General features: G+C 50.8%; 2 long non-coding RNA genes across 3 annotated transcripts; one reads left to right on the top strand and one right to left on the bottom strand.

The window, feature by feature from the left end:
* Positions 1-10682: 10682 nt before the first annotated feature.
* LOC132813712 (uncharacterized) lies at positions 10683-15758 on the bottom strand. Its single transcript, XR_009644146.1, has 3 exons — positions 15742-15758; positions 10882-11087; positions 10683-10790 (listed from the first exon to the last, which is right to left on the bottom strand). It is a non-coding gene; the product is annotated as an uncharacterized LOC132813712 (long non-coding RNA).
* A 4724-nt stretch (positions 15759-20482) lies between these two features.
* LOC132813711 (uncharacterized) lies at positions 20483-103020 on the top strand. 2 transcript variants are annotated; one of them, XR_009644145.1, is made up of 3 exons: positions 20483-20679; positions 90431-90646; positions 102104-103020. It is a non-coding gene; the product is annotated as an uncharacterized LOC132813711 (long non-coding RNA). The 2 variants fall into 2 exon arrangements; XR_009644144.1 differs by lacking the exon at positions 102104-103020 and adding an exon at positions 99445-100624.
* Positions 103021-132237: the final 29217 nt, after the last annotated feature.

Raw genomic sequence — 132237 nt, 5'->3', positions numbered from 1 at the left:
GGGGACAGAGAGAGGGCAGACAGAGAGAAGGGGACAATGAGGTGGGACAGAGAGAGGGCGGACAGTGGGGGGAACAGAAAGGGGGGCAGAGCTGGGGTACAGAGAGAGGGGACAGAGAGGGAGAGAGAGAGAGGGGAGGACAGAGAGGGCAGACAGAGAGGGTGGGTCAGAGAAAAGGAGACAGAGAGGGGGGACAGAGAGAAGGGGACGGGGCGGCGAGGGGTCAACAGAGAGGCGTGGGGACAGAGAGAGGGGTATCAATGAGAGGGGGGTCAGAGAGGGGGGCAGAGAGTGGGGGACAGAGCAGAGAGAGGGGGACAGAGAGAGAGGCGAGAGACAGACGGGGTCAGAGAGAGCGGCAACAGAGAGAAGGGGACAGAGCACAGGGACAGAGAGAGGGGACAGAGAGAGGGGGACAGAGAGTGGTTAAGAGAGATGGAAAACAACGATCGGGTGTCACGGGGGGACATAGAGGGGGACTACAGAGAGAGGGGAGACAGAGAGAAGTCGGACAGAGAGAGGGTGACAGAGAGAGGGGGACGGATGGTGGGAAATGGGGGGGGAAGAGAGAGTGGGGACAGAGAGAGTGGGGACAGAGAGAGGGGACAGAGAGAGTGGGGACAGAGAGAGTGGGACAGAGAGAGTGGGACAGAGAGAGGGGGGACAGAGAGAGTGGGGACAGAGAGATGGGACAGAGAGAGGGGGGACAGAGAGAGTGGGACAGAGAGAGTGGGACAGAGAGAGTGGGACAGAGAGAGGGGACAGAGAGAGTGGGGACAGAGAGAGGGGGACAGAGAGATGGGACAGAGAGAGTGGGGACAGAGAGAGTGGGACAGAGAGATGGGACAGAGAGAGTGGGGACAGAGAGAGGGGGACAGAGAGAGTGGGGACAGAGAGAGTGGGGACAGAGAGAGAGGAGGGTTCAGAGAGAGGGGGGACAGGGAGAGAGGTTTGACAGAAAGGGGGTCAGAGAGAGGCGAGACGGAAAGGTGGACAGAGATTGTGGAAACGGAGAGGGGGGACAGGGGGGTACAGAGAGAGCGGACAGAGCCAGGGGGACAGAGAGGGGAGAAGAGAGAGAGAGGAGGTCAGAGAGGGCGGACATAGAGGGTGGGTCAGAGAAAAGGGGACAGAGAGGGCAGACAGAGAGAAGGGGACAGTGAGGGGGTACAGAGAGCGAGCGAACAGAGTGAGGGGGACAGAGAAAGGGGGACAGAGTGAGGGGGAACAGAGAGAGGGGGACAGAGTGAGGGGGACAGAGAGAGGGGGACAGAGTGAGGGGGACAGAGATGGGGTGACAGAGTGAGGGGGACAGAGAGAGAGGAGGACGGGGCAGAGAGAGAAGGTCAGAAAGAAAGGCGAGAGACAGAGGGGGTACAAAGAGAGAGGGGGACAGAGAGAGAGGGACAGAGATGGGGCGACAGAGAGTGGGGGACAGATGGGGGGTATAGAGGGGGGGCAGAGGGGAGACAGAGGGGGTAATGGGGGCATAGGGGTGGGGACAGAGAGTGGGAGGACAGAGAGTGGTTAAGAGAGAGGGAAAACAGAGAGCGGGAGTCATGGAGGGACATAGACGGGGGTACAGAGACACAGGAGACCGAGGGAGGTCAGACAGAGAGAGAGGTCGACAGGGGGGCGGGGATGGAGAGAGGGGACAGAGAGGCTGGGAGACAGAGAGAGGGGGACGGACAGAGGGGAGATGGAGAGGGGGGCAGAGATTGGGGGGATAAGGGAGAGGGGTGGACAGAGAGAGAGGGGACAGAGAGAGAGGGTGGACAGAGAGGCAGTGACAGAGAGGGGACTCAGAGAGGGGGGAACAGAGAGAGGGGAGAACAGAGTGGAAGGAGGGACAGAGAGGAGGGGGGCAGAGATCAGGGAGACAGAGAGAGGGATGAAAGAGAAGAGGGACTGAGAGAAGGGGACAGAGAGAGGGCGGACAGAGAGAGGGGACAGAGAGAGGGGTGACAGAGAGGGCGACAGAGAGAGGGGTGACAGAGAGAGGGGTGACAGAGAGAGGGATGACACAGAGAGGGGGAGTACGGAGAGGTGGACAGAGAGAGGGGGACAGAGAGGTGGGAAACGGAGAGGGAGAATAGAGAGAGAGGGGGATAGAGAAAGGGGAACAGAGAGACGGGGGCAGAGAGAGGGGGACAGAGAGAGGGGGGCAGAGAGAGAGTGCGAACAGTGAGGAGGGACAGAGAGATTAGGAACAGAGAGGGAGGGGGGAACAGAGAGAGGGGGGGACAGAGAGAGGGGGGACAGAGAGAGGGAGGACAGAGACAGGGGAGACAGAGAAAGGGGGACAGAGAGAGGGGAACAGAGAGATGGTGGTCAGAGAGAGAATGGGACAGAGAAGGGGACAGAGAAAGAGAGGGGAAAGAAAGAGAGGACAGAGAGAGGGCGAACAGAGAGAAGGGGGCAGACAGGGGAACAGAGAGAGGGGGACAGAGAGAGGGCGACAGAGAGAGGGTGGATAGATAGAGGGGGGCACAGAGAGGGGGAGATAGAGAGAGGGGAACAGAGAGAGGGGCAGAGAGAGAGAGGCAGAGCGAGGGGCACAGAGAGATGGGGACAGAGATGGGAGACAGAGATGGGAGACAGAGAGATGGCGGACCGAGAGAGGGGTCGTAGGAGGGCAGAGAGAGGGGTTCAGGGAGAGGCGGCCTCTTTCTCTGTCCCCCTCTCTCTATCCCCACTCTCTCTGTCCAACCCTCTCCCTTTCCCCCTCTCTCTGCCCCCTCCCATTATCCCCCCTCTCTCCGTACCTCCTCTCTCCGTACCCCCCCTCTGACCCCCATCCGCCCCCCTCCCGTGTCTCTGTACCTCCCTCTATGTCCCCCCCGTGACACCCGCTCTCTGTTTTCCATCTCTCTTAACCACTCTCTGTTCCCCTGTGCCCCCATTCCACCATCTGTCTCCCCCCATCCCCCCACACTGTCCCCCCTCTCTGACCCCACCCCTCCCTCTGCCATCCCTCTCTCTGTTACCCCTCTCTCTGTCCCACTGTCTGTCCCCCGACTCTGTCCCTCTCTCTCTGTTCCCTTCTCTCTGTTTCCGCTCTCTCTGTATGCCTCTCACTGTTCCCCCTCTGTCTCTCGCCTCTCTTTCTGTCCCCCTCTCTCTGTCCCCCTCTCTCTCCGTCCCCCCTCTCTCTGTCCCCCTCTCTCTCTGTTCACGCTCTCTCTGTCTGCCCTCTCCCTGCCACTGTCTTTGTCCCCCTCTCTCTGTCCCTCTCTCTCTGTCCCTCCCCCACTCTGTCCCCCCACTCTCTGACCCCCTCAACTGTCCCTCTCTCTCTGTCCCCCACTCTCAGTCACCCACCTCTCACTGTCCCCCCTCTGTGTCTCTCTCTGCACCCATTCTCTTTTCCCCCGTCCTCTCTGGACACACCTCTCCATGCCCACTCTCTCTACCTCCCTCTCTCTGTACCCACTCTCCCTGAACCCCTCCCTGTGTTCCCCTCTTACTGTCCCCCTCTCTCTGTCCCCCTCTCTCTGTCCCCCTCTCTCTGACCCCTCTCTCTTTGTCCCCCTCTCTCTATTCCCGTCTCTCTGTCCCTCTCTATATGTCCCTTTCTCTCTGTACCCCCCCCTGACCCCCCACTCTCCTTACCACCTCTCTCTGTCCCCCGAGACAGAGAGGGGAGACAGTGAGAAGGGGACAGAGGGGCAGGACAGAGAGAAGGGGACAAAGAGGGGGAAAGAGAGAGGGGTGACAGAGAGAGAGGGAGATAGCGAGAGGTGGGACAGAGAGAGGGGACACAGAGAGAGGAGACACGGAGAGAGGGGGGGGACAGAGAGAGAGGGAGAAAGTGAGAGGTGGGAAAGAGAGAGGGGACACAGAGAGAGAGGGGGGACAGAGAGAGAGGGAGACAGCGAGAGGTGGGACAGAGAGAGGGGGGACAGTGAGAGGGGAGTCAGAGAGAGAAGGGGCAAAGAGAGAAGGGTACAGAGAGAAGGGGACAGAGAAAGAGGGGACAGAGAGAGAGGGGACAGAGAGAGGGGAAGAGAGAGAGGGGGGCAGAGAGAGGGGGACAGAGAGAGGGGAGACAGAGTGGGAGACAGAGATGGGAAACAGAGAGACTGGGGACTGAGAGAGGGGTCATAGGAGGGCAGAGAGAGGGGGACAGAGAGAGGGGGAACAAAGAGCAGGGGGGGCAGAGAGAAGTGGGGACAGAGATCAGGGAGACAGAGCGAGAGGGAACACAGAGAAGGCAGACAGAGGGGGGACAGAGAGAAGGGGACAGTGAGGGGGGGACAAAGAGAGGGTGACAGAGAGGGTGGAACAGAGAGGGAGGTCAGAGAGAGGAGACAGAGGTGGGAGGGGGCGGACAGAGAAGGGGGGGACAGAGAGAGGGGGACCGTAAAAGGGGGACAGAGAGAGTGGGGATAGAGAGACGGGGACAGTAAGAGGAGGACAGAGAGAGTGGGGATAGAGAGTGGGGGACAGAGAGAGGTGGACAGAGCAGTCGGGTGATAGAAAGGAGGCACAGAGAGAGGGCCAGAGAGAGGGGGACAGAGAGAGGGGGAATTGGGAGAGAGGGTGGACACGGGGGTACTGAGAGGGGGACAGAGAGAGGGGAGTCAGAGAGAGGGGAGAACAGAGAGAGGGGGAACAAAGAGGAAGGGGGACAGAGAGAAGGGGTGGACAGAGATCAGGGAGACAGAGCAAGAGGGCACAGAGAGAAGGAAGCCAGAGGGGGGACAGTGAGAAGGGAACAGTGAGGGGGGTCAAAGAGAGGACGGACAGAGAGAGGGGTTTACAGAGAGGGAGGACAGAGAGGGGGGACAGAGAGAGAGGTCAGAGAGAGGGGGGCACAGAGAGGGGGACAGTAAGAGGGGGACAAAGAGAGTGGGGATAGAGAGAGAGGGACAGTAAGAGGAGGACAGAGAGAGGGGGACCAGAGAGAGGGGCACAGAGAGAGGGGCACAGAGAGAGGGGCACAGCGTGGGAGACAGAGATGGGAGACAGATAGACAGGGGACTGAGAGAGGGGTCATAGGGGGGCAGAGAGAGGGGTTCAGGGAGAGGGGGACAGTGAGAGGGGGAACAGAGAGAGAGGGGGAACAAAGAGGAAGGGGGACAGAGAGAAGTGGGGACAGAGATCAGGGAGACAGAGCGAGGGGGTACAGAGAGAGGGCAGACAGAGGAGGTACAGAGAGAAGGGAACAGTGAGGGGGACAAAGAGAGGATGGACAGAGAGGGGGGACAGAGAGAGGGGGGACAGAGAGAGGGGGGACAGAGAGAGTGGGGACAGAGAGAGGGGGGAGAGAGAGAGGGGGAACAGAGAGGGTGGGACAGAGAGGCTGGGACAGAGAGGGTGGACAGAGAGAGGGGGCGAGGGGGGGAACAGAGAGGGGGGAGAGAGAGAGGGTGGACAGAGAGGGGGGACAGAGACGGTGGGACAGGGCGTGGGGTCAGAGAGAGGAGACAGATGGAGGGAGAGGGCGGACAGAGAGAGGGGGACAGAGAGAGGGGGACCGAGAGAGGGGACAGAGAGAGGGGGGACAGAGAGAGGGGGACAGAGAGAGGGGGACAGAGATAGGGGGACAGAGAGAGGGGGACAGAGAGAGTGGGGACAGACAGAGGGGGGACAGAGAGAGCGGGAGAGAGAGGGGGGGACAGAGAGAGGGGAACAGAGAGAGGGGGACAGAGAGAGAGGGACAGAGAGAGGGGGTACAGAGAGAGGGGGACAGAGAGGGGGGGACAGAGAGAGGGGGACAGAGAGAGGGGGACAGAGAGAGGGGGACAGAGAGAGGGGGACAGAGAGGGGGGACAGAGAGAGGGGGGACAGAGAGGGGGGGGACAGAGGAGGGGGACAGAGAGAGGGGGACAGAGAGGGGGGGACAGAGAGAGGGGGACAGAGAGAGGGGGGACAGAGAGAGGGGGACAGAGAGAGGGGGACAGAGAGAAGGGGTCGGGGGACAGAGAGAGGTGGACAGAGAGAGAGGAACGTGGGGGGCAGAGTGAAGAGAGACAGAGAGAGGGGGACAGCGAGAGGGGGGACAGAGAGAGGGGGACAGAGAGAGGGGGACAGAGAGAGGGGGACAGAGAGAGGGGGACAGAGAGAGGGGGACAGAGAGAGGGGGGACAGAGAGAGGGGGACAGAGAGAGGGGGACAGAGAGAGGGGGACAGAGAGAGGGGGACAGAGAGGGGGTACAGACAGAGGGGGGACAGAGAGGGGGGACAGAGAGAGGGGGGACAGAGAGAGGGGGACAGAGAGGGGGGACAGAGAGAGGGGGACAGAGAGGGGGGGACAGAGAGAGGGGGGACAGAGAGAGGGGGGGACAGAGAGAGGGGGGACAGAGAGAGGGGGACAGAGAGAGAGGGGACAGAGAGAGGGGGGACAGAGAGAGGGGGAACAGAGAGGGGGGGACAGAGAGAGGGGGACAGAGAGAGGGGGGACAGAGAGATGGGGACAGAGAGAGGGGGACAGAGAGAGGGGACAGAGAGAGGGGGGACAGAGAGAGGGGGACAGAGAGGGGGGACAGAGAGAGGGGGACAGAGAGAGGGGGACAGAGAGAGGGGGACAGAGAGAGGGGGACAGAGAGAGGGGGACAGAGAGAGGGGGGACAGAGAGAGGGCGGACAGAGAGAGGGGGACAGAGAGAGGGGGAACAGAGAGGGGGGACAGAGAGTGGGGGACAGAGAGATGGGGACAGAGAGAGGGGGACAGAGAGAGGGGGGACAGAGAGAGGGGGACAGAGAGAGGGGGACAGAGAGAGCGGTCAGAAATAGCGGGGACTGAGAGAGGGGGACAGAGAGAGGGGGACAGAGAGAGGAGGCAGAGAGACGTGGGGACAGAGATAGGGGGGACAGAGAGAGGGGACAGAGATAGGGGGAACAGAGAGAGGGGGACAAAGAAAGGGAGACAGAGAGAGGGGGACAGAAAGAGGGGGATTGAGAGACGTGGGGATGGAGAGAGGGGATGGGGGGGATCGGAGTGGGGGGCAGAGAGTGGGGGACAGAGAGTGGTCAAGAGAGATGGAAAACAGTGCGGGGGACACGGGGGGAAATAGAGGTGGTACAGAGACTTGGGGGACAGAGAGAGGTGGTAAGGAGAGAGGGGGATCAGAGAGGGGGGACAGAGAGATGGGGTCACAGAGAGGAGGACAGAGAGAGGGGGGACAAAGAGAGGGGTCAGAAAGAGGGGGACAGCGTGAGGGGGACAGAGAGAGGGGGAATAGAGAGAGGGGACGGAGAGGACGGACAGAGGTGGGGGACAGAGAGAGGGGGGACAGGGAGAGGTGGACAGAGAGATGGGGTCAGAGAGAGGAGGACAGAGAGATGGGGTCACAGAGAGGAGGACAGAGAGTGGGGGGGAAAGAGAAGGGGATAGAGAGAGGTGGACAGAAAGAGGTGGACAGAGAGAGGGGAACAGAGAGAGGGGATGGAGAGGGCGGACAGAGTTGGGGGACAGAGAGAGTGGGGACAGAGAGAGGGGATGGAGAGGGCGGACAGAGTTGGGGGACAGAGAGAGTGGGGACAGAGAGAGGGGATCGGAGTGGAGGGAAGAGAGTGGGGGACAGAGAGAGGGTAAGAGAGATGGAAAACAGAGAGCGGGCGACACGGGAGGGTGGGGGACATAGAGGGGGTACAGAGACTCAGGGGACAGAGAGAGGTGGTCAGGAGAGAGGGGGGTCAGAGAGAGGGGGGAATGGAGCGAGAGGTGGACAGAAAGTGGGGGAACCGGGGGGCAGAGAGAAGGGGAAAGCGAGAGAGGGACAGCGAGAGAGGGAGAGCGAGAGAGGGGTGACAGAGAGTGGGGGTCAGAGAGTGGGGGACAAGGTGGGGGGACAGACCGGGAGACAGAGGTGGAAACGGGGGGGACAGAGAGAGGGACAGGGAGAGGTGGTGACAGAGGGAGGGAGAAGAGAGAGGTGGAAAGTGAGAGGGGTGGGCAGAGAAAGGGGGACACAGAGAAGAGGACAGAGAGAGGGGGATAGAAAGAGGTTGACAGAGAGGGGGACAGAGGGCGGGACAGAGAGAGAGGGCGGTCACAGAGAGGAGGGACAGAGAGGGCAGACAGAGAGAGGGGGTACAGAGACGGGGGACGGAGAGGGCGGTCAGAGGTGGGGGACAGAGAGAGGGGTGACAGGGAGAGAAGATGGACAGAGTGGGGGACAGAGAGAGAGAGGGCGGACAGAGAAGGAGGACAGTGAGAAGGGGACAGAGGGGGAGGAGAGACTGAGGGGGGACAGAGAGGGGGGACAGAGAGAGGGGGACAGAGAGACGTGGGGACAGAGAGAGGGGATGGGAGTGGAGGGTATAGAGTGGGGACAGAGAGTGGGGACAGAGAGTATGGGACAGAGAGAGGGTAAGAGAGATGGAAAACAGAGCGGGGGACACGGGAGGGTGGGGGACATAGAGGGGGTACAGAGACTCAGGGGACAGAGAGAGGTGGTAAGGAGAGAGGGGGGTCAGAGAGGGGGGACAGAAGGAGGGGGAACTGAACTAGGTGTGGACAGAAAGAGGAGTACAGGGGATCAGAGAAAGGAGGACAGAGAGAGGGGACAGAGAGAGGGGGACAGAGAGAGAGGGGACAGAGAGAGGGGACAGAGAGAGGGGACAGAGAGAGGGGACAGAGAGAGGGGTGACAGAGAGAGGGGGACAGAGAGAGAGGATCAGAGAAAGGAGGACAGAGAGAGGGGACAGAGAGAGGGGGACAGAGAGAGAGGGGACAGAGAGAGAGGGCACAGAGAGAGGGGACAGAGAGAGGGGTGACAGAGAGAGGGGGACAGAGAGAGAGGATCAGAGAAAGGAGGACAGAGAGAGGGGACAGAGAGAGGGGGACAGAGAGAGAGGGGACAGAGAGAGGGGACAGAGAGAGGGGGACAGAGAGAGGGGGACAGAGAGAGGGGGGACAGAGAGAGAGGATCAGAGAAAGGAGGACAGAGAGAGGGGACAGAGAGAGGGGGACAGAGAGAGGGGACAGAGAGAGGGGACAGAGAGAGGGGTGACAGAGAGAGGGGACAGAGAGAGGGGTGACAGAGAGAGGGGGACAGAGAGAGGGGACAGAGAGAGGGGACAGAGAGAGGGGACAGAGAGGGGTGACAGAGAGAGGGGACAGAGAGAGGGGTGACAGAGAGAGGGGTGACAGAGAGAGAGGGGACAGAGAGAGGGGGGAGGGAGAGGGGTGACAGAGAGAGGGGACAGAGAGAGGGGTGACAGAGAGAGAGGGGACAGAGAGAGGGGTGACAGAGAGAGTGGTGACAGAGAGAGCGGTGACAGAGAGAGGGGTGACAGAGTTAGCGGGACAGAGAGAGAGGGGACAGAGAGAGAGGGGACAGAGAGAGGGGGGACAGAGAGAGAGGGGAACAGAGAGAGGGGACAGAGAGAGGGGTGACAGAGAGAGGGGTGACAGAGAGAGAGGGGACAGAGAGAGGGGACAGAGAGAGGGGTGACAGAGAGAAGGGGACAGAGAGAGGGGGACAGAGAGAGGGGGACAGAGAGAGGGGTGACAGAGAGAGAGGGGGACCGAGAGAGGGGAGACAGAGAGAGGGGTGACAGAGAGAGAGGGGGACAGAGAGAGGGGAGACAGAGAGAGGGGTGACAGAGAGAGGGGACAGAGAGAGGGGTGACAGAGAGAGGGGTGACAGAGGGGGGGGACAGAGAGAGAGGGGGACAGAGAGAGGGCGACAGTAAGAGGGGGACAGTAAGAGGGGGACAGAGAGATTGGCCCCAGAAAGAGCGGGACAGAGCGAGCGGAGGCTGGAGAGGGGACACAGAGAGGGGGAACAGAGACAGGGGGTCAGAGAGACGGGGTTAAAGGGGTCAGAGGGAGGGATTCAGGGAGAGTGGGAATAGAGAGGGGGTAGAGAAAGGGGGCACGGAGAGGGGGGTAGAGAGAGGAGGAGGAACATAGAGCGGGTACAGAGAGAGCAGGGACAGAGAGGGGTGACAGAGAGTAGGGGACAGAGGGAAGGGGACAGAGAGAAGGTGTCAGAAAGAGGGGGACAAAGAGATGGGGCAGAGTGAAAGGGACAGAGAAAAAGAGACATATAGAGAGGGACAGAGAGAGGGGGGGACAGAGAGAGGGGGATCAGAGAGAGGGGGGACAGAGAGGGGGGACAGAGAGAGGGGTGACAGAGAGACAGGGGACAGAGAGATGGTGGTCAGAGAGAGAATGGGACAGAGAAGGGGACAGAGAAAGAGGGGGGAGAGAAAGAGAGGACAGAGAGGGGCGAACAGAGAGAAGGGGGCAGAGAGAAGGGGACAGAGAGAGGGGAACAGAGAGAGGGGGACAGAGAGAGGGGGACAGAGAGAGGGTGATAGAGAGGGGGTGGATAGAGAAAGGGGGGCACAGAGAGGGGGAGATAGAGAGAGGGGAGACAGCGAGAGGGGCAACAGAGAGAGGGGGACAGAGAGAGGGGTACCGAGAGTGGGGGGACAGAGAGAGAGGGACAGTGAGTGGGGGGACAGAGAGAGAGAGGGGACAGCGAAAGAGGGACAGAGAAAGGGGACAGAGAAAGGGGACAGAGAAAGGGGACAGAGAGAGGGAGGACAGAGAGAGGGAGGACAGAGAGTATAGACCAGGAGGACCCGAGAGCTGCTGTCCTGTCAGAGAGAGAGGCCTGGTGGGTCACACACCTCAGGGGAGGGGCGAGGTTGAGAAGCTGGGACCTTCATGGTAATTTCAGACATGATAGAGATTGAGCCAACAGTGTTGGCATCACAAACCTGTTAGCTGAGGTAACTGACCCCCCTTTGTAGCAGAGGGGTTCAATCCCTTGAACAGAGCAAGCTTGAGAATTCAACACTAAAACCAATCTGTACGGATGCACTGGAGACCTGAAACATCAATACAGAGATTGCTGAAGAAGCTCAGCATGTCCGGCAGCATCTCTGATGGGAGAGGGAGAAAGAGACAGACAGAGTTCACCTTTCAATCCAATGATTTCTGCGGGAAAGCTCCTTCAGAACAGACCGTTTTGAGGAAGGGTCACTTGAAATGTGAATTGTTCCTCTCTCTCCTCACCGTTGTTACTGAATATCCCCAGCCATCTGTTTGCTTGAGAATTTGATCTGACCTGATCCAAGCGTCACTGAGTCATTCAGTCTGTGCTCAATGCCCTGAGGCTGCTTCTGCTGAAAGTTGACAAACAGGTTTAAAGCTTTATAAGTTGTTGTATTCGGAGGGCGGGCTACATGGGAGAACAGATACAGAACACAGGCACTTCACAAAGATCCTTATCAATGTAACTTTGTGATGTTAATTCAGAAGGAACAGCTCAGAGCTAACATTTCAGTTAATCAGCCAAGGGGAGTGTATATGTCATGGCAAAGACTTGTTGTACAGACTGTACAGAACCGAACTTTAGTGACTGTGTTTGTACGGAGAGTTTTTTTGTGAATAAAGTCTCTTTTTGAAATTGATATAAATATTTTTTCAAGGGGGATCAAGCATCTTGAGCTGGTGGAGACATTGCCCTTATCTATAATCTTTCTTAAATAAACACGAGACAAGTTAGATACTCCCCGGGTATACACATCAAACGGTCATCAATGTGGAGGAGATGGTGGGATTGTCAGGGGGGCTCAGTGTTGCCTCACCCCACCCGGGTTCGATCCCAGCCTCGGGCGACTGTCTGTGTGGAGTTGGCACATTCTCCCCGTGTCACTGTCCAAAGATGTGCAGGCTAGGTGGATTAGCCAGAGGAATGAAGGGTTCCTGGGATGGGGCGGGGGGTAGGGGGATGCGGTGGGGGGGGGGAATAGGATGCTCTGACGAGGGTCAGTGTGAACCTGATGGGCCGAATGATCAATCCAGAGACTCAAATAATGTTCTGGGCCGTGGGGGGAGGCTGTGGGTCATCGCAGTGAGAACAGGTTTGGGAATGATCAAGGTCCAAGGGGGTAACAGGTTTACTTTCTGAGATGTTGAGGGTATGATGTTTTCTCGAGGTGATCTGGGGATAAACTTACTGAGGGGATGGTTTCTAAGGTATTGAGGGAGCACTATCTGTCAGTACAGGGTGCAGAGGGTCGCAAGGTACAGATACACTTCATAGATCATAGAACATAGAACAGTACAGCACAGAACAGGCCCTTCAGCCCACGATGTTGTGCTGAGCATTGATCCTCATGTAAGGTAAACCTAATGTACGGACCCTCAAATGTCTGTGACCATATACATATCCAGCAGTCTCTTAAATGTTCCCAACTTCGCTTCCACAACTGCTGCTGGCAACGCATTCCATGCTCGCAGAACTCTCTGTGTAAAGAACCCACCTCTGACATCCCCTCTATACTTTCCTCCAACCAGCTTAAAACTATGACCCTTCGTGTTAGCCATTTCTGCACTGTGATATAGTCTCTGGCTATCGACTCTATCTATGCCTCTCATTATCTTGTATAACTCAATTAGGTCCCCTCACTTTCTTCTTTTTTCCAATGAAAAATGTCCGACATCAGTCAACCTCTCTTCGTTAGATAAGCCACCTATTCCAGGCAGCATCCTGGTAAACCTCCTCTGAACCCTCTCCAAAGCATCCACATCTTTCCGATAATAGGGTGACCAGAACTGGACACAGTATTCCAAGTGCGTTCGAACCAAAGTTTTATAGAGCTGCAACAATATCTCACGGCTCTTAAACTCAATCCCCCTGTTAATGAAAGCCAAAACACGAAATGCTTTCTTCACAACCCTGTCCACCTGGGTGGCCATTTTAAGGGATCTATGTACCTGCACACCAAGATCTCTCTGTTCCTTCGCACTGCCTTAATCCTGTACTCAGCTTTCAAATTCGACTTTCCAAAATGCATCACCTCACATTTATCCAGGTTGAACTCCATCTGCCACCTCTCAGCCCATCTCTGCATCCTGTCAATGTCCCGCTGCAGCCTACAACAGCCCTCTACACTGTCAACGACACCTCCAACCTTTGTGTTGTCTGCAAACTTGCTGACCCATCCTTCAATCCCCTCATCCAAGTCATTAATCAAAGTAAAAAAAGAGTAGAGGCCCAAGGACAGAGCCCACCACTCACCACTGACTTCCAGGCAGAATACTTTCCTTCCACTACCACTCGCCGTCTTCTGTCGACCGGCTAATTCTGTATCCAGACAGTTACATTTCCCTGTATCCCATTCCTCCTGACCTTCTGAATGAGCCTACCATGGGGAACCTTATCAAATGCCTTATTGAAGTCCAGATACACAGCATCCACCGCTCGACCCTCATCAACTTGTCTAGTAACATCCTCAAAGAACTCAATAAGATTTGTGAGGCATGACCTGCCCCTCACAAAGCCGTGCTGACTGCATTTAATCAAACCACGCTCTTCCAGAGGGTCATATATCCTATCCCTCAGAATCCTTTCTAACACCTTGCAGACGACAGACGTGAGACTGACTGGTCTGTAATTGCTGGGGATTTCCCTATTTCCTTTGTTGAAGAGAGGAATTACATTTGCCTCCCTCCAGTCCTCAGGTACGACTCCAGTGGAGAGCGAGGATGCAAAGATCTTCGCAAGCGGCGAAGCCGTCACATTTCTCTCTTCCTAAAGCAGCCGAGGACAAATCTGGTCTGGCCCTGGAGACTTGTCAATCTTAACATTCGTCAAAAATTTCAGCACATCAGCTTCCTCAATCTCTATCTGATCCAGCATGCTTACCTGCTCCTCAATGGTTTCATTCACTACAAGGTCCTTTTCTTTAGTAAAGACAGAAGCAAAAAACCCATTTAGGGCTCCCCGTACCCCCTCAGACTCTACACACAAGTTCCCTATGCTATCCCTGATCGGTTCTCCTCCTTATTTGATCATTCTCTTATTCCTCACATACGTGTAAAATGCCTTTGGATTCTCCCTAATCCTTCCTGCCAAGCCTTTCTCGTGCTCCCTCCTGGCTCTCCTCAGACCATTTTTGAGCTCCTTCCCCGCCTGCCTGTAATCCTCTAGAGCTGAGCAAGACCTTAGCTTCCTCCACCTTACGTAAGTGGCCTTCTTTATTTTGACGAGAAGCTCCTCCGCTCTCGTCATCCAAGGTTCCTTTATCTTACCCCTTCTTGCCTATCTCAGAGGAACATATTTATGCATCAGTCGCAACAACTGTTCCTTAAACCGTCTCCACATGTCTATAGTGCCCTTTCTATGGAACAATTGCTCCCAGTCCATGCTTCCTAACCCACGTCTGATAGTATCATAGTATCCTTTTCCCCAATTAAATACCCTCCCATTGTACATGCTTCTCTCCTTCTCCATAGCTATGTACAATGCGAGGCAGTTGTGGTCACTATCACCAAAATGCTCTCCCACCACAAGATCTGACACCTGCCCAGGCTCATTGCCGAGCACCAAATCCCCTCTCCCCTCGTCGGCCCACCAATGGCCTCTCCCCGCGTCGGCCGCTTTAATGTACTGAGTTAGGAAACCCTCCTGAACACACCTTACAAAAAGAGCTCCTTCCAAACCATCTGCTCGAAGGATGTTCCAATCAATATTGGGAAAGTTAAAGTCACCCATTACAACAACCCTACTCCATTCACACTTTTCCAAAATCTGCCGATCTATGCTTTCCTCAGTCTCCCTGCTGCTGTTTGGGGGGGGGCCCAATGAGGTAACTGCTCCCTTACCGTTCCTAATTTCCACCCATACTGACTCAGTAGGCAGACCCTCCTCGACAATAGTAACTTCTGTAGCTGTGATACCCTCTCTGATTTCCTTTCTGAAATCCCTGTATGTGGTGTCCCTCAAGGGTTGGCCAGCACGGTGGCTCAGTGGTGAGCACTGCTGCCTCACAGCACCAGGGACCAAGGTTCGATTCCAGACTCGGGCAACTGTCTGTGTGGAGTTTGCACATCCTCCCTGTGTCTGCGTGGGTTTCCTCCGGGTGCTCCGGTTTCTTCCCACAGACCAAAGATGTGCAGGTTAGGTGAAATGGCCATGCTAAATTGCCTGTCATGTTAGGTGCATTAATCAGGGGTAAATGTAGGGGAATGTGTCTGGGTGGGTTCCTCTTCGGAGGGTCAGTGTGGACATGTTGGGCTGAAGGGACTGTTTCCACACTGTAGGGAATCTAAGGATCTATCCTTGGCCCCTCCTTTTTCTCACCTACACACTGCCAGGAGGTGATATCGTCCAAAAGCACCGTGTTAGGTTTCACATGTACACTGACAATGCCCAGCTCTCCCTCCCCATCATCCCTCTCCATTATTCCACTGTTATTCAGTTATCAAACTGCTGACCACATTCCCACTACTCGATTGGCTGCATTTTCTCCAATGAAACATTGTAATGGTTAAACCCGTTGCCTTCAGATGCTATTAGAAATTACTTTCCCTTACTGCTGAGCCCCTCCCTCTCGCTGGGTGCAGTCTGAGGTAGAACTACACTCTTTACAACATTGCTGTTATATCTGTAACCCCAAGGTGACCTTCTGATCAGATTCTACACAATAACAAACACCAGGAATTCCAATCTTTAAAATGTTGCTTGTCTCCACCTCACCCCAGTCCCATTGCTACTGAAACCCCTTACCCGTGTCGGTGTTGCCTTAAACTTGATGAATCTGAAACAGAGCCCTTGATTCCTTGACTGACCCAGAATCTGCTAGCTTTCTGTGTTTCCTGCACAATGACCCCCCTGGTCCCTTTGTGGTGCAGCTTTCTACAGTTCCCACCATGTCAATAGCACTCTGTTCTCTTACTATCCCCTCCAAAATGACCAACTTCCCATTTTCCCAAATTATACTCCATCTGGCAACTTGTTGCCCCCTTCTCCTGTGCATCTCTCACACTTACCAATCCTCTTAGAACTTTACAGTTATGCCTTTTCTGACAGATTCCACCCAATTCTTCTAAACGTTAACTGGTTGTCCTGGGCAGTGGGAAGCGTGCAGTGTTGCTCTATGGGAGGACTAGGAGGAGCTTGCTGCCCATTGGTCAGAATGGAGGCCACTTGCCCATCGAGCTGCATGAGCCTTTCACCCCCCATGTCTTATTGATGAGGCACAGCGGCAGCACAGAAGTTAAAAAAGCAGCAAATCCTGCTCTCCACATCTCACTGACTCTTGGAACATTCTGTCCCATGTGTCAAAGATCTGCCCTGTTCAGTCACATGAAGTCCCAAGTTGGAAACTCCTAGAAACCCACATAGATTTCCCCCTGAACTGACTGCTGCCCTCCACAAGGGGTAATGTGTCCAGTCATCCTGGGCCAGGAGGAGGGGGTGGTGCGAGTTTCTAACCTGAACTGACAGTGATGGATTTTATAAACTTGTATTACAGGATATTACAGGTGGACATTCAGATGGGAATCTCAGTAACTGTAATGCCAAACCCTGACAGAATTACTGCATTCATCAGGAGCTGGATATTCACATTGTGTGTGAGGATTGTGTTCCAGCTCATTCCCATTTACTGCATCAAAGTTCTCCTTTGAATCATCCCATTCTCTCAATAGATCTTCCCAAACATTCAATGTGTGTCCTGTAATCCTTGTATAATGAGCCGATGGGTGAAAGGTTTATTATTATAACCTGTAACATTTCTAAACCCCTCTGTCACAGTGCAGCCACAATTTCCTCTGCTCAGTTTCCCCAAACCCCTGATTCCCCAATGTCTGTTTGCTCTCTATAAGGTACACATCAGGATTGTGTTGGAACATTCTCCACTTGCCTGCATCAGTGCAGCCCCCAACAATATTAAAGAAAGTGACCATCCTCCAGGACAAAGCACTGTGCCTGAGTGGTGTCCCATCCCCCACCTTCAGCATTCCCTCTCCCCACCCCCGGGGTACAGTGACATCACTGTGTAAAAGGGAAAGGCAGCATTGTCCTCCCAGACCATAGGGCTGCTCTCTCATTAGGGAGAGATGGCTGGTGGTGGGTTTAACCTGAAGGTTACCACAGCCCAGGCAAGGGGAGAGGGAGAGAAGGAGAGTCCATCTATTGTAGATGGATATTCTCTAAGTATTAAAAACACCAATATCATAAAAATGAATAGTGTAAAAAAAATCCAAAACACACTACTAAAATCTCACATTCCTTGAACCATCCTGGTAAATCTCTTATGCCCCCTCTCGGGGACCCTGCCATCCTTCCCAATGTGGGGGCAATCTCTGGTTTGCACAGACCCAGCTGCTCTGTGTTCCTGTGGGTGATGGCATCATCGAGCACCAGTTGCACTAAACCTCACTGTCTGTCAGGGTGGGAGACACAGAAATCCCGAAAACATTTAAGATGTATTTAGGTGCACGCTTGCGATGCCATGATAGATGATGCGAATGACTGTGTATTGGAAAATGGATGAGGATAGTTTGGTGATAGTTTTCTGAACTGAAATAGACTCAACGGCCCACAGAGCCTTTTTCTGTGCTGTAAACCTCGAGACAATTAATATAGGGATATGACAGGCCACATGGCTTGGAAAGGGTGGATACTAGGAAATTGTTTCTGTTAGGCGAGGAGACTAGGACCCGTGGACACACCCTTAGAATTAGAGGGGGTCAATTCAGAACAGAAATGCGGAGACATTTCTTCAGCCAGACGGAGGTGGGCCTGTGGAATTCATTGCCACGGAGTGCCCAGCCTGACCCTCACTACCACCCACACACCGCCCCCAGCCTGACCCTCACTGCCGTCCACTCACCGCCCCAGCATGACCCTCACTACCACCCACACACCGCACACAGCCTGACCCTCACTACCACCCACACACCGCCCCCAGCCTGACCCTCACTACCACTCACACAGCGTCCCCAGCCTGACGCTCACTACCACTCACACAGCGCCCCCAGCCTGACCCTCACTACCACCCACTCACCGCACCCAGCCTGACCCTCACTACCACCCACTCACCGCACCCAGCCTGACCCTCACTACCACCCACTCACCGCACCCAGCCTGACCCACACTACCACCCACTCACCGCACCCAGCCTGACCCTCACTACCAGCCACACACCGCACCCAGCCTGACCCTCACTGCCACCCACACACCGCACCCAGCCTGACCCTCACTGCCACCCACACACCGCACCCAGCCTGACCCTCACTGCCACTCACACACCGCCCCCCAGCCTGCCCCTCACTACCACCCACACACCGTCCCGAGCCTGACCCTCACTGCCTCCCACACACCGTCTCGAGCCTGACCCTCACTGCCTCCCACACACCGTCCCGAGCCTGACTCTCACTACCCCCACACACCGCCCCCAGCCTGACCCTCACTACGGCCCACACACCACCCCCAGCCTGACCCTCACTACGACCCACACACCGCCCCCAGCCTGACCCACTCTACCACCCACACACAGCCCCCAGCCTGACCCTCACTGCCTCCCACACACCGCCCCCAGCCTGACCCTCACTGCCTCCCACACACCGTCCCCAGCCTGACCCTCACTACCGTCCATACACCGCCCCCAGCCTGACCCTCACTACCACCCACACACCGCCCCCAGCCTGACCCTCTCTACCACCCACACACAGCCCCCAGCCTGACCCTCACTGCCTCCAGCACACCGTCCCCAGCCTGACGCTAACTACCACCCACACACCGCACCCAACCTGACCCTCACTACCACCCACTCACCGCACCCAGCCTGACCCTCACTACCACCCACTCACCGCACCCAGCCTGACCCTCACTACCACCCACTCACCGCACCCAGCCTGACCCTCACTACCACCCACACACCGCCCCCAGCCTGACCCTCACTGCCATCCACACACCGCACCCAACCTGACCCTCACTACCACCCACTCACCGCACCCAGCCTGACCCTCACTACCACCCACTCACCGCACCCAGCCTGACCCTCACTACCACCCACACACCGCACCCAGCCTGACCCTCACTGCCGTCCACACACCGCCCCCAACCTGACCCTCACTGCCACCCACACACCGCACCCAGCCTGACCCTCACTACCACCCACACACCGCACCCAGCCTGACCCTCACCACCACCCACACACCGCCCCAAGCCTGACCCTCACCACCACCCACACACCGCACCCAGCCTGACCCTCACTACCAGTCACACACCGCACCCAACCTGACCCTCACTGCCTCCCACACACCGCCCCCAGCCTAGCACTCACTACCACCCACACACCGCCCCCAGCCTGACCCTCACCACCACCCACACACCGCCCCAAGCCTGACCCTCACCACCACCCACACACCGCACCCAGCCTGACCCTCACTACCAGCCACACACCGCAACCAGCCTGACCCTCACCACCACCCACACACCGCACCCAGCCTGACCCTCACTACCAGCCACACACCGCAACCAGCCTGACCCTCACTACCACTCACACACCGCACCCAGCCTGACCCTCACTACCACTCACACAGCGTCCCCAGCCTGACCCTCACTACCACTCACACAGCGCACCCAGCCTGACCCTCACTACCACCCACTCACCGCACCCAGCCTGACCCTCACTGCCACCCACACACCGCCCCCAGCCTGACCCTCTCTACCAACCACACACCGCCCCCAGCCTGACCCTCACTACGACCCACACACCGCCCCCAGCCTGACCCTCACTACCACCCACACACCGCCCCCAGCCTGACCCTCACTACGACCCACACACCGCACCCAGCCTGACCCTCACTGCCGTCCACACACCGCCCCCAACCTGACCCTCTCTGCCGTCCACACACCGCACCCAGCCTGACCCTCACTACCACCCACACACCGCACCCAGTCTGACCCTCACTGCCGTCCACACACCGCCCCCAACCTGACCCTCACTGCCACCCACACACCGCACCCAACCTGACCCTCACTGCCTCCCACACACCGCCCCCAGCCTAGCACTCACTACCACCCACACACCGCACCCAGCCTGACCCTCACTACCACCCACACACCGCCCCCAGCCTGACCCTCTCTACCACCCACACACCGCCCCCAGCCTGACCCTCTCTACCAACCACACACCGCCCCCAGCCTGACCCTCACTACCATCCACACACTGCACCCAGCCTGACCCTCACTGCTGTCCACACACCGCACCCAGCCTGACCCTCACTGCTGTCCACACACCGCCCCCAGCCTGACCCTCACTACCACCCACACAGAGACTTTTTCCCGGGGCAGAAATTGTTAACACGAGGGGTCGTAGTTTTAAGCTGGTTGGCGGAAAGTATAGAGGGGATGTCAGAGGCGGGTTCTTTACACAGAGAGTTGTGAGAGCATGGAATGCGTTGCCAGCAGCAGTTGTGGAAGCGAGGTCATTAGGGACATTTAAGAGACTGCTGGGCATGCATATGGTCACAGACATTTTGAGGGTTTGTACATTAGGTTTATGTTCCATAAGGATCAATGGTCGGCACAACATCGTGGGCTGAAGGGCCTGTTCTGTGCTGGACTGTTCTATGTTCTATGAAGTGTATCTGTACCTTTCGACCATCTGCACCCTGTACTGACAGATAGTGCTCCCTCAATACCTTAGAAACCATCCCCCAGTATGTTTATCCCCAGAACACCTCGTAAACCTGTTTGTCAACTTTCAGCAGAAGCAGCCTCAGGGCATTGAGCACAGACTGAATGACTCAGTGACGCTTGGATCAGCTCAGATCAAATTCTCAAGCAAACAGATGGCTGGGGATATTCAGTAACAACGGTGAGGAGAGAGAGGAACAATTCACATTCGAAGTGACCCTTCCTCAGAAACGGTCTGTTCTGAAGGAACTTTCCCGCAGAAATCACTGGATTGAAAGGTGAACTCTCTCTCTGTCTCTTTTTCCCTCTCCCATCAGAGATGCTGCCGGACATGCTTAGCTTCTTCAGCAATCTCTGTATTGATGTTTCAGGTCTCCAGCGGGTCCGTACAGATTGGTTTTAGTGTTGAATTCTCAAGCTTGCTCTGTTCAAGGGATTGAACTCCTCGGCTACAAAGGGGGGTCAGTTATCTCAGCTAACAGGCTCGTGATGCCAACACTGTTGGCTCAATCTCTATCATGTCTGAAATTACCATGAAGGCCCCAGCTTCTCAACCTCGCCCCTCACCTGAGGTGTGTGACCCACCAGGCCTCTCTCTCTGACAGGACAGCAACTCTCGGGTCCTCCTGGTCTATACTAACTTCCCAACTTTAAAAAGGCACTCCAGGAAGAGAGCTCTTTACATGGTTCAGGTCAAAATCCTGGAGCTCCCTCCCTGACATCACTGTGGGACACCCAAGGACTGCAGTAAGGAGAGTACAGCTCACCCCCACCTTCCAGGTAACTATTAGAGGGGGTGGGAATCACATGCAAGCCCCATTTGAAAATAAGTTTATTACCGGGTGACGGTGGATGGTCACTAAGACTGTTTCTGTACCTGTGCTGCAATCAGCATAACGATGAAGCAAAGGGTGGGTTGAAGATGACAATGATAGCCTTTCGTAGGTTGGTGTTTATTGGAGTTTGTATCGACAGTATGAATGTTTGAGCACTTATTCAAGGGCATGCAGGTAGCTGCCAGAGGAAGTGATGGGGGCTGGTACAATTGTAACATTTGAAAGCCATCAGGATGAGTATGTGAATAGGAAGGGTTTAGAGGGATATCAGCCAAGTGCTAGCAAATGGAATGAAATGAGATGAGAATATCTGGTTGGTATGGTCGCGTTGGACAGGAGGGACTGTTTCCATGCTGTGTATCTCTGTGACTCTGTGCCTCTGAATAGTCTATTACAGAGAGTTTCAGACAGGGCTTGGACTGTGTGTCTCGCTCATGCTTCCTCAGAATCTGCAAACCCTATGACTCTAAATTTCCACAACACTACATGAAATAGAAAAAAGAGGGTCAGTGCTGAGGGAGTACTGCACTGTTGGAGGGTCAGTACTGAGGGAGTGCTGCACTGTCGGAGGGTCAGTACTGAGGGAGTGCTGCACTGTCGGAGGGTCAGTACTGAGGGAGTGCTGCTCTGTCAGAGGGTCAGTACTGAGGGAGTGCTGCACTGTCGGAGGGTCAACAATGAGGTAGTGCTGCACTGTCGGAGGGTCAACACTGAGGGAGTGCTGTACTGTCGGAGGGTCAACACTGAGGGAGCATGCACTGTCCAAAGTTCAGTACTGAGGGAGTGCTGCACTGTCAGAGGGTCAGTACGGAAGGAGAGCTGCACTGTCAGAGTCAGTTCTGAGGGAGAGCTGCACTGTCAGTGGGTCAATATGGAGGGATTGCACCATTGTCAGAGGGTCACTGTGGAGGGAGTGCAGCATTGTCAGAGGGTCAGTGTGGACGGAGTGCAGCACAGTCAGAGGGTCAGTACTGAGGGCGTGCTGCACTGTCAGAGGGTCAGTACTGAGGGAGTGCTGCACTGTCAGCGCATCAGGCTGGGGGATACCTGCATTGTAAGAGAGTCAGTACTGAGTGAGTGCCACACTGTCAGATGGGCTGAATGGCCTAATTTCTGCTCCCATGTCTTGTGGTCTACGAGCAATATCGGGAATTGTTCAGTACATTTCTGCTTCTGCGTCCTACAGACCCTGCTCAGCAATGATTCCCGTGTCCAGATTCCAGAGACTGTGTTCAAACAGACCGTCTTCATTTGGTTTTTGAACTTGAAGAGGTTACATCCTCTTTTCCCAGGGTTGGAGGGTTCGTTTCACGTGACTGACCTGCCAGCTCAAAGGGATATTTTCATGCTGCAGGGCTGAGGTTTATTGCTCAGCTTCCGTCTGCTCATCCCAAATGGATCCCACTGCCCCACACTCAGCACAGGCGTGTGTTCCTTATCTCTGAGCTTCCCAATGTTCATCCACTTCCAGAATGACATCCCACACTCCTCCAAACCGTATCGCAGGGTAATTGCCTGGGAGAGAGGAGGGCTAAGAGTGGAAATAAAAACCTGAAAGTTCCTTACAGTGACATTAAGGATGAATTGATAATGAGAGAAAGAGTAGGCTGTGGAAGACAGTGAGAGTCTGTGCATGGACCCAGAGGGTGTAGTGAATGGATGCATTTTGTCAGTGCTCACTGGGACAGGGTTGATAATAAATCGTGGAGATGCTCTGTGATATAACTAAATGAGTAAACATATATATAGAGAGAGATGGTTCTGAGTGGTCTGGCCTTCTTACAACCCAATAAATCTCCAAAGACGGTGGAAATGTGTCTCAGTTTACCGAATGAGGTGATGGAGGAAGTAGCAGGTACACGAGCAAACATTTCCAAATCCTCTCTGGCCACAGGAGAGTTGTCTGCAGACTGACCATGTGGTACTGTTATTCAAGAGGGAGCATGGGATATACCAGGCAGCTCCAGGCCAGTCAGGCTAATATCGTGGGTGGGACGTCTGTTGGAAGCAAGTTTGGGAGATAGAATTAATCAGCATTTAAAGAGACTGGAGTTCATGAAGAACAGTCAGAATGGTTCTGTTAAGGGGAGGTCAGGTCTGACCAATGGGATCGCACTGTTTAAGGAGGTGACCAGGTGTGTAAATAAGGGCAATACTTTCCTGTCGCCTGCTTGGAGGTCAGTAAGGCTTTTATCAGGATCCATACCGAAAACTGATAGATGAATATATAAACTCAAGATCCAAGGAATTTGGCGCAGAATGCTGAGTGACAGGAAGGAGACAGTGACGGCCCAATGAGAAATCTCTGTCCGTTCATGTCTCACTATTGGGGTCTTGCTGATGTGGCTGATAGAAAAGATTTAGGTTTGAATGGTGGATGGTTAATCATTGGGTTCATGAATGAGATGAAGATTGGTTGGGTGATAAATACTGAGGAGGATAGCCTTAGGTTACAGAAGGATGGAGATGGCTTTGTCAGATGGACTGATCAGTGACAACGGGTGAGGTGCATGAAGACTGGAGGGTGGTTAATGATGGACCATTATTGAAGTAAGGCTGCAAGGTACAGCCATTGTACTATGGAGCTGTGAGCCTGATGGCAGTGGGGGGTCAGCTGTTGGAGGGCATTCTGAGAGACAACTTACATACATTTGGAAAAGCAAGAATTGATTCGGGATGGTCAGCTTGGCTTTGTTTGTGGAAATGATGTGTCCAACTTGATAGAGCTTTTGAAGGGATGACCAAGGAGACAGATGAGAAGTTTTCACATGGGAGACTGCTTAGTAAAAGGTTAGATGAGATGACATCCAGGGAGAGAGGACAGCACGGTGCCTCAGTGGTTTGATTCTAACTCCCCGGTGACTGTCTGTGTAGAGTTTACACATTCTCTCTGTACCTGTGCGCGTTTCCTCCGGGTGCTCCACTTTCCTCCCACAGTCCAAAGATGCCATGGGAAATGTAGCATTCCCGGGATCGAGTAGAGGATGAGAGTCTGGGTGGGATGCTGTTCAGACAGTCAGTGTGGGGTCATTGGACGGAATGGCTTGCTTCTACACTGTAGGAATTCTAAAATTAATCCAGAGAGACAAGTCATGTTCTGGGAATCTGGGCTCCAGTCTTGGACAGGAGTGGATGTGGGTCCTGACCGTCTGAAGGGGTTTGAACACAGTCTGAGGGGGGAGCTGGGCTGAGCCCAGAAGTGTTGAGGGTGTGAATGTCTGAGGGACTTTGGGGGTTAAACCCAACAAAGTGGTGCTTTCTTAGATTTTGGGGGGGTATTTTCTGAGGTACTGAGGGAGCACTGTCTGAGGTACTGAGGGAGCACTGTCTGAGGTACTGAGAGAGCACTTTCTGAGGTACTGAGGGAGCACTTTCTGAGGTACTGAGGGAGCACTGTCTGAGTTATTGAGGGAGCACTGGTCTGAGGTACTGAGGTAGAAGTATCTGAGGTACTGAGGGAGCACTGTCTGAGGTACTGAGGGAGCACTTTCTGAGGTACTGGGGAGCACTTTCTGAGATATTGAGGGAGCACTGTCTGAGGTATTAAGGGAGTAATATCTGAGTTATTGAGGGAGAACTATCTCAGGTATTGAGGGAGCACATCCTGAGGTACTGAGGGAGAACTATCTGTGGTATTGAGGGAGCGCTGTCTGAGGTTTTGAGGGAGCACTATGTGAGGTATTGAGGGAGAACTATGTGGGTATTGAGGAAGCACGTTCTGCGGTATTGAGGGAGCATTATCTGAGGTATTGAGGGAAAACTATCCGAGTTATTGAGGGAGAACAATCTGAGGTATTGAGGGAGCAATTTCTGATGTACTGATGGAGCACTGTCTGAGATATTGAGGGAGAACTTTCTTAGACATGGAGGGAGCACTTTCTGAGGTACTGAGGGAGCACTTTCTGAGGTACTGAGGGAGCAATTTCAGAGTTATAGAGGGACCACTATCTGAAGTATTGAGGGAGCACTGTCTGAGGTATTGAGGGAGCACTTTTTGAGGTATTGGGGAGCACTTTTTGATGTACTGAGGGAGCACTTTCTGAGGTATTGGGGAGCACTGTCTGAGGTATAGAGGGAGAACTATCTGTGGTACTGAGGGAGCACTTTCTGAGGTACAGAGTGCCGAGGATAGAAAGGAACAGATGCAATTCCCTGATCATTTCCTCAGGGGCCCCGAGGCACTCTGGTGTTGTAACTTGAAATGGAAGCCACTCCCCATTTCAGAAGATTCAGATCATTTTAAACAATCAGTGAAAAATAACAGCAGGATGTGTCTGAAACATGGTTTGGAGGAAAACGTTCATCAATCTATTGTTACTTGTTGCTTGGAGACTTTTAAGAAATGCAGGCACCCAAACAGACTAATGCTGTCGATGCAAGAGGTGGGGCAAGATCCAACAAGTCTCTGTAGCTGCTGTCTGTCTCCGTGGAGCAGTCACCATGTGAGATCAGAGTTCAGTCCTCAGAGAAATCATTTCTTTATCAATACCTCAACCATGCCTTTACAGCTGTGTGTATGACAGAGAAACAGAGAGAGAGAGAGAGACTTCCCGTGGTTGTGTGTGTGAAAGAGTGGAAGCATGTGTATCTCTGTGTGTCTGTATATGTTTGCGTGAGAGAGAAAGTGCATGTTCATGTGAGAGTGTGTGGCTGTGTGTGTGTTTGAGGGTGTGTGTGTCTCTGTGTGCATGTGTGTGAGTGAGAGTGTGTATGAGAGAGTGTTTATGTGTATGAGGGAGAGTGTATCTGTGTGTATGTGTGTGTGAGAGTGTGTCTGTGTATGTGAGAGAGAATGTGTCTGTGTGTCTATGTGTCTGTGTGTCTATGTGTGTATGTGTCTGTGTGTCTATGTGTGTGTATGAGAGTGTATCTTGTGTGAGAAAGAGTGCGTATGTGTGTGAGAGAGTGTGTGTGCATGTGTGTGAGAGAGTGAGTGTGTCTGTGTGTGGGAGAGTGTGTGTGCCAGTGTGTGTGAGAGAGAGTGTGTCTATGTGTATTTGAGGGAGCATGTGTCTGCGTGTGTATGTGTGTGAGAGAGAGAGTGTAACTGTGCGTTTATGTGTGTGTGTGTGAGAGAGCGTCTGTGTGTCAGAGAGATTGTGTGTCAGTGTATATGTGTGAGAGAGAGAATGTGTGTGTCCATGTGTGTGCGAGAGAGTGTGTCTATGTATATTTGAGGGAGCGTGTGTCTACGTGTGTACGTATTTGTGAGAGAGAGTGTAACTGTGTTTTTATGTGTGTGTGTGAGAGAGAGAGAGTGTGTTTATGTGTGTGTGAGAGAATGTGTCTATATGTGTTTGAGGGAGCGTGTGTCTGCGTGTGTATGTGTGTATGAGAGAGAGTAACTGTGCATTTATGTGTGTGTGTGACAGAGAGCGTCTGAGTGTGTGAGCGAGTGTGTGTCAGTGTGTGTGCGTGTGAGAGTGTGTGTGTTTGTTTGAGGGATCGTGTATCTGTGAGTCTGTGTGTATGTGTGTGAGAGAGAATGTCTGTGTGTGAGAGACAGATAGTATGTGTGCGTGTGAGAGAGAGTGTCTGTGAGTGTGTGAGAGACAGAGTGTATGTGTGTGTGAGTGTGTGTGTGTGTGTCTGTGTGAGAGAGAGTGTGTGTCTGTGTGTGCGTGAGAGAGTGTGCCTGTGTGTATGTGTGTGTGTGAGTGTGTGTGTGTGTGTGTGTGTGTGTGTGTGTGTAAACTAGCCAATCTTATCAGGTGCCCATGAATATAAAACCCAGCTGCTGTTTCAGGTGAATTGGTCCGTGTGTCTCCAAAAACACAAAGGCTGCAAGAGTGACTTAACTGGGGGAAAGAGAGTGCTGTTCATTCCAGTGGGGATTCATCCAGTAACCCTTCCCCACACACTAACATCCCTCTGGCAATGCAGTGACTGGTCCTGCACACAGTGCTCCAGGTACAAACCAATGTAATGTCACCGTAGTCTTACCAGACCATGGGACAGCTCCTCATTACAGAGCGGTGTCTGGTGGTGTTTTATTCAGAGGGTCACCATACCCCAGCTGAGGGGAGAGGGAGGGAAGGAAAGTCCTTCACAGTAACTCTAGCTAGTGTGGTAAGCTAACCGCCCAGCCAACTGAGCTAACCGACCTCACTCCAGGGGCAGGCCCTGTATAACCCAATCATTGCCAGCCTGCACCTCAATAGGAGCCAGGAGCGAGGCCATTCGTCCCCCACCCTAAAACCAGAAGGGAGAGCACGGGAAGTTGATGAAGGAAACAAGCCCCTCCCATGTGGCCGTCTGAAATGGATCTGGAGGACATGGCAGACCTGGCCTGCTGTTTGCTTCCCCGGGATTGGCCTGCTCCACTTTATAGTGAGAGACTGAGGGGAACCTCGAGGAGATTTCACTTCTCACTGAGAGGCTGCAACTCCGATCCACACCTGGCTAGTTCCCTCCGTGACTCACAGAAGAGTGCAGCACTCTACAGATCAGGCCCTTGTATAGTCATAACCTCCAGTGAGGGGGCCAAGAGCTGGGAGATAGCGCTAAGAACATAAGACCATCCGAAATAGGAACAGGAGGAGACCATTCAGCCCCACGAGCATGCTCTGCTATTCAATGTATGATTCAACATTTGTTTCAGGAGCTGAAACCCGGACAGTACAGAGACAGAGAATTCTGCCATGAGGAATCATCAGAGCGCGCGCGCGCGCACACACACACACACACATATACACACACACACACACACACACACACACACACACACATATACACATACACACACACACACACACACACACACACACGAATTGTGGAATTCTGGCTGACTGTGGGAACGGGGAGAGAAAAAGGAGCAAAATGCTAGAGAGGGGTCTGATCCCACAGATCTCACTGCTTCCCTCTCTCTCTCTGCAGCTCTCATGTCTATTTCTGTGTTCCCAGATCTCTTTCCCACATCTCTCCTTCAATCCCTATCTCTCAACATCCTTCACATCTCTGTCCTGTTTCCATTTCCCAGTAGATTCCCTTCCCCCTTTGTCACCTCACTAGATTTTTCAGGAATGCTTAATCATTCAGTCTTTCACAAAACTAACACCTTGCTCATCTCTCTCTGCATCTGTGTCTCAGCTCTGTGGGATCTTGCTATTCCTGTCTGTACATCACTCTAGCCACATCACATCAGCCCCCACCACCACCCCACTCTCTCAGCTCTATCTCTCTGCTGTTGCAACTCCTCTCTCTCTCAGTCCTCTGTCTCTCCCTGGGATTTCTGTCTTGCTGTCTGCCTGAACGTCTCTCCCTGTCTTTCTCTCCCCATTTTTACCTTGTATCTGTCTGACATTGTATTTCTCTTCCTGGGGTTTCTATCCCTCTCTCTCTCTCTGTCTTTCTCTCTTCTGCTCTCTCTCAGTTCTTCACACTTCCTCTCCCTTACCCTCCCCCCACCCACTGCCTGCCTGTCTTTCTCTTGTTCTCTCCCTCCCTCTCACTGTCTGCCCGTCCATCTTTCTTTCTCTCGTGTAGTTTCTCTCCCTCTTTCTCCCTGGACCCCTCCGCTCTGTCCCAGTGACTGGGGGAAGGGGCATTGGGAAGACTTTCCCTTAGTGCCTGGTCTCTCTCAGGTTTTACCCCCACAGTAGGGGAGGAACAGGAAGTACCACGCTGAGTGCGTCTGAAATAGAGAAAAAGAGAAAGAGAAAGGGAGAGTGAAAAAAAGAGAGAGAGACATGGAGAGAGTGGAGATGGAGAAAGTGGAGAGGTAGAGATCAGCAGGAAGAGTCAAGGAGGTAGAGTGAGAAAAGGATAGAGTGAGAAGACAGGGAGATAGAGAGAGAGAGAGAGAGTGAGAAGGACATATATGGAGGGAGAAGGACAGTGTGTACGACTGGCGATGGGTTTAGAGTGCGATCTTGCTGTTCATTACAACAGTCAGTCAAAAGGCGAGTTAGTCTCTACACTATGTCCTCCAGCCTAGGGGCTGTGAGTCTGCATGGGAAGGGGGAGAGTGGGAGACACGGAGGGGGTGGGCCAGCCAGAGACAGGGGGAGTGTTTGGTGGGGTTTTGGGGTTGGTGAAGAAAGAAGGGGCTGTTGTCAGAGAGAGATGGAGGGAGGGATAGCACGTGATGCAAAGTCTGAGACAGGGTGGAGAAGAGGTCTCCACACGAAGGATAGTCAATGAGGCCATTCAGGGGCCAATCCTGAGGATCCTGAACAGGACCAGGATCATTTAATGGGGGAGCGGGGAATGATGGGCAGAAAGGACTCCAAGCCTTCTGTAATTCTGCGACTGGGATCTTGTTGTACATTAAAACAGTCACAGGCCAGTCAGTCAACCCAGACTCATTTACCGGTGTGAGAAAGTGAGGACTGCAGCTGTTGGAGAGTCAGAGTTACAAAGTGTGGAGAGTCGATGGGTCAGGCCTGACCTGCTGGGCTTTTCCAGCACCACACTTTTCCACCCATTTCCCTCTGCCCCAGGGAGTGGGGCTCACAGCAGTGTTGGGGGCAGTGAAATGTTTGAGGGGGGCACATTTGGTGAGGTAGGTATTTGGGAGGGAAGGTATTTGGGGAAGGGGATAAATTTGGGAGGACAGTGAAGATGAGGGGCAAATGTTTTTAGGGGGTTCAAAATTATTTCAGGTCTGAAATAAAGAAAAAGAGAAAGGGAGGGTGAGAAAAAGAGAGAGACAGGTAGAGAGAGTGGGGATGGAGCAGGGAGATGAGAGAAAGCTGGCGCAGAGACAGACAGTGAGAGGGAGGGTGTGAGAGAAAGGCAGATTGAGAGAAAGAGACAGACAGGGAGAGAGAAGAACAAAGAGAGAAGGGGACATCAGACTGAGACAAACAGGCGTTGAAGCATGGACAGACTGAAGGGGTGACACTCAGTATTCCAGTTGGTTCCAGCTATCTCTCTCTCAATGGGTTTTCACACTCCCTCTCTCCCATGCTCCTGGGGTTTGCTTCAGCTTGTTTCTCTCCCTCTCTCTCTCCCTCTCTCTGGATGGTCAGCCGGTCTCTGTCCCTTGCCATGTTGGTCACCTCAGAAAGCCTCCAGAAAATTCAAGAGATCAGTCTGCAGGTGATCCCTGGTTTTGTTCATTTCTGGATGGTTTCCCAGAACTTTCTATCGTTCTGGCCAATTCGGAGAATCCGTTAATAGTTTGAAGCGTTGCTGATCATTTGGATGGCTTGTTGTTGTTAGTTTCTTTGTGTAGCAGGCCCCGGTGCCTTCCTGTCTGGGCCCTCCTTGGTTTGATGGAGACGTTGTTAGGGCTATGTCTGCCCAGGGGAACTGTTGCCTTTGACATTATGCTGATGGGATAACCATCTGGCTGCTGTCTGGCTTTTGTGAGTTGGGTGTATAACTTGTCCAATATACCCAGCATCTCTTGGCTGTCTATCTGTGTTTTAGCAAGGAGGCCGCAACATTTCACCCATTCCCCCTCCCCCTCCCAGTCTTTTGAATGGCAAGAAGCTTATACAATGAATTACAAACCTCATTTTAAAAGCTGGTTATGTTTCTTGTCAGAGTAGCCTGCTGTTTGAGCGAAAGCCACTTTGTATATTGGTCAAACCGATTGTCATATGGCTGATAAGTGATATCATAGAATCCCTGCAGAGCAGAAACAGGCCCTTCAGCCCATCGAGTCCACAATGACCCTCTGAAGAGAATCCAACTCAGATCCATCCCCTAATGATATCCCTGAAACCCTGCATTTCCCATGGCTATTCCTGATAACCTGAATATCCCTCGACACTATGGGCAATTTGTCAAAAATGTACACCATTGAACAGTGGGAAAAAACCGATGCAGATGCAGGGAGAATGTACAAACTTCACACAGACAGTTGCTCAAGGGTGGAATCAAACCCAGGTCTCTGGCGCTGTGAGGTAACAGTGCTCACCACTGAGTAACTGTGGCACTCCTAACTGTTTCGACAAAACATATTCCGTTCTGAGAATCTATACAGAATTGGGATGCACAGCCAACATCCAGTGAGCAGAATAAATGCAAGGGAATGAGACCTGCTGGCTCAAACTCCTGGAATTCCCTCCCTAAGGACATTGGGGGTCCACCACATGCAATAGTTCAAGGAGGCAGCTCACCACCCAAACCAGCTCCCGAGCAGCGACGTACAGGCAGTCAGTACTGGGCCCAGCCAGGAACACTCAAACGCTGCAAATGAATGAAACTAAGGTGATTACCCGGGGAGTTCCAGCCCCTGGGGGTGTATCCAGGTATTATTCAGCATGATCGTACCCATGTGTTGCAGCCTGTAAGCCTAACCACCGGTATCCCGAGATATATCAAGGTGAGTGCAGTTAGGACCACAGCCGATGTGAGAGGAGCCGAATTCGTTAATGACAGGCGGTGGGAATGCCGTGGTGTGACGTGTTCCTTCACATTTAAATAAGGGTTGTCCCTGTCAATGTTCCCTCTATCTCCACAGCATGTGGGATGGAATCATGATAACCCATCCAAATACCTTTTTTAATATAATTCCGATACTTTCGACTTCAAAGATCTCCATCCTAACTTTGTCACTTGGGATAAGTGGAATCCTTCGTCCCAAGCCCAGGTGTCCCATCGAGAGAGTCCTTCCAGCTGTTACTAACCCAGCCCTTGGTGAGCTGCTGTCTGTGACAGTGAGAGAGCTTGGTGTGGGTCTTCTCCTGGAACAAATATTGACGCTGTTTGTCACTAACCCTTGATGGGACTTTTCTCGAGCAGTGAGGAGCGTTGCCTTCATTTCATCACTTCGTTGCCCTCACTGTTGTCCCTCAGGGAGGGCTGAATGGCCTGGTGGACAAAGTCACATGGTGATTAATTTAGTTTGTTTGTCAACATCCAGTCCGTGTATGACAGACTGTCGGTCTGTCTCATCCAAAAATGTATCTGAGTTTGAGACAGGATCAGACAGAGCAGACTTTTTGGTGCTGCCCCCCATCAGAGTGGCTGGAATGGCTGTTGTGTGCGGAGTGAGACCATCAGCTGTCTGACTCTGGATAACCACAGGATTCATGGAATCTGAGTTCGGCTGTGGCTCAGGGCTGGGGGCAAAAGTGCAGTTACCTGGGAGCAAGGCAGTAGCAGACCCCATCCATGGGCGGGTGTGGATATGTCAGTGTGGAGCTTGTCGTTAGCTCCCTGGGGAGGTAGAATTCCAAAGGCACACACTATCCCATTCTGGAAGGAGTCCTACAGTGTGGAAACAGTCCATTTGGCCCAACAAGTCCACACAGACCTGCCGAAGAGTAACCCACCCAGAGCCATTCTCCCTACCCAATGTTTATCCTTGACGAATGCACCTAGCACCACAGACAATTTAGCACGACCAATTCATCTGACCTGCGCATTTTTAGAGTGTGGGAGGAAACCGGAGCACCCAGAGGAAACCCACACCGACACCGTGAGAATTTGCAAACGCCACACAGACAGTCACCCGAGGCTGGGGTCGAATCCGAGTCCCTGGCGCTGTGAGGCAGCAGTGCCAACCACTGAGCCACCATGCCACCCCAACTGAGTTTGTACGTTCTCCCTGTGTCTGCGTGGGTTCCTCTAGGTGCTCCGGTTTTCTACCACAACCCAAAGATGTGCAGGTTAGGTAAATTGGCCATGCTCAATTGCCTATATTGTTCATGGTTGTGTAAGTACGTTCCATTAGTCAGGGGTAAATGTCAATTAATAGGGTAAGGGAATGCTTTTGGTTGGAATAATCTTCAGAGGGCCAGTGCTTTGTTGGGCCGAAGGGCCTGTTTCCACAGAGGAGGGATTCTATGATTCTATGACCGCTGAGACACACCACTAGATACAGGCCTTCAGTCAGATTATTACCCTCGGCTTCCTCCAATCAAGCCTATTGTGTACCCAGTTTGCCAACGCCCCCTAGATTCCATGTGATCTAACCTTCCAGAGCAAGGTACCATGTGGAACCTTATCAAAGGCCTTCCTGAAATCTGTAGAGTCTACATGTACTGGCCTCCCCCCGTCAAACTTCCTGATCACTGCATCAAAGAACGCTAACAAATTTGTGAGGCATGGTCTCCCACACACAAGGCTATGCTGACTACTCCCAATCAAAAGCTATATTTCCAAATGCATGTATATCTAATATCTCAGAATCTTCTCAAGTAACTAACTTACCATGGATGTTCGCCTTACTGATTTGTATTTCCCAGGTTTTTCTTTGCAGCCCTTCTCGAATAAGGGCGCAATTGTTGCTTCCCTCCAATCTTCCGGGATATCACCCGTGACTAACGGTAATGCAAAAAGATCAGCCAGAGACCCCACAATTTCTTCCCTCGCCTCTTGCAGTGTTGTTGGATATATTTGGTCCGGACCAGGATATTTATCCACCTTCAAACATTCTAATGCATTCTACACTGCCTCTCTTGTGATATGGATTGTTCACAAGAGATCATCACTAACTTCCCCAAGTTCCCAAGCCTTTGTGTCCTTCCCCAAGGTCAACACAGAGGTGAAATAAATCCTGCGATTCTGCACATACATGTCCACTTTGGTCCTTGATGAATCCTAGTCTCTGTCTAGTTATTCTTTTTCCATTAATATACTTCAAGAATCTCTTTGGATTCACCCAAATCTTCTCAGCCAAGGTCATCTGCCCTCCTGATTCCCTTCTTCTGTAAACTCTTGTATCCCCAGGGATTCCCTTGACCCCAGCTGCCTGTACCTGAGCCATGCTTGCTTTTTCCCTGTCTGAAGCCTTAATGTCTGTTGTCATCCAGGGTTCCTTCTTCCTGCCAACCTTACTCTTCACACTCACAGGAACGGACAGGTCTTGAACTGGAGCTATCCCACAGTTAAAGAACTTCCACGTGCAAGAGGTCCCTTTGCCTGCAAACAAACTTCTCAAAAAAAAACCCGCAAGCTGCTGTCTAATTCCGTAAGAATATGCTGTGCCCCAATGTAGATCTAACACCTGGGGACCATGTTGCCTTACTCCACAGTGGTTACAATATGAATAGAACTATGGCCACTGTTTCCAAAGTGCTCCCCCATTGTCTCCTCAACTCCGAACACTCTGGTTGGGTTGTTTCCCTTGTTTATGGAAGTAACTGGACAACACCACCAGCATCTCAATGTGCACTTGTGAAACTTTATCTCTTCCATGTGAAGGAACGAGGCCCACAAATCTCCATTTAATCTGGCTCCCATCGAAATTCCCAGGAACAGTACGGCCCAGCTTATCAGTGCGCCCAGTTAACTGAAGCAAGGCACAGAAAGGGTTCAAAGTTATTTTCACTGAAACGGTTCTCAAGTAAATATCACAGATTAGTTTGAGAAAGGACTTGGAGCTGGAAGAAAGCTTCCTCGAAGTGTCTCCATCTAACCGTTTGGAGATTGAAAGGGCATCGTGTCCTCTCAATGTTGTCACAGTCAAATACACAAAGGACAGGCTTAAATATTCATATTTCCATCTCACTGAGCTGATCTGGGAGAGGTGGGTCAGGGAGGGGGAGATTGTTTTGTTGGGTGGGGATCAGTCAGGGAGGGAGAGTGTTGGAAAGAGATGAGCCAGGGTGGGGGACTAGCTAAGGAGAGGCAGATTGAAGAGTTGGATGGAGATTAGTGAGGGAGGGGGTGATTTATTGTTGTGCAGGGACCATTCAGGGAGGGGGAGATTGCAGTGTTGGTTTAGGATCAGTCAGGGAGGGGGGTACTGTTGGGTTGGAATGAGTCAGGACGGGGGTGAGTGCAGTGTTGGGTCGGGATCAGTCAGGGAGGGGGAGATTGCAGCGTTGGGTAGGGATCAGTCAGGGAGGGGGAGATTGCAGTGTTGGGTAGGGATCAGTCAGGGAGGGGGAGATTGTAGTGTTGGGTAGGGATCAGTCAGGGAGGGGGAGACTGCAGCGTTGGGTTGGGATCAGTCAGTGAGGGGGAGATTGCAGTGTTGGGTAGGGATCAGTCAGGGAGGGGGAGATTGCAGTGTTGTGTTGGGATCACTCAGGGAGGGTGTGAGTACAGTGTTGGGGAGGGATCAGTCTGGGAGGGGGAGATTGTAGTGATGGGGAGGGATCAGTCAGGGTGGGGGAGATTGCTGTGTTGGGTAGGGATCAGTCAGGGAGAGAGAGACTGTAGTGTTGGGTAGGGATCAGTCAGGGATTGGAAGTTTACAGTGTTGGGTAGGGATCAGTCAGGGAGGGGTTGAGTGCAGTGTTGGGTAGGGATCAGTCAGGGAGGGCGAAATTGCAGTGTTGGGTAGGCATCTGTCAGGGAGGGGGAGATTGCAGCGTTGGGTAGGGAACAGGCAGGGAGGGGGATGTTGCAGTGTTGGGTAGGGATCAATAGGGAGGGTAGATTTCAGTGTTGTGTTGGGATCAGTCAGGGATGGGGTGAGTAGAGTGTTGGTTCGGAATCAGTCAGGGAGGGGGTGACTGCAGTTTTGTGGCGGATCAGTCAGGGAGGGGAAGGTTACAGTGTTGGTTAGTGATCAGTCAGGGAGGGGGAGGTTACATTGTTGGGTAGGGATCAGTCAGGGAGGGGTTGAGAGCAGTGTTGGGGAGGGATCAGTCAGGGAGGGGGAGATTGTAGTGTTGGGGAGGGATGAGTCAGCGAGGGGGAAATTGTAGTGTTGGGTAGGGATCAGTCAGAGAGGGGGTGAGTGCAGTGTTGGGAAGGGATCAGTGAGGGAGGGGGTGAGTGCAGTGTTGGGTAGGGATCAGTGAGGGAGGGGGTGAGTGCAGTGTTGGGTAGGGATCAGTCAGGGAGGGGGAGATTGCAGTGTTGGGTAGGGATCAGTCAGGGAGGGGGAGCTTACAGAGATGGGTAGGTATCAGTCAGGGAGGGGGTGAGTGCAGTGTAGGGTAGGGATCAGTCAGGGAGTTGGAGGTTACAGTTTTGGGTAGGGAGCAGTCAGGGAGGGGTGAGTGCAGTGTTGGGTAGGGATCTGTCAGGGAGTGGGAGATTGCAATTTTGGGTAGGTATCAGCCAGGGAGGGGGAGATTTCAGTGTTGGGTAGCGATCAGTCAGGGAGGGGGTGATTGCAGTGTTGGGGAGGGATCAGTCAGGGAAGTGGACATTGCAGTGTTGTGTGGGGATCAGTCAGGGAGGGGGGAGATTGCAATGTTGGGTCGGGATCAGTCAGGGAGGGGGTGAATGCAGTGTTGGGTAGGGATCAGTCAGGGAGGTGGACATTGCAGTGTTGTGTGGGGATCAGTCAGGGAGGGGAAGATTGCAATGTTGGGTAGGGATCAGTCAGGTAGGGGGAGATTGCAGAGTTGGATAGGGATCAGTCAGGGAGGGGGAGATTGCAGTGTTGGGAAGGGATCTGTCAGGGAGGGGGAGATTGCAGTGTTGGGTAGGGATCAGTCAGGGAGGGGGAGATCGCAGTGTTGTGTAGGGATAAATCAGGGACGTGTGTACTGTTGGGTAAGGATCAGTCATGGAGGGGGAGGTTACAGTGTTGGGTAGGGATCAGTCAGGGAGGGGGAGATTACAGTTTTGGGGATGGATCAGTCAGGAATGGGGAGATTGCAGTGTCGGGTCAGGATCAGACAGGGAGGGGGAGATTACAGTGTTGGGTCGGGATCAGTCAGGGAGCGGGAGATTGCAGTCTTGGGTATGGATCCGTCAGGGAGGGAGGGATTGTAGTTTTGGGGAGGGTTCAGTCAGGGATGGGGAGATTGCAGTGTTGGATAGGGATCAGTTAGGGAGGGGGAGATTACAGTGTTGGGGAGGGATCAGTCAGGGATGGGGAGATTGTAGTGTTGGGGAGGGATGAGTCAGCGAGGGGGAAATTGTAGTGTTGGGTAGGGATCAGTCAGAGAGGGGGTGAGTGCAGTGTTGGGAAGGGATCAGTGAGGGAGGGGGTGAGTGCAGTGTTGGGTAGGGATCAGTGAGGGAGTGGGTGAGTGCAGTGTTGGGTAGGGATCAGTCAGGGAGGGGGAGATTGCAGTGTTGGGTAGGGATCAGTCAGGGAGGGGGAGCTTACAGAGATGGGTATGTATCAGTCAGGGAGGGGGTGAGTGCAGTGTAGGGTAGGGATCAGTCAGGGAGTTGGAGGTTACAGTTTTGGGTAGGGAGCAGTCAGGGAGGGATGAGTGCAGTGTTGGGTAGGGATCTGTCAGGGAGTGGGAGATTGCAATTTTGGGTCGGTATCAGCCAGGGAGGGGGAGATTTCAATGTTGGGTAGCGATCAGTCAGGGAGGGGGTGATTGCAGTGTTGGGTAGGGATCAGTCAGGGAAGTGGACATTGCAGTGTTGTGTGGGGATCAGTCAGGGAGAGGGGAGATTGCAATGTTGGGTCGGGATCAGTCAGGGAGGGGGTGATTGCAGTGTTGGGTAGGAATAAGTCAGGGAGGTGGACATTGCAGTGTTGTGTGGGGATCAGTCAGGGAGGGGAAGATTGCAATGTTGGGTAGGGATCAGTCAGGTAGGGGGAGATTGCAGAGTTGGATAGGGATCAGTCAGGGAGGGGGAGATTGCAGTGTTGGGAAGGGATCAGTCAGGGAGGGGGAGATTGCAGTGTTGGGTAGGGATCAGTCAGGGAGGGGGAGATCGCAGAGTTGTGTAGGGATAAGTCAGGGAGGGGTGTACTGTTGGGTTGGGATCAGTCAGGGAGGGGGAGGTTACAGTGTTGGGTAGGGATCAGTCAGGGAGGGGGAGATTACAGTTTTGGGGACGGATCAGTCAGGAATGGGGAGATTGCCATGTCGGATCAGGATCAGACAGGGAGGGGGAGATTACAGTGTTGGGTCGGGATCAGTCAGGGAGCGGGAGATTGCAGTCTTGGGTATGGATCCGTCAGGGAGGGAGGGATTGTAGTTTTGGTGAGGGTTCAGTCAGGGAGTGGGAGATTGCAGTGTTGGGTAGGGATCAGTTAGGGAGGGAGAGATTACAGTGTTGGGTAGGGATCAGTCAGGGAGGGGGAGATTGCAGTTTTGGGTAGGGATCTGTCAGGGAGGTGGAGATTGCAGTGTTGGGTCGGGATCAGTCAGGGACGGGGCGAGTGCAGTGTTAGGTAGGTATCAGTCAGGGAGGGGGAGATTGCAGTGTTCGGTATGGATCAGTCAGGGAGGGGGAGATTACAGTGTTGGGTCGAGATTAGTCAGGGAGTGTGTGAGTGCAGTGTTGGGTAGGGATCAGTCAGGGGGGGGTGATTGCAGTGTTGGGTTGGAATCAGTCAGGGATCGGGAGATTGCTGTGTTGGGTAGGGATCAGTCAGGGATGGGGAGACTGCAGTGTTGTGTAGGGATCAGTCAGGGAGAGGGTGATTGCAGTGTTGGTTAGGGATCAGTCAGGGAGGGCGTGAGTGCAGTTTTGGGTACTGTCAGTCAGGGAGGGGGAGGTTACAGTGTTGTGTAGGCATCAGTCAGGGAGTGGGAGATTGCAGTGTTGTGTAGGGATCAGTCAGGGAGGGGGAGATTACAGTGTTGGGGAGGGATGAGTCAGCGAGGGGGTGAGTGCAGTGTTGGGAAGGGATCAGTGAGGGAGGGGGTGAGTGCAGTGTTGGGTAGGGATCAGTGAGGAGGGGGTGAGTGCAGTGTTGGGTAGGGATCAGTCAGGGAGGGGGAGATTGCAGTGTTGGGTAGGGATCAGTCAGGGAGGGGGAGCTTACAGAGATGGGTATGTATCAGTCAGGGAGGGGGTGAGTGCAGTGTAGGGTAGGGATCAGTCAGGGAGTTGGAGGTTACAGTTTTGGGTAGGGAGCAGTCAGGGAGGGGTGAGTGCAGTGTTGGGTAGGGATCTGTCAGGGAGTGGGAGATTGCAATTTTGGGTAGGTATCAGCCAGGGAGGGGGAGATTTCAGTGTTGCGCAGCGATCAGTCAGGGAGGGTGTGATTGCAGTGTTGGGTAGGTATCAGTCAGGGAAGTGGACATTGCAGTGTTGTGTGGGGATCAGTCAGGGAGAGGGGAGATTGCAATGTTGGGTCGGGATCAGTCAGGGAGGGGGTGATTGCAGTGTTGGGTAGGGAGCAGTCAGGGAGGTGGACATTGCAGTGTTGTGTGGGGATCAGTCAGGGAGGGGAAGATTGCAATGTTGGGTAGGGATCAGTCAGGTAGGGGGAGATTGCAGAGTTGGATAGGGATCAGTCAGGGAGGGGGAGATTGCAGTGTTGGGAAGGGATCAGTCAGGGAGGGGGAGATTGCAGTGTTGGGTAGGGATCAGTCAGGGAGGGGGAGATCGCAGTGTTGTGTAGGGATAAGTCAGGGAGGGGTGTACTGTTGGGTTGGGATCAGTCAGGGAGGGGGAGGTTACAGTGTTGGGTAGGGATCAGTCAGGGAGGGGGTGAGTGCAGTGTAGGGTAGGGATCAGTCAGGGAGTTGGAGGTTACAGTTTTGGGTAGGGAGCAGTCAGGGAGGGATGAGTGCAGTGTTGGGTAGGGATCTGTCAGGGAGGGGGAGCTTACAGAGATGGGTATGTATCAGTCAGGGAGGGGGTGAGTGCAGTGTAGGGTAGGGATCAGTCAGGGAGTTGGAGGTTACAGTTTTGGGTAGGGAGCAGTCAGGGAGGGATGAGTGCAGTGTTGGGTAGGGATCTGTCAGGGAGTGGGAGATTGCAATTTTGGGTCGGTATCAGCCAGGGAGGGGGAGATTTCAGTGTTGGGTAGCGATCAGTCAGGGAGGGGGTGATTGCAGTGTTGGGTAGGGATCAGTCAGGGAAGTGGACATTGCAGTGTTGTGTGGGGATCAGTCAGGGAGGGGGGAGATTGCAATGTTGGGTCGGGATCAGTCAGGGAGGGGGTGATTGCAGTGTTGGGTAGGAATAAGTCAGGGAGGTGGACATTGCAGTGTTGTGTGGGGATCAGTCAGGGAGGGGAAGATTGCAATGTTGGGTAGGGATCAGTCAGGTAGGGGGAGATTGCAGAGTTGGATAGGGATCAGTCAGGGAGGGGGAGATTGCAGTGTTGGGAAGGGATCAGTCAGGGAGGGGGAGATTGCAGTGTTGGGTAGGGATCAGTCAGGGAGGGGGAGATCGCAGAGTTGTGTAGGGATAAGTCAGGGAGGGGTGTACTGTTGGGTTGGGATCAGTCAGGGAGGGGGAGGTTACAGTGTTGGGTAGGGATCAGTCAGGGAGGGGGAGATTACAGTTTTGGGGACGGATCAGTCAGGAATGGGGAGATTGCCATGTCGGATCAGGATCAGACAGGGAGGGGGAGATTACAGTGTTGGGTCGGGATCAGTCAGGGAGCGGGAGATTGCAGTCTTGGGTATGGATCCGTCAGGGAGGGAGGGATTGTAGTTTTGGTGAGGGTTCAGTCAGGGAGTGGGAGATTGCAGTGTTGGGTAGGGATCAGTTAGGGAGGGAGAGATTACAGTGTTGGGTAGGGATCAGTCAGGGAGGGGGAGATTGCAGTTTTGGGTAGGGATCTGTCAGGGAGGTGGAGATTGCAGTGTTGGGTCGGGATCAGTCAGGGACGGGGCGAGTGCAGTGTTAGGTAGGTATCAGTCAGGGAGGGGGAGATTGCAGTGTTCGGTATGGATCAGTCAGGGAGGGGGAGATTACAGTGTTGGGTCGAGATTAGTCAGGGAGTGTGTGAGTGCAGTGTTGGGTAGGGATCAGTCAGGGGGGGGTGATTGCAGTGTTGGGTTGGAATCAGTCAGGGATCGGTAGATTGCTGTGTTGGGTAGGGATCAGTCAGGGATGGGGAGACTGCAGTGTTGTGTAGGGATCAGTCAGGGAGAGGGTGATTGCAGTGTTGGTTAGGGATCAGTCAGGGAGGGGGTGAGTGCAGTTTTGGGTACTGTCAGTCAGGGAGGGGGAGGTTACAGTGTTGTGTAGGCATCAGTCAGGGAGTGGGAGATTGCAGTGTTGTGTAGGGATCAGTCAGGGAGGGGGAGATTACAGTGTTATTTGGGGAGCAGTCTGGGAAGGGGAGATTGCTGTGTTGGTTAGGGATCAGTCAGGTAGTGGGAGATTACAGTGTTAGTTTGGTATCAGTCAGGGAGGGGGAGATTGCAGTGTTGGGTAGGGATCAGTCAGGGAGGGGGAGATTGCAGTGTTGGGTAGGGATCAGTCAGGGAGGGGGAGCTTACAGAGATGGGTATGTATCTGTCAGGGAGGGGGTGAGTGCAGTGTAGGGTAGGGATCAGTCAGGGAGTTGGAGGTTACAGTTTTGGGTAGGGAGCAGTCAGGGAGGGGTGAGTGCAGTGTTGGGTAGGGATCTGTCAGGGAGGGGGAGATTGCAATTTTGGGTAGGTATCAGCCAGGGAGGGGGAGATTTCAGTGTTGCGCAGCGATCAGTCAGGGAGGGTGTGATTGCAGTGTTGGGTAGGTATCAGTCAGGGAAGTGGACATTGCAGTGTTGTGTGGGGATCAGTCAGGGAGAGGGGAGATTGCAATGTTGGGTCGGGATCAGTCAGGGAGGGGGTGATTGCAGTGTTGGGTAGGGATCAGTCAGGGAGGTGGACATTGCAGTGTTGTGTGGGGATCAGTCAGGGAGGGGAAGATTGCAATGTTGGGTAGGGATCAGTCAGGTTGGGGGAGATTGCAGAGTTGGATAGGGATCAGTCAGGGAGGGGGAGATTGCAGTGTTGGGAAGGGATCAGTCAGGGAGGGGGAGATTGCAGTGTTGGGTAGGGATCAGTCAGGGAGGGGGAGATCGCAGTGTTGTGTAGGGATAAGTCAGGGAGGGGTGTACTGTTGGGTTGGGATCAGTCAGGGAGGGGGAGGTTACAGTGTTGGGTAGGGATCAGTCAGGGAGGGGGAGATTACAGTTTTGGGGACGGATCAGTCAGGAATGGGGAGATTGCAGTGTCGGGTCAGGATCAGACAGGGAGGGGGAGATTACAGTGTTGGGTCGGGATCAGTCAGGGAGCGGGAGATTGCAGTCTTGGGTATGGATCCGTCAGGGAGGGAGGGATTGTAGTTTTGGGGAGGGTTCAGTCAGGGAGGGGGAGATTGCAGTGTTGGGTAGGGATCAGTTAGGGAGGGTGAGATTACAGTGTTGGGTAGGGATCAGTCAGGGAGGGGGAGATTGCAGTTTTGGGTAGGGATCTGTCAGGGAGGTGGAGATTTCAGTGTTGGGTCGGGATCAGTCAGGGACGGGGTGAGTGCAGTGTTAGGTAGGTATCAGTCAGGGAGGGGGAGATTGCAGTGTTCGGTATGGATCAGTGAGGGAGGGGGAGATTACAGTGTTGGGTCGAGATTAGTCCGGGAGTGTGTGAGTGCAGTGTTGGGTAGGGATCAGTCAGGGAGGGGGTGATTGCAGTGTTGGGTTGGAATCAGTCAGGGATCGGGAGATTGCTGTGTTGGGTAGGGATCAGTCAGGGATGGGGAGACTGCAGTGTTGTGTAGGGATCAGTCAGGGAGAGGGTGATTGCAGTGTTGGTTAGGGATCAGTCAGGGAGGGGGTGAGTGCAGTGTTGGGTACTGTCAGTCAGGGAGGGGGAGGTTACAGTGTTGTGTAGGCATCAGTCAGGGAGTGGGAGATTGCAGTGTTGTGTAGGGATCAGTCAGGGAGGGGGAGATTACAGTGTTATTTGGGGAGCAGTCTGGGAAGGGGAGATTGCTGTGTTGGTTAGGGATCAGTCAGGTAGTGGGAGATTACAGTGTTAGTTTGGTATCAGTCAGGGAGGGGGAGATTGCAGTGTTGGGTAGGGATCAGTCAGGGAGGGGGAGCTTACAGAGATGGGTATGTATCTGTCAGGGAGGGGGTGAGTGCAGTGTAGGGTAGGGATCAGTCAGGGAGTTGGAGGTTACAGTTTTGGGTAGGGAGCAGTCAGGGAGGGGTGAGTGCAGTGTTGGGTAGGGATCTGTCAGGGAGGGGGAGATTGCAATTTTGGGTAGGTATCAGCCAGGGAGGGGGAGATTTCAGTGTTGCGCAGCGATCAGTCAGGGAGGGTGTGATTGCAGTGTTGGGTAGGTATCAGTCAGGGAAGTGGACATTGCAGTGTTGTGTGGGGATCAGTCAGGGAGAGGGGAGATTGCAATGTTGGGTCGGGATCAGTCAGGGAGGGGGTGATTGCAGTGTTGGGTAGGGATCAGTCAGGGAGGTGGACATTGCAGTGTTGTGTGGGGATCAGTCAGGGAGGGGAAGATTGCAATGTTGGGTAGGGATCAGTCAGGTTGGGGGAGATTGCAGAGTTGGATAGGGATCAGTCAGGGAGGGGGAGATTGCAGTGTTGGGAAGGGATCAGTCAGGGAGGGGGAGATTGCAGTGTTGGGTAGGGATCAGTCAGGGAGGGGGAGATCGCAGTGTTGTGTAGGGATAAGTCAGGGAGGGGTGTACTGTTGGGTTGGGATCAGTCAGGGAGGGGGAGGTTACAGTGTTGGGTAGGGATCAGTCAGGGAGGGGGAGATTACAGTTTTGGGGACGGATCAGTCAGGAATGGGGAGATTGCAGTGTCGGGTCAGGATCAGACAGGGAGGGGGAGATTACAGTGTTGGGTCGGGATCAGTCAGGGAGCGGGAGATTGCAGTCTTGGGTATGGATCCGTCAGGGAGGGAGGGATTGTAGTTTTGGGGAGGGTTCAGTCAGGGAGGGGGAGATTGCAGTGTTGGGTAGGGATCAGTTAGGGAGGGTGAGATTACAGTGTTGGGTAGGGATCAGTCAGGGAGGGGGAGATTGCAGTTTTGGGTAGGGATCTGTCAGGGAGGTGGAGATTGCAGTGTTGGGTCGGGATCAGTCAGGGACGGGGTGAGTGCAGTGTTAGGTAGGTATCAGTCAGGGAGGGGGAGATTGCAGTGTTCGGTATGGATCAGTGAGGGAGGGGGAGATTACAGTGTTGGGTCGAGATTAGTCCGGGAGTGTGTGAGTGCAGTGTTGGGTCGGGATCAGTCAGGGAGGGGGTGATTGCAGTGTTGGGTTGGAATCAGTCAGGGATCGGGAGATTGCTGTGTTGGGTAGGGATCAGTCAGGGATGGGGAGACTGCAGTGTTGTGTAGGGATCAGTCAGGGAGTGGGTGATTGCAGTGTTGGTTAGGGATCAGTCAGGGAGGGGGTGAGTGCAGTGTTGGGTACTGTCAGTCAGGGAGGGGGAGGTTACAGTGTTGTGTAGGTATCAGTCAGGGAGTGGGAGATTGCAGTGTTGTGTAGGGATCAGCCAGGGAGGGGGAGATTACAGTTTTAGTTGGGGAGCAGTCTGGGAGGGGGAGATTGCTGTGTTGGTTAGGAATCAGTCAGGTAGGGGGAGATTACAGTGTTAGTTTGGTATCAGTCAGGGAGGGGGAGATTGCAGTGTTGGGTAGGTATCAGTCAGGGAGGGGGAGATTACAGTGTTGGGTAGGGATCAGTCAGGGAGGGGGAGATTACAGTGTTAGTTAGGGATCAGTCAGGGAGAGGGAGATTGCACTGTTGGGTAGGTATCAGTCAGGGAGGGGGAGATTACAGTGTTGGGTAGGGATCAGTCAGGGAGGGGGAGATTGCAGTGTTAGTTAGAGATCAGTCAGGGAGGGGGAGATTGCCGTGTTGGGTAGGTATCAGTCAGGGAGGGGGAGATTCTAGTGATGGGTAGGGATCAGTCAGGGAGGGGGTGAGTGCAGTGTTGGGACGGTGTCAGTCAAGGAGGGGGTGACTGCAGTGTTGGGTAGGGATCAGTCAGGGAGGGGGAGATTGCAATGTTGCATAGGGATCAGTCAGGTAGGGGGAGATTGCAGTGTTGGGTAGGGATCAGTCAGGGAGGGGGAGATTAGAGTTTTGGGACGGGATCAGTCAGGGAGGGGTTGAGTGCAGTGTTGGGTAGGGAGCCGTCAGGGAGAGTGAGATTGTAGTTTTGGGGATGGATCAGTCTGGGAGGGGGAGATTGCAGTTTTGGGTAGAGATCAGTTAGGGAGGGGGAGATAAGACTTTTGGGTCGGGATCAGTCAGGGAGGGGTTTAGTGCAGTGTTGGTTACGGATCAGTCAGGGAGGGGGAGATTGCAGTGTTGGGTAGGGATCAGTCAGGGAGGGGGAGATTGCAGTGTTGTGTTTGGATCACTCAGGGAGGGTGTGAGTACAGTGTTGGGGAGGGATCAGTCTGGGAGGGGGAGATTGTAGTGATGGGGAGGGATCAGTCAGGGTGGGGGAGATTGCTGTGTTGGGTAGGGATCAGTCAGGGAGAGAGAGACTGTAGTGTTGGGTAGGGATCAGTCAGGGATTGGAAGTTTACAGTGTTGGGTAGGGATCAGTCAGGGAGGGGTTGAGTGCAGTGTTGGGTAGGGATCAGTCAGGGAGGGCGAAATTGCAGTGTTGGGTAGGCATCTGTCAGGGAGGGGGAGATTGCAGCGTTGGGTAGGGAACAGGCAGGGAGGGGGATGTTGCAGTGTTGGGTAGGGATCAATAGGGAGGGTAGATTTCAGTGTTGTGTTGGGATCAGTCAGGGATGGGGTGAGTAGAGTGTTGGTTCGGAATCAGTCAGGGAGGGGGTGACTGCAGTTTTGTGGCGGATCAGTCAGGGAGGGGAAGGTTACAGTGTTGGTTAGTGATCAGTCAGGGAGGGGGAGGTTACATTGTTGGGTAGGGATCAGTCAGGGAGGGGTTGAGAGCAGTGTTGGGGAGGGATCAGTCAGGGAGGGGGAAATTGTAGTGTTGGGGAGGGATGAGTCAGCGAGGGGGAAATTGTAGTGTTGGGTAGGGATCAGTCAGAGAGGGGGTGAGTGCAGTGTTGGGAAGGGATCAGTGAGGGAGGGGGAGAGTGCAGTGTTGGGTCGGGATCAGTCAGGGAGGGGGAGATTGCAGTGTTGGGTAGGGATCAGTCAGGGAGGGGGAGCTTACAGAGTTGGGTAGGTATCAGTCAGGGAGGGGGTGAGTGCAGTGTTGGGTAGGGATCAGTCAGGGAGTTGGAGGTTACAGTTTTGGGTAGGGAGCAGTCGGGTGGGGTGAGTGCAGTGTTGGGTAGGTATCAGCCAGGGAGGGGGAGATTGCAATTTTGGGTAGGTATCAGCCAGGGAGGGGGAGATTTCAGTGTTGGGTAGCGATCAGTCAGGGAGGGGGGAGATTGCAATGTTGGGTCGGGATCAGTCAGGGAGGGGGTGATTGCAGTGTTGGGTAGGGATCAGTCAGGGAGGTGGACATTGCAGTGTTGTGTGGGGATCAGTCAGGGAGGGGAAGATTGCAATGTTGAGTAGGGATCAGTCAGGTAGGGGGAGATTGCACTGTTGGATAGGTATCAGTCAGGGAGGGGGAGATTCCAGTGTTGGGTAGGGATCAGTCAGGGAGGGGGAGATTGCAGTGTTAGTTAGAGATCAGTCAGGGAGGGGGAGATTGCCGTGTTGGGTAGGTATCAGTCAGGGAGGGGGAGATTCTAGTGATGGGTAGGGATCAGTCAGGGAGGGGGTGAGTGCAGTGTTGGGACGGTGTCAGTCAAGGAGGGGGTGACTGCAGTGTTGGGTAGGGATCAGTCAGGGAGGGGGAGATTGCAATGTTGCATAGGGATCAGTCAGGTAGGGGGAGATTGCAGTGTTGGGTAGGGATCAGTCAGGGAGGGGGAGATTAGAGTTTTGGGACGGGATCAGTCAGGGAGGGGTTGAGTGCAGTGTTGGGTAGGGAGCCGTCAGGGAGAGTGAGATTGTAGTTTTGGGGATGGATCAGTCTGGGAGGTGGAGATTGCAGTTTTGGGTAGGGATCAGTTAGGGAGGGGGAGATTAGACTTTTGGGTCGGGATCAGTCAGGGAGGGGTTTAGTGCAGTGTTGGTTACGGATCAGTCAGGGAGGGGGAGATTGCAGTGTTGGGTAGGGATCAGTCAGGGAGGGGGAGATTGCAGTGTTGTGTTTGGATCACTCAGGGAGGGTGTGAGTACAGTGTTGGGGAGGGATCAGTCTGGGAGGGGGAGATTGTAGTGATGGGGAGGGATCAGTCAGGGTGGGGGAGATTGCTGTGTTGGGTAGGGATCAGTCAGGGAGAGAGAGACTGTAGTGTTGGGTAGGGATCAGTCAGGGATTGGAAGTTTACAGTGTTGGGTAGGGATCAGTCTGGGAGGGGTTGAGTGCAGTGTTGGGTAGGGATCAGTCAGGGAGGGCGAAATTGCAGTGTTGGGTAGGCATCTGTCAGGGAGGGGGAGATTGCAGCGTTGGGTAGGGAACAGGCAGGGAGGGGGATGTTGCAGTGTTGGGTAGGGATCAATAGGGAGGGTAGATTTCAGTGTTGTGTTGGGATCAGTCAGGGATGGGGTGAGTAGAGTGTTGGTTCGGAATCAGTCAGGGAGGGGGTGACTGCAGTTTTGTGGCGGATCAGTCAGGGAGGGGAAGGTTACAGTGTTGGTTAGTGATCAGTCAGGGAGGGGGAGGTTACATTGTTGGGTAGGGATCAGTCAGGGAGGGGTTGAGAGCAGTGTTGGGGAGGGATCAGTCAGGGAGGGGGAGATTGCAGTGTTGGGAAGGGATCAGTCAGGGAGGGGGAGATTGCAGTGTTGGGTAGGGATCAGTCAGGGAGGGGGAGATCGCAGTGTTGTGTAGGGATAAGTCAGGGAGGGGTGTACTGTTGGGTTGGGATCAGTCAGGGAGGGGGAGGTTACAGTGTTGGGTAGGGATCAGTCAGGGAGGGGGAGATTACAGTTTTGGGGACGGATCAGTCAGGAATGGGGAGATTGCAGTGTCGGGTCAGGATCAGACAGGGAGGGGGAGATTACAGTGTTGGGTCGGGATCAGTCAGGGAGCGGGAGATTGCAGTCTTGGGTATGGATCCGTCAGGGAGGGAGGGATTGTAGTTTTGGGGAGGGTTCAGTCAGGGAGGGGGAGATTGCAGTGTTGGGTAGGGATCAGTTAGGGAGGGTGAGATTACAGTGTTGGGTAGGGATCAGTCAGGGAGGGGGAGATTGCAGTTTTGGGTAGGGATCTGTCAGGGAGGTGGAGATTGCAGTGTTGGGTCGGGATCAGTCAGGGACGGGGTGAGTGCAGTGTTAGGTAGGTATCAGTCAGGGAGGGGGAGATTGCAGTGTTCGGTATGGATCAGTGAGGGAGGGGGAGATTACAGTGTTGGGTCGAGATTAGTCCGGGAGTGTGTGAGTGCAGTGTTGGGTAGGGATCAGTCAGGGAGGGGGTGATTGCAGTGTTGGGTTGGAATCAGTCAGGGATCGGGAGATTGCTGTGTTGGGTAGGGATCAGTCAGGGATGGGGAGACTGCAGTGTTGTGTAGGGATCAGTCAGGGAGAGGGTGATTGCAGTGTTGGTTAGGGATCAGTCAGGGAGGGGGTGAGTGCAGTGTTGGGTACTGTCAGTCAGGGAGGGGGAGGTTACAGTGTTGTGTAGGTATCAGTCAGGGAGTGGGAGATTGCAGTGTTGTGTAGGGATCAGCCAGGGAGGGGGAGATTACAGTTTTAGTTGGGGAGCAGTCTGGGAGGGGGAGATTGCTGTGTTGGTTAGGAATCAGTCAGGTAGGGGGAGATTACAGTGTTAGTTTGGTATCAGTCAGGGAGGGGGAGATTGCAGTGTTGGGTAGGTATCAGTCAGGGAGGGGGAGATTACAGTGTTGGTTAGGGATCAGTCAGGGAGGGGGAGATTACAGTGTTAGTTAGGGATCAGTCAGGGAGAGGGAGATTGCACTGTTGGATAGGTATCAGTCAGGGAGGGGGAGATTACAGTGTTGGGTAGGGATCAGTCAGGGAGGGGGAGATTGCAGTGTTAGTTAGAGATCAGTCAGGGAGGGGGAGATTGCCGTGTTGGGTAGGTATCAGTCAGGGAGGGGGAGATTCTAGTGATGGGTAGGGATCAGTCAGGGAGGGGGTGAGTGCAGTGTTGGGACGGTGTCAGTCAAGGAGGGGGTGACTGCAGTGTTGGGTAGGGATCAGTCAGGGAGGGGGAGATTGCAATGTTGCATAGGGATCAGTCAGGTAGGGGGAGATTGCAGTGTTGGGTAGGGATCAGTCAGGGAGGGGGAGATTAGAGTTTTGGGACGGGATCAGTCAGGGAGGGGTTGAGTGCAGTGTTGGGTAGGGAGCCGTCAGGGAGAGTGAGATTGTAGTTTTGGGGATGGATCAGTCTGGGAGGGGGAGATTGCAGTTTTGGGTAGAGATCAGTTAGGGAGGGGGAGATAAGACTTTTGGGTCGGGATCAGTCAGGGAGGGGTTTAGTGCAGTGTTGGTTACGGATCAGTCAGGGAGGGGGAGATTGCAGTGTTGGGTAGGGATCAGTCAGGGAGGGGGAGATTGCAGTGTTGTGTTTGGATCACTCAGGGAGGGTGTGAGTACAGTGTTGGGGAGGGATCAGTCTGGGAGGGGGAGATTGTAGTGATGGGGAGGGATCAGTCAGGGTGGGGGAGATTGCTGTGTTGGGTAGGGATCAGTCAGGGAGAGAGAGACTGTAGTGTTGGGTAGGGATCAGTCAGGGATTGGAAGTTTACAGTGTTGGGTAGGGATCAGTCAGGGAGGGGTTGAGTGCAGTGTTGGGTAGGGATCAGTCAGGGAGGGCGAAATTGCAGTGTTGGGTAGGCATCTGTCAGGGAGGGGGAGATTGCAGCGTTGGGTAGGGAACAGGCAGGGAGGGGGATGTTGCAGTGTTGGGTAGGGATCAATAGGGAGGGTAGATTTCAGTGTTGTGTTGGGATCAGTCAGGGAGGGGGTGAGTAGAGTGTTGGTTCGGAATCAGTCAGGGAGGGGGTGACTGCAGTTTTGTGGCGGATCAGTCAGGGAGGGGAAGGTTACAGTGTTGGTTAGTGATCAGTCAGGGAGGGGGAGGTTACATTGTTGGGTAGGGATCAGTCAGGGAGGGGTTGAGAGCAGTGTTGGGGAGGGATCAGTCAGGGAGGGGGAAATTGTAGTGTTGGGGAGGGATGAGTCAGCGAGGGGGAAATTGTAGTGTTGGGTAGGGATCAGTCAGAGAGGGGGTGAGTGCAGTGTTGGGAAGGGATCAGTGAGGGAGGGGGTGAGTGCAGTGTTGGGTAGGGATCAGTCAGGGAGGGGGAGATTGCAGTGTTGGGTAGGGATCAGTCAGGGAGGGGGAGCTTACAGAGTTGGGTAGGTATCAGTCAGGGAGGGGGTGAGTGCAGTGTTGGGTAGGGATCAGTCAGGGAGTTGGAGGTTACAGTTTTGGGTAGGGAGCAGTCGGGTGGGGTGAGTGCAGTGTTGGGTAGGTATCAGCCAGGGAGGGGGAGATTGCTGTGTTGGGTAGGTATCAGCCAGGGAGGGGGAGATTTCAGTGTTGGGTAGCGATCAGTCAGGGAGGGGGGAGATTGCAATGTTGGGTCGGGATCAGTCAGGGAGGGGGTGATTGCAGTGTTGGGTAGGGATCAGTCAGGGAGGTGGACATTGCAGTGTTGTGTGGGGATCAGTCAGGGAGGGGAAGATTGCAATGTTGAGTAGGGATCAGTCAGGTAGGGGGAGATTGCACTGTTGGATAGGTATCAGTCAGGGAGGGGGAGATTACAGTGTTGGGTAGGGATCAGTCAGGGAGGGGGCGATTGCAGTGTTAGTTAGCGATCAGTCAGGGAGGGGGAGATTGCCGTGTTGGGTAGGTATCAGTCAGGGAGGGGGAGATTCCAGTGTTGGGTAGGGATCAGTCAGGGAGGGGGTGAGTGCAGTGTTGGGACGGTGTCAGTCAAGGAGGGGGTGACTGCAGTGTTGGGTAGGGATCAGTCAGGGAGGGGGAGATTGCAATGTTGCATAGGGATCAGTCAGGTAGGGGGAGATTGCAGTGTTGGGTAGGGATCAGTCAGGGAGGGGGAGATTAGAGTTTTGGGACGGGATCAGTCAGGGAGGGGTTGAGTGCAGTGTTGGGTAGGGAGCCGTCAGGGAGAGTGAGATTGTAGTTTTGGGGATGGATCAGTCTGGGAGGGGGAGATTGCAGTTTTGGGTAGGGATCAGTCAGGGAGGGGGAGATTAGACTTTTGGGTCGGGATCAGTCAGGGAGGGGTTTAGTGCAGTGTTGGTTACGGATCAGTCAGGGAGGGGGAGATTGCAGTGTTGGGTAGGGATCAGTCAGGGAGGGGGAGATTGCAGTGTTGTGTTTGGATCACTCAGGGAGGGTGTGAGTACAGTGTTGGGGAGGGATCAGTCTGGGAGGGGGAGATTGTAGTGATGGGGAGGGATCAGTCAGGGTGGGGGAGATTGCTGTGTTGGGTAGGGATCAGTCAGGGAGAGAGAGACTGTAGTGTTGGGTAGGGATCAGTCAGGGATTGGAAGTTTACAGTGTTGGGTAGGGATCAGTCAGGGAGGGGTTGAGTGCAGTGTTGGGTCGGGATCAGTCAGGGAGGGCGAAATTGCAGTGTTGGGTAGGCATCTGTCAGGGAGGGGGAGATTGCAGCGTTGGGTAGGGAACAGGCAGGGAGGGGGATGTTGCAGTGTTGGGTAGGGATCAATAGGGAGGGTAGATTTCAGTGTTGTGTTGGGATCAGTCAGGGATGGGGTGAGTAGAGTGTTGGTTCGGAATCAGTCAGGGAGGGGGTGACTGCAGTTTTGTGGCGGATCAGTCAGGGAGGGGAAGGTTACAGTGTTGGTTAGTGATCAGTCAGGGAGGGGGAGGTTACATTGTTGGGTAGGGATCAGTCAGGGAGGGGTTGAGAGCAGTGTTGGGGAGGGATCAGTCAGGGAGGGGGAAATTGTAGTGTTGGGGCGGGATGAGTCAGCGAGGGGGAAATTGTAGTGTTGGGTAGGGATCAGTCAGGGAGGGGGTGAGTGCAGTGTTGGGTAGGGATCAGTGAGGGAGGGGGTGAGTGCAGTGTTGGGTAGGGATCAGTCAGGGAGGGGGAGATTGCAGTGTTGGGTAGGGATCAGTCAGGGAGGGGGAGCTTACAGAGTTGGGTAGGGATCAGTCAGGGAGGGGGTGAGTGCAGTGTTGGGTAGGGATCAGTCAGGGAGTTGGAGGTTACAGTTTTGGGTAGGGAGCAGTCGGGTGGGGTGAGTGCAGTGTTGGGTAGGTATCAGCCAGGGAGGGGGAGATTGCAATTTTGGGGAGGTATCAGCCAGGGAGGGGGAGATTTCAGTGTTGGGTAGCGATCAGTCAGGGAGGGGGGAGATTGCAATGTTGGGTCGGGATCAGTCAGGGAGGGGGTGATTGCAGTGTTGGGTAGGGATCAGTCAGGGAGGTGGACATTGCAGTGTTGTGTGGGGATCAGTCAGGGAGGGGAAGATTGCAATGTTGAGTAGGGATCAGTCAGGTAGGGGGAGATTGCAGAGTTGGATAGGGATCAGTCAGGGAGGGGGAGATTGCAGTGTTGGGAAGGGATCAGTCAGGGAGGGGGAGATTGCAGTGTTGGGTAGGGATCAGTCAGGGAGGGGGAGATTGCAGTGTTGTGTAGGGATAAGTCAGGGAGGGGTGTACTGTTGGGTTGGGATCAGTCAGGGAGGGGGAGGTTACAGTGTTGGGTAGGGATCAGTCAGGGAGGGGGAGATTACAGTTTTGGGTACGGATCAGTCAGGAATGGGGAGATTGCTATGTCGGGTCAGGATCAGACAGGGAGGGGGAGATTACAGTGTTGGGTCGGGATCAGTCAGGGAGCGGGAGATTGCAGTCTTGGGTATGGATCCGTCAGGGAGGGAGGGATTGTAGTTTTGGGTAGGGTTCAGTCAGGGAGGGGGAGATTGCAGTGTTGGGTAGGGATCAGTTAGGGAGCGGGAGATTACAGTGTTGGGTAGGGATCAGTCAGGGAGGGGGAGATTGCAGTTTTGGGTAGGGATCAGTCAGGGAGGTGGAGATTGCAGTGTTGGGTCGGGATCAGTCAGGGACGGGGTGAGTGCAGTGTTAGGTAGGTATCAGTCAGGGAGGGGGAGATTGCAGTGTTCGGTATGGATCAGTCAGGGAGGGGGAGATTACAGTGTTGGGTCGAGATTAGTCAGGGAGTGTGTGAGTGCAGTGTTGGGTTGGAATCAGTCAGGGATCGGGAGGTTGCTGTGTTGGGTAGGGATCAGTCAGGGATGGGGAGACTGCAGTGTTGTGTAGGGATCAGTCAGGGAGAGGGTGATTGCAGTTTTGTGTAGGGATCAGTCAGGGAGGGGGTGAGTGCAGTGTTGGGTACTGTCAGTCAGGGAGGGGGAGGTTACAGTGTTGTGTAGGTATCCGTCAGGGAGTGGTAGATTGCAGTTTTGTGTAGGGATCAGTCAGGGAGGGGGAGATTACAGTGTTAGTTGGGGAGCAGTCTGGGAGGGGGAGATTGCTGTGTTGGTTGGGAATCAGTCAGGTAGGGGGAGATTACAGTGTTAGTTTGGTATCAGTCAGGGAGGGGGAGATTGCAGTGTTGGGTAGGTATCAGTCAGGGAGGGGGAGATTACAGTGTTGTTTAGGGATCAGTCAGGGAGGGGGAGATTACAGTGTTAGTTAGGGATCAGTCAGGGAGAGGGAGATTGCACTGTTGGATAGGTATCAGTCAGGGAGGGGGAGATTACAGTGTTGGGTAGGGATCAGTCAGGGAGGGGGAGATTGCAGTGTTAGTTAGAGATCAGTCAGGGAGGGCGTGAGTGCAGTGTTGGGACGGTGTCAGTCAAGGAGGGGGTGACTGCAGTGTTGGGTAGGGATCAGTCAGGGAGGGGGAGATTGCAGTGTTGGGTAGGGATCAGTCAGGGAGGGGGAGCTTACAGAGTTGGGTAGGTATCAGTCAGGGAGGGGGTGAGTGCAGTGTTGGGTAGGGATCAGTCAGGGAGTTGGAGGTTACAGTTTTGGGTAGGGAGCAGTCGGGTGGGGTGAGTGCAGTGTTGGGTAGGTATCAGCCAGGGAGGGGGAGATTGCAATTTTGGGTAGGTATCAGCCAGGGAGGGGGAGATTTCAGTGTTGGGTAGCGATCAGTCAGGGAGGGGGGAGATTGCAGTGTTGGGTCGGGATCAGTCAGGGAGGGGGTGATTGCAGTGTTGGGTAGGGATCAGTCAGGGAGGTGGACATTGCAGTGTTGTGTGGGGATCAGTCAGGGAGGGGAAGATTGCAATGTTGAGTAGGGATCAGTCAGGTAGGGGGAGATTGCACTGTTGGATAGGTATCAGTCAGGGAGGGGGAGATTACAGTGTTGGGTAGGGATCAGTCAGGGAGGGGGAGATTGCAGTGTTAGTTAGAGATCAGTCAGGGAGGGGGAGATTGCCGTGTTGGGTAGGTATCAGTCAGGGAGGGGGAGATTCCAGTGTTGGGTAGGGATCAGTCAGGGAGGGGGTGAGTGCAGTGTTGGGACGGTGTCAGTCAAGGAGGGGGTGACTGCAGTGTTGGGTAGGGATCAGTCAGGGAGGGGGAGATTGCAATGTTGGGTAGGGATCAGTCAGGTAGGGGGAGATTGCAGTGTTGGGTAGGGATCAGTCAGGGAGGGGGAGATTAGAGTTTTGGGACGGGATCAGTCAGGGAGGGGTTGAGTGCAGTGTTGGGTAGGGAGCCGTCAGGGAGAGTGAGATTGTAGTTTTGGGGATGGATCAGTCTGGGAGGGGGAGATTGCAGTTTTGGGTAGGGATCAGTTAGGGAGGGGGAGATTAGACTTTTGGGTCGGGATCAGTCAGGGAGGGGTTTAGTGCAGTGTTGGTTACGGATCAGTCAGGGAGGGGGAGATTGCAGTGTTGGGTAGGGATCAGTCAGGGAGGGGGAGATTGCAGTGTTGTGTTTGGATCACTCAGGGAGGGTGTGAGTACAGTGTTGGGGAGGGATCAGTCTGGGAGGGGGAGATTGTAGTGATGGGGAGGGATCAGTCAGGGTGGGGGAGATTGCTGTGTTGGGTAGGGATCAGTCAGGGAGAGAGAGACTGTAGTGTTGGGTAGGGATCAGTCAGGGATTGGAAGTTTACAGTGTTGGGTAGGGATCAGTCAGGGAGGGGTTGAGTGCAGTGTTGGGTAGGGATCAGTCAGGGAGGGCGAAATTGCAGTGTTGGGTAGGCATCTGTCAGGGAGGGGGAGATTGCAGCGTTGGGTAGGGAACAGGCAGGGAGGGGGATGTTGCAGTGTTGGGTAGGGATCAATAGGGAGGGTAGATTTCAGTGTTGTGTTGGGATCAGTCAGGGATGGGGTGAGTAGAGTGTTGGTTCGGAATCAGTCAGGGAGGGGGTGACTGCAGTTTTGTGGCGGATCAGTCAGGGAGGGGAAGGTTACAGTGTTGGTTAGTGATCAGTCAGGGAGGGGGAGATTGCATTGTTGGGTAGGGATCAGTCAGGGAGGGGTTGAGAGCAGTGTTGGGGAGGGATCAGTCAGGGAGGGGGAAATTGTAGTGTTGGGGCGGGATGAGTCAGCGAGGGGGAAATTGTAGTGTTGGGTAGGGATCAGTCAGAGAGGGGGTGAGTGCAGTGTTGGGAAGGGATCAGTGAGGGAGGGGGTGAGTGCAGTGTTGGGTAGGGATCAGTCAGGGAGGGGGAGATTGCAGTGTTGGGTAGGGATCAGTCAGGGAGGGGGAGCTTACAGAGTTGGGTAGGTATCAGTCAGGGAGGGGGTGAGTGCAGTGTTGGGTAGGGATCAGTCAGGGAGTTGGAGGTTACAGTTTTGGGTAGGGAGCAGTCGGGTGGGGTGAGTGCAGTGTTGGGTAGGTATCAGCCAGGGAGGGGGAGATTGCAATTTTGGGTAGGTATCAGCCAGGGAGGGGGAGATTTCAGTGTTGGGTAGCGATCAGTCAGGGAGGGGGGAGATTGCAATGTTGGGTCGGGATCAGTCAGGGAGGGGGTGATTGCAGTGTTGGGTAGGGATCAGTCAGGGAGGTGGACATTGCAGTGTTGTGTGGGGATCAGTCAGGGAGGGGAAGATTGCAATGTTGAGTAGGGATCAGTCAGGTAGGGGGAGATTGCAGAGTTGGATAGGGATCAGTCAGGGAGGGGGAGATTGCAGTGTTGGGAAGGGATCAGTCAGGGAGGGGGAGATTGCAGTGTTGGGTAGGGATCAGTCAGGGAGGGGGAGATCGCAGTGTTGTGTAGGGATAAGTCAGGGAGGGGTGTACTGTTGGGTTGGGATCAGTCAGGGAGGGGGAGGTTACAGTGTTGGGTAGGGATCAGTCAGGGAGGGGGAGATTACAGTTTTGGGTACGGATCAGTCAGGAATGGGGAGATTGCTATGTCGGGTCAGGATCAGACAGGGAGGGGGAGATTACAGTGTTGGGTCGGGATCAGTCAGGGAGCGGGAGATTGCAGTCTTGGGTATGGATCCGTCAGGGAGGGAGGGATTGTAGTTTTGGGGAGGGTTCAGTCAGGGAGGGGGAGATTGCAGTGTTGGGTAGGGATCAGTTAGGGAGGGTGAGATTACAGTGTTGGGTAGGGATCAGTCAGGGAGGGGGAGATTGCAGTTTTGGGTAGGGATCAGTCAGGGAGGTGGAGATTGCAGTGTTGGGTCGGGATCAGTCAGGGACGGGGTGAGTGCAGTGTTAGGTAGGTATCAGTCAGGGAGGGGGAGATTGCAGTGTTCGGTATGGATCAGTCAGGGAGGGGGAGATTACAGTGTTGGGTCGAGATTAGTCAGGGAGTGTGTGAGTGCAGTGTTGGGTTGGAATCAGTCAGGGATCGGGAGGTTGCTGTGTTGGGTAGGGATCAGTCAGGGATGGGGAGACTGCAGTGTTGTGTAGGGATCAGTCAGGGAGAGGGTGATTGCAGTTTTGTGTAGGGATCAGTCAGGGAGGGGGTGAGTGCAGTGTTGGGTACTGTCAGTCAGGGAGGGGGAGGTTACAGTGTTGTGTAGGTATCCGTCAGGGAGTGGTAGATTGCAGTTTTGTGTAGGGATCAGTCAGGGAGGGGGAGATTACAGTGTTAGTTGGGGAGCAGTCTGGGAGGGGGAGATTGCTGTGTTGGTTGGGAATCAGTCAGGTAGGGGGAGATTACAGTGTTAGTTTGGTATCAGTCAGGGAGGGGGAGATTGCAGTGTTGGGTAGGTATCAGTCAGGGAGGGGGAGATTACAGTGTTGTTTAGGGATCAGTCAGGGAGGGGGAGATTACAGTGTTAGTTAGGGATCAGTCAGGGAGAGGGAGATTGCACTGTTGGATAGGTATCAGTCAGGGAGGGGAAGATTACAGTGTTGGGTAGGGATCAGTCAGGGAGGGGGAGATTGCAGTGTTAGTTAGAGATCAGTCAGGGAGGGCGTGAGTGCAGTGTTGGGACGGTGTCAGTCAAGGAGGGGGTGACTGCAGTGTTGGGTAGGGATCAGTCAGGGAGGGGGAGATTGCAGTGTTGCATAGGGATCAGTCAGGGAGGGGGAGATTGCAGTGTTGGGTAGGGAACAGTCAGGGAGGGGGAGATTAGAGTTTTGGGACGGGATCAGTCAGGGAGGGGTTGAGTGCAGTGTTGGGTAGGGAGCCGTCAGGGAGAGTGAGATTGTAGTTTTGGGGATGGATCAGTCTGGGAGGGGGAGATTGCAGTTTTGGGTCGGGGTCAGTCAGGGAGGGGAAGATTTGACTTTTGGGTCGGGATCAGTCAGGTAAGGGTTGAGTGCAGTGTTGGTTACGGATCAGTCAGGGAGGGGGAGATTGCAGTGTTGGGTAGGGATCAGTCAGGGAGGGGGAGATTACAGTGTTGGGTCGGGATGAGTCAGGGAGGGTGTGAGTACAGTGTTGGGGAGGGATCAGTCTGGGAGGGGGAGATTGTAGTGATGGGGAGGGATCAGTCAGGGTGGGGGAGATTGCTGTGTTGGGTAGGGATCAGTCAGGGAGAGAGAGACTGTAGTGTTGGGTAGGGATCAGTCAGGGATTGGAAGTTTACAGTGTTGGGTAGGGATCAGTCAGGGAGGGGTTGAGTGCAGTGTTGGGTAGGGATCAGTCAGGGAGGGCGAAATTGCAGTGTCGTGTAGGCATCTGTCAGGGAGGGGGAGATTGCAGCGTTGGGTAGGGAACAGGCAGGGAGGGGGATGTTGCAGTGTTGGGTAGGGATCAATAGGGAGGGTAGATTTCAGTGTTGTGTTGGGATCAGTCAGGGATGGGTTGACTGCAGTTTTGTTGGCGGATCAGTCAGGGAGGGGAAGGTTACAGTGTTGGTTAGTGATCAGTCAGGGAGGGGGCGGTTACATTGTTGGGTAGGGATCAGTCAGGGAGGGGTTGAGAGCAGTGTTGGGGAGGGATCAGTCAGGGAGGGGGAGATTGTAGTGTGAGGGGAGGGATGAGTCAGCGAGGGGGAAATTGTAGTATTGGGTAGGGATCAGTCAGAGAGGGGGTGAGTGCAGTGTTGGGAAGGGATCAGCGAGGGAGGGCGTAAGTGCAGTGTTGGGTAGGGATCAGACAGGGAGGGGGAGATTGCAGTGTTGGGTAGGGATCAGTCAGGGAGGGGGAGCTTACAGAGTTGGGTAGGTATCAGTCAGGGAGGGGGTGAGTGCAGTGTTGGGTAGGGATCTGTCAGGGAGTTCGAGGGTACAGTTTTGGGTAGGGAGCAGTCAGGGAGGGGTGAGTGCAGTGTTGGGTAGGGATCTGTCAGGGAGTGGGAGATTGCAATTTTGGGTAGGTATCAGCCAGGGAGGGGGAGATTTCAGTGTTGGGTAGCGATCAGTCAGGGAGGGGGTGATTGCAGTGTTGGGTAGGGATCAGTCAGGGAAGTGGACATTGCAGTGTTGTGTGGGGATCAGTCAGGGAGGGGAAGATTGCAATGTTGGGTAGGGATCAGTCAGGTAGGGGGAGCTTGCAGAGTTGGATAGGGATCAGTCAGGGAGGGGGAGATTGCAGTGTTGGGAAGGGATCAGTCAGGGAGGGGGAGATTGAAGTGTTGGGTAGGGATCAGTCAGGGAGGGGGAGATCGCAGTGTTGGGTACGGATAAGTCAGGGACGGGTGTACTGTTGGGTTGGGATCAGTCAGGGAGGGGGAGGTTACAGTGTTGGGTAGGGATCAGTCAGGGAGTGGGAGATTACTGTTTTGGGGACGGATCAGTCAGGAAGGGGGAGATTGCAGTGTCGGGTCAGGATCAGACAGGGAGGGGGAGATTACAGTGTTGGGTCGGGATCAGTCAGGGAGCGGGAGATTGCAGTGTTGGGTATGGATCCGTCAGGGAGGGAGGGATTGTTGTTTTGGGGAGGGTTCAGTCAGGGAGGGGGAGATTGCAGTGTTGGGTAGGGATCAGTCAGGGAGGGGGAGATTGCAGTTTTGGGTAGGGATCAGTCAGGGAGGGGGAGATTACAGTGTTGGGTAGTGATCAGTCAGGGAGGGGGTGAGAGCAATGTTGGGTAGGGATACGTCAGGGAGGGGGATATTGCAGTGTTGGGTCGGGATCAGTCAGGGACGGGGTGAGTGCAGTGTTAGGTAGGTATCAATCAGGGAGGGGGAGATTGCAGTGTTCGGTATGGATCAGTCCATGAGGGGGAGATTACAGTGTTGGGTCGGGATTAGTCAGGGAGTGAGTGAGTGCAGTGTTGGGTTGGAATCAGTCAGGGATCAGGAGATTGCTGTGTTGGGTAGGGATCAGTCAGGGATGGGGAGACTGCAGTGTTGTGTCGGGATGAGTCAGGGAGAGGGTGATTGCAGTGTTGGTTAGGGATCAGTCAGGGAGGGGGTGAGTGCAGTGTTGGGTACTGTCAGTCAGGGAGGGGTAGGTTACAGTGTTGTGTAGGTATCATTCAGGGAGTGGGAGATTGCAGTGTTGTGTAGGGATCAGTCAGGGTGGGGGAGATTACAGTGTTAGTTGGGGAGCAGTCTGGGAGGGGGAGATTGCTGTGTTGGTTAGGGATCAGTCAGGTAGGGGGAGATTACAGTGTTAGTTTGGTATCAGTCAGGGAGGGGGAGATTGCAGTGTTGGGTAGGTATCAGTCAGGGAGGGGGAGATTACAGTGTTGTTTAGGGATCAGTCAGGGAGGGGGAGATTACAGTGTTAGTTTGGGATCAGTCAGGGAGAGGGAGATTGCACTGTTGGATAGGTATCAGTCAGGGAGGGGGAGATTACAGTGTTGGGTAGGGATCAGTCAGGGAGGGGAAGATTGCAGTGTTAGTTAGAGATCAGTCAGGGAGGGGGAGATTGCCGTGTTGTGTAGGTATCAGTCAGGGAGGGGGAGATTCTAGTGATGGGTAGGGATCAGTCAGGGAGAGGGTGAGTGCAGTGTTGGGACGGTATCAGTCATGGAGGGGGTGACTGCAGTGTTGGGTAGGGATCAGTCAGGGAGGGGGAGATTGCAATGTTGCATAGGGATCAGTCAGGGAGGGGGAGATTGCAGTGTTGGGTAGGGATCAGTCAGGGAGGGGGAGATTAGAGTTTTGGGACGGGATCAGTCAGGGAGGGGTTGAGTGCAGTGTTGGGTAGGGAGCCGTCAGGGAGATTGAGATTGTAGTTTTGGGGATGGATCAGTCTGGGAGGGGGAGATTGCAGTTTTGGGTAGGGATCAGTCAGGGAGGGGGGGATTAGACTTTTGGGTCGGGATCAGTCAGGGAAGGGTTGAGTGCAGTGTTGGTTACGGATCAGTCAGGGAGGGGGAGATTGCAGTGTTGGGTAGTGATCAGTCAGGGAGGGGGAGATAACAGTGTTGCGTCGGGATTAGTCAGGGAGGGTGTGAGTTCAGAGTTGGGTAGGGATCAGTCAGGGATGGGGTGATTGCACTGTTGGGTAGGGAACAGTCAGGGATTGAGAGATTGCAGAGTTGGGTAGGGATCAGTCAGGGAGGAGGAGAATGCAGTGTTGGGTAGGGATCAGTCAGGGAGGGGGTGATTGCAGTGTTGGGTAGGGATCAGTCAGGGATTGAGAGATTGCAGAGTTTGGTAGGGATCAATCAGGGAGGGGGAGACTGCAGTGTTTTGTAGGGATCGGTCAGGGAGGGGGAGATTGCAGTGTTGGGTAGGCATCTGTCAGGGAGGGGGAGATTGCAGCGTTGGGTAGGGAACAGGCAGGGAGGAGGTGATTGCAGTGTTGGGTTGGAATCAGTCAGGGATTGGGAGATTGCAGAGTTGGGTAGGGATCAGTCAGGGAGGTGGTGAGTGCAGTCTTGGGTACGGTCAGTCTTGGAGGGGGAGTTTACAGTGTTGTGTAGGTATCAGTCAGGGAGTGGGAGATTGCAGTGTTGGGTAGGGATCAGTCAGGGAGGGGGAGATTACAGTGTTAGTTGGGGAGGTGTCAGTGAGGGGGAGATTGCAGTGTTGGGTAGTGATCAGTCAGGGAGGGGGAGATTACAGTGTTAGTTTGGTATCTGTCAGGGAGGGGGAGATTGCAGTGTTGGGTAGGTATCAGTCAGGAAGGGGGAGATTACAGTGTTGTTTAGGGATCAGTCAGGGAGGGGGAGATTACAGTGTTACTCAGGGATCAGTCAGGGAGAGGGAGATTGCACTGTTGGATAGGTATCAGTCAAGGAGGGGGAGATTACAGTGTTGGGTAGGGATCAGTCAGGGAGGGGGAGATTGCAGTGTTAGTTAGAGATCAGTCAGGGAGGGGGAGATTGCAGTGTTGGGTAGGTATCAGTCAGGGAGGGGTAGATTGTAGTGATGGGTAGGGATCAGTCAGGGAGGGGGTGACTGCAGTGTTGGGTAGGGATCAGTCAGGGAGGGGGAGATTGCAATGTTGCATAGGGATCAGTCAGCGAGGGGGAGATTGCAGTGTTGGGTATGGATCAGTCAGGGAGAGGGAGATTAGAGTTTTGGGTCGGGAACAGTCAGGGAGGGGTTGAGTGCAGTGTTGGGTAGGGAGCCCTCAGGGAGGGTGAGATTGTAGTTTTGGGAATGGATCAGTCTGGGAGGTGGAGATTGCAGTTTTGGGTAGGGATCAGTCAGGTAGGGGGAGATTAGAGTTTTGGGTCGGGATCAGTCAGGGAGGGGTGGAGTGCAGTGTTGAGTAGGGATCAGTCAGGGAGGGGGTGAGTGCAGTGTTGGTTACGGATGAGTCAGGGAGGGGGTGATTGCAGTGTTGGGTAGGTATCAGTCAGGGATTGGGAGATTGCAGAGATGGGTAGGGATCAGTCAGGGAGGGGGAGACTGCAGTGTTTTGTAGGGATCAGTCAGGGAGGGGGTGATTGCAGTGTTGGGTTGGGATCAGTCAGGGAGGGGGAGATTGCAGTGTTGGGTAGGGATCAATCAGGGAGGGGGAGATTCTAGTGATGGTTAGGTATCACTCATGGAGGGGGAGAATGTAGTGTTGGGTAGGGATCAGTCAGGGAGGGGGTGAGCGCAGTGTTGGGACGTTATCAGTCAGGGAGGGGGAGGTAACAGTGTTGGGTAGGGATCAGTCATGGAGGGGGTGAGTGCAGTGTTGGGATAGTATCAGTCAGGGAGGGGGAGATTGCAGTGTTGGGTAGGGATCAGTTCGGGAGGGGGAGATTGCAGTGTTGGGTAGGGATCAGTCAGGGAGGGGGAGATTGCATTGTTGGGGAGGGATCAGTTCGGGAGGGGGAGATTGCAGTGTTGGGTAGGTATCAGTCAGGGAATGGGAGATTACAGTGTTGGGTAGGGATCAGTCAGGGAGGGGTAGGTTCCCGTGTTGTGTAGGTATCAGTCAGGGAGTGGGAGATTGCAGTGTTGGGTAGGGATTAGTCAGGGAGGGGGAGATTCCAGTGTTAGTTTGGTATCAGTCAGGGAGGGGTAGCTTGCAGTGTTGGGTAGGTATCAGTCAGGGAGGGGGAGATAACAGTGTTGTTTAGGGATCAGTCAGGGAGGGGAGATTATAGTGTTAGTTACGGATCAGTCAGGGAGAGGGAAATTGCAGTCTTGGATAGTTATCTGTCAGGGAGGGAGAGATTACAGTTTTGGGTAGGGATCAGTCAGGGAGGGGGAGATTGCAGTGTTAGTTAGGGATCAGTCAGGGAGGGGGAGATTGCAGTTTTGTGTAGGTATCAGTCAGGGAGGGGGAGATTCTAGTGATGCGTTGGTATCAGTCAGGGAGGGGGAGATTGTAGTGTCAGGTAGGAATCAGTCAGGGAGGGGGAGATTGCAGTGTTGTGTCGGTATCAGTCAGGGAGTGGGAGATTACAGTGTTGGGTAGTGATCAGTCAGGTAGGGGGTGAGTGCAGTGTTGGATAGGGATCAGTCAGGGAGGTGGAGATGGCAGCGTTGGATAGGGTTCTGCCAGGGAGGGGAGATTACAGTGTTGGTTAGGGACCAGTCAGGGAGGTGGTGAGTACAGTGTTGGGTCGGCATCAGTCAGGGAGGGGTGACTGCAGTGTTGGGGTGGATCAGTCAGGGAGGTGGAGGTTACCGTGTTGGGTACTGATCAGTCAGGGAGGGGGAGGTTACAGTGTCGGGTAGGGATCAGTCAGGGAGTGGTTGAGTGCAGTGTTGGGTAGGGATCAGTCAGGCAGGGGGAGATTGTAGTGTTGGGGAGGGATCAGTCAGGGAGGGGGAGATTATTGTGTTGGGTGGGGATTAGTCAGGGAGGGGGAGATTGCAGTGTTGGGTAGGGATCAGTCAGGGAGGGGGAGATTGCAGGGTTGGGTAGGGATCAGTCAGGGAGGGGGAGATTGTAGTGTTGGGGTGGGATCAGTCAGGGAGGGGGAGATTGCAGAATTGGGTAGGGATCAGTCAGGGATGGGGAGATTGCACTGTTAGGTAGCGATCAGTCAGGGATTGGGAGATTGCAGAGTTGGGTAGGGATCAGTCAGGGAGGGGGTGAGTGCAATGTTGGGTAGGGATCAGTCAGGGAGGAGGAGATTGCAGTGTTGGGTAGGGATCAGTCAGGGAGGGGGAGATTACAAATTTGGGTAGGGATCAGTCAGGGAGGGGGAGATTGCAGTGTTGGGTAGGGATCAGTCGGGGAGGGGGAGATTGCAGATTTGGGTAGGGATCAGTCAGGGAGGGGGAGATTGTAGTGTTGGGGTGGGATCAGTCAGGGAGGGGGAGATTGCAGCGTTGGGTAGGGATCAGTCAGGGATGGGGAGATTGCACTGTTAGGTAGCGATCAGTCAGGGAGGGGGAGATTTCAGTGTTGGGTAGGTATGTGTCAGGGAGGGGGAGATTGCAGTGTTGGGTAGGGATCAGTCAGGCAGGAGGTGATTGCAGTGTTGGGTAGGGATCAGTCAGGGATTGGGAGATTGCAGAGTTGGGTAGGGATCAGTCAGGGAGGAGGAGATTGCAGTGTTGGGTAGGGATCAGTCAGGGAGGGGGAGATTACAAATTTGGGTAGGGATCAGTCAGGGAGGGGGAGATTGAAGACTTGGGTAGGGATCAGTCAGGGAGGGGGAGATTGCAGTGTTGGGTAGGGATCAGTCAGGGAGGGGGAGATTGCAGTGTTGGGTAGGGATCAGTTAGGGAGGGGGAGATTACAGATTTGGGTAGGGATCAGTCAGGGAGGGGTGTACTGTTGGGTTGGGATCAGTCAGGGAGGGGGAGATTTCAGTGTTGGGTAGGTATGTGTCAGGGAGGGGGAGATTGCAGTGTTGGGTAGGGATCAGTTAGGCAGGAGGTGATTGCAGTGTTGGGTAGGGATCAGTCAGGGATTGGGAGATTGCAGAGTTGGGTAGGGATCAGTTAGGGAGGTGGAGATTACAGATTTGGGTAGGGATCAGTCAGGGAGTGGGAGATTGCAGTGTTGGGTAGGGATCAGTCAGGGAGGGGGAGATTGCAGTATTGGGTAGGGATCAGTCAGGGAGGGGGAGATTGCAGATTTGGGTAGGGATCAGTCAGGGAGGGGGAGATTGCAGTGTTGGGTAGGGATCAGTCAGGGAGGGGGAGATTGTAGTGTTGGGGTGGGATCAGTCAAGGAGGGGGTGAGTGCAATTTTGGTTAGGTATCAGTCAAGGAGGGGGTGATTACAGAATTGGGTAGGGATAAGTCAGGGAGGGGGAGATTACAGTGTTGGGTAGGGATATGTCAGGGATGGGGAGATTACACTGTTGGGTCGGGATCAGTCAAGGAGGAGGTGAGTGCAGAGTTGGATAGGTATCATTCAGGGAGGGGGAGATTGCAGTGTTGGGTAGGGTTCAGTCATGGAGGGGGAGATTGCAGTGTTGGGTAGGTATCAGTCATGGAGGGAGTGAGTGCAGTGTTGGGTAGGGATCAGTCAGGGAGGGGGAGATTGAAGACTTGGGTAGGGATCAGTCAGGGAGGGGGAGATTGCAGTGTTGGGTAGGGATCAGTCAGTGAGGGGGAGATTGCAGTGTTGGGTAGGGATCAGTTAGGGAGGGGGAGATTACAGATTTGGGTAGGGATCAGTCAGGGAGGGGGAGATTGCAGTGTTGGGGTGGGATGAGTCAGGGAGGGGGAGATTGCAGCGTTGGGTAGGGATCAGTCAGGGATGGGGAGATTGCACTGTTAGGTAGCGATCAGTCAGGGAGGGGGAGATTTCAGTGTTGGGTAGGTATGTGTCAGGGAGGGGGAGATTGCAGTGTTGGGTAGGGATCAGTCAGGGATTGGGAGATTGCAGAGTTGGGTAGGGATCAGTCAGGGAGGGGGTGAGTGCAATGTTGGGTAGGGATCAGTCAGGGAGGGGGAGATTACAAATTTGGGTAGGGATTAGTCAGGGAGGGGGAGATTGAAGACTTGGGTAGGGATCAGTCAGGGAGGGGGAGATTGCAGTGTTGGGTAGGGGTCAGTCAGGGAGGGGGAGATTGCAGTGTTGGGTAGGGATCAGTTAGGGAGGGGGAGATTACAGATTTGGGTAGGGATCAGTCAGGGAGGGGGAGATTGCAGTGTTGGGTAGGGATCAGTCAGGGAGGGGGAGATTGCAGTGTTGGGTAGGGATCAGTTAGGGAGGTGGAGATTACAGATTTGGGTAGGGTCAGTCAGGGAGTGGGAGATTGCAGTGTTGGGTAGGGATCAGTCAGGGAGGGGGAGATTGCAGTGTTGGGTAGGGATCAGTCAGGGAGGGGGAGATTGCAGATTTGGGTAGGGATCAGTCAGGGAGGGGGAGATTGCAGTGTTGGGTAGGGATCAGTCAGGGAGGGGGAGATTGTAGTGTTGGGGTGGGATCAGTCAAGGAGGGGGTGAGTGCAATTTTGGTTAGGTATCAGTCAAGGAGGGGGTGATTACAGAATTGGGTAGGGATAAGTCAGGGAGGGGGAGATTACAGTGTTGGGTAGGGATATGTCAGGGATGGGGAGATTACACTGTTGGGTCGGGATCAGTCAGGGAGGGGGAGATTGCAGTGTTGGGTAGGGATCAGTCAGGGAGGGGGAGATTGTAGTGTTGGGTAGGGTTCAGTCATGGAGGGGGAGATTGCAGTGTTGGGTAGGTATCAGTCATGGAGGGAGTGAGTGCAGTGTTGGGTAGGGATCAGTCAGGGAGGGGGAGATTGAAGACTTGGGTAGGGATCAGTCAGGGAGGGGGAGATTGCAGTGTTGGGTAGGGATCAGTCAGTGAGGGGGAGATTGCAGTGTTGGGTAGGGATCAGTCAGGGAGGGGGAGATTACAGATTTGGGTAGGGATCAGTCAGGGAGGGGGAGATTGCTGTGTTGGGGTGGGATGAGTCAGGGAGGGGGAGATTGCAGCGTTGGGTAGGGATCAGTCAGGGATGGGGAGATTGCACTGTTAGGTAGCGATCAGTCAGGGAGGGGGAGATTTCAGTGTTGGGTAGGTATGTGTCAGGGAGGGGGAGATTGCAGTGTTGGGTAGGGATCAGTCAGGGATTGGGAGATTGCAGAGTTGGGTAGGGATCAGTCAGGGAGGGGGTGAGTGCAATGTTGGGTAGGGATCAGTCAGGGAGGGGGAGATTACAAATTTGGGTAGGGATTAGTCAGGGAGGGGGAGATTGAAGACTTGGGTAGGGATCAGTCAGGGAGGGGGAGATTGCAGTGTTGGGTAGGTGTCAGTCAGGGAGGGGGAGATTGCAGTGTTGGGTAGGGATCAGTTAGGGAGGGGGAGATTACAGATTTGGGTAGGGATCAGTCAGGGAGGGGGAGATTGCAGTGTTGGGTAGGGATCAGTCAGGGAGGGGGAGATTGCAGTGTTGGGTAGGGATCAGTTAGGGAGGTGGAGATTACAGATTTGGGTAGGGATCAGTCAGGGAGTGGGAGATTGCAGTGTTGGGTAGGGATCAGTCAGGGAGGGGGAGATTGCAGTGTTGGGTAGGTATCAGTCAGGGAGGGGGAGATTGCAGATTTGGGTAGGGATCAGTCAGGGAGGGGGAGATTGCAGTGTTGGGTAGGGATCAGTCAGGGAGGGGGAGATTGTAGTGTTGGGGTGGGATCAGTCAAGGAGGGGGTGAGTGCAATTTTGGTTAGGTATCAGTCAAGGAGGGGGTGATTACAGAATTGGGTAGGGATAAGTCAGGGAGGGGGAGATTACAGTGTTGGGTAGGGATATGTCAGGGATGGGGAGATTACACTGTTGGGTCGGGATCAGTCAAGGAGGAGGTGAGTGCAGAGTTGGATAGGTATCATTCAGGGAGGGGGAGATTGCAGTGTTGGGTAGGGTTCAGTCATGGAGGGGGAGATTGCAGTGTTGGGTAGGTATCAGTCAGGGAGGGAGTGAGTGCAGTGTTGGGTAGGGATCAGTCAGGGAGGGGGAGATTACAGTGTTGGGTTCAGATCAGTCAGGGAGGGAGAGATTGCAGTGTTGGGTAGGGATCATTCAGGGAGTGGGAGATTGCAGTTTTGGCTAGGGATCAGTCAGGGAAGGGGTGATTACAGTGTTAGTTAGGGATCAGTCAGGGAGGGGGAGGTTGCAGTGTTGGGTAGGGATCAGTCAGGGAAGGGGAGATTGTAGTGTTGCGTAGGGATCAGTCGGGGAGGGGGAAATTACAGTGTTGGGTCGGGATCAGTCAGGGAGGGGGAGATTACAGTGTTGGGTTCAGATCATTCAGGGAGTGGGAGATTGCAGTTTTGGCTAGGGATCAGTCAGGGAAGGGGTGATTACAGTGTTAGTTAGGGATCAGTCAGGGAGGGGGAGGTTGCAGTGTTGGGTAGGGATCAGTCAGGGAGGGGTGAGATTGCAGTGTTGGGTAGGGATCAGTCAGGGAAGGGGAGATTGTAGTGTTGCGTAGGGATCAGTCGGGGAGGGGGAAATTACAGTGTTGGGTCGGGATCAGTCATGTTATATGTGTATCCTTCTATTGTATAGGCGTGATCCCCTTTTTGGAGCCAGTCAGTTTGTTTGCCTTTCGGCTGAGCAACTGACTCAATCCCAGGACCCCGGGAGACACTCCGGAGACCAGTCTTTATACCCTAACCCCTGACTGCCCTGCTCGATAGGTTCGTTCTATTTAACATCCAGTCTGTCTCCCCTCTGTGAGACTCCGAAATAGAACAGTCTGTCTTTCAAGACCTGACCTTCGCGTGGCGGACCTCCACTCTTAACAACCGGTCTAAGGCAGATGTCTTTTCGGACAACTCCCCGGAGGAGCACCCCGAAGTGTTTACAACAGCAATATTTATACATTATTTTTCCCGCTCATGCATGCAGTGTAACCATTCTATTGGTTTAGGTGCTCCCCGCTTCTCTGTGCCAGCTTCTTGTTATCGTATTTTTCTCTCGCTTATGCATGCAGTGGAACAATTCTATTTGTGAAAGTGTTTCCCGCTTCTCCGTGTCAGCTTCTTGTTGTCTATATTTTTAATATTTTGTTAGCCTGTATTGGTTAAGGTGCTCCACGCTTCTCCGTGCTAGCTTCTTATTATCTATATTTTTAAAATATTTTTGTCAGCCTCTATTGTAATGCAGTGGCCTGTTTTTCACAGATTCAAGGCTACCAGCTTCCATGTTTTTGCAAATTCATAAACAGCAGCTTATACCTGTTTTCAAAGCTAACAACTTACACTCAGTCTCAACAGTTAACCCTTACTCGTTAACCCTTACTCAACTGCAGAAATTACATCACCCATATCAATCCCCCCTGTCTTTTTAAACGGTCTGTAATTTCTGCAGCATAATCATGGCCTTTTTATCCCAGTCTGCCTCAGGGTTGTCTGGCCCACTCTGTCCTCCGCCAGGAGGTGAATGCCCACCACGGCATGTGGGTCACCCTTTGTCAGGGCCGTCTCGATGAGGCGGGTAATCAATCCCCGCACACATGGAATTACGCAGCAGCCCAGAGCGACCAACACCCCTGTTACCACCAGGAATGAAACTATTACTGAGACCATCACCCCCTTCCATTTCCCGAACCACTGCTCTAGCCAGCTAGTCCAATCAGTATTTACACCCGAATTTTCTGCTACCTCTTCCGCCAGTGCCGTGAGACCCTCCAAGGCACGAGTGACCGAGCCGTCGGGGGCCGTATTGTTGGGTACGAAGGTGCAACATTGAGGACCGATCATGGCACAGACGCCCCCTTTCTCAGCTAAGACCATGTCCAAGGCTATCCTGTTCTGCCATGCCATCCTACTGGTGGCATCTATTTGCTCCGCCAGCCCCTTGACTGCATCCCTAGTATGGTTAATAAATCGCGCTTGGTTGTAATAAATGTAGTTTATCCAATCTACATTCTTGTTTATAGTGACCCACCAGAACAGGGATGACTCAAAGCCTGCTGCAATCTGGTTACGAGCTTTGAACTCATCAGGCACCCCCCTAGGGACCCCTATCATACCGAGATAAATCTTATCATCGAAAGAAGTGCCTAATAGTGATCTCTTATCTCTTCCTTTCCTCCCTACTACCTCTTCCTCCTCAAATGCCAGGGTAAATGGAATTGCCAATTGTACAATTGCACATGTCCCTTTCCATTCTGGGGGTCGGGTGGGTCTCAACAGTTTGCCTCCACAGTACCTCCACAGATCCGCTCGGGGAATCGTCAATGCTGAGTAGTTCCCTCCTTCCTTCGTTTCAGTAACATTTTTAATCTCTGAACACAATCTCAGCTCCACCAAATCTCTAGACCGACCTTGCCTACGCACACACGACGTGTGGTTTCCAGCTGCGGCTGAAAATACGGGAGGAGCTTGTCTCTTTTTCTTCTCCAAGGGAGGGAACATCAGAAATAGGGAGGTACAATTTTGATTGCTCCATGCAGTCACATCCTCCCATCATACATTCCATGCCCTGCCTGTCTCGCTTCCACCCGAGCGGAAAGGGAACCACCTGGGCCATCGGCCTGCCAGAGGCACATGCATAGCAATTGCTTTTGTTCAGACTTTTTACAGTATACTTTACCCATTCAACCCAGGCATTTGCATCTCCATATCCAATTTCTGTTTCAAGAGTCTGTCTCAAGCCCTTTACCTCTATAATTTTAACTAATTTAGGATCAGTGGAAGGGGTGAAAGGTTGCATTTTAGTATTGAGAAATTCCATACGTTGTCTCTGTCCTACGCCAATTCGAAAACAGCAGGCAATAAAATGCTTCCCATATGCTGTCATTTCTATCTTTAAATCGTTACTAAGGAGTCGGGTTCCATTTTTACGGGGAAAGGAGTCTTCAGAGAGGTATTTTTAAAGGTGAGATATATCGGGTGACAATTTCTGTCAAGACAGTCTAGGGCTGGGCTGAAGGGGGCTCTATGGATAGTGATGCCAGGCGGTGGCTTTGCGACCCAAACGTTGTGATCGGTAGGGTTTGAAGAAGTATTTTGGAGGAAATATACTCCCTCTGATACTTTACATCTGGGCATTCTACTAGGCTGCAAGCATCGACCTCTATAACTTGTGGATATTCAGACTCAGAATTCATTAATAATACATATGAAAAGGATATTTGACAAAATCCCAGTACTAAGAGGGCTAGCATCATAAGCCTGAATTGTCCTAATTCCTTAAACATCATAATGGAGCACAAAACAATTTAACATACAATTCTACAAAAATAATCCCCGCTCTCGCTTCGCTACTGTATAATCAGTTACTCAAAGTCTCTTTAGTCTGCGTTTCAGTGGGTCACGTGTTGATTCGGCTGTCCAAACTTCTTCCTCAACTGGAGAGGGTACCGGCCCTTTGACCCGCGTGTAGTGAGTCCAGCCTTTGAGGAGTACCAGGAACGGGCCGTCCCACACAAGTTCGAGAGTTCGCTGCTGCCAATGTTTGAATGGTGTGCACGGCGAAGTCCAGAGGTGGTATTTGCATCAGGCGACCCTGGTGGCGTAAACGAACAAGAAAAAAAAGCGGAGCCCAGTGTCTCAACATATTTACGCATAAACATATCTCGTGCCTCAAGCTCCAGGTTATAAACACTCAAACATTCATTCACTAACGAACTGATGACTTCCAGCCAGAAACACAACAAAATGTAAAACATATCTGAAAGTTTATCTGTGGCACTGGTCTAGCATTGCAACATCTACTTTAGTAAGACAAATTTAAATTCAATCCATAAATGCATTTGTACGATTTCCACAGCTTCCATTTTATACCTCCCACCTCTTCAGTTGATTTCAAAACAATTCTCTATGAAATGTTTGTCCTTTCAGAAGTGCATCTGTTATGTCAATCAACATCCTCTTTTGTTCCACTAAGATGCCCGATCCTTCCACAATAATGGCATTCTGCCTGTGGAGACCTTCGTCTCTGCCCCTGTCGCTCAAACCCTCTATCAAATGCTCCTCCTTGTCTCTCCCTATCCCCTTTCCTCTCTGCCCTGCATGCTGTCACTCGCTGCTCCGGTTGCTCACTTTTGGTTCCAATCTTCTCCTAATTACCTCTTCAACCGCACCTACCATCATTTTCGCATCCTGCTCCTGTCACTCGTCCTCTCTCTCTTTACAAACACTTTATGTGCCCCTCCTAACAATTCATTTAATGGTTTTATCCCACTTCACCCTTCTATCTTCCGTATCTTTCCCGATCCAGCATCCCCATATAAGTCTCCTTTCTCCCACAGTAAATAGTATATTCAAAATAGACATTAACTCAGCCCACATATACAGACTGGGCCTCAAAAATAAATTAATTTGTTCTGACAATCCTATCGGATTCTCAACCAGGGCCGTCATTTCCTTTTAAATGTTCCGACCTCCCCACTGGTGAGGGGGTCACACACAAACCCAATCTCCTTGTCCCCTATCGGCACTTTAGTCGTTACGTTCTTCCATGTTTTTTAAGAAATATTGCAATGTTCCTAGCTTCTCATATCCTCAAACACCAATTTATTAATTCATGCTTGACTAACTTTAAAGCCTGTTCCTAACTTGTAAACATATTTATATATTTATGTTCATTTACTCAGTATTTAATATTTGAAATGTAAAATGCATAAAGTTCCCAATTTTGAAATCCACTGTAATCACCCAGATTTAGTACCCTAATTTAGATCCAAAATTAGTTTTCTTATGTACTCCTGACCAATCATTTCTCAATTACAATACTTTAGGTCGTAAAATAATCAGAGCTGTCTTACAATAATTTGTCAATTCAAGTTTAAAAAAATTCTAATGGCCGAATCCAAGGTCTCAGATAATAAGCATGGAAGTTATCGTTTTCTTCGGCAATCTACTGTTGAACTGAAACTTCAACTGTCTTTCATATATTGCTTTTATGTAAAAATAAAAGAGATTAGTAAGAAAAGGATAGTTAGGGAGTCATGACTTGTAAAAGAATAGAAGTTATTAACCTTAAAAAAACATGTTAAGTTTACATAAAAATCACATTCAAAACAATCCTGGAACTCAAGCTCCAGTGAATAAAACTTACTCATTCAATCACCAACAAACAAATGTGCATTCAAACCAAATCACAAAGGGTTAGAGTTTCACATTCAATAACCAACAAACAAATGTGCATTCAAACCAAATCACAAAGGGTTAAATGTTTTGCTAGCTGTACACGCGCGCTTTCTCTCTCTCTCTCTCTCTCTAGGTTATACTCACGGCACTCGCTCTCTGTATTTTCGCACGCAGGCATTCACGCACAGACTCTCTCTCTCACACGGTGTGTTGGTCTCTCTGTCTATGTCTGCCTGTCACTGTCTCCTGTGTCTGCGCGTCGGAGCTCATAGCGACCTCCCCCCCGACCACCAGGTCTTCAAGTGCTAACTCTTTTCCCCAACCATCTCCATTCCCAGTCTCCAGTACTGCTGCCTGGGCAGTCCCCATGTGGCAGATCTTCCCCCCTTCCCCGGGGGTCATTGCTCCACATAGGCAACTGTCCAATGTCGGTTGTCAGTAACATTTTAATTCTTTCAAGCGCATCGCAGCCGTAAATGTCTGCAAGTCGCTGCTCTCCTGCAAATGTAATGTTTTCCCTGTGTAACTGGGCGCATCCGCCCCCCGCCCCCCGTGTAACTGAGCGCATCCGCCCCCGGAGCTCCTGCTCCCCTGCCTCACCGGCAGCCTACCTCTCTGTGTAACTGGGCATTCCCATTTAGAGTGGCCCAGTTTCCCGCGGTCCTAACACCCCACAGACCCTTGTCGTTCCCTGCTCCCGCACTTCCCTTCTGCGACTTCCTCTATCCCTTCCGCGACTTCCATGTGTCCTTCATTCATCCTCCCGGGGGACTCACAGTCCTCCCTTACTACTGCTACCATTATCTTAGCCTTCTGTTTCTCTGCCATTATGTCTCTCTATACAAATACCTTCTGAGCCTCCTGTAACAACTCCGACTCATTCCTACCGCTCCCGTCCTCTATCTTCTGTAAATTCTTCAGGATATTATCATCCCTCGTCCTATTTCCCCGTCTGGGTCTATACCCGAATATCTCCTAACCGACTCCCTTAATCTGTCAAATTAAGAACGCACAGGGAGACTCATCCTTTCCCTGCCTCAGATCAAAAGCCTTGGCTAAATTTTGCTGTCTGGGGACGCAAGCTTGTATTAAAGTTGGCAAGCTCAATACCGGCGCTGTTACTAGTTTTGTCTTTTAAAGTCTCAATTAACACTTTCCCTTCTGGATCCCAGATAATTCTATCCGGAGCCTCCTCCATTAGCTGCAAATATAACCATTTTGTAAGAGGGGCATAATAATCTATCCAGAGTCTACAATATCCAAGTAAACCCAGGAACTTCCGGAGTTCCCTCTTAGTTCGGGGTAGTCCCAATTCTACAATCCCTTTTATTCTTTCGGAACTTATTCTTTTCTGCCCTTGACTGATCAGATGCACTAAATATCTAACCTCTCGTTCCACATACTGCAGTTTGTTCTGGCTGACTCGCAACCCCTTCACTGCCAGATAGTTTAACAATTCGTTGGTTCCCTGTCTTGTCTCAGATTCGGTGGGACCGGACAACAGGAGGTCGTCCACATACTGAATCAATTTTAAAGACAGTTGCAGAGCCAATCCCTCGAGTACTTGTTCGAGGATCTGTCCGAACAAATTTGGCGATTCAGTGAATCCCTGGGGTAGGACAGTCCACCTATACTGTTGCTTATTCTTAACATCATTGTTTAAAATTTGACAAACCCAATCCTCGTCCGATCCAAATTTTGGCCAAAACACAGACGGCAGACGGATGCGTTCTTTCACCCAAACAAAAACAACAGTATTTTATCATGTCCTTTACTTCTAAGCCCCGACTTTTGTAGGGACCTCAGTTTTCCAATTTTTCGTCCCAACCGACTATCGGGGAGAATTTTCGGGGTTTCGTCTTCCCGTTCCTTTTTAGACCCGGAACATTGGCCACCCATGGTTGATCTTCAAGTTAACCTTTTTTGTCTATATCCCGGTTACTTTTTATCCCGGTTACCTGTCACAACCACGGAGTCGACAAGGCATCGTACGCTTCTCTCAATAATCCTGCGAAAACCCCAAATACCAGAGAAAGTTCTTACCTTGATCCATGCACGGAGTTGTCCGACTCAAAATAAAAACTTCAACCTGTTACCTTATTGTGTGTGCCAACTATTTACTTCGCTGGCTCAAATATCAGTGTGTCTCATAACGTCCCGGAATCGTCCAGAGCCTCCCACAGAGGGACTAAAGTCTCTGTGGGGAGTTCGTTTTTTTCATCCTGGAACCCCCAAATTTGTTATATGTGTACCCCTCTATTCTATAGGCGTGATCCCCTTCTTGGAGCCAGTCAGTTTGTTTGCCTTTCGGCTGAGCAACTGACCCAATCGCAGGGCCCTGGGAGACACTCCGGAGACCAGCCCTTATACCCTAACCCCTGACTGCACTGCTCTATAGGTACGTTCTCTTTAAAATCCAATCTGTCTCCCCTCCGTGAGACTCCGAAATAGAACAGTCCGTCTTTCAAGACCTGACCTTCGCGTGGTGGACCTCCGCTCTTAACAACCGGTCTAAGGCAGACGTCTATATGGAGAACTCCCCGGAGGAGAGACCCGACCGGTCCAGAGACCGACCCTTATACACCACCCCCCGTCTATTCTTACCCGTGGCAGATCGAAACAGTCGAGACACACAGATGAGGTAGCGAAAGTTTATTCAAACTTGCAAGCTTGGGTGCTTTCCAAAAGAGGCGCACCCCGAAGTGTTTACAACAGCAATATTTATACATTATTTTTCCCGCTCATGCATGCAGTGTAACAATTCTATTGGTGAAAGTGTTTCCCGCTTCTCTGTGCCAGCTTCTTGTTATCTATATTTTTCTAATATTTGTAAGCCTTTATTGCAATGCAGTGTCCTATTTTTCACAGATTCAAGGCTACCAGCTTCCATGTTTTTGCAAATGCACACACAGCAGCTTATACCTGTTTTCAAAGCTAACCACTTACACTCAGTCTCAACAGTTAACCCTTACTCGTTAACCCTTACTCAACTGCAGAAATTACATCACCCATATCACCACTCTCTCTGTTCCCTTTTCTCTGTATTCCCGCTCTCTGTCCCACTCTCTCTGTTCCCCTCTCTCTGTCCCCCCACTCTCTGTCACTCTCACTCTGTCCCCCGTCTCTCTGCCCCTCACTCTGTCCCACCTTTCTGTCCCTCCTCTCTTTCTGGCCCCATCTCTCTGTCCGCCCTCGGTCTGTCCCATTATCTCTGTTCCCCTCACTCTATCCCCGTATCTCTGTCCTGCTCTCTCTGCCCCCCTCTCTCTGTTCCTCTCACACTGTCCCACCCTCGCTCTGTCCACCCTCCCTGTCCCCCTGTCTTCTGTTCTCCCTAGCTCTGTCCTCCCTCTCTGTTCCCCTCTCTCTGTCCTCCTCTCTCTGTCCCTCCTCTCTCTCTGTCCCCCTCCCGCTGTCCGTGTCTCTCTGTCCCCTTCTCTCTGTTCCCTTCTCGCCGTTCCCCTCTCTCTGTCCTCGCTTGCTCTGTCCTCCTCTCTCTGTCCCTCCTCTCTCTGTCCCCCTTTCTCTGTTCCCCTCTCTCTGTTCCGCTCTCTCTGTCCCCTCTCTCTGTCCCCCTCTCTCTGTCCCCCCTCTCTCTGTCTCCCCTCTCTCTGTCCCCCTCTCTCTGTCCCCCTCTATCTCTGATCCCCTCTCTCTGCCCCCATCTCTCTGTCCACAATCTCTTTAAACCCCTTTCTCTGTGCCCCCTCTCTCTGTCCCCACTCTCTCTGTCCATCCTCACTCTGTCCCCGTCTCTTTGTCCGCTCTCGCTCCCCCTTCTCTCTGTTCTCCTCACTCTATCCCCGTATCTCTGTCCCGCTCTCTCTGTTCTCCTCTCTGTGTCCCCCTCTGTCTGTCCCACCCTCGCTCTGTCCACACTCCCTGACCCCTTGCTTCTGTCACCCCTCGATCTGCGTCCCCTCACTCTGTCCACCCCTCTCTGCCCCCTCTCTCTGTCCCCCTCTCTCTGTCCCCCTCCCTCTGTCCCCCTCACTCTGTCGTCCTCTCTCTGCCCCTCTGTCTGTGACCCCCCACTCTGTTCGCCACTCTCTGTACCCCATCTCTCTGTCTCCCCCTCTGTTCCCCTCTCTCTGTCACCCACTCTCTGTACCCCCCTCTCTGTCCCCCTTCTCACTGTCCCCCTCTCTCTGTACCCCGTCTCACTGTCCCCTCTCTGTCGCCCTCTCTCTGTACCCCCTTTCTCTGTCCCCCCTCACTGTCCCTGTCTCTCTGTCACCCCTCTCTCTGTCCCCCCTCTCTCTGTCCCCCTTCTCACTGCCCCCGTTTCTCTGTCCCCCGTCTCTCTGTCCACCCTCTCTCTGTCCCCTCTCTGTCGCCCTCTCTCTTACCCCCTTTCTCTGTCCCCCTCCCTCTGTGCACCCTCTCTCCGCCCCCCACTCTCTGTTCCCCTCACTCTGTCCCTCTCTCTCTGTCCCTCTCTCTCTGTCCCCCCTCTCTCCGTTCTCCTTTCTCTGTACCCCCTCTCTCTGTCTCCCCCTCCGTCCCCCTTTCTCTGTCCCCCTCTCTCTGACCCCCTCTCTCTGTCCCCCTCCTCTCTGACCCCGTCTCTCTCTCTCCCCTCTCCATGTTCCCCCTCTCTCTGTTCCCCTCTTTTTATCCCCCTCCCTCTGTCCCCCTTCTCTCTGTCCCCCTTACTCTGTCATTCTCACTCTGTCCCCCCACTCTCTGCCCCTCACTCTGCCCCACCTTTCTATCCCTCCTCTCTCTGTCCCCCTCTTTCTGTCCCTCCTCTCTCTCTGTTCCCCTCTCTCTGTTTCCCTCTCTGTCACCCTCACTATGTCCCCCACTCTCTCTGTTCGCCCACCTCTCTGCCCCCCCGCCCCCACGTGTCTGTCGCCTTAAGTCTGTCCTCTTCTCTCTGTCTCCCACCTCTCTGTTCCCCCCACTCTCTGTCCCCTCTCTCTGTCACCCTCTTGCTCTGTTCATGCTCCCCGTCCCCCTGTCTTCTGTCCCCCTCGCTCTGTCCCACTGTCTGCCCCCCTCTCTCGGTCCCCCTCTCTCTGTCCCTCCTCTCTCTCTGTCCCTCCTCTCTCTCTGTCCGCACTCTCTCTGTCCGCCTCTCTCTGTCATCCCTCTCTCTGTCTCCTTCTCTCTGTTCCCACCTCTCTGTTCCCCTCTCTCTGTCTTCCCTCTCTCTGTCATCCCTCTCTCTCTCCCCCTCTCTCTGTCCGCCCTCTCTCTGTCCGCCTCTTTCTGTCATCCCTCTCTCTGTCTCCTTCTCTCTGTTCCCTTCTCTCTGTTCCCCTCTCTCTGTTCCCCTCTCTCTGTTCCCCTCTCTCTGTCATCCCTCTCTCTCCATCATCCCTCTCTCTGTCATCCCTCTCTCTCTTCCCTTCTCTCTGTCCCTCCTATCTCTCTGTCCCCCTCTCTCTGTCCGCCCTCACTCTGTCCCCTTCTCTCTGTTCCCCTCACTCTATCCCCGTATCTCTGTCCCTCTCTCTATGCCCCCATCTCTGTCACCTACCTCTCTGTCCCCCCCTCTCTGTTCCCCACCTCTCTGTCCCCCACCTCTCTGTCCCCCCCTCTGTCCCCACGTCACTCTGTCCCCCAAGTCTGTCCTCCTCTCCCTGTCACCCCCGTCTCTGTCGCCCCTTCTCACTGCCTTCTCTCTCTGTCTCCCCTCGCTCTGTCCACCCTGTTTGTCCCCCCTCACTGATCCCCTCTCTCTGTCCCCTTCCCTCTGTTCCCTTTTCTCTGTTCCCTTCTCTCTGTTCCCCTTTCTATGCCCCCCCTCTCTTTATCCCCCCTCTCTCTCTGGCCCCCTCTCTGAACCCCTCTCTCAGTTCCTCTCTCTCTGTCCCCTTTCTCTGTACCCCCACTATCTGACCCCTCTCTCAGTCCCCTCTCTTTGTCCCCCTCTCTCTGTCCATCCTCACTCTGTCCCCCTCTCTCTGTTCCCCCTCTCTCTATCGCTCTCTCTCTATCCCCCTCTCTCTGTCCCCCTCACTCTATCCCGGTATCTCTCTGCTCCCCACTCTCTGTCACCCGCCTCTCTGTCCCCCCTCTCTCTGCCACCTCTCTCTGTCCCACCCTCGCTCTGTTCACGCTCCCTGTCCCCCTGTCTTCTAACCCCCTCGCTCTGTCCCCCTGTCTGTGCCCCTCTCTCTGTCCCCCTCTCTCTGTCCGTTCTCTCTCTCTGTCACCCACTCTCTCTGTCCCCCTGTCTCTGTCCGCCCCCTTTCTAACGCCTTCTCTCTGTTCCCCTCACTCTATCCCCCTCTCTCTGTCCCCCCTCTCTCTGTCCCCTTCTTTCTGTTCTCCTTACTCTATCCACGTATCTCTGTCCCGCTCTCTCTGTTCGCCTCTCTATGTTCCCCTATGCCTGTCCCACCGTCGCTCTGTCCAGCCTCCCTGACCCCTTGCTTCCGTCACCCCTCGCTCTGTCCACCCTCACTCTGTCCCCCCTCTCTGCCCCCCTCTCTCTGCACCCCCTCTCTGTCCCCCTCTCTCTGTCACCCATCTCTCTGCCCCCCCTCTCTCTCCCCTCCCTCTCTCTGTCCCCCTCTCTCTGTCACCCATCTCTCTGCCCTCCCTCTCTCTCCCCTCCCTCTCTCTGTCCCCCTCCCTCTGTCCCCCTCACTCTGTCGTCCCCTCTCTGTCCCACCTCTCTCTGTCCCCCTTCTCACTGTCCCCCGTCTCTCTCTGCCCCGTCTCTCTGTCTACCCTCTCTCTGTCCCCTCTCTGTCGGCCCTCTCTCTCTCCCCCCCTTTTTCTGTCCCCCTCCCTCTGTCCCCCCTCTCTCCATCCCCCAACCTCTGTTCCCCTCACTCTGTCGCCCTCTCTCTGTCCCCCTCTCACTGTCCCCACTCTCACTGTCCCCCGTCTCTCTGTACCCCGTCTCTCTGTCCCCTCTCTGTCGCCCTCTCTCTGTCCCCCCTTTCTCTGTCACCCTCCCTCTGTACCCCCTCTCTCCGCCCCCCATCCTCTGTCGCCCTCTCTCTGTCCCTCTCTCTCTGTCCCCCCTCTCCGTTCGCCTCTCTCTTTACCCCCTCTCTCTGTCTCCCCCTCTGTCCCCTCTCTCTGTCCCCCTTTCTCTGTCCCCCTTCTCTCTGCCCCCTCTCTCTGTCCCCCTCCTTTCAGACCCCGTCTCTCTCTCTCTCCCCTCTCCATGTATCCCCTCTCTCTGTTCCACTCTTTTAATCCCCTCTCTCTGTCCATCCTCTGTCTATCCCCCTCCCTCTGTCCCCCCTCTCTCTGTCCCCCTCACTCTGTGCCCCTCTCTCTGTCCCCCTCTCTCTGTCCCCCTCACTCTGTGCCCCTCTCTCTGTCCCTCTCTCTCTGTTCCCCTCTCTCTGTTCACCTCACTGCGTCGCCCCCTTTCTGCCTCCCTCTCTCTGCCCCCCCTCTCTCTGTCCCTCTCCCTCTGTCCCCCTCACTCTGTCATCCCCTCTCTGTCCCCTCTCTCTGTGCCCCTCTCTCTGTTCGCCACTCTCTGTATCCCCTCTCTCTGTCTCCCCCTCTGTTCCCCTTTCTCTGTTCCCCTCTCTCTAACCCCCCTCTCTCTGTCCGCCCTCTCTCTGTCTCCCTCTCTCTGTCCCCCCCTCTCTGTCCCCTCGCTCTCTGTCCCCCTCTCTCTGTCTCCTTCTCTTTGTCCCGCTCTCTCTGTCTCCCTCTCTCCGCCCACCTTTCTCTGTATCCCTCTCTCGGTCACCGTCTCTCTGTTCCCCTCTATCTGACCCCCTCTCTCTGTTCCCCTCTCTCTGTCCCCCCCCGTCTCCCTCTCTCTGTTCCGCTTTCTCTGTCCCCCTCTCTCTGCCCACCTTTCTCTGTCCCCATCCCTCTGTCCCCTCCCTCTGTCCCCCTCTATCTGTCCCCCCTCTCTCTGTCTCCCCTCTCTCTGTCCCCCTCCCTCTGTCCCCTCTCTTTGCCCCCTGTCTCTGTCCCCCTCTCTCTGCGCCCCTCTCTCTGTCCCCCTCCCTCTGACCCCCTCATTGTCGCCCCTCTCTCTGTCCCCCTCCCTCTGACCCCTATCTCTATCCCCCTCTCTCTATCCCCCTCATTCTGTCCCCACTCTCTTTGTCCCACTCTACACGCCCCCTCTCTCTCTGTCTCCCTCTCTCTGTCCCCTTCTCTCTGTGCCCCTCTCTCTGTTCCCCTCTCTCTGTTACCCCTCTGTGACCCTCACTCTGTCCCCCCCGTCCCACAGCTCTCTGTCATCCACTCTGTCCCCACGTCTCTGTCCACCTAAGTCTGTCCTCCTCTCCTGTCACCCCTCTCTGTCCAGCCTCTCTCTGACCCTCACTCTGTCCCACCCACGCTCAGTCCACCCTACCTGTCCCCCTGTCTTCTGTCCACCCTCTCTCTGTCCCCCCTGTCTGTCCCCCCTCTCTTTGCCCTCCTCCCTCTGTCCCCGCTCTCTCTGTGTCCCCCTCTCTCTGTTCCCCCCTCTCTGTCCACCACAATCTGTCCCCCCTCTCTCTCTTCCCCTCTTTCTGTCCCCCATCTCTCGGTCCCCTCTCTATGTCCCAACTCTCTCTCTCCCTTCTCTCTGTTTCCCTGTCTCTGTCCCTGTCCCTTCCCTCTGTCCCCGCTCTCTCTGTCCCACCTCTTTCTGTCCCCCCTCTCTCTGCCACCCCTCTCTCTGTCCCCCTCCCTCTGTCGCTCTCTCTCTGTCCCCCCTCTCTGTTCACCCTCTCTCTGCCCCACTCTCTCTTTCCCCATCTCTTTGTCCCCCCCCCTGTGACCCTCACTCTGTGCCCACTCTCTCAGTCTCCATCTCTCTGTATCCCTCACTCTATTCCCGTATCTAGACCCGCTCTCTCTGTTCTCCTCTCTCGTCTCCTTCTCTCTGTCCTCCTCTCTCTGTCCCACTCTCTGTCCCCCTGACTCTGTCCCCCACTCTCACTTTCCCCCATTTCTCTGTCCCCACCTCTGTCCCCACGTCTCTCTGTTCCCCTCAGTCTGTCCTCCTCTCTCTGTCACCGCCCTCTCTGTATCCCTTCTCTCTGCCTCCTCTCTCTGTCCCACCCTCGCTCTGTCCACCCTCACTGCCCGCGTCTTCTGTCTCCCCTCGCTCTGTCCCCACTCTCTGTCTCCTCTTCATCTGTCCCCCTCTCTCTGTCCCCTTCTCTCTGTTACTCTCACTCTATCCCCTTCTCTCTGTTCCCTTCTCTCTGTCCCCCTCTCTCTGTTCCCCTCTCTCTGTCCCCCTTCTCTGTTCCTTCTCTCTCTGTCTCCCATCTCTCTGCCGTTCATCTCTCTGTACCCCCTCTCTTTATCCCCCCTCTCTGTCCCCTCTCTTTGTCCATCCTCTCTCTGTCTTCCTCTCTCTGTCCCCTTTCTCTCTGTTCCCCTCTCTCTGTCCTCCTCTCTGTGACCCTCACTCTGTCCCCCACTCTCTCTGTCCCCCAGCTCTCTGTCCCCCACACTGCCCACACATCTCTGTCCCCACGTCTCTGTTCCCCTAAGTCTGTCCTACTCTCTCTGTCCCCACTCTCTTTCCCCTCTCTCTGTCACCCCTCTTTCAGTCCCCATTTCTCTGCCCCCTCTCTCTGTCCCCCCTCTGTCCTCCTCTCTCTATCCCCCTCTCTCTCTACCCCTCTGTCTGTCCCCACCTCTCTCTGTACCCCTCTCTCTGTCCCCCTCCCTCTGACCTCTCCATCTGTCCCCCTCTCTCTGTCCCTCTCTCTCTGTCCCCTCACTCTGTACCCCCTCACTCTGTCCCCCTCTACACGTCCCACCCCTCTGTCCCCCTCTCTCTGTTTCCCTCTGTCTGCCCCCTTCTCTCTCTTCTCCTGACTCTATCCCCATTTCTTTGTCCCCCTCTCTCTGTGCCTTCTCTCTGTTCCCCTCACTCTATTCCCGTATCTCTGTCCCACTCTCGCTGTCCACTTCCCTCTGTCCCCCATCTCTCTGTCCCCCTCCCTCTGACCCCTATCTCTGTCCCCATATCTCTGTTCCCGTCTCTCTGTTCCCCTCTCTCTCTATACCCTCTCTTTGTACATCTCTGTCCGTCCCCCCTTTGTCTGTCCCCCTCTCTCTGCCCACCTTTCTCTCTCCCCCTTTCTCTGTTCCTCTCTCTCTGTTCCTCTCACTCTGTTCCCCTCCCTGTCTTCCCTCTCTCTGTTCCCTTCTCTCTCTTCCTCCCACACTATCCCCGTACCTCTGTCCCGCTCTCTCTGTCCCGCTCTCTCTGTCCCCCCTCTCTCTGTCCACCCCCTTTGTACATCTCTCTCTGCCCACCTTTCTCTGTACCCCTCTCGCTGGCCCCCTCACTCTGTCCCCCTCACTCTGTCCCCCTCTCTCTGTCCCCCTCCTTCTGTCCCCCTCATTGTCCCCCTCTCTCTGTCCCCCTCCCACTGACCCCTATCTCTGTCCCCCATCTCTGTCCCCATTTCTCTGTCCCCCTCTCTCTATCCCACTCTCCACGTCCCCCTTCTCTCTGATCCTTATCACTCTGTTCCCTCCTCTCTTTATCTCCCTCTCTCTGTCACCCATCTCTCTGCCCTCCCTCTCTCTCCCCTCCCTCTCTCTGTCCCCCTCCCTCTGTCCCCCTCACTCTGTCGTCCCCTCTCTGTCCCACCTCTCTCTGTCCCCCTTCTCACTGTCCCCCGTCTCTCTCTGCCCCGTCTCTCTGTCTACCCTCTCTCTGTCCCCTCTCTGTCGGCCCTCTCTCTCTCCCCCCTTTTTCTGTCCCCCTCCCTCTGTCCCCCCTCTCTCCATCCCCCAACCTCTGTCCCCCACACTCTGTTGCACTCTCTCTTTGTCCCCTCACTCTCTCGCCCTCTCTCTGTCCCTCCTCTCTCTGTCCCCCACTCTCTGTACCCCTCTCTCTGTCCCCCTCTCTCTGTTCCGCCTCTCTCTGTTCCGCCTCTCTCCGTCCTCCTCCCTCTGACCCCTATCTCTGTCCCATATCACTGTCCCACGCTCTTTGTTCCCCCCTCTCTGTCCCCCCTCTCTCTGTCCGCCTCCCTCTGTCACTCTCACTCTGTAGTCCTCTCTCTGCCCCCTCTCTTTGTGACCCCCCACTCTGTTCGCCACTCTCTGTATCCCCTCTCTCTGTCTCCCCCTCTGTTCCCCTTTCTCTGTTCCCCTCTCTCTAACCCCCTCTCTGTGTTCCCCTCTCTCTGTCCTCCCTGTCTCTGTCCCCTTCTCACTGTCCCCCGTCTCTCTGTACCCCGTCTCTCTGTCCCCTCTCTGTCGCCCTCTCTCTGCCCTCTCTTGGTCTGTCCCCCTCCCTCTGTACCCCCTCTCTCCGTCTCCCACCCTCTTTTCACCTCACTCTGTCGCCATCTCTATGTCCCCCCTCTCTGTGAACCCCCTCTCTGTTCGCCTCTCTCTGTTCCCCTCTCTCTATCCCCCCTCTCTCTGTTCCCCTCTCTCTGCCCCCCCTTTCTCTGTCACCCTCTCTCTGTCCCCCTCCCTCTGACCTCTCCATCTGTCCCCCTCTCTCTGTCCCCCTCTCTGTCCCCTCACTCTGTCCCCCCTCACTCTGTCCCCCTCTACACGTCCCACCCCTCTGTCCCCCTCTCTCAGTTTCCCTCTGTCTGCCCCCTTCTCTCTCTTCTCCTGACTCTATCCCCATTTCTTTGTCCCCCTCTCTCTGTGCCTTCTCTCTGTTCCCCTCACTCTATTCCCGTATCTCTGTCCCACTCTCGCTGTCCACTTCCCTCTGTCCCCCATCTCTCTGTCCCCCTCCCTCTGACCCCTATCTCTGTCCCCATATCTCTGTTCCCGTCTCTCTATTCCCCTCTCTCTATACCCTCTCTTTGTACATCTCTGTCCGTCCCCCCTTTCTCTGTCCCCCTCTCTCTGCCCACCTTTCTCTCTCCCCCTTTCTCTGTTCCTCTCTCTCTGTTCCTCTCACTCTGTTCCCCTCTCTGTCATCCCTCTCTCTGTTCCCTTCTCTCTCTTCCTCCCACACTATCCCCGTACCTCTGTCCCGCTCTCTCTGTCCCGCTCTCTCTGTCCCCCCTCTCTCTGTCCCCCCCTCTTTGTACATCTCTCTCTGCCCACCTTTCTCTGTACCCCTCTCGCTGGCCCCCTCACTCTGTCCCCCTCACTCTGTCCCCCTCTCTCTGTCCCCCTCCTTCTGTCCCCCTCATTGTCCCCCCTCTCTCTGTCCCCCTCCCACTGACCCCTATCTCTGTCCCCCATCTCTGTCCCCATTTCTCTGTCCCCCTCTCTCTATCCCACTCTCCACGTCCCCCTTCTCTCTGATCCTTATCACTCTGTTCCCTCCTCTCTTTATCTCCCTCTCTCTGTCCCCACTCTCTCTGTTCCCCTCTCTCTGTCCGCCCCTCTCTCTGTTCCCCTCTCTCTGTTCCCCCTCTGTGACCCTTACTCTGTCCCCCCCTTTCTGTCCCACAGCTCTCTGTCGTCCACTCTGTCCCCACGTCTCTGTCCTCACGTCTCTGTCCCCCTAAGTCTGTCCTCCTCTACTGTCACTCCCCTCTCTGTCCAGCCTCTCTCTGCCCCTCACTCTGTTCCACCCTCGCTCTGTCCACCCTACCTGTCCCACTGTCTTCTGTCCACCCTCGGTCTGTCCCCCTCTCTCTGTGTCCCTCTCTCTCTGTCTGCCATCTCTCTCTGTCTGCTTCTCTCTGTTCCCTTCTCTCTGCCCCCCCCTCTCTCTCGGTCCCCCTCAATCTGACCTCCCTCTCTCTCTCTTCCCCTCTTCCTGTCCCCCATCTCTCGGTCCCCTCTCTTGGTCCCCACGCTCTCTGTCCCCCACTCTCTCTCTCCCCCTTCTCTCCATTCCCCTCTCTCTGTCCCACCTGTCTCTGTCCCCCTCTCTCTGCCACCCCTCTCTCTGTCCCCCTCCCTCTGTCGCTCTCTCTCTGTCCCCCTCTCTCTGTTCACCCTCTCTCTGTCCTCCTCTCTCTTTCCCCATCTCTTTGTCCCCCTCCCTCTGTCCCACTCACTCTGTGCCCACTCTCTCAGTCCCCATCTCTCTGTATCCCTCGCTCTATTCCCGTATCTCGACCTGCTCTCTCTGTTCTCCTCTCTCTGTTTCCTTCTCTCTGTCCTCCTCTCTCTGTCCCACTCTCTATCCCCCTCACTCTTTCCCCCACTCTCACTTTCCCCCATTTTTCTGTCCCCATCTTTGTCCCCACGTCTCTCTGTTCCCCTCAGTCTGTCCTCCTCTCTCTGTCACCGCTCTCTCTGTATCCCTTCTCTCTGCCTCCTCTCTCTGTCCCACCCTCGCTCTGTCCACCCTCCCTGCCCCCTGTCTTCTGTCTCCCCTCGCTCTGTCCCCCACTCTGTCTCCCCTCTCTCTGTCCCCGTCTCTCTGCCCCCCTCTCTCTGTCTCCCCTCTCTCTGTCAACTTCTCTCTCTTACTCTCATTCTATCCCCTTCTCTCTGTCCCCTTCTCTCTGTCCCCCTCTCTCTATCCCCTTCTCTCTGTTCCCCTTCTCTCTGTTCCCCTCTCTCTGTCCCCCTCTCTCTGTCCCCCTCTGTCTGTCTACCCTCTCTCTGTCAACTTCTCTCTGTTACTCTCACTCTATCCCCTTCTCTCTGTCCCCTTCTCTCTGTCCCCCTCTCTCTGTCCCCGTCTCTCTGTTCCTCTCTCTCTGTCCCCTCTCTCTGTCCCCCTTCTCTGTCGCCCTTCTCTGAGTCCCCCTCTCTCTGTGTCCCCCTCTCTCTGTCCCCCTCTCTCTGTTCCTTCTCTCTCTGTCTCCCATCTCTCTGGCGTCCATCTCTCTGTTCCCCTCTCTTTATCCCCCTCTCACTGTCCCCTCTTTTTGTCAATCCTCTCTCTGTCTTCCTCTCTCTGTCCCCTTTCTCTCTGTCCCCCTCTCTCTGTCCCACTCTCTCTGTTCCCGGCTCTCTGTTCTCCTCTCTGTCCCCCACTCGCTCTGTCCCCCACTCGCTCTGTCCCCCAGCTCTCTGTCCCCCACTCTGTCCACACGTCTCTGTCCCCACGTCTCTGTTCCCCTAAGTCTGTCCTACTCTCTCTGTCCCCACTCTCTGTCCCCCTCTCTCTGTCCGCCTCCCTCTTTCCCCCTCTCTCTGTCCCCCCTCTCTCAGTCTCACTCTGTCTTTCCCCTCTCTCTCTGTCCCCCTTTCTCTATCCCCCTCTCTCTGTCCCCCTCTCTCTGTTCCCCCTCTCTCTGTCCCCCCTCTCCCTTCCCCCTCACTCTGTGCCCCCGCTCTCTGTCCCCCTCTCCACATCCCTCTCTCTCTTTCTCTTTCTCTCTATTTCCCTTTATCTGTCCCCTTCTCTCTGTACCCACTTTCTCTGTAACCTTCTCTGTGTCCCCCCTCTCTCTGTCCCCCTCTCTATGTTCCCCCTCTCTCTATCCCACCTTTCTATTTGCCCCTCTTTCTGTCCGCCTCCCTCTGTCCCCGTCCCTCTGTCCCCCTCTCTCTGTCCCCCTCTCTCTGTCCCAATTTCTCTGCCTCCTCTCTCTCTGTCCCCCCTCCCTCTATCCACCTCTCTCTGTCCCCCTCTGTCTGTCCCTCCTCTCTCTGTCCCCCTCTCTCGGTTCCCCTCACTCTGTCCCTCGTCTCTCTGTCCCCCTCTCTCTGTCCCCCTCTCTCTTTCAACCTCTCTCTTTCCCCCTCTCTCTTTCCCCCTCTATCTGTCCCCCTCCCTTTGTCCCCTCGCTCTGTACCCCCACTTTCTGTCCCCCTCTCTCTGTCCCCTTCTCTTTGTACCCTTCTCGTCCTCCCCTCTCTCACCCGCCCCTCCCTCCCTCACCTCTCTCTCACACTCTTCATCCAGCTTGCCTTCCCCTCCCTCTCCCCCTCTCTCACCCTCTCTCTCTCTTACCCCCTCATTCTCGCTCCTCCTCTCTCCCATCCAGTCTCTCACCCTCTCCCTTTCGCTTGCCCTCCCCTCCCTCCCTTACCTGTCTCGCCCTCTCCCTCCCTCTCGGCCACCCCTTCCTCCTTCCCCTCTCTGACGGTCCCCTCCCCTTCCTCTCCCCCTCTCTCGCCCTCCCCATCGTCCCTCACCTCCATCCGTCTTGCCTTCCCCTCCCTCTCCCCCTCTCTTGCCCTCCCCCTCTCTTGCCCCCACTCGCGCTCCACCTCTCTCCCATCGGCTCACTCACCCACTTCCTTCCTCTAGCCCTCTTCTCCCTCCCTCCCCTCTCTCTCCCTCTCCCTCCCACTCAGCCTCCCCTACCTCCTTCCCCTCTCTCACCCTCCCCTCCCCCTTCCCTCCTCTCTCTCGCCCTCCTCTCTAGCCCTCTCTATTCCTCTCGCACTTTCTTCCGTCCCCTCTCTCGCCCTCCCATCTCTCGCCCTCTCCTTTCCTCCCTTCCCTCTCACTCCCTCTCCCTCCTTCAAGCCCTCCCCTCTCTCGCCCTCCCCTCTATCGCCCTCCACTCCCTTCCTCCCCTATATCGCCCTCCCCTCCCTCCGTCCCCCTCTCGCCCTCCTCTCTCACCCTCTCCATTCTTCTCGCCCTCCCTTCCCTCCCCTCTCTTGCTCTCCCCTGCCTCCCTCCTCTCTCTTGCCCTCCCCACTCTTGCACTCCTATCTCTCGCCCTTAATTCCCTCCTCTCTCTTGTCCTCCTCTCTCTCACCCTCACCCTTCTCTCACAATCCCCTCCCTCCCTACCCTGTCACGCCCTCCCCTCCGTACCTCCCCTGTCTCCCCCCTCCCTCCCTCTCGCCCTCTCCTACCCTCTCGCCCTCCCCTATCTCGCCCTCCCACCTCTCACACTCCCCTCTCTCACCCTCACCCCTCTCTAACCCTCCACTCCACCCCGTCCCTCTCATGGCCTCACCCTCCTTCACGCCCTCCACTCCCTCCTTCCCCACTCTCGCCCACCCCCTCTCTCGCCCTCTCCTCTCTTGCATTTTCCCTTCCTCGCACCCGCCCGTCCCTCCACTCTCTCACCCTCCTCTCTCTCTCCCTCCCCTCTCTCACCCTCCTCTCTCTCTCCATCCCCTCTCTCGCCCTCCTCTCTCTCCCTCTCCTCTATGACACCCTCCCACTCTCACCAACCCCTCCCTCCCCTCTTTCGCCATCGCCTCTCTCACCATCCCTTCTCTCACCCTCCCCCTCTCTTGCACTCCCCTATCTCGCCCTCTCCCTCCCTCTCGCCCTCGCCCTCCCTCTTGCCCACCCCTCCCACTCCTCTCTCTCTCGCCCTCCCCTCTTTCACTCTCTCCCTCCCTCTCGCCTTCACCTTCCTCTCCCCTCTCGTGCACTGCGCTCTCTTACCCTCCCCGTCTCTCGCCCTCCCTCTCTCACACCTCCCCTTTTCTCGACCTGCACCCCCATCTCACCCTCCCCTCCCTTCCCTCTCGTCTCTCGGTCTCCCCTCTCTTGCCATCTCCTCTCTCATCTTCCTCGCTCTCGCCCTCCCCACTCTCTCTCCTCCCTCTCACACTCTCCCTCCCTCTCGTGCTCCTCTCTCTTGCCCTCCACTCCCTCACTCCTCTGTTTCAACCTCCCTCTCTCAACCTCTCCCCTCTCTCTCCCTCCCCTCCCGCCCTCCTATCTCTCGCCCGCTCCCTCCCTTTTCCTCCCCCTCGCGCTCCCTCTCTATCCCATCCCCTCATTCGCCCTCTCCCTCTCTCTTGACATTCCCTCCCCTCCCTCCGTCTCATCTCTCGCCGTCCCCTATCTCATCCCATCTCTCCCTTGCCCCCTCTCTCTCCTCCCGCTCCTTCAATTTCCCTTCAGCACCTTTCACTCTTGACCCCCCTCAATCAGTGTCTCTCTCTCTCCCCCACCTTCCTCCGTTTCTCTCTGACTGAATCTCTCTCCCTCCTTCCCTCCCTCCCTCTGTATCAGACACATTCTGTCTCCCTTGTCCTTCCCTCTCAGTCTGAACCAGAGACTGTGGGGTGTGGGGTTGGTTGGTCGTGAGGCTGCGTGTAGGGGGTGGTGAGATGTGGGACGTAGGAGGAGGGGAAAATGGGGTAAAGATGGAACTGCTGGAGGGAGACAGAGACAGCAGGACAGAGAGAGTCAGGGTAAAGGGATAGGGAAGATGTGGGCAGGTGAAGAAACCGGGGTTGGGGGGATTGTGTGTGAGGGGGGAAACAAGGGAATGTGATGAGGAGAGGTGATGACGGAGAGAGAGAGAATTGAGCAGAAAGAGTAGTGGAGAGGTAATGGGGAGGCCAGGTTGGAGTGAGGGGGAGCAGAGGGAGTTAAACCCAGCTCCTGAGCTCAGGGCGATGTGCCCTCCCTTTCCCTGAGGACCAGGACTTGGGGCTGAGTCTGTCTCTCTCCAAGCTCAGATTCTCCAACACAAAGACACACAACAACATCGGTCACTCTGCTGCTCGGCACGCTTTAATCAGCATTTTTATTGGTTACAAATGGAAGTGATGGATACAGTCAGTGGGATGGTGCCTTTTCTCACTGGCCCCTGAGTTGTGAGAAACATTGAAATGTTTCCCTGTAACCCCCCTGTGGGATAAGGATGGACAAACCAGCGCTCCCCTCAGTCTGTTACCATAGCGACAGGCTGCTCCATCGCTGAAATACTGAACTGAAATGAGAAAATCCCGGATGGTGTGATTAATGAGGGAATTTGATGGATGGATGGATTTGGGTGAAGGGGTATTTCAGCACATTCTTCAGCTGCTGCCTGAACTTAATCTGGGTCACGGCATAAATCGCGGTGTTTGTGCAGCAACTGAGGAGCTGCAGCATGAAGCCCAATTCCTGTACAAAGACATGGAGATACACAGAGTAATACCCAATGTTATGCATCCGGAAACATATAGAATACAGCATTAACATTGACCATAACAGGATGAAATTGGCCGAGATCACAAACAGTAAAATAATGGATTTTTTTCGGTTTCTCATTTCTGTGTCAGACTGAGCGTCCCCATTGGTGTGAGCGCGGAGTCTCCTACGGGCTCTGCTGGTCACTAAAATGTATCTGACGGTGAGAACATTGAGCAGCATAATCAGGAGAAATGGGGCACCCGGGGTTAGAATGTAGTGGAGGAACTCGATTGTGACCCAGACACTGGAGAATCGAACAGCGTATGTTACCTCACAAAACCAGGGGTCGTTCTTCAGCCAATACCGAGCCGTGAGCATAAAATACCAGAAAATGTTCTTTAAACAGCTCAGCACAGTCACTGCTCCCAGAACCACAGCCGCCATTTTCTCACTGCAATATTTACTTTTCAGCTTCTGGCAACAAATGGCCACAAACCGATCAAAGGTGAAAGTGACGGTGAACCAGACAGAGCAGTCAGTGGCTGCATAAAGCAGGACGGCGTGGATATTACACACGGGGACGGAGTCCATCAGGAAATAAAACTGTTCCCCATAAACAATGGGAATGTGTCTCAGGATCAGGTCGAGGATAATGACCAGGAGATCCGCCACTGCCATGGCCCCCAGGTAACGTCTGACACATGGAGACAATCCACAATCTTTATAAAGCAGGACGTAGATGGTCACTACGTTAACTGTGAGGAAGGAAAACAAACCCATTATCCATCAGCCTGGAGGCAAAGGGACCCGTTTGATCGGGGACCCAGTGAGATTTTCAAATGTGTCCCTGTATTCAGGGATTTATTAAAGTAATTGGAGCTGGAATAACAAATGGGAAGGTCGGAATTACTGACAAAAATATGACATAAACCACAAGAAACCCTCCCTCCCCAAACACACAGAGACACATCCATAAGGACAGTTGGTTTCTAGAACATTCCCACACACTCGATCACTCGAGAGCAGACACAGGTCACTCCTTCCCAGTTCCTAATACGGAGGGTGGAAATGTTGCTGTCCTGAAGGATTCTCTCCCAGTTTCCTGAAGACAAACGGAGTTTGGGAATTCCTGTATTTTGTTTTAAATTGTGGTCGATCCTGCGTCGTGGAGAAATGTAATCGCAGGGAAAATGTATTCACCCCTTTAACTGCCTGAGGGGCCTCCGGAACAGTGTCTCCTTCTCCCTGGAACGGGATCTCTTCCCACGGGATCTTATCCTTTATTAAATTCACTGACGTCCGGCCGTTCACAAACAAACAACGTCAGGGACAGAACGTTCCGGGGAATGTCGGTGATAGAATGTTGGGGACAGAACGTTCCGGGGAATGTCAGTTATAGAATGTCAGGGACAGAACGTTCCGGGGAATGTCGGTGATAGAATGTTGGGGACAGAACGTTCCGGGGAATGTCAGTTATAGAATGTCAGGGACAGAACGTTCCGGGGAATGTCGATGATAGAATGTCGGGGACAGAATGTTCCGGGGACCGTCAGTTATGGAATGTCAGGGACAGAACTTTCCGGGTAATGTCAGTTATGGAATGTCAGGGACAGAACGTTCCATGGAGCTCCGTGACCTGTCCATCACCTTTACCCCCATCCACCCCACCACCATGGTGTACTGTGCACAGGCTACATATCTGTCCAGCACGGGGAGCTGTGCAGACCACAGCAGGGCAGTAATGTGTGAACCTGGAACAAATATCCATCCATCACGGGGAGCTGTGCAGTGATCAGTAACACTGTGTTAGATCCTACCCAGTGTGCAGCCCATGCTGTAAATGAAAGGACATACAGCTCCCACCCATTTCCAGCTCCATATCTAAATTGTACAATGAAAAGGGAGTGCTGTGGGTGTGAACATCACTGTCTGAGAAAGATGGTGGGGGAATCAGTTTAAATATCACCACATGGGAGGGGTTTGGGGTATTGACAGAGAGGGGGAAACTGAGAGACAGTGTCCTGGAAGGATGTGTTCCCAAGTTTCAGAATGCTGAAATGTCGACACTTCTATAGCATCCTGTAACATGAGCCAGTCTTCCCAGGAAAAAAATGGGAAAAAGGGAGATTGGCGTGAGGTGAAATGGTGGAGAGTTTTGGATGAGCATTTGTTCTACAGCTTTGTAAATGGGAGCAGTTACAACAGAATCTATGACTCACTGAGCTGATTCTAACAATAATTTGCCTCAGTGCCATTTTCATTGAGTGTGACAGAGAGATTATCCGTCCGATGCCAAGCTAGATTCCTGGTGCTATCTTATCAAACTCAACTCGTTGACTACCCCTACCCCCCTACCCCCACCCCATGGTGTCCCTCTCATTCAATACCAGCCCGATTCTCTCACCCATCATGGCTGGAGGGACTCATAGTCGCCCGGGTGCCCCTGGATATTCCATGACCTCTGGCACTGGTGCCGTCTTTGAAAGGCCATTGGGCACAGAGTTGAGCTTTCTCAGCTTGGAGCTGCCCTGTACAGTTGACCCCGAGCATGGCAGATAAGGGGCAATTATACCACGGTTTGTCGTCAGGCACACGGAGCTCCTGGTGGATGGGCAGGTACAGAGGGTGACCATTGCCTTCCCAGAGAGAGCCACACCAGCAGACCCGCCGAACATGGTCTGAGCTCCCCACCCAGCTCAGTGCAGTATCTGCGGTCTGAAGTATTGTCCAGCAATACAGGACAAGCATCAATAACCTTCCCCACTCTGTCAGGATAAGGGTCACTGTATTCTCTCTGTTCCCTCACACTCACGGTATATGTGTTATAGCACCGACCCCCGAACAAAGCTCCTGCTCATATACACGCAGCGCGCTCTGTTCCTGCAGCCCCTTTATAACGGCACAGTCTGTTTTAAACTGTCTTTCTTTATCTTTCATACCACAGTACATCACCTCACACTGCTCTGCATTGATCCCCGTCTACCAGCGTGTCACTGTCCTGTTAGAGTTCCATACTGTCCCCCATAGCCTTTACAATTCTTACAGGTTTGATAACATTTACAAACATTAAGATTGTCATAGTGTCCCAGTCCCCATGAAACAACTGAAATCTTGTCCCACACACAGGAGTGTGAGCACTTGAAATACTGATATATTCCCACGGACAGAGTCGAATAATGACATACTGTCAATGAAGCAACAAAACTCCTGACATATACGAGGCAGAGTAGATGAAATATTGACAAACCACAGAGCAAGAGAAATCCGGATAGGTTCCACTTATCTATATTCATCAGGGTATAATGGAATGAAGTTGAAAGTGTGTACTGTACCTTTAAGAGAGAGTGAATGCTGCTCTGAACTGAGAGCTTACAAGTCCCTGTGATATGAGAGGATGGCAGACCCAGAAACAGTATATTACTATAGAGTTGGAGTCGGATTATAAGCAGTTAAGAGATAGAGGGTCTTTCAGTTCACTTTCAGTGTTAAAAAATACATTGTTGTTTTTATTTAAACAGTAGAATTTGGGAGTTCTCTGTCACTCATATTTTAACAGTTTACGAGGCGAATTGAGCATTTATTTATGTTTAGTTTAAATTACCAGATGAGATCTATGCCGTGTCCTAACAATTCCCGTGTGTGTATCTGTGTATCTCTGTGTGGGGCAGGTCTGGCTGTCTCTGTGGTGATTAAAGTGATGCAACGCCCCCCTCTGCTGGTCTTCCCAAGCCACTGCATAGGCATTGGCAGCGAGGGAAAACCAACAGGGATTCATTCAGAGAGGGAGAGGGCAGCTGCTCACAGCACCATCCAAACTGATGTCTTATCATGTACTGATCTAAATGTCCTTTAAACGTTTTAACTGTCCCTGTTTTCACCACTTGCTCTGCAAGTTCATTCCACACGCAAGCCAGCTTCTGTCTAAAATAATTACCTCTCCTGTCTTTTGTAAATCTTTTTTCCTCGCACCTTAAAATATCCCTCAGTTTTGAATCCCCAATTCTAGGGAAAAGACATCAGCCCTTCAGCTTATCTGTACCCCTCATTATTTTATAAAACTTTGTAAAGTTACCCCTCCATCTACATCTCATAGTTTCCAGTGAAAAATGTCCCAGCCTATTCAGCCTCTCCTTATCGGTCAATCCCTCCATTTCCAGCAACATCCAGGTTAATCACTTCTGAACCCAGCTTAATAATATCAAGGTCAGTAATAACAAAGTGAATAGTCAATGAATTTTATAAGGATAGTGGAGACCAAAACTAGAGGACATAGTTGTAAGGTAAGAGGGGAAAAAATTACAAGTGACCTCCGGGCAGCTTTTTCACCCAGAGGGTGGTGTGCCTATGGAATGAGCGGGCAGGATGTCCAGACTGGACACTGTATTCCAGAAGAGGTCTCACAAATGTCCTGTACAACCTCCACATGACGTCCCAATTCCAAAACTCAAAGGTCTGACCAATTAGGAAAGTGTGCTAAACACCTTCTAAATCACATTATGTATGTGAGATGCACATTTTAAAGAATACTACCTGACGGCCTTGGTCTCTGTCCTACAACACTGCCAAAGGCCCTATGTTTAATTGTAGAAGTCCTCCTCTTGTTGATTTACCAAATCCAATACCTCACATTAATCCAAACTAAAATGCCACACCTCGGCCAATGAGTGATACTACCACCTCCTCACCTTCCCCGTTTAATTTTAAAATACCCTCCCCCTCTCCAGGAGGCCTGCACACTCCGGCCTTGAATTTCACGAAGACCCTGAGCTTGGTTTGCCTTGTGTGGTTAGGGAGAGGAGGGATAGATTGTAGACACAGTCAGTGGGGAGAAGAGGCTGGACAGTTATCAGCGGCCTGGTATCATTTCATGGTTTTACGCAGAGGGCAGACACACGTGAGAGTTGGGTTCTACTGGTCGGTGTTTTGGGACCAGAAATTATGGTCATTCTCCGTGTCTGGTGTTCAGTAATAAATATCTATTTGAGACCCTTCATTGGGCAGAGTGTGTCTGCGGGATTTCTTTCCCTAATATTGCAGACTACAAATAATAGCGATTAAAGATGTTCATAGTTAATTTCGATCTTGCACTTGTTTAACAAACAAAGTATTTTGCGTAGTTCAGTAATGGTAACCTGATTATAATAAATCCACACCGAGCTGAACGCTGCCCCTTAAAATGTGACCCAAAATCTGGGTACAGTAGTGTAGTAGGTGGTGTCCCTGCCTCTGAGTCAAGGCCCTGGGTTTGATTTCAATTCCTGAAATTGTTTGGTAGTGTTCCTAGCTCTGGACCAGAAGGTGTGGATTCATGTCCTGCCTGTTGCAGAGGTATGTCACACCACGTCATAACAGGCTGATGAACAAACACACAGCAGAATAATGTTACAGCTTTATGGGTATTGCCGAGTGGTGCTCGTGTCCCTACCTCCGGGCACAAAGGTCTAGGTGTAAATCCCACAGAAGTGTCTCCTAATATATCTGAACAAACTGATTACACTGGTTTTAGAATTGTGACTTGATGGAGAAAGAACAGGTGTCGGTGTTGAATGTCAGCATTTAGGCCCGGCATTATTGAAAGTACAGCCATTCGTGTTGATTGGAGTCACAACAAGTACATACTAACCTTCCAAAGAGTAACCTTCCCATACCCTTACAGTTACCACTGACTAGTGCACCTAAAGTAGAAATCGCTATTTCTACTTTATTTGAACAATCCACTTGAATTATACAGCTTTGGGCTGTGGCAGGAAACGGGAGCACCCATCAGGAGCTCACACAGACAAGGGGAGAAGATGCAAACTCCACGCAGATAGTCGCCCGAGGCTGGAATTGACCTCATGTCCCGGATGCTGTGAGGCAACGGTGCGAACTACTGAGCAACTGTGCTAACCTGGAACCTCTGACTGCCTAATACAAAGGGAATTCAGCCAAATCCAACTGTCCCAGGATAAAATCCCATTGCTAGCAGCTGTGTGAGTACAATATCTTCAGAAGCAGAATAACATTTTGGACAATCTCTCAATTTTTCCTTTTGCCATTAGCTACACGAATATTTGGACAAGGTTCTTTCAACATGAAATTGCAGAGTGTGTGTGTGTGTGTGTGTGTGTGTGTGTGTGTGTGTGTGTGTGTGTGTGTGTGTGTGTGTGTGTGTGTGTGTGTGTGTGTGTGTGTGTGTGTGTGTGTGTGTGTGTGTGTCAGTGTTTTTAGAAAGGGAAATATTGATTCTTTATTTGCAATACCCAAACAGTTTGCCATTCATCATTCCATCATATTTGGAGTAACATTGCTCTGGATCATGAACGTGCTATTTGAGCAAATTAAATAAACTAGCCTGACTTGTTCCTAAAACTGACCCTGACCCAGTCTGAGACCTAAATCATCGGCCATATCACCGACCTGGTTACACTTAACATTTGTTGTGAGCAGTGGAGGAGTGGGACGAGAAATGGGACCGGTGAGCCTGATGTCGGTGGTGGGTAAGATGTTGAAGGGGATTCTGAGGGATAGCATTTACATACATTTGGGAAGGCAACGTGGCTTTCTGCATGGGGAATCATGTCTCATTAATTTAATTGAGTTTTATGAAGAGGTGACAAAGAAGATTGATGAAGGCAGTTTGGGAGACATTGTCAATATGGCCCTCAGTAAGGTGTTCATAACATTCTGGTTGGTAGGCAGATTAATAAGGTTCGGTCACATGGGATACAGAAGAAGCTCGTCACAATTGGCTTGAAGGAAGAGCCTGGAGGCTTGTGAGCAGAAATTGTACACTTATTGGTGAGGGCCTGGTGAGTGTTGTGAAACAAATGGACATAGGGCTGCAGGTATATTGTTCCTCGAAAGTGGAGTTGAATGCAGACAGGGCGGTACAGAACACATTTTACATATTTGCCTTAATCAGTCAGAGCATTGAGTATAGGAGTTGAGGTGGCATGTTGCATCTTTCAGGATGTTGTTGAGGCCACTTTAAGAATACTGCGTACAACTCGGTTTTCTGCAGAAAAGATTTACACGGATGTCCCAGGACTGGAGGTTTGTGCTTTAAGGAGAGGTTGATTAGTTTGAGGTGTTTCCACCTGGAGTGTCAGAGGCTGAAGGGTGACATTATAGAGGTTTATAAAATCATTAGGGGCATGGATATTCTGAACATCCATGTTCTGCTCCACAGGGTAGGGGAGCCCAGAACAGGAGAGCATAGGTTTAAGGGGAGAGGGCGAATGATTTAGAAGGGATCTGAAGTTAAATGTTTCACACAGAGAGTGATGTGTGTACATAAAGTGTTGTCAGAGGAAGTGGTGAAGGCGGTTACAATCGCACATTTAAAAAGTACCTGAAAGAGGAGGGATATTGGCCAGATGCTGGCAAATGGGACTGGATCAGATTTGATATCTGATCGGAGTGAACAGATTGGATTAACGGGTCTGTTTCTACTCTGCATGACTGTTTTTATAAGAGGGATGACGAAAAATTCTGAAATTACCTTTCAAATCTGAATCCTCTTCACTGGAAGTTTATCGTGCCTCTATGTTCACATTGATTGAAAGTTGCGTTAGTGAAATATTTGACAGAGAACTGAATCATGGATAATGGGACGCAGACAGGAAAGTGAGACCACACCCTGGTCAGCCACAATCTTAGTGCCTGGTGGAGAAGGTTCAATGTATCTAATGACTCATTCCTGTCCATCAATCCCGTGGTTCTGTGTTCCATTCAGCCCATTAAACCTGTTAGGCAGGAGCATTTAGAGGCTACTTACTTCTATAACCTGGTGCACAGAAAGAGAGGAGATCATTCGGCCCTTCAAGACTGTCCCACACGCTTTGAGGTGATTTGAGAAATGTAATTGTAAAACCCAGCCTGGGTATGAAAGAGGCCCCTCATCTCTCTTTACAGAGCTTCCCCTCTCTGCAACTTATGCTCCATGTGTGGGTCATGTTGTAGACCCAAATTCATTATGAATACAGCCCCCACACCTCACCCAGCGATGGGTCACAAAATCCTCTGGTCTCCCTGACGGCAACATTCAATACCAGAACATTCATGAAAATAACATCCACTAACTTTCTAATGACAGAATGTGAGAACATCAGACACAGGGGCAGGTCATTCACTCCCCAAACCTGCCTTTCCCTTCACTAAGATCATGACTGATCTGCTCTTGGTCTCAAATCCTCTTTCATACCCAATTTATCATCGCCCTCAACTCTCTGACAGGTCAATATCCATCTACCTCCTCTTCAAATACTTTCAGTCATCTGGCTCCCCGAACACTCTTGAGAAGAGAAATCCTGACATTCAATGCCACCTGTTGAAGAAAACCCTTGCTGCTCCTATACCATGGCCTGTTGATATGAACAAACATGGCACAAAGGAAGATGTTAATCATCTCAGTCCTGGGTCACCTCTGTGCGAGATCCTCAGGGTAGCTCCCTCTCTTCACAAACACATTCAGATGCTTCATCAATGTCTCCCCGCCCCCACGCCCCCCCCATAAGATCCGAAGTGGGGATGGTCACTGAGGATTCCACAATATTCAGAATAATTTGACGCCCCTGTCAGCTCCTGAACTGGACTGTGTCCAAGTGCAGCAAGACATGGACTCCATTGAGGCTTGTGCTTTTAAAGAGTCCGTAACATTCATATAAAGGACTGTCTGACACTGCGCATTGCCACAGTAAAATAAGAGATCATTCCGCACCTCACACTGGTTTCACAGGAATAGGAGGATGTCGTTCAGCCCATTGACACTATTGGAGAAGAACAGGGACAGCCCATTCAGTGCCTCCAACATATTAGTCAGGAAGAGAAGGATTCTAGTGTGATGGGCCACACAGTGGGCGGCACAGTGGCACAGTGGTTAGCACTGCTGCCTCACAGCACCTGAGACCCGGGTTCAATTCCCGACTCAGGTGACTGACTGTGTGGAGTTTGCACGTTCTCCCTGTGCCTGCGTGGGTTTCCTCCGGGTGCTCCGGTTTCCTCCCACAGTCCAAAGATGTGCGGGTCAGGTGAATTGGCCATGCTAAATTGCCCGTAGTGTTAGGTAAGGGGTAAATGTAGGGGTATGGGTGGGTTGCGCTTCGGCGGGTCGGTGTGGACTTGTTGGGCCGAAGGGCCTGTTTCCACACTGTAAGTAATCTCTAAAAAAACCAGAGCCCCTCGACAATATTTGAAGGTGGTAGTCTAGTCTCTAATGTTTTCTTATTTTAAAGAAAATGTAAAGTGTCTGTTCCAGATGCAATGCGAGTGGTCAAACAACTCGGTGTGAAGCATAACATCATTTACTTAAACACGATAGATGAAATAAAATCAAAGAAAGAAGAATTTAGAATAACGTAATTATATTGTATGAGATAACAGAATAATAGATCTAGGAACTAATACGAATGAATTGTTTCAATACTGGAAAATCACATGAACACAGCCCTTGGCAAAAAGGGAATATTCAGACACTGAATGACACAAATATTTCTCTATTTCAGGATTTAAAAACAGCACCAAGAGAAAATCCACAAAGAGTAGCTGCCAGGAGACATTCACTAAAGTTTTCAACTCGGTGGAGACCCCAATAATTTCTGATGTTACTGAGAAACCAAATCCCAGAAATCCTAATCTGTGAGAGCTGACCATACCCATTCCATCTGCATTAAAATAAACCTAAGGCCTCACTAGTTGTTTACTCAAGTGGTCTTAACTATCCAGCTTGGTAACGGTCATTCAATCTCTCTCGTAAAAGAAACCAGAACAAAATATCCTCTTAAAGCTACTGCATCATCACACTCATCAGCACATCGAGCTGTCATACAGGAACCAGGGGTAACCCAATCAGGCCCTTGGCCCTGTCCAAACGGACGAGGAAGAAGCCAGTCAGTCACTTGAGTCAATTATACGGGACCAGGAGGAGGCCATTCCCACCTCAATGCACTTACGCAGGGGTAGAATGAGGTAATTGATGCTGATTCCTGATGAATGTCTTATGCCCAAAACTTCGATTCCCCTACAGTGCTTTTCCAGCAAACCACTGTCTACTCTGATCTTCAGCATCAACAGTGCTCGCTGTCTCCTAATTGATGCTCTACCATGATGAACAAATGGAGCAGAGGCTGCACAGACAGACTGCGCCACGTTGTTCCTCGTAGCTCCGTCTGTCATGATACACACGTGGGACTTTAACGTGGTTTCCTCGCGGTGAGGAGGGAAGCCATATGTCTTGTGTGAAGTCACAAGAAGGCACCTTCCATCTCCGAGAAGCCAGCCTTGTGTTCTCTAAGTAGGACGGAAGCTGGTGGGAATGGCTACCTGTTTCAGATGGAAGGTATTGTGGCTGCTGTTGGGGATTGTGAGTAACCTGATGTTCAGTACGGGTTCACACACCGACTGCACAATAACGTGGGGAGAGTTAATTTAGGTGTATAAACTATTAGGAAAGCCACGTTAGACTGATGGATGGACTCTCACCAAGTTCAAATAGTGCTGATTTTGTCCATGTTAATCTTGTCTAGTGCACGTCCTGTTCAGTGTAACCTGTAATGCCTTACTCTGTCCAAGTCTATTTCCACCCTACGATCTGCATGGACATGTTTACTATGATCTGCCTCCACTGCTCATAAATAAAGCGTTCCCTGTTCTGAGATACACATGACAATAAATCAAACCAATCAATCCTGGGTAAAGTATGGAATTTCTAACCCTGTCAATGTCTCTTTTGGAAGTACGTGATCGCTGCCACTCCTCGTGTTTAACGTCACCGTTTCTTCTCTCACAGCTGTACTGATTAAACACTCAGCTTCTTCACTCTATCCTCGTGATACCATCACCCGCGTCTGTGGTAAGGAGATCATTCCTTACAAAGGAGATTACATCCGTATAGCGTGTCCCAACCACGCTTTCGACAAGGCCCTACAACAGCAGGAAGATGGCATTACTTATGTACTTGTATTATCTTCCAATGATGGACATTATACCATTGACTGGACCCATTACTTACACAGGGTTTGATTCGGAGCAGTCAGCATAGACTTGTGAGTGGGAGAGCATGCTTCCCAAATTTGTTAGAGTTCGTTGATGAAGTGACCAAGAAGGTTGATGAGGGCCGAGCGGTAACCATAGTCTCTGTGGATATCAGTAAGGCCTTTGATAAGGTTCCACATGGCAGGCTGCTCTGGAAGGTGACATCATGTGGAATGCTGGGGAACTGGCCAATTGGATACACAGTTGGCTTGATGGTAGGAAGCAGCGGGTTTAGTGGAAGGATGTTTGTCAGACCAGAGGCTGGGTCCATAGCTGTTTGTTATCGATGATTTGGTTGAGAATGTACAAGGCATGATTAGTATGTTTACAGATGACACTAAAATAAGTGGGAGCATGATCAGTGAGGATGTTTATCAGAAATTGAAGCAGGACCTTAATCAGTTGGGGAAGTAGGCCGAGAAATGGCAAGTGGAATTTAATATAGATGCGTGATGTCTTCCAATTTAGAAACTCAACTCAAGGTAGGAGTTGCACGGCGAATGGGAGGGCCTTAAGGGGTGTAGAGGGCAGAGAGACCTTGGTGTTCAGGAGCATGGTTCTCTGAGAGTGGAGTCACATGTAGACAGGGCAGTGAAGAAGGCATTTGGCACACTGACCTTCATCAGGCCCGGACATTGAGTATGGAAGTTGGGAATTCATGTTGCAGTTACACAGGACTTTGGTAAGGCCGCACTTGGAGTATTGTGTTCAGTTTTTGTCACTTTGTTATAGGGAGCACGTGTCTATCTCCTAAGGAAGTCACTAAGGTACCTTGCAGTGGCAACCAACAGGGTACCCTTCGTTGTTCAGTACTTCCCAGGAGCTGAAAAGTTATGCCATGTTCTTCGTGACCTGCAACACATTATCAACGAGGATGAGCACCTTGCCAAGACCTTCCCCACACCTCCACTGCTTGCCTTTAAACAACCGTCAAACCTCAAACACATCATATGTTCATAGCAAACTGCCCAGCTTTCAGGACAGCTCCATACAACCCTGTCACGGTAGGCGCTGCAAGACGTGTCAGAATGTCGACATGGGTATTACCATTACATGTGAGGACACCTCCCACCATCTACATGGCAGGTACTCATGTGACTCAGCCAACATTGTCTATCTTATACATTGCAGGCTCAGGCGCCCGGAGGCATGGTACATTGGGGAAACCGAGCAAAGGCTACGGCAACAGATGAATAGGCACCACACAACAATCAACAGACAGAAGTGTTGCCTCCCAGTTGGGGACACTTCTGCGGTACAGGGCATTCGACCTCGGACCTTCGGGTGACCATCCTCCAAGGCAGACTTCAGGACAGGCAACAGCGAAAAGTGGCCAAGCAGAGGCTGATAGCTAAGTTCCATACCCACAGGGAGGGCGTCAACCGGGCCCTTGCCTTCATGTCATACTACAGGTGACCACCATTGCACTATATACACACACATACACACTCACACACACACACACACACACACACTTACACACACACACACACAGTCACTCCTATACACACACATACACAGGGACACACATATACACAGACACGCACACAGACACTTGTGCACACCCTTACAGACACACACACTCCCATACTCACACATGCATCCTCTCAGAGACTTAGACCACTCTACACTCATGCAGGCACATATACCCTCTCTCTCACAGACACTCGCAAACCCCCACCCCAGACACATACACACTTCCACACTCACACATGCACCCTCTCACAAAATTAACACACTCTGCAATCACTACACACACATATACACTCTCTCTCACACTCACAATCCCCAAGCCAGGCAGACATACACACAGACAGACACAAAGACCCACATGCGTACATACATTTTGTGGGGTGAATTTGTACTTGCAGAGTTACATTGTACTTTGCTTAAAAATGTATGAATACAGTAAAACTCTGTTATCTGACTTTTTAGGTTAGAATCGATCTAAAATCATGGCATAGACAGAGAACACAGGGCGCTAACACCTTCGACATATTGTGTAACTAACCCAATTGTTACAGTTAACCTGAGAATGCAACTTTTATTTTTTTTTTGATTTACACACGGAAGAAGCTAAACTATCATGGTATTCGAACAGATGAAAGACTCAACAGACAATCAAGGTATTTTTCAAAGTGTAATTACAGTTACATCATACTGTAATTTTTTGCTATAAATGCTGTGCCGTACAATTTTGTCCTCCACAATCATCTGAAGAAGGTGCAGCTTTCTGAAAGCTAGAGAAAGCTGAGACTGCTCTAAACTGGGTGGGAACCTTTCAGCAGCCTGGTAATGTTTATGCTGCCTCTGTACAGGATCTTAGAGAGATCACATTGGAGTAGTGTGTAAAGATTTTTTCTACTCAATGAAGAAAGCGTGTTGTTATATTGGAAGGAGCTCAGAGATAGTTCCCTCAACTGATTCCTGCAAATAAGGTGTCTTAGGATGGAGAGTTATCAGGAAAGTGGAATAAAGGCCGCGATAACATCAGCCATGATTGTATTCAATGGCGGAGCTGGTTCGAGGGGTTGGATTCCTGACTGATGCTCCTCGTCCACACTCAGCCTTTCGATCGTGTTACACAGTATTAAGGGAGGACTGTCTATCAAACAGGAAGCATTCTCTTCGGATAAGTCAGTATTAATCAGTTTGTCAGAACGTCACCAGTGGAGTCACACAGTGACCAGTGCGGGTACCTCAACTATTTACAATCAACATCAATGATCAGGAGGTTGGAACAGATATCCAGATACTGAGTTTGGTGATGTCGCTTGGATAAGCAAGAGTTTAAATTCTCAAGAGAGTTTGGAGTGTCTGCAAATAGATACAGAAAGTTCAAGGCAATGGATAATAATTTGGAAGGAGCAATACAACATAATATAATCTGTAAGTTCATTTACAGGAATAATGGAAGGCAGTATGTTACTGAAATGGAGAGGGATTACAAGACTTAGTGATACTGGGTACTGGGGCGTTCATGGAGACCCGTTCAGACATGGAAGGTTTTGCTCCATCCCTGATCGTCTACTCATTGCCACTCCAAGTGACCACATTGCTCTCTGTTCACATAGAATATTTTGATGTGGTTGGTTGGTGGTTGTGGATGGTGCTTTGAAATGTGTATCAAGGGGATGGACTTTATCCAAGATAAAATTATTCCTTTCTACATGGAGACCCGTAGACGATGGGAATGGCTGCCTGCTTCTGAATGAAGGAACTATGGCTGCTTTCAGGACAGGGGTATTCACCAACATAATGTATTGTGCATGGGCACACTGTAACATTAATAGAGTGAGAGGTCCTTCAGTTCCTCTACCTCTCCCCATTTAATGGCTACTCTACAGATACCATGTTCACCTTCAGGAATCTCACGATACTGGGAAAATAACGATACACCTGGCAGCTTCCCGCTGAGGGAGAAGCAATGTATTGACATCATCCACCATATACATCCTCCATCACCGAATGGTGACATTGATGTTGAGATACTGGGAGATGATGGACCTGTCACTGACTCCGGTCTGGAAAGTTCCGGATCACAGAAGCTGAATGAAACTGTGAAACTAATAGCCACCGGCAGCACCGTCTTCCCCCTGGTGTGAAGCTGCAGGTCATGTTGAAGAAGGTGACACCGCTCTGTGACCAGCTCCTTGTTCAATCCAGATCCCCTCAACACTCTGCTCCTGGGTTAAGTGTAACTTCGGAAGATGCTCCTGGAAAACCCAGAGTGGATACTGCAGATCCCGTTCCCTACACACACTCACTCCGTGGTTTCAGAGCTTCCCCTGTCTGCAGCCTCGGTTCCATTTGTTGTTCTTGTTACACACCCAGATGCTGTAACTACAGTCCCCATGCTGCATCCAAACTTGAGTCACCAAATCCTCCGGTCTCACTGAATGTCTGAAGCAGCTCACAGCACAACCTCCAGCAAACCATCCCCAGCAACTCCACTAACTTTTCAACAACAGGAGTCAGTCAGAAACCCCTCGGCTACAAATATTGTGGGCCAGACCAGATCCCCGCAAAATATTTTAAGAAGGCCACTTAGACCCAAACCATTCCTTATTTTAAAGAGAGATGTGAAGTGTATTTTCCAGATATGTTATGACTGGTCAAAGCGCTCGACATTAGGCCAAGTATAATCTATTCAAATGATTCAGTTAAAATACAATCAACGAAAATTTTGGGATAGATTATATGTTGGTACACTTACACAAACAATAGATACCGTACCTTCTTGGTATACACTGCTTGGCACAAAGATTAATTCAAATACAGATTCTTACATGCAGTTTTTTGATCCAGGAAAAATCAACATCAACAACCATCTCAGAGAGAAAAGCAGCGGGGTATCATGTATTGAAAGTTCGAACCCTGCTGGGATCTCCAACAGCTTCTGAATGCTGCAGCTAAAAACAAAACGAGAAACCCTGGTCTGGGAGAGCTGGCCACTGCCCTTCCATTGTTACCACCGTTTTACTAAAACCTAAAGGCCTCCTCAGTTATTTACTTAAACTGTTTTCAGACAGCAGTTCCTCACCTCCGCCTTTAAAACCTCTCTTAAAAAAAACAAGAGAAAATAACCTTTTTATAGTGATAATATCCTCACAACTCCACCTTTAATAAAATGATCTATCAATATACAAAGATGGATTCATTTTAGACCTCCTAACCTTCCTCTATTAGTAGCAGTTAGAAAGGATAGTGAAGAAGGTGTTTGGTATGCTTTCCCTTATTGGTCATAGTATTGAGTACAGAAGTTGGGATGTCATATTGCGGCTGGACAGGACATTGGTTAGGCCACTGTTGGAATATTGCGGGCAATTCTGGTCTCCTTCCTATCGAAAAGATGTTGTGAAACTTGAAAAAGTTGAGAAAAGATTTACAAGAATGTTGCCAGGACTAGAGGATTTGAGCTACAGGGAGAGGCTGAACAGGCTGGAGCTAATTTCCCTGGAGAGTCGGAGGCTGAGGGGTGACCTTATAAATGTTCACTAAATTATGAGGGGCATGGATAGGATAAATAAGCAAAATCTTTCCCTGGGGTCGGGAGTCCAGAACTAGAGGGGCATAGGTTTAGGGTGAGAGGGGAAAGATATCAAAGATACCGAAGGGGCAACCTTTTTCATGCAGAGGGTGATACGTGTATGGAATGAGCTGCCAGAGGATTTGGTGGAGGCTGATACAATTTAAGAGGCATTTAGATGGGTATATGAATAGGAAGGGTTTGGGGGGATATGGGCCGGTTGCGGGCAGGTGGGACGAGATTGGGTTGGGATATCTGGGGGCATGGACGGGTTGGACAGAAGTGTCTGCTTCCATGCTGTACATCTCTATGACTCTGTGATTCTATGACTGCAATGCGTGTGTATGTGTATGTGTATATATATATATATATATATATATACATACACACACATACATATATATATATAATATTGACTCTGAGCATATAAAAGTTCACAATGAGATTTGATTTCAGTCATTTTACTCCTGCCACAAAATGCCTTTGTCTTTCTTCATCCACGTCTCCAGAATGTGCCAAAACTTAGTTTTCTCGCCCTGTCACCTGTATAATTTCAAATTCAATGGCAGCAATAATAAACTCAATAGAAACAGACTGGTATTTTTTTCACCTGAATGCCACCAAAGTTTTAAGGGATCACGGTCAGTGATAAAGATTTGTCTCATGTATGTTATTCGCAATTTAAATCCTGAAATGTTGTAACGCCAACATCAAGCTCAAGGCGTCCTTCCCCATTGTGGAATAAATCTGTTGATGTTTCCACTGGATACTCCAACCACACGTTACATAATGGAGCACTTCTCATCTCTCCAATACTTCCTCTGAATGACATAGCTCCTCATATCTCAGCATAAAAAAAAGCATACATCTGTCCCTCCTAATGCTATAACCTCTTTACCTGCTACTCCTGGTCTTGGCCAGTAAACCTTACTCTCACAGGTATGTGTTTTAAGAAGACCTCGCACATTCTTCACAATCTCTAACAGAAACTAAACTTTGATTTCTGCACCAGATTATCATCATCAGCCATTTCAGTTTCTAGTCTTGCCATTGTTACTCTCTGCTCTTCCACACGAGTTCTCACGACTGCAGGAAGTGTATTGTTGAACTTCTCCAAAATAAGAATCTCTCTAAGAGTGCCATAGTTTTGCTCTGTTTTTAATACCAGTACCCACCTTTCAAAATTACTTAGTTTGATTCTTTCAAACTCAATGCGCGTTTAACGAGGGAGGTTTTTTTAGATTCCAGAAACGCTGGCTGTAGCTTCTGGCCCAAGTTCATATGCCCATCAGATGGCTCTCTTCACCTCCTCATACTGGTCAGATACCCCCAGTGATCGGGATGCAAATACCTACCAGCTCTGTGTGGATCAACTAAATCCACATGGTCACTGATCACTGCATTTGTTTAGCCACATTCTCAAATGAAATTAAAAAGGCTTCCCCATCCTTCTCATCAAATTTAGACAATGCCTGAGCGTATTTAAACAGAACCCCATCAGGCTTTTGGCTACTAAAGGGTTACTCATCCTTACTATCTTCCTCATTCAACCTACCGTCTGCCGTCGTCTCCACCTTCTATGTCAACTTTCCTCTCTAATTATTAACTTTTGAAGTTGAAACTCTCTGGTTTTCTTCTCTCTTTCTCTCTTTCTTCTTCATTTCCTTTTCTTTTATTTCTACTTCTCATTTTAATTTAAATGGTTTCAATTCCTTCTCATGTTCAAGGCGCCTCATTTCAAATTGAATTCGAGCCATTTCCAAAGAGTCTGATTGTGGTTTCACCAAATGCAATTGCCGAGCTATAGCTGTAATTATCTCACATTTTCTCACAGACAAACACAATCCCAACTCCAGCTTGTCTGTCAATTCCTAACGCTTTGCCTTCGTTACCTTTTGTATAACACCCAACTTCACTTCTTCCACACCCAGAGAACTCTCAGTGACTGAAATAATCTTAGTACACAAAACACGTTTTAAACCAACCGAATTCAACATCTGGAAAAACTGCCATACGCGACTTTTGAACCCAATAGTCTCCATTGCATACTCTCCAGTGTCTGCATGAGAGTATTCTGCATGCTCTGGTTTCCTCCCACAATCTAAAGATGTGCACATCAGGTGAATTGTTTGTAGTTTTCAGGGATGTGTGGGTGAAATGCCTTAGTAGGGGTAAATATGTCATAATAGGGCAAAGGAATGGTTCTGGGTAGGTCACTCCTCGGAGGGTCGGTGTGGACTTGTTGGGTCAAATGGCCTGTTTGCACATTGTAGGGATTGTAATTCAAACCCAATTTAATATTATCGATTTAGAACCAGACAAGAGTCCACAGTTAGACCAACCAGACCGCCTCAAATTATTTCAAGAAGGTAGCTTGAATGCCAACATTTTCTTATTTTAAAGTTGGATGCGAAGAGGGATTTCCAGATGTGATTATACTAACCAAACCACTCACCATTAATTAAAACACAATATATTTAAACACTCTAATGAAAATCCATACAAAATGAAGAGGATTTTAGAATAACTTGACTATTGGAAACCTTAACCGAATAATGGATACAATACCGTCTACAAATGAACGTCTACAAATGAACAAGTGTTCCAATATACTAACCTCACCTAAACACACCTCACAAGGAGCATTCAGACATGCAGTTCTCCAATCCAGGAGGAAACAGCATCAAGTGAAGCTTCAGAGAGAATAGCAGTTAGGGATAATTTACTAAAACTTCCAACCCTTCTGGGACACACGCACTTAATGACTTACAGCTATAAAGAAAAAACTAGAAAGCCTGGACTATGCGAGCTGGCCATTGTTAGTACTATTTATTAAAAACCCTAAAACACTAAAAGTTAGTTACTTGAGCCGTTTACAGTCGTCAGTTTGGACTTTAAGATCTCTTGGTTAAAAAAAAGAGAAAATAACCTTTATTTAAAAAAAAACTGTGACAGCATTGTCAGACAATTTAGACGCCTGGTCCTTCAGTCAACGGGCTTCCCCGTCTTACTGATCATAAGGCCACCTGAGTTGGCAAACACAGTCCAAGTTACAAGGATGTGTCTTATAACTTCTGAAACACGCCTGTCCATGGGTCATCACGTGGGACATACCGGGAAGTGAAAAACAGCCGGACACACACCATTTCACTGTTTCTGAGCTTCACAATGCCAGCTATCGATGCAAAATATAACCAAGACCAAGGCCAGGGAAAGATCCAGAGGGACAGAGAGATTCACATTAAAGACAGAAACAGACAGTTAATTAACTGGAAGGAGGTTGTGGAAAGATGGGGAAAAAGACAGAGCAGTGGGACTAACTGGAGAAGTGAGATCTTCGAGAGCAAAATTACAAGAATGAGAACATTGAAGAAAGGCATTGTCAGATCATCTGAAATGGTTTGTTACATCAGATTCTGAATCTGCTTCACAGAACACCACAAACAACATAAACTGGGACAAGGTGACAGCCCCGTATGGAGAGCTGTACAGACCATGCTAGTGAGTTGCTCAGTAAACTGCACGATCTGTCCAGCATGGAGAGCATTGCAAACTTTACTATCATATGCTAACTATACTCGCATCAGATTACTGCCTACAATGGGAAGATTTGCTCTCTCTGCGTGTGTGTGTGTTCATCAGAGTGTACAGATAAGGTAAAGTGTTTGAGAATGTTAAAATAAAGGCATTGCCATAAAAATAGCAATATATATCTGCGTGAACATGAATGACAGATGGATGGGAGGTTGGTGTGAGTTCGAATCAGATTTGCTTCAACAGGTTTGAAGCCGGGAGCGTCAGCAGCAGATTATTAACATCATTAAGACTGTATTTTATAACTCAAAGTTCAAACAGGAGATGGAATAAGCCAGTGAGATACATTGTGGAGTGGTAATTATTTCAAGTCAGAAATGGACAGGGTATGGTATCAGGAATCAGCTCATGATCAAAGGGAACTTCCACAGTTGTGACTCATCTGCTTCAGCCGCAGATATTGGCCAGGCATGGGATGGAAACACTGGAAGGAAGTGGAGTTTGTAACCAGAACAGTAGGCAGTGACCTCCATGCTCTTAATATTTAAATAACAAAGGCAAAGATACAATACATTGCGGTTCTCCGCTGCAATTGCGTAGGTCAACATCGAGACCCATGAGTAACATTGCCAAAGCCGAGAGAGGCAGTAATTGAACACGTTCATTGATGTAGTTAGTAGTGGTCTGTAGAGTAAATATCTGGATTCAGAGTTTCAACAGGAACAATAATAGTGGACAGAAGTGTAGAAAATATGAAAGAACAGTAATACTGTCATAACTAGTTTATAGAAAAAAATGGACAATGACACTTACCAGGAACACCAACGATAGCCAGGAAGGGATAATAAAAATATTGCATAAAGAGAAGAGCGTAATAGATCTGCAATGATAATGACAACCAATCAAATGCAGAAAGATACCAAATATAATCGGATATTTGTTGAAATATTCCAGTCGAATGTTCTCAGATTCTGATCCATTGTTGGAACATTCCAGTCGAATGTTCTCAGATTATGATCCATTGTTGGAACATTCCAGTCTAATGTTCTCAGATTCTGATCTCTCCCCACCCCCCTCTCTGGATCTGCTGATCCCTGTCGGCGATGCTGCTGCTCATTTTAAAGGATAACGCATTGAACGGCGCCCATTTATAATTAAAAGATGTAAATCCTCCACTGAGACAATTACAATCTATGGAGATTAGCATTAATCACAGTCACTGAACAAATAGGATCAGTTAACCAGTTCCATACATCACTTTTCATATCACTATAAAAGGGAACATTTCCCGGTTTTGGATGGAATGGATGACGGTTGCTGAGGGATGGATCATAAATCTTTAATATTTTATTTATTTTTCCTTGCATACAATATTATGAACAGAACACTGCAGGGGTTTATATATGTTCCACTCTGTTTAGGAAAGGAAGCAGTTATAAAATAACAGATCAGCCACATTAAAAAAAACACCGGATGGGCAGGTTTCTAGATGCCTTAACCTACAGTATGATAATTATTGACCAGTGTGAAGCTACGCTGAGTTTTAAGTGCCCTGTTTTCAAATCCTTTTATAACCTTGACACAGTGCACTGAGACTGCAGCTCAGGAACAGGCCGAAGCAATTCTGTCCCTATGGGCTCTTACAGAAGGATAGGAGAAGGCCATTCAGTCCATATTAGCCTGTTGTTACTTGAAAAGGTGGAACTCTGGAATATTAGCACATTTTGCCAAGAAAATCATTCAAAATAAAAGGATTTATCGCTGCAGCTGTATGAGGTGTTACTGAGAGGGCACCTGGAGTTCATTGTTTCTGTAACTGAGAAGGGATGGACCTCCATCAGGTACAGTTTATTGGCTGCTCGTAATCCAGGGGTTGCTGTGTCATTTAATGTCTTGTGACTGTTATACAGGGACAGAAGGGTCCCATGCAGCCTCTCGAGCCTGTTATAGAGGGGCAGGAAGTGTTTATTTAACATTTCAAGTCTGTTACGCAAAAATATTACGTTTAAACTAGTGATGGAATAGGAAAGACCTGATGTAAACAATAAAGTTCTATCTTTGAACAAGGCCAATTTTGAAAGTATTAGGTGAGTCCTGTGAAAGGCTGATTGCAATACCCTATTCACAGATAAAGGGATGGTTGGAAAATGCAAGGCAATCAATACTTGGTTTTAGAGAGTCCAGAGCCAACGTGTTCCTGTTAGTGAGAGGGGCAAAGCTGGTGGGTGCAGGAAATGCTTGATGGCTAGATATATTGATGCTCTGTTCAAGTTCAAAACAGGCATATGTCAGGTAAACAGAGCTGAGATCAAGTGGATCCCCAGAGGACTATAAAGGCAGTAAGTGTATAGTCAACGGGGAAATCGGGTCAGAAAAATGTGAACACGAGTTGGCTTTAGAAATAGGGTTAACGAGGTATTGAAGGAATTCTACAAACCTTTTCATGGCAAAAGATTAACTAGGGATGCAAGTTTGTATCCCTTGGATTATCAAATTTTGCATGTCTAACATATTATTCCACCCTTTTATATTGTGGTGGTCCCAGTTAGGGTTCTGAAGGGGATATTTGTCTTCACCCCTAACCATCCCCCTCTCATGCCAAATTGTCCGGCAAGTTTAATACCGGCACTGCTACTAGTTTTTTTTATCTCAATTTAACAATTTCCCTATCCAGTATCATTTCGCCCCCAGTAAATAGTATATTCAAAAATAGACATTAACTCAGCCCACATATACAGACTGGGCCTCAAAAATAAATTAATTTGTTCTGACAATCCTATCGGATTCTCATCCAGGACCGTCATTTCCTTTTACATGTTCCGACCTCCCCACTGGTGAGGGGGTCACACACAAACCCAATCTCCTTGTCCCCTATCGGCACTTTAGTCGATACGTTCTTCTTTTTTTAAGAAATATTGCAATGTTCCTAGCTTCTCATATCCTCAAACACCAATTTATTAATTCATGCTTGACTAACTTTAAAGCCTGTTCCTAACTTGTAAACATATTTATATATTTACATCCATTTATTCAATATTTAATATTTAAAATGTAAAATGCATACAGTTCCCAATTTTGAAATGCACTGTAATCACCCAGATTTAGTACCCTAATTTAGATCCAAAATTAGTTTTCTTATGTACTCCTGACCAATTATTTCTCAATTACAACACTTTAGGTCGTAAAATAATCAGAGCTGTCTTACAATAATTTGTCAATTCAAGTTTAAAAAAAAAATTCTAATGGCCGAATCCAAAGTCTCAGATAATAACCATGGAAGTTATCGTCTTTTTTTTCCTGACAGTCTACTGTTGAACTGGAACTACAACTGTCCTTCACATATTGAAAATAAATCATATTAAGTTTACATAAAAATCACATTCAAAACAATCCTGGAACTCAAGCTCCAGTGAATAAAACTTCCTCATTCAATCACCAACAAACCAATGTGCATTCAAACCGAATCACAGAGGGTTGAATGTTTTGCGAGCAGTTCTCGCACTCTCTCTCTCTGTCCGTCTTACTGCAAGCTGCTGGTAAAAAATAAACTTCAGTTGTCTGAAATAATTTGAGTTTAATGGGGCTACAACAAATCCTGTGGTCCGTTCCCCAAACGGGACCTCCCGTAGGGGACACAGTCTCACTACTTCTTTATCACCTTTTCCCCTCATCTCTCTCTCCTTTCGTCGTGCAGATCTCCTTACCCCCTCAGCCCCTGCTGCTGTGGCTTCCACGTCCCCTTCGCCAGATCCCTTGGATCCCGCTTCCTGATTCTCCAACGGCCGCTGCTGTTGTTCCTCCTGAAGAGCATATGGCGGGGGTGCCACAGGCGGGGGTAAGTTCTCTAACACTTCCCACTTACTCTCATTCAGTGGGGTTAAAGGATATAAGGGTACTGGGGTTGGAGCAGTTGCTGTCAGGTTCCCTACCCAACATGCAGCATACTCGCTCTCCTTTAAACCTGGATTCTGTTTATTCTTTACATAATCATTTACAATTTGACAAACCCAATCCTCGTCCGATCCAAATTTTGACCAGATCACTGATGGCGGACGGATGGGTTCTTTTACCCAAACAAAACAACAGCATTTTATCATTTCCTTTTTCTTTCAGCCCCGACTTTCGTAGGGACTCCAATTCCCCAATTTTCGTCCCAGCGGACTATCAAGGGGAATTTTTGGGGTTTCGTCTTCCCGTTCCTTTTTAGACCTGGAACCTCGGCCACCCATGGTTGGTCTTCAGGCTAACCTACACTCTGGTTACTCAATTAACCCTTGTATCCCGGTTACCTGTCACAATCACCGAGTCGACAAGGCAGTGTACCCTTCTCAATTCCGCGAAAACCCCAAATACCAGAGAAGGTTCTTACCTTGATCCGTGCACAGAGTTGTCCGACTCAAAGTAAAAAATCACCTTTTTACTTTTTCGAAGCTTCAACCTTTTTACTTTATTGCGAGCGCCACCTATTCACATCGTTTGCTCAAACATCTGTGTGTGTCACAGTGTCCCAGAATCATTCAGAGCCTCCCGTGGGTGTTCTGTTTCGGATCCCGGACATGAGCCCCCAAATTTGTTATAAGTGATTTCTGTCTAGGCTTTCTGAATCTCCGGAGAATAGTTCCTGACACTTGGCTAACTATTCCAACTCTAGGGATCTGATTCAGAACAACCGGGTCCTGCCTCCGAACTCTGCCAATCGCGGACTGTCCTTTAACCCTTGTATCAAGGGAGACTGTCCACAAGGTTCAGTTCCAAAAGGCGAACTCCAAGTTGACTGGTATCAGTCCTTATCCCCACCGGCTATCACTTCTCCCGTGGCAAATCGAAATACTGCGAGACACACACAAACGGAGCAACAGATGTTTATTCAATCTTCGAAGATTGGGCGAATTTCCAAAAAAGACTTCGGAAATCGCAACGGAAGATTTTACAGCACTAATACTTATACATTATTTTTCCATTCAAATACATTGGTGATAATTTCATTGGTTTAAACATCTCACCCTATGGATTTTCTTACATTAAAAATCAGTAATGACAATTCCATTGGTTAAAGCATTTCACGCCTTTCTCTGCCAATTTCTTTAATTAAAATGTTATATTATTTTACAATTTCTGCTATTTGGCACATTCCTTTATTATCTTAGTGTTCTACTAGTTATAACATTTATTGATTTTTGTGTATGTCATGAAAAGAGCTTTCATTGTATTTTGCCCTCGGTGTCTAATCGAAGCATTCCTTGGTTTCTTGCCCAAGGTTACCATGTTCCTGGCTTTACAGAGGTAACTTCTAGTTCATGCTTCATTATGGCCTAGTCAATCATTAGTTTCATAATTTAGCTTCTATTCATTAAACCTCAGTTTTAGTACAGAAATTACCCCACTCATACCAAGAGAGTGTGTGTGTGTGAGTAAGTGTGTGTGTAGGGGTCTGTATGTGTGTGGGTTTATGTGTGAGGTGTGTGTAGGTGTGTGTATGTGTGTGGGTTTATGTGTGAGGTTTGTGTGTGTATGTTGTGTGTGTGTGAGTGTGTGTGTATGTGTGTGTATGTGTATGAGTGAGTGTGTGTGTGTGTAGGTGCGTGTATGTGTGTGGGTTTATGTGTGAGGTGTGTGTGTGTGTGTTACGTGTGTGTGTGTGTGTGTGTTTGTGTGTGTGTGTGCGAATGCATGAAACTGCAGAAATTACATTAACCATATTATATCACTACTACATGTCTTGCCCTGATTTGTCTTGCCAAAATGCAACACCTCGCATTTATCTAAATTTAACTCCATCCGCCACCTCTCGGCTCACCTAATCATCTTTCCCCTTTGTTTGGAGATATCATTTTTCAATGTCGACTACACCACCAAATTTGGTATTATCTACAAGCTTACTGACCATACTTCATATACTCAAAAGCAAATAATTTGTATAAGTGACAAGAGGTAGTGGACTCACTGTTGATTTTTGCCGCACACCACTGGTCACAGGTCTCCAAGTTGAATGAACAAATGTCCACTGTCATGCCCTATCTCCAATATTCCAGAAAATGTTGGATCTAAATGGCGAGCTCTCCCTGGATGCCAGGTAGTCTAACCTTGCTAACCAGTCTCCCATGTAGAACGTTTTGGTTTTCTTACTGAATTCCACAAAGACAACATCCACTGTCCTGCCTTCATCAATCATCTTCATCACTTCCTGAAAAACATCAACCGAGTCAGTGAGACGTGATCTCCAATGTACAAAGCCCTCTTCTGTCCTTGTCTTTCCAAATGCATATACATCCTTTCCCTCAAAACCCCCTCCAACAATTTAGTCACCATTGACGTCAGGCTCACCAGTCTATAATTACCTGGCTTTTCCTTCCTTTCTTAAATGATGACATTACGTTAGCAGCCCTCCAGTACTATGGCACCTCACCTGTGGAAATCAATGATACAAATACATCAGCAAAATGCAGAGCAATCTCTTTCGTAGCTGCCCACAAACGTCTGGGATATTACTGATCAGGTCCCAGGGATTTGTTCACCTTTATGTGTTTTAAAATGTCCAACACCACCTTGTAATACAGACACTGTTCAATATATCACTAAACATTCTTCATTCTCTCGCTCTTGTAACTCCCTCCACATTAAATACTGAGGAGAAATACTCGTTTCATATCCCTCCAATCTCTTGTGGTTCCACATATAGGTAGCCTTACTGATCGTAAAGGTGCCCTATTTTCTCCCCAAACAACAAAATTTAGCCAAGCTTTTCGACCTGAGGCAGGGAAGGGACGAGTCTCCCTGTGCATTCTTACACAGATTAAGGGAGTCGGTTAGGAAATGTTCGGGTATAGACCCAGATGGGGAAATAGGATGACGGATGGTAAAGGTTCACTTCGTGACAAAGGCATGGCCTGATATCCAGAAGAAGTTACAGAAGATAGAGGACGGGAACGGTAGAAATGAGTCGGAGTTGTTCAGTAGTAAGGGAGGACTGTATGAAAGACAAAAGGAGTCGGATAAATAAGGTGGTTATCTAAATCTGAATATTTATGTCTTTGTGGGCCGGCCCCCGATAGGAATTTTGTGTTGGTGAAGATTTATGTGTGTCTTTGTGTGTGTAAATTTGATTGTAAAAAAAAAGTCTCTGTGGATGTGAGAATTTGTGTTTGTGTATGGATTTTAAAAAAAAAAGGCTTCTCAGCTAACAAGCAGTTTAACACTTTGTGCTCTGGCTTGAATTCATCTGTTTGTTAATGGTTTTATGTGTGAAACTTGTTGTTTGTCATTTGATTCAGTGTGCTATTTTTGATTGTAATTTTATGAATGCTCAACGTTATTTTTTTTTCTCATGGTATGATTTTATTAGAACTTAAGGAGGACCCTTATACTGGGAGAAAACAGCAGTATAGATGGACTGTCTTAGCTGAAGGTTTTACCGAGTCACCAAACTTGTTTGGACAGATCCTAGAACAAGTTCTTGAGGGTTGACTTTAAGGTCAACTTTAAAGTTAATTCAGTATGTGGACGACCTCCTGTTGTCCGGTCCCACCCAACCTGACACACAGCAGGGAACCAATGATTTATTAAACTACCTTGCAGTGAAGGGATTGCGAGTTAGTCAGAACAAACTACAGTATGTGGAACGGGAAGTAAGAATTTTAGAGCATTTGATCAGTCAAGGGCAGAAGAGAATAAGCCCTGAAAGAGTAAAGGGAATTGTAGAATTAGGACTACCCCGAACTAAGAGGGAACTCCGAAAGTTCCTGGGTTTGCTGGGTTATTGCAGACTCTGGATAGATAATTATGCTACAAGCAGTAGCAGCCACTGCTAAGCTAGTGGAAGAAAGCCAGAAACTGACGTTTGGAGCACCACTGACTGTGGTTACTCCTCACCAAGTCCGCACTATTCTGAATCAAAAAGCGGGACGATGGCTCACAGACTCCCGAATCCTGAAATATGAGGCAGTGCTCATAGATAGAGAGGACCTTAACATAGAGGTGGGTGCATGTTCAAATCCGGCTGACTTCTTATGGAAAGGAGGACCATTCATAAGATTGAGTGCAAGGTAGTAATAAGTTAGAACAATTGCAAATTCACACGACATGAGGGGTGGTATCCACCTTCAGGAAAATGAGGCAGGGGAGCAGTGGCTCCGGAATAGATGTACAAAGAAATAGGCTGCTGATAAGGCAGGGGGGAACAGAAACTTTGAGGGCAGATGCGAATTAATATGGGTAACTTTAGAGTGAGTTTCAGGACGTTGAGACAGTAAGTAGACTGTATTGCGCTGAGATTGTTCATGGGGGCTATACGGCGCGTAGGGCTGCATTGAAAAACGGTAGGTAGGGAGCGGGAGCTCCGGGGGCGGATGCGCCCAGACACAGGGAAGACATTACATTTGATAACTGCGATGTGCTTGAAAGAATTAAAATGTTACTGACAACCGACCCTGAACAGTTCCATATGTAGAGCAGTGACCTCCCGGAAAAAGGGGGGGATGATCTGCCACATGGGGACTGCCCAGCAGTACTGGAGACTGCGAGTGGAGATAGTTGGGGAAAAGAATTAGCACTTGAAGACCTGGTGGTCGAGGGGAGGTCGCTATGAGCTCCGATGCGCAGACACAGGAGACAGTGACAGGCAGACATAGACAGAGAGACCAACACCGTATGAGAGAGAGAGAGAGAGAGAGAGAGAGAGAGAGAGAGAGAGACTGGCTGTGTGTGAGGAGCTACAGAGAGAGAACGGAAGCTATTACATTTTGTTGTGTTTCTGGCTGAAAGTAATCTGTTCGTTAAATGCATGAATGTTTGAGTGTTTATCACCTAGAGCTTGAGTCACGAGATATGTGTATCTGTAAATATGTTGAGACCCTGGGCTTCGCTCTTTCTCGTTTACTTCACCAGGGACTCCTGACTCAGACACTACCTCTGGATTTCGCTGTGCACACTATTGAACCCGGTGAAGGGGTTTTGATCAAACATTGACAACAGCAACTCTCGAACTTGTGTGGGACGGCCCGTTCCTAGTACTCCTCACCACTAACGGCGGAGAAAGGCTGGCAAATGGCCAGTCACCTCTCCAGTTAAGACAGGAGTCTGGACAGCCGAATCAACACGTGACCCACTATAACTCAGACTGAACAGACTTTGATTAACTGACTATACTATGGCGACGTGAGTGCGGGGACTGTTTCTTCAGAATTGTATGTTAACCTTGTTTTGTACTTTATTTTAATGTTTAAGTTCTGAGCACTAGTCAGAATTATGCTGCTATTCCTGTTATTTCTGAGTTGAGCTCATATATCTTTTTTTAGATGTTGTGTTAATGATTTCTGTTTCGGAATTACCACAAGTTATAAAAATTGATGCTTGCAGCCTAAGTAGAATGCCCAGATATAGAGTTTAAAAGGGAATATCTTTCCTCCAAGATATTTCTTCACACCCTACCGAACACAATGTTTGGGCTGCAAAAGCCACCGCCTGGCATCACTATCCATAGAGCCCCCTTTAGCCCAGCCCTAAACTGTTTTGACAGGAAGTGTCATCCTATATATCTCACCATTAAAAAACTGCTTCCTCTGAAGACTCATTTCCCCATAAAAATGGGTCCCAACTCCTTAGTAAGGATTTAAAGATAGAGATGACAGTGTATGGGAAGCGTTTTGTGGGCTGCTGTTTTTGAATTGGCGTCGGACGGGGACAGCTTTTGGGATTCCTTGATTCTAAGCTGCAACCTTTAACCCCTTACACTGATCCAAAGTCACTGCAGGTTATAGAGGTTAAAGACCTGAGACAGACTCTTGAAATAGAAACAGGATATGGAGAAACAAATGCCTGGATTGAATGGGTTAAATATACTGTAAAAAGCCTGAACAAAAGCAATTGCTATGCATGTGCCTCCGGTAGGACAGTGTCTCAGGTAGTTCCCTTTCCGCTCTGGTGGGAGCGAAACAAACAGGGCATGGAATGCATGATAGCCCTATATCAAGATGAGACTGCATGGAAAAATCCGAATTGTGCCTCTTTGTCTTTGATGTTCTCTTCCTTAAAAGGACATAAGAGGCAAGCTCCCCCTGTGTTTTCTGCCGCTGTTGGGAATCACACATCGTGTGTTTATAGACAGGGTGGATCTATTGATTTGGGGGAGCTGAGATTGTGTTCGGTGATTAAAAACGTTACTGAAGCAGTGGAAGGAAGAAATTACTCATCTTTAAACGTTCCCCGAGCGGATCTGTGGTGGTATTGTGGAGGAAAACTACTGAGACCCACCCTGCCCCCTGATTGGAAGGGGATATGTGCAATTGTACAATTGGCAATACCATTCACCTTGGCATTTGAAAGAGAACAGTTAGTTGGGAGAAAAGGAAGAGATAAGAGATCACTGCTACCCACTTCTGTTGATGAAAGGATTTATCTTGATTCAATAGGGGTCCCTAGGCGGGGTGCCTGATGAGTTCAAAGCTCGTAACCAGACTTCAGCAGGCTTTGAATCATCCCTATTCTGGTGGGTTACTATTAATAAGAATGTGGATTGGATAAACTACATTTATTATAACCAAGCACGGTTTATTAACCATACTAGAGATGCAGTAAACGGTTTGGCCGAATAACTGGTTGCCACCAGTCGTATGGCTTGGGAAAATAGACTGGCCTTGGACATGCTTTTAGCTGAAAAGGGGGGCGTTTGTGTCATGATAGGCTCTCAATGTTGTACTTTTATTCCCAACAATACGGCCCCTGATGGCTCGGTGACCCGTGCCCTGGAAGGTCTCCAGGCACTGGCTGATGAGATAGCTGAGAATTCATGTGTAAATACTAATTGGACTGGCTGGCTAGAGCGGTGGTTCGATAAATGGAAGGGGGTGATGGTCTCAGTGGTGATTACACTTCTGTTGGTAATCGGGATTTTAGTTGCTTTGGGCTGTTGTATAATTCCATGTCTGCGTGGTCTAATTACCCGCCTTATTGAGACTACTTTGATTAAGAGTGACCCGCATACAGTTGTGGGCATTCACCTTCAAGCTGATGCAAATGATCCTGAGGCTGATTGGAATAGACAGGCCATGATTATGTTGCAGAAATTACAGACTGCGTAAAAAGACAGGGGGGATTGATATAATATGGTTAATGTAATTTCTGCAGTTTCATGCATTCACACACACACACACACATACACATAACACACACACACACACACACACCTCACACATAAACCTACACACACACACTCACTCATACACATACACACACCTACACACACACTCACACACACACACAACATACACACACACCTCACACATAAACCCACACACATACACACACGTACACACACCTCACACATAAACCCACACACATACACACACCTACACACACACTCACTCACACACACACACTCTCTTGGTATGAGTGGGGTAATTTCTGTACTAAAACTGAGGTTTAATGAATAGAAGCTAAATTATGAAACTAATGATTGACTAGGCCATAATGAAGCATGAACTAGAAGTTACCTCTGTAAAGCCAGGAACATGGTAACCTTGGGCAAGAAACCAAGGAATGCTTCGATTAGACACCGAGGGCAAAATACAATGAAAGCTCTTTTCATGACATACACAAAAATCAATAAATGTTATAACTAGTAGAACACTAAGATAACAAAGGAATGTGCCAAATAGCAGAAATTGTAAAATAATATAACATTTTAATTTAAAAAATTGGCAGAGAAAAGCGTGAAATGCTTTAACCAATGGAATTGTCATTAATGATTTTTAATTTAAGAAAATCCATAGGGTGAGATGTTTAAACCAATGAAATTATCACCAATGTATTTGAATGGAAAAATAATGTATAAGTATTAGTGCTGTAAAATCTTCCGTTGCGATTTCAGAAGTCTTTTTTGGAAACTCGCCCAATCTTTGAAGATTGAATAAACATCTGTTGCTCCGTTTGTGTGTGTCTCGCAGTATTTCGATTTGCCACGGGAGAAGTGATAGCCGGTGGGGATAAGGACTGATACCAGTCAACTTGGAGTTCGCCTTTTGGAACTGAACCTTGTGGACAGTCTCCCTTGATACAAGGGTTAAAGGACAGTCCGCGGTTGGCAGAGTTCGGAGGCAGGACCCGGTTGTTCTGAATCAGATCCCTAGAGTTAGAATAGTTAGCCAAGTGTCAGGAACTATTCTCCGGAGATTCAGAAAGCCTAGACAGAAATCACTTATAACAGTAGGTTTATGTCAGAAGTTGCCACTCAAAGAGAACTCCATTGAAATTATAGAATTCCCCAGTGACAAAACAGGCTATTCGGCACACCGACCCTCTAAACAGTATCCTACTGAATAAACTCCTACCCTGTCCCTCTGAGCCTGCATTTTCCATGGCTAATCCACCTCGCCCACACATCCCTGAGTACTTGTGGTAATTTAACATGGCCAATCTATACTTGCCGGTATATCTTTTTACTGTGGCAGGAAAACGTAGCACCCGGAGGAAACGCAGGCAGACACGGGGAGAATGTGCAAACCCCACACAGGCAGTCATTCAAGGATAAAATTAAACCCAGATCGCTATGCTCTGAGGTAGCAATGCAAGCCACTGAGCTACTGTGTCACCTGGTGGTGCAGGTTCTCCGTTCCTTGAAAGTGCCGTCACAGGTAGACAGCGTAGTGAAGAAGGCACTAAGAGACCTTTCCGTTATTGGTGCGTGCTTTGAGTCTCAGTGTATGTATGACAAAATCTGTACAGGTCATTGGTTTGGATGCTTTTGTAATATTGCCTTTAATTCTGGTCTCCCTGTTGTCGGAAAGATGTTGTCAAACTTGAAATGGTGCAGAAGAGATTTAAATGAATGTTGCAGGTGTTGGAGGGTTAGAGTTACAGGGAGAGTTTGAATAGGCTGGGAGTATTTTCAAGTGTTGAGGCTGAGGGGTGACCTTAAAGAGGTTTATAAAATCACAAGGGGCATAGATTAGGTAAACAGTCACCCCAGGATAGGCGAGTCGAAAATTACAGGACAAAGGTGTAAGGTGAGAGGGGAAAGATTTATAAAGGGAAATGAGGTACAACACTTTCAAAGAGAGACTGCTGTGTGTATGGACTGAGCACCCAAAGGAGATGGTGCAGGCAGGCACAGTTACACCATTTAAAAGACATTTGAATGGGTCCGTGTATGGGATGGGTTTAGAGGGAGATGGCAAGGGGGACGAGATTAATTTAGGATATTTGGTCAGAATGGACGACTGGATCGATGGGTCTTTTTCCGTGCTGTACATCACTGAGACTCTGTTGGCTCTTGAGGGTCTCACACAGGAACAGGAAGAGTCTATTCAGGTTCTGAATTCTGTCAGTCAGCTTGTTTGCTCAATTACTGACAAATATATATCATTCAGATTTTGATGGTGTTTTACAGAAACAGGAAAAAGACTTTAAGTCAAGCGAAGCTGTAAGGAATGTGAAGAGGCCATTCAGTCTCTCAACTCCATTCCACAGGAGCAGCACGTGAGCACAGAGCGATTGGAGCCTGTTGGTCAGTATTAAGAGGAGGACATCGATTTTCACAAACTTGGGATCAGGAGGCATCACTCAGTTGCTCAAGACTTGGACAAAGGAACAGGAGGGAGTCATTCAACTGCTCGAGACTGGCACTGGGAAATCTGGAGTCTTCTGAGGCCCCAGGATCCTGTTACTCAGGAACAGCAGGAGGTGACTCACTCCCCACCAGCTTTGGGCACTGGCAGGGCGGGGGGGGGGGGGGGTTTGTGGGGGGGGGGGGTGGCGGCGTTTGCCTGTTACAAAGAGAAATAGATGAATAAGTTGCAATCGTCGTCCACATACTCCTGCCCCACCATTCACTAAGAGCACGGCTGATCTGATAGTGATTCCCTCATTCCATTTTACGGAGACCCCCCTCTCTGCAGCCTCTGCTCCATTTGTTGGTCACGTTGCAGACCTAGATGCTGTAACAACAGTAATCATCACTCATCCAGAGTTTCAGGTCCAATCAGATGAGTCAGGATTTGAAGGGTCCAGTCACAAGAATGAAAACACAAAATAAAGGCATTGCCAGATGTTTAGTTCTCTCACATTTGCAATCCAACTCACTTAACCAACCCATCCATTGTACGTTCAGGATGGAGCACTGTATAGATCCAGCTAGCGTACTGCTGAAAGCAACCCAGCAATGTCCAGAGTGGAATTCTGTGCAGCCCACACCAATACTTGATCTATAATCCTGAGCTAAATGTCCAGCATGGGGAGCTGTGCAGACCGCACTGATTCATCCATATATAAACCCAGACTGTTGCATTGTTCGGTAACACTGTGTTAGATCACTGCCCAGTGTGGGGAAACTTGCAGCCAATGCTGGCAGTGACAGGACGTGTAGCTCCCATTCATTCACAGCTTTATATCTCCATTGCCCCTTGACAAGGGGTGCTGTGGGTTGAAAATCACTAACAGTGAGATGTAAATTGAAACAGTTTCAATATCAATAGTTCTGATTCAGGCGCATACCACTCCAGTATTTAAAGATGAAACAACTGAGATAATGTTGAGTGAGGTTTTATGTGTGGTGCAAAGAAGTAAGAGGGTGTTGGTGATGTTATAGTGGTTGCACTATAAGCCTCCAACTAATCTATTGGAATTAGAGAAACAAATATGCAGGGAGGCTGGGGAGACTTGCAGGAGCAAAAAGGAGGGCTCAGGTTCAGGTAGCTGGAATCAATGGAATCTCTGGACAGAAAAAGAATGACTAGAGAGAAAATAGGACGCCTTACAATCCAAAGTGGGCATTCATGCCTAAAACCACAACAGATGGGCGAGGTCCTCAAGTTCCCCTCTGTATTAACCACGAAGAAAGACCTTTGGGGGGGGGCGGGCAGGGAGGTTAGTTGTCATATTTTGGTACCGTTAATATCATAGTAGAGGTGTTGTTGGACATATTGGAATGCATAAATTCAGATAAATCTCTTGGTCCTGACCAGATATATCCAAGAGCACTGCAAGAGGCAAGAGAAGACAGTTCAGGGGCCAAGGTCCCGGAAGACTAGGCAATAGCAAATGTTGTGCCCTTATTCAAGAACAGCTGCAAAGAAAAACCTGGGAAGTCTGCACCAATAAGCTTCACATCTGTTTTCAGTAAACCACTTGAGAAGGTTCTGAGAGATAAGGTATGCATGCATTTGGAAAGACAGAGTTTGACTTGGAGCAGTCAGCACAGCTTTGTGCGTGGCAGATCATGCCTTACACATTTTGTTACAGTTTTTTGAGGAAGTGACCAGAGAGGTTATCAAGGGCAGGGTGGTGGACATAGTCTATACGAATTTCAGTCAGGCCTTTGATAAGGTTCCACATGGTATGCCGCTCTGGAAGGTTGGATTGCATGGACTCCAAGGTAATCTGGCAAATTGGCGACACAGTTAACTTTACGTTATGAAGCAAATGGCTCTGGTGGAGGTATGCTTGTCTGACTGGAGGCCTGTGACTAGTGGAGTGCCTCAGGGGTCGGTGCTGGGCCCATTGCTGTTTGTTATCTATATCAATGATCTGGACGGTGGTGCACAACGCAAGGTTAGTAAGTTTGCAGATGACACTAAAATAGGAGTGATCCAATGAGGAACATTACCAGAAATTGCAGCAATACCTTGATCGGAAGCAGGAGTGGGCTGAGAAATAGCATGTGGAGTGTAACATAGATAATGGTGACGTCATGCATTTTGGAAAGTCAAATCCAGGTAGGAGTTGAATGATGAATGAGAGGGCCTTAAGGAGTGTAGTGGAATATAGGACATTAGAGATCAGGTGCACGGTTGTCTGAAATTTGAATCACAGATACACAGGTCAGTGAAGAAGGCTCTTGGTACACAGGCCTTCATCAGGGCATTGAGTATAGAAGTTGAGACGTTATGTTGCAATTATACAAGATATTGGTAAGGCTGCAATTGGAGTATGGTGTTCAGTTTTGTTCACCTTGCTCTAGAAAGAATATTATTGAACAAGGAAGAGCGGAGAAGAAATTTCAGAAATGTTTCGTTGGCTAAAGAGTTTAAGTTATAGGGAGAAAGTGGACAGTTAGAACTTATGTCTTTCCAGCCTAGGAAACTGAACGGCTTCTTATAGAAGTGTATATAGTTCGTGAGAACATTTGTAGCTCGGGTGTTCGTTGTTGTGGTTCTGTTCACCGTGCTGTGAATTTGTGTTGCAGATGTTTCAGCGGACAGCTGGAACTGACAACTGGGAGAGGAAGATAGAAACTACTATAAATGCTGGAGGAAACATCACAGAAGTGCTTCACATGAGGCTCTCAAGCACTGAGGATGTCACCTAGATATGGTCTCTCTCATGAGAGTTCTTTGGGACTCTATTCTATCAATGTTACCACTTTAGTTTTTTTAAAAATGTAATTCTATTGAAAAGAGATTTTAAATATTATAATAACCCAATAACAATATAACTCAAATAACTGAACAAAATTCAACGCACGTACCTGTACATACAAAACAACTTAAAAACATTAAATGGACAGAAGAAAAACAAACATAAACAATAAATAATGAATAAATAGTACAGCTCAGCAAAACAATACAATAACTCTCGTTCATATACGCATTTTTATGTTCATAATTATTCCTTGCTGGCTATTAGATTCATTAGACAATATCATCATGGCTATATAAAAGCCCTTCTTAATGTGACAGATAAACCTGCATTGTGGTAATCCAAAAGGGCTGCCGTGTCTTATATAAATCTCTGTTTTTAGATGCACCATACTGGTGAGAAAGTCCAAAGGGATATTCTCCATGAAGAACTCACGACGACACAAAGACCCGAGGTTTGCAGACATCCCACACAAACAGAACATGTTTCCTAGCACAGAAAGTAAGGATTTTTTTTGCCTCATGTGCATCTGTGTAAGGGACCATGAGCAGGCCCAGGAAAAGAAAATCTAGGTCCATCTCCAATTCAGTCCCCAATATCTACTCTATCACAGCTACCACGGTGCTCCAATTTTTACGAAGCCGACAGCAGTACAATAAGCAATGAGTAAGAGGGCCTGTAGTCATTCTGCATTTACGACAGGCTGAAGATAATCTCACTTCGCATTTTGAGAGACAATCTGGGGTCAGATAGACCCTATGAAGAATTTTCAGATGCATGGAATGGGTCCTATTACAGATCAAAATCCATTGAGCATTTTCACAAATATCCTCCCATGTCTCCGAAGTGTTCTGAACCCCCAACACTCTCTCGCAGGCATCACAAAGCGGCACAGTCTCGTCTGAGGGGACACACTCCAACTAGTGATAAAGTGTACTGACAGAGAGTGTATTCTAAGCAATAAGCACCCACTTCTCTCTATCGGATCTGTAAGAATCTGGTAAAGCTGCATTTTTAAAAAATCAAATCTATGATCCGAAAAAAAAGAACAGAAGACATCTTCAGTAGGTAGTCCATACTTACGAGTTATTTGATCAAATGATGTCATTCATTCTCCCTCAAATAACACGTATTTAGCACTGCGGCCTCACAGCACCAGAATCCAAAGATGTGCAGGTTAGATGACTTGGCTATTGATAAATCAACCATAGTGTTCAGGGATATGTAGGTTGGAGCGTTAGTCAGGGTAAATATAGGATGGTAGGGGAATGGGTCTGGGTGGGTCGAAGTCGACTTGTTGGGCCCATGGAATCCATTATCCCAGGTTGACAACTCGTTATACCAATTGTAGGGGTAAGAAACATGGTTGTGGCTGTATTGCCCTCGATCTGACGCATTGTCATTCATGTTTTAACAGTATTGATAATTATTGGGTTATGGGAATACTCCACAATGTCATTTTTCTCAGAAAAACAGACTAATAAGGGTTCACCTTCTCTGAGAGGGTTCAATATCTAACCATAGTGACGCTGAGTCCTCAGTGGCTCAGACACTAACATAGGATAATAAAGAGCTTAATTGATAGATTTTAATCTGGGAATCTACTCCCCACACTCTGTGGGGTTGTTGCAATTTGGTTAGCTTGATAAAGAGTCGCTTATGATGCCAAATAAAAGAGCTAAACCAGCCATTAAATCTCTTAAATATCTGTCTGGGAAAGCTCAAAGGAAGCATTCACACGGGGTACAGCAAATAAGGAATTACATTCATTTGAAGAACAGCTATCCGACCTAGCCAGGATGTTGGAAGTGCCTCCCATCTGTGAAGGTCTTGTTTAATTTTGTCAAACAAATGGACACAGTTCACGTTAAATAAATGATCAAAGACGGATGTAATGAATATACTGAAATAGGTAAACCACCCCCGTGACCATTTAAAAGGAAACCAGGGTTTGCCTTCAACATCAGGTATTTCTCTAAGACCTCCCATAGGGATGGACACAAACTTGGTAAAATTAATCTTATAGCCCGAAAAGGTGATAAGCGAATTAATGCATTACATCACGTGAGCTGCCGAAACTGTGGGATTTGAAAAAACATAAGACCCTCATCTGCATACAACAAAATCTTATGTTATTTCTATCTTACTTCTGGGGCAGGAATGTTGGGATAATATTCCCAATTGTGCAGGATGCCACCGAATCTAAAATTGTTGCAGGGATGGGGAAGAGATCAACCTCGTCTGCGGGTTAAAGGAGAAAATAGAATCCCTACTTGTGAGGTATATTTGCCTCCAGACATCTACCAGCTCTACTTCTGCACACAAATCCACTAATTGCTTACATCATAACAAGGGTATCGGGGGACATTTGGACACTCTGTCCACCGTGGGTCCATAAGAGAGTTGAAATCTCCTTCTACAATTATGTGCCATGATGCAAGATAACTTAATTTGGAAAATGCATCTACCAGGATTTTAAGATTATTCACCCTCTCTTTTTGAAGACTAGAAAGTACATTTTTCCTCTTGACTGGCAGATGGCTCCCCTTAATGTTCCACGTACAACATTTAAGCACATCATTATCTATAACGCATTGTAGCAACCTTTCAACTCTCGAGTTTCACATCGACTTACACATCACTGATGATTAATGAAAAAAGACTCATTGAGCCTAAAAACTGTACCACCTACAATACTAGAACTAAAAAGCAGTCAAAACTTTCCAAAGCTAAACACATAAAAAAAACAAAGAATGAAATAAAATCCAAAATGCCAAACACACTTGATTGGGGATTTTACCACCTACTGGGGACGCTTACTTATCTCAAAACTTTATCTTGTGCCCTCTACCGATATGGAATCCTGGGCAATTAACAACAAAAATCGGGCTTGAACTGCCCTTCGGTTGGCACTTAGTCATCACAACTACCTTTCTAACTCCCTCCAGCTTAAGCTGCACCCCAGACACAAGCAAAGAAAGAGAAAAAGAGTAGTAATACAAACGAAGAAGTTAAAAGTGAGTACTCAACCCAGTCACGGCTGTAATTTAATACTGGTTAATACCAGAAAAATCCAACAAAATCTCTTTAGGAGAAACATGATTATCTAAATATCCAGCTTGCACTAAAATGTCCATAAAGTTTTCGCTTTCTCTGGAGAGTCACACGAGTTCCAATGAAATCAATACAGAGCACCGCTGGGTACCGTAAGGAATACTGAATCCAGAGCTCCCTTACTCTTCTCTTGGCCTCATCAAAAGATTTTGTTTCCTGAATCACCGCCGCTAAAATGTCCTGAAAGAACGTAATCCTGGAGCTCTCGTGAATTAAACCCATCAGATCTTTCCCCGGGTTCTGAAAGCTTCCACCAGTCTTTGTTTGTCCCCATAACTACGTAATCGTGTAATGACAGGATGAAGGCATTGGTCTGAGTCTGACTTCCGTGCCGTCACTCTTCACCCATCCCTCCTCAGTTTCAAAGTGAAGGGATCACTGCAGCCAGTTCTTGTAAAAACTCACCGGCTGACCACCTTCTGTCCGCTCCAGCAAACCGACGATGTGAATATTCATCATCATACCCCTGTTCTCGAGTTCGTCATCTTGTTCAGTTAAGGTGCAGACCTGTTTTTCGAGGGCGAGGATCCTCTCCCAAGAGGAGTCGATCACGGTCTCTGTCGCTGCAGTTCAGCCCTTGGCATCGTCTGTTCTGTTTCCAAGGCTGTCAAGTTGCTGCTCATGTTTTTGGAGCACGGCTGAGAGCGGCTCTAGCCACGGCTGAACTGCTCTTCAATCATGGCTTCAATCATTTCAGGTAACTTGGTGAACTCAGTGACCAAGACCTGGTGAGTAACTGGGTCCATGGAACGAGCAGAGTGGGTTGCAGCTACAGTCTCAGGTATGCTCGATGCTTCTGACGGGTGCACCGTGTGTTGATCCTTTCCCGGGTTTTGTCGTTTCCCTTTGACAAATCGGGATCAGTAAAGACTCTTTCGCTCTTTTCGGGTTGAAGTTTCAGTAAATGGCTGGGATGGGGTGTATTAGGCAATCACTTTGCCCGTGTGTTCATGCAGAGCCCAGCAAAGCAGACCTTCCGGATCGCCGCCATCTTGTATTCCCCCATAACATTTTATCAATATTATCATTTCATTTTGCATTATATTCCTGGAGTTTCTGAAGCTGTGTGATTTGATACCACTGTCTACATTTCCCCCCACACTGCACATTGCTGCCCATTCCTCGATAATCCTTGATTCTGTTGTTATTTATGAACCTTCCGTCTGTGCCTCAAAAGAAAAATTCAATATCCCTGCCTCCAATGCTCCGTGGGAAAGAGTGTTCCAAAGCTGCACAGCACTTTGAGAAAACAACTATAAACATTATGATCTGAGTGTGAGATTAGTTTTTTGTGTCTCCTTATTTGAGAAAAGATATGATTACATTGGAAGCAATTCAGAGATATTTCATTTCACGTATTCCTGGGGTAAACGGCTGATATTATAAAGGCTTTAAAAGGTTACTCTTGAAATGAGTGGAAAAAAAACATACGAGACCTTGAGGAGAGTGCATCAGGTATATACCCACTGGGTGTTTGTATCGTCCAAATTTATTGTCATTCTCATAGAACCTCTACAGTGTGGAGGCAGGGCATTCCGTCCATTAAGTCCACACTGACCAAACAGCAAACAGTATCCCACCTGGACGTGCCCCCCCCCCCCCAATCTTATTGATGTAACCCTGCATTTCCCATAGCTTACCAACCTAACCTCCGCATCCCTGGGCACGATGGGCAATCCATTTTAAACTGCACATCTTTGGACTGTGGCAGGAAACTGGAGCACTGGGAGGAAACCCACACAGGCAGAAGTAGAATGTTCCACCTCCACATAGAGGGTCGCCCGAGGTTGGAATTCATTCACGTGGGAATCCACTTTCCCAGAGTTTTGGGATGGTTGAATCTTTGTATTATATCGAAGCTGGCTTCGGCTGATTTCCCGTAGACAGGTGGATCGGGGATAATGGTGCATGGAGAGATAAGTGCAGCTGGGACTACAATGAGATGAGTCATGGCATACTTTACTGGTGGAGTAGTGTCAAAGGGCCGAATGGCCCCCTCGTGTCCCTCAGTCTTATGTTCTCATGTTCCACTCGGTCCTTCGGATCTGCTATACAGCGGCAGATCGAGGCCACTTCGATGGTTAGGTGCAGTTTTGGAAATGGACTTGGAAAACCGAGGCTGGGTCAGGAAGTGACACTCACCCCCAATCCCTGTTTCCAGGCTTCCCCTCTCCACAACGTCTGCGCCAGATGTGGGTCGTATTACAGACCCAGATTTACTGTGAATATAGCCCCCATAATTCACTCAGAGTTAATTCAAACAAATCCTCTGCTCAACCGAATGTAGTATTACAAAACACAACTTCCAGGATAATAACCAGTTACTTTGCAAAAGCATAACATGTGAAATTAAAAGAAGAACAAGAGTAGGCTATTCGGCCCCTCAAGCTTGCCCTGTCATTTAATAAGAACATGGCTGATCTACTCCAGTGCTCGACTCCACTTTCTTGCCGACTCCTTGTATCCCACCATACCTCTCTGGGTCAGGGAATTCCCGACATTCACTACCTTCGGAGAGAAGACATCACTTTGCATCTCAGACTGAAATCGATGTTCCATATTCGGTATCAACGTCCTCGAGTTCGAGACTCCACCCAGGAATGGTAACAACGTCTCAACATCTACCACGTCAACCCCTCTCTGTTTCTTGTATTTTTCAGCAGAACCACTCCTCATTCATTTAAACCCCAATGAATAATCGCCTCACCATTTTAGAGATTCTCAATAACACAAACCTTTCATCCCTGGAATCCGTCTTTTGAACCAACCTAGTTACTTGCTGCATCAGCATGCTGACTTTATGTTTCATACACTGGAAGACTCCAATCCCTTTGCACTGCTGCTTTTCTGGAAGTCCTCTCCGTTAAATACCAGCCTGCCTTTTGGTTCTCAGTGTCATCCTCAAACTCGGATGTATGTTGCACTCAGCTCCCTCCTTCTGTCTATCAGTAGAGATTGTAAAGAACTGATGCCATCGGACTCATAGCTGTGGTACTCCAGCAGATACGACTATATCACGAAGATTCATTAATCCTGACTCTCCGATTTCTATGTGCTAACCAATCATCATCCCATATTAATACATTATCCATCATCCTACGAGCTTCTGTCTTGTGTAAGAACTTTTATTTTGTAATACCTTGTGGAAAAACTCTGCAAAGCCTGGTGTCTACCAGATCCACTTTATCAAATCCGCTGGTTACATTCTCAGGCCTCTCCAGAAATACTTTGCGTAATTTTA

Source organism: Hemiscyllium ocellatum, unplaced genomic scaffold (genome assembly GCF_020745735.1).
Source record: "Hemiscyllium ocellatum isolate sHemOce1 unplaced genomic scaffold, sHemOce1.pat.X.cur. scaffold_446_pat_ctg1, whole genome shotgun sequence".
Classification (NCBI taxonomy): Eukaryota; Metazoa; Chordata; class Chondrichthyes; order Orectolobiformes; family Hemiscylliidae; genus Hemiscyllium; species Hemiscyllium ocellatum.
This window is presented reverse-complemented; position numbering and strand designations above follow the sequence as displayed.